The 144179-nt window shown below is 37.5% G+C and overlaps 9 protein-coding genes and 2 non-coding genes across 15 annotated transcripts; 3 read left to right on the top strand and 8 right to left on the bottom strand.

Moving 5' to 3' along the window:
* The first annotated feature begins 6995 nt into the window (after positions 1-6995).
* STP12 (sugar transporter protein 12) lies at positions 6996-8991 on the top strand. Its single transcript, XM_089168204.1, is given in 5 exon segments — positions 6996-7131; positions 7246-7568; positions 7780-8343; positions 8345-8410; positions 8515-8991. Coding segments are annotated over 5 exon segments (1566 nt in total).
* An 11165-nt stretch (positions 8992-20156) lies between these two features.
* On the bottom strand, positions 20157-24540 carry LOC149004490 (uncharacterized). The gene is made up of 4 exons (XM_089135668.1): positions 24301-24540; positions 24131-24206; positions 23795-24029; positions 20157-20187 (listed from the first exon to the last, which is right to left on the bottom strand). The coding sequence occupies exons 1-4, from the start codon at positions 24325-24327 to the stop codon at positions 20157-20159; spliced, it is 369 nt and encodes a 122-aa protein (XP_088991794.1). The 5' UTR covers positions 24328-24540.
* Positions 24541-29513: 4973 nt separating this feature from the next.
* Positions 29514-29620, top strand: LOC149004489 (small nucleolar RNA R71). Its single transcript, XR_016170065.1, has one exon. It is a non-coding gene; the product is annotated as a small nucleolar RNA R71 (small nucleolar RNA).
* Positions 29621-42160: 12540 nt separating this feature from the next.
* LOC149004488 (cytochrome P450 CYP82D47-like) lies at positions 42161-44104 on the bottom strand. Its single transcript, XM_089169122.1, has 2 exons — positions 43106-44104; positions 42161-42966 (listed from the first exon to the last, which is right to left on the bottom strand). The coding sequence occupies exons 1-2, from the start codon at positions 44069-44071 to the stop codon at positions 42340-42342; spliced, it is 1593 nt and encodes a 530-aa protein (XP_089025248.1). The 5' UTR covers positions 44072-44104; the 3' UTR covers positions 42161-42339.
* Positions 44105-47744: 3640 nt separating this feature from the next.
* On the bottom strand, positions 47745-49923 carry LOC149004487 (xanthotoxin 5-hydroxylase CYP82C2-like). The gene is made up of 2 exons (XM_089168898.1): positions 48798-49923; positions 47745-48657 (listed from the first exon to the last, which is right to left on the bottom strand). Exons 1-2 carry the CDS (start codon positions 49755-49757, stop codon positions 48031-48033), a joined length of 1587 nt encoding a protein of 528 aa, XP_089025024.1. The 5' UTR covers positions 49758-49923; the 3' UTR covers positions 47745-48030.
* A 9638-nt stretch (positions 49924-59561) lies between these two features.
* LOC149004486 (xanthotoxin 5-hydroxylase CYP82C2-like) lies at positions 59562-62914 on the bottom strand. The gene is made up of 3 exons (XM_089168466.1): positions 62753-62914; positions 60880-61941; positions 59562-60537 (listed from the first exon to the last, which is right to left on the bottom strand). Exons 2-3 carry the CDS (start codon positions 61837-61839, stop codon positions 59911-59913), a joined length of 1587 nt encoding a protein of 528 aa, XP_089024592.1. The 5' UTR covers positions 61840-61941; positions 62753-62914; the 3' UTR covers positions 59562-59910.
* Positions 62915-73049: 10135 nt separating this feature from the next.
* LOC149004485 (Transducin/WD40 repeat-like superfamily protein) lies at positions 73050-101959 on the top strand. Of its 5 annotated transcripts, XM_089167844.1 has the most exons (17): positions 73050-73164; positions 73787-73908; positions 75998-76230; positions 76322-76463; positions 76560-76615; positions 76986-77147; positions 77715-77829; positions 77976-78075; positions 78227-78406; positions 79045-79103; positions 81547-81634; positions 81741-81816; positions 88443-88542; positions 91222-91273; positions 97140-97277; positions 97437-97524; positions 101429-101959. In XM_089167844.1, exons 4-17 carry the CDS (start codon positions 76406-76408, stop codon positions 101489-101491), a joined length of 1335 nt encoding a protein of 444 aa, XP_089023970.1. In that variant the 5' UTR covers positions 73050-73164; positions 73787-73908; positions 75998-76230; positions 76322-76405; the 3' UTR covers positions 101492-101959. The 5 variants fall into 5 exon arrangements, with proteins under 5 accessions (XP_089023970.1, XP_089023971.1, XP_089023968.1 ...); XM_089167845.1 differs by lacking the exon at positions 73787-73908; XM_089167842.1 differs by lacking the exon at positions 75998-76230.
* A 6152-nt stretch (positions 101960-108111) lies between these two features.
* Positions 108112-111716, bottom strand: LOC149004484 (uncharacterized). Its single transcript, XM_089168673.1, has 2 exons — positions 110919-111716; positions 108112-108882 (listed from the first exon to the last, which is right to left on the bottom strand). Exons 1-2 carry the CDS (start codon positions 111363-111365, stop codon positions 108517-108519), a joined length of 813 nt encoding a protein of 270 aa, XP_089024799.1. The 5' UTR covers positions 111366-111716; the 3' UTR covers positions 108112-108516.
* Positions 111717-115441: 3725 nt separating this feature from the next.
* On the bottom strand, positions 115442-115513 carry TRNAP-AGG (transfer RNA proline (anticodon AGG)). Its single transcript has one exon. It is a non-coding gene; the product is annotated as a tRNA-Pro (tRNA).
* Positions 115514-117703: 2190 nt separating this feature from the next.
* On the bottom strand, positions 117704-121884 carry LOC149004482 (vesicle-associated protein 4-1-like). The gene is made up of 7 exons (XM_089169070.1): positions 121269-121884; positions 120652-120722; positions 120406-120487; positions 120197-120315; positions 118948-119025; positions 118720-118839; positions 117704-118630 (listed from the first exon to the last, which is right to left on the bottom strand). Exons 1-7 carry the CDS (start codon positions 121510-121512, stop codon positions 118571-118573), a joined length of 774 nt encoding a protein of 257 aa, XP_089025196.1. The 5' UTR covers positions 121513-121884; the 3' UTR covers positions 117704-118570.
* A 1086-nt stretch (positions 121885-122970) lies between these two features.
* Positions 122971-128007, bottom strand: LOC149004481 (receptor-interacting protein). Its single transcript, XM_089169522.1, has 3 exons — positions 127557-128007; positions 127326-127477; positions 122971-126328 (listed from the first exon to the last, which is right to left on the bottom strand). Exons 1-3 carry the CDS (start codon positions 127867-127869, stop codon positions 126161-126163), a joined length of 633 nt encoding a protein of 210 aa, XP_089025648.1. The 5' UTR covers positions 127870-128007; the 3' UTR covers positions 122971-126160.
* Positions 128008-144179: the final 16172 nt, after the last annotated feature.

Genomic DNA, 144179 nt, shown 5'->3' with positions numbered 1-144179 from the left:
GGTAGTAAAGCGATCATATTTTGTTCTCAATTTGGTCCAATTTAATCTAGATTAAAAAGCCTCAAATTAGCTCTTCTAAATCACCCGTGGGAGACCCGGAGAGTCAAAATGAATCAACCTTAGCAAGGGATTTCACCAATAATTCTTATACTAGAAAGGGACATTAAAACAAAGATTGAGGAGTGAGCAATGAACTTAATATGCTTCCCTTTCAAGATCCCTCAAAAGGAAAGTATAGAAAATACTCACAAAATTGTGACTAAGAGAAGGATTAAAGAAAACTAACATTTTTTGAAGTTTTCGCGAAGATTCAAATCACAAACGCCTTCGGAAGAATGGAAATCGTTCCTCTTCTCGGTTTTTCCTCTTCCCGTAGTCTCAAACTCATTCTTGCATAAAGAAATGCGGTTACAAGTGAGTTAAAATATAAAATAGGGCTTGAAAACCCAAAATTCCGTTTTTGCCTCTAAACAGAGGGTGGGGGGTTGGTTCACACAACCAGACCAACCGACCAGCCCTTGTTTGGACCCCAAACAGACTCCGAATTTGGTGATTTTTGGCTAGTTGGAAAGGTCTTTCGACGATCTTCAATTTGATACCTTATTTGCGTCAATCGGATTCTCCATCACCAATCTACGGACGTGCCAAAATCACCTTTTAACACCCTTGTGATTAATCTTCTCTCTTCTTTTAAACTCCATAAGAGTTATCAAATCATCACTAGGTTCATCCACGATCATTTGGTCCTCTTCCGAAGGGCTCAACTCCAATGGTCCACAGTTGTTACCGACTCGAGGCCTAGGTTCTTAGTCCTTAATCATGGGCTAACGGGTTAGAAATCCGAGGGATTTCACAAGGTCTCCAATAACCTTAACTTCATACTCCATAGTAGTTATACATTACATAATCCATTGGATCCATTTCTCAGCAAAACCTAAATGTTTTAGAGTGTGCTCAATGAATCTCCATTCTAGTTTGTCATAGGCTTTACATAAGTCTAGTTAGAGAGCCCTATATCCTGACCTAGCTTGAGATTTTTAATGAAATGAAGGTACTCATAAGCAAATAAATATTGTCAAGAATAGCTCTTCTTGGAATAAATGCACTTTGAATTTGATTAATAATGGTCCCTAAGATGGGTCTGAGTCTACTAGCCAAACCTTTTGCAATCACCTTGTAAGGAGTAATGCACAATTAAACTAATAGGTCATAGGTGAGAAACTTCTTGAGGATTAGACTTTTTTGGTATAAGGTACAAAACTATTCTGTTCACACTTCGAAGCATTTGACCTCCTCCATTAAAGAAATCTTGAAAACCCTAAGTAAAATCATGCCCCAGAGTCTTCCAATGTTTCTGGAAAACCCAGCTGGGAGACCATCGTAACCAGGGTCTTTATTCTTTCATCTGAAAAAGAGCTTTGCGAATCTCCTCTTGGGAGAAAGGCTTGCACAGAGTAAAAATGTTTGCATCAATGATGACAGAAGAATTTCTTTGCAAGAAAATCACTGGGGGAAATGGGAGAGGATGATGAGAAGAAAGATGTAAAATGATAACGAATTTTATATTTCATTTGGTAATGATCATGAAGCCAATGACCAGAACTGGATTTAAGTCTGTTAATTGTATTCTTCTGTCTCCTATGAGTTGTGAAAGCATGGAAAAAGCTAGTATTGTGATGTCCTTCGTAAAGCCCTAAGATGGAGTACCATTTGTCTAGGAGAGAGAAAAGTGACTTTTTTGAAAGTTTTTTCAATTTTACTCTTTGGGAGAGACTTTTGTGTAGAAACCATTAGAAACCTTGGAGAGCTCTTGGAGAATGAAGAAGAGTGTAGAAAAATTAGAGCAATATATTCTTCACTTTGTTGGTTCATTTGGAGGCTATTTTTTTGCAATCTTTCACAATCTTATTGTCAACGGCTTGGAGGTAGCATCTAATCTAAGGCTTTTGGTATTTTATTTAGGCATCGTAGATGTGAGAAAGAACCACTCTGATTGTATTCTAATTTGGTTTTCTCCAAGAGTTTATTCTGTCTTTAGTGGTTGTGATATCCTTAAAGTTTATTAGAAAACTTGGAAAGTAATGTTGCTGATAAACCCATTTCATCATATAGTGGAAATTTTTTGTGGCCTAGGCCTTGTGGTTTTGCTTTCCCTTTGAAGGGTTTTTCATGTTAAAATTTTGGCGTTCTTATGGTTGTATGTTTGCATGCTTGTCTTTATTTTAATTGTTTTCACATTGCAAGTTCTACATATATTGCATTTGATTCATACATAGACAAGAAGGATTTGATTCCAAATAGGTGGTACTACAGCTAGATTTTGTGCATTCATTTGTGGATCAATGATGGATACAAGTAAATCTTCTAGGATGATAAGTTTGAATGAAAACAACTGGTTGATTTGGAAAGCCAAAATAGACGATCTTCTTTTATTGAGAAAGCCTATATTTGCCTATTGATGGTGTAGAACATAGACTTGAATCCATGACCAATAATGATTAAAAGAAATTGGATAGGAAGACGATAGCATGTATTAGGCAATATATCAATGATATTGTGTCTAGGGGTGCAAGTTTGGCTCCTGGCGGCCCTGACCCGCCCTAAGCCCACCCTGAGCCCGAATAGGGCTTGGGCTAAAGATTTTGGCCCTAATGGCGGGTTAGGGCCAAAATATTCTAGCCCTGATCTAGGGCCAAGGGCGGGCCTGGGATTACTCTCTAGCCCGCCTAGCCCATCCCGGCCCGTCCTTGATTTTTGGCCCTGACCCAGGCCCTGATCTTGGCCCTGATTTTCGCACTTATTTTGGCCGATCTTGCCCCGATTTTGGCCCCGATCCTTGCCCCGATTTTGGCCCTAATCTTGCCCAGATCATGGCCCTGATCTTGGCCCTGATCCTGGCTCTGATCTTGGCCCTAATATTAGCCTTGATCCTTACCCTGATCCTGGCCCTGATCCTTACCCTGATCCTGGCCCTGATTTGAGTCTAAAGACTCTTGACCCTCCACCCGCATGGAGAGGAATTAATTGTAATACATATGGGTGGATACTTGACACGTGTCAAATTTTAGAAACATGGTCACGTTTTGTAGAAAATTAATAAAAATAAATTATAACCTCATTACAATGTAATAAACATCTATATTATTTTGGCCCTGATCCTGACCCTAATTTTGGCTCTAATCTTAATATTAATTTGACAATGATCATGTACTACAGTACTAGATTTTTACCCTAATCTTCATACTAACATTGATATGAGTCTTGATTTTGACATTTAGTCACTTTGATCATATTAGACTATAAATTCACTTTTTATATTATTTTTAAGGTAATTTTTTTTTTCCAACAAAGTCATTTTTAGTTCAATAAAATATTGATTTTGTTTTTTGACTAAGGCAAGATAATATATTATAAATAATAAAAACTATTACATAAAGAATTAATATCTAACAAATCTATACCCCAACTTCTCATCATGAATATCTAACAAATCTACTGTGATATTTCAAAATTTTTTTATTAAAAACGTATAGCTATGTTTGTAACTAAAACATCATTTTCCTTAACTATGAAAAAAAAAAATTTCTTGAATACTATATTATCGTCGATTTGCTTGTTAACAAGGTTTTGAATATGAATTTTTTTTGTATTGAATAAAGATATCAATTTATTGAATAGTTGTGAATGAAAACATACCTACCTATGGCCTAAGTTCTTGACTTTGAAGATAAAATTTTCATATATCAGATTCTTTTTGAATTCTGAATCTCTGATGTTTCTAAGTTTACAAAAAGAGTTTGTGTGACATTTTCTATAATTGACTTGACTTTCAAATATGCCTAAATTTAATTACAATTCTTCTCTCTACTTATTCTATTTCATGAATAATTTTAACTCTTTGCTACGGGAGAAAAACCAAGGGAAAAAACAGAAAAAGAGAGAGAGAGAGAGAGAGAGAGAGAGAGAGAGAGAGAAACTTGGGGGAAAGACAAATTGGAAATTTGGAATGAAGTTTGACCATTGTCTTAAAGGTTAGAAATTAATTGAGAATTGAGATAAATCTTTTTCTTTTTCCCTTCGAGCTTACATATAATAACCATAATTTTCATCGAATAGAAAATTAAAAAACCCTAGAAATTTGGATTTCTCTATTTCTCTATTTCTCTAAATGGGTATAAATAGTTCAATACATATTGAATATAAGTCTTGGATTATTTGTTGACATCTTTACTATTTTATTTTCCAGAACTGAGTTTGGAATTTAAGAATTGAATTACTTTAATATGTATTTTAATTACTACCTGTCTAACATTTGATATTTACGACCAAAGATATGGCCAATTAAAGCTAGGGACAAGGCCACTTAGGGCCTAGGCAATTCAGGGCCAGGGACAGGGCTAATCAGGGCCAATCAGGACCAGGGACAGGGTCAATCAGGGCCAATCAGGATCAGGGCCAATTATGGCTAATCAGGGCCAATCAGGGCCAACCCATCTCGACCCGGCCCAATTAGGACCAATTAGGGCGGGAATGGGCTTGGCTTGGCCCTGTAGGGCTTAGGGTCATGGACAATAATCATTGGTCCTGAACTAGGACTAGGGCGGGAATGGGCTCAAATTATACCATATAGGGATGGGCTTGGGATTGCAAAAGCCCGGCCCAGTTGCAGCCCTAATTGTGTGTCATCATATTTCGGTTTAATTCAATGCAACCTCTTTTTGGAGGAAATTGCATAATTAATATGAAAATAAAACAGCTAAAAATTAAGTTTTTCTAATTAGGAAGCATCTCAAGTTGAAATTCAAAGAAAATGGGTCTATTCCAAAGCATATAAATGAAATGCATAATATTTTTAATTAATCAGTAGTAATGAAAATGGTGCTAGATGATGAGTTCCAGGCATTGTTATTGCTCAATTTATTACCTGACAGTTGAGAAACTTTAGTTGTCCCACTTAGCAATTCGACACTTAATAAAGTTGTTACTATGAGCCAAGTTACAAGCAAGTTGTTAAATGAAGAAGTAAGGAGAAAGTCTTATGAGTCCTCTATATAGGTCAAAAGCTCTGGCTATAGAAAAAATGGAGAGAACAAAGAATAGAGAAAATCATAGCTGGAGCAAATCAAGTAAATCCAAGTCTAGAATGAAGTGGTTTTGTTTCTCTTGTAAGAATTCTGGGCACATGAAGAAAGAGTGCAGGAAGCTTAAATAAAAATAAGGAAAATATAATGTTAAAAATAAAGAACAACAAGAGACACTACAATTACTACATCTGGATTTATAGTTCTTTCATTGTATGGTGATGGTTGTATTTGTGCAACTAGTAATATTTCACGTTGAGTAGTTAACTCAAAAGTATCATTTTATGCTACTTCAAACAAAGATTTCTTTATCAGATACAAGTCGAGTAACTTTGGCTTGGTAAAGATGAGAAACAATGATGTGTCAAAATTATTAGAATTAATGATATTTGCATCAAAATAAATTTGGGTTACAAGATGACTCTTAAGATGAGAGACAGATTCCGAATTTTAGATTGAATATTATTTCAGTTGGAAAACTTGATGATGAAGGGTATGAGTCACACTTTATGAGTTAGAGTGTGAAAATTGAAGAAGGGCTCTCTTATAATGGAAAAAGGCAAAACGTGTCACTCTCTTTATTGAGTTCAAATGCAATTATACAAAGGTGAGCTAAATACTACCTTAAAAGACTCTACATCATATTTGTGGTATCACTGACCTATACACATGAGTGAGTTAGAAAGGTTTAAAAGTTTTGTCAAGAAGAAATTCAATTTTCAGTCTTAGGTATGTATCTAACCCCTTGTGGTCAATGTTTAGTTAGCAAGCAACATCGATTATCTTTCTCACTTGTTAAGTCAAAAATAAATAAATAAATAAATAAAATAAAATAAATTCTTGAATTTATTCGTTCAAGTGTATGTGGTCTCATGACGACCAAAACCTTGCTGGTGGATTGTATCTTATTACTTTTGTTGATAATGCATCCTAGAATGTTTGGAGCTTTGTTATGAAAAATGAAAATGAAATGCTTAGAATTTTTAGAAGCAAATGCATCCGAAGAGATAATGGTGGTGAATATAGTAGTCCATTTGAGAAGCATCACATTTGACGTGAACAAATTATTTCAAGAACTTTTCAACATAATGATGTAACTGAAAGGATGAAGTGCATTAATTATGAAAATAATTAGATGTATACTCTAATATGCAAGGTTATCAAAATATTGAGGAGAAGCTATGAATACAATAATGTACTTGATAAATTTATCTCCATCAGTTCTCTTGAATGAAGATGGTCTTCAAAAGCTTTGGAGTGACAAAGATGCTTCTTATGACCACTTAAAGGTATTTAATTACAAGGCCTTTATAAATATTTTGAAAGATGAGAGGATCAAGCTTGATGATAAAATCAAGTAATGCATTTTCTTAGGATACGGTGATGACAAATTTGAATATAAGTTTTGAGATCCTATTGAGAAATAATTGGTAATAAGTAAAGATGTAATATTAAGAGAAAATCAAACTTTTTGAGGTTGTAAATGAGTTTCTTGATCAATAAGCATCGGTCCCCATTGACCTTAAATAAAGAAACCTGGTGATTGGGAGTGGATAAAGACAACTTAGAGGGGCAGTTTGTAATTATGGGGGAAGTTGAGTCAGCCACAGAAAGATACCTTCTCAACCAATCAAATTCGGAATTATCCTATTAGACAGCTAAGCACGTGAAATTCTCGTTTCACTATAAACAGAGTTCCTCATCAGTTGATAACTTGACTTCACCAGCTCGTCTTTGCGATTCAGTATAAATTGAGGTCCTAATCTTTCATTTCTTCTTCACCAACTCGTCTCTCCGTTTTCCTCTGTTTTACAGTTTCAACAAGTCTTCTTCGTTTTTTCCGGTTTTGTTTCTTGTGCAAAACCGTTGATTTCATTCTCAGAGAAGCTCTGCGAGTAAAGAAGGAAAGCGATCATGGCGGGAGGTGTGGTTATCTCCACCACCGGTGGAGGCAAGGACTACCCTGGTAGGCTCACCACGTACGTCATCTTGGCCTGTATCATTGCCGCTTCCGGTGGTCTAATTTTCGGTTACGATATCGGTATTTCTGGTAAGGATCTCCGAGATCGCAGGCAATATCATGATTTATGCTAGTTCTATGAGTGTTTTTGATTCACTTTTCGGTTCATTTTTCTGATCTGTGGAGGATTTCTTTTGTTTTTAGGTGGAGTAACGTCTATGGACTCATTTCTCCAAAAATTCTTCCCTTCTGTGTTTGTAAAGGAGCATAATGATCACTCCACAAACCAGTACTGTAAATTTGACAGTGAGACTCTCACACTGTTTACATCTTCACTGTACCTCGCTGCTTTGGTGGCCTCGCTTTTCGCTTCTATCGTCACGAGAAAACTTGGTCGCAAGGTATCCATGTTTATCGGAGGTTTGGTTTTCTTTGCCGGAGCTGTTATCAATGCTGCTGCCGTGAACATCGCGATGCTTATCATTGGACGTATTCTACTGGGTATTGGTGTTGGATTTGCTAATCAGGTGAATATATAGACTTATTGGATCTTTTGTTCCCTGCTGCACTCACTGTTTTTTTGCTTTACATATATCTAGAGATAATCATATATCTTCTTCTACAAGTCAGTGTTTTTCCTTTTTGCCTCCTATTAAATAAGTTCGCAGCTTGATTTAAATCTTTTATGCGATTAATGGCTGGAATTTGAGTAACTGAATAACAAATTTCCTTTTACAGTCTGTGCCACTGTACCTCTCCGAGATGGCTCCTCACAAGTTTCGTGGTGCTCTCAACATCGGGTTTCAACTTGCAATCACTCTTGGCATCCTCTTCGCTAACCTGATTAATTACTTCACGGCTAAGATTGAAGGAGGTTGGGGTTGGCGTGTGAGCCTGGGCGGTGCTGCTGTCCCTGCTGCCATCATCACCATTGGAGCCATTTTCCTTCCAGACACCCCAAACTCCCTTATTGAGAGATCCTCAGCTGAGGTAGCCAAACAGAAGCTCCAACATATCCGTGGTACTCCGGATGTGGACGATGAGTTTGAAGATTTGGTGGCTGCTAACGAGGCATCAAAAAAGGTGGAACACCCATGGAGAAATATCTTGCAGCCCAAATACAGACCTCACCTTACCATGGCCATAATGATCCCCTTTTTCCAGCAAGTCACCGGAATCAATGTCATCATGTTTTATGCTCCAGTGCTGTTCAAGACAATTGGGTTTGGAGATAATGCGTCCCTTATGTCTGCGGTGATCACCGGTTTGGTTAATGTGATTGCCACATTCGTGTCCGTTTTCGTTGGTTGATAACTGGGGTAGAAGAAAGCTCTTCCTGGAAGGCGGAATCCAAATGTTCATCTGCCAGGTGATTAAACTAGATCTCAATGTTGAGATTAATTTCTCTGTAAATTACTGATTATACCTATAATAATGTTAATCAACCTTAAATTATCGATCTATTCTATGCAGATTGCGGTAGCAATTCTGATAGGGATGAAATTCGGAGTGACTGGCGTATCGGATCATCTGTCCAAGGGATATGCCATTATTGTTGTGTTGTTCATCTGCATTTATGTAGCTGGGTTCGCCTGGTCATGGGGTCCCTTGGGATGGCTGGTGCCAAGTGAGATATTCCCATTGGAGATCAGGTCAGCAGCACAGAGTATCAATGTTGCAGTCAACATGACTTTCACCTTCATAATAGCACAGGTGTTCTTGGCAATGCTGTGCCACTTCAAATACGGGCTCTTCTTATTCTTTGCTGCTTGGGTTTTTGTTATGACTATCTTCATCTACTTCATGCTGCCGGAGACCAAGGGAGTACCCATTGAAGAGATGTCACGAGTGTGGAAGCGACACTGGTACTGGGGCAAATACATCGCTGATGAAGATGTGATTGGTGGTTTTGAGTTGGAGAAAGGTCCACAAGTTAAGAATGTTGACTAATTAATTTCAATGGTTTTTTCAGGATACATTCACATAGTTTCAATTGTTCAATTTTCTTCTATCATGGAATTTCAGATATATTGATGTATATTAGTTTAATTATCCCCTTGTATTTTGAAAATTAGCCCAATTTTTTCTTTTTGGGGTATAATGTAGTAATAAAATGAATTTTTTGGTTTTAAGTCAGAGAAAACTATAATCAATAGGGTCTGCCTTATGTTGTATCTTGTGATGCACCCTATTGAAAACTTGGAAAGAATGCCATATCATGTGATGTAGCCGTTCAATTTAGATTTTTTTTCGTGCAAGACACGGGTTGTGGGGTTTCTTGATCCTCATCTTATGACAACCTAAAAATAAGCTTTAAAAGATACTAATTAAAGCCTCAAATGGGTTGGCTTTCAATGAACCTAATGAAAGTCTTCTATTATTGGATTCAAAATCTTAGGGTGGACAAATCAGGTTGGACCACATGATTTAAATTCATTTTGCATACATGGAACGCTGAGGAATAAATTAGTACCTAAATTTTTTATGTTTTATTTTTGGTAAACAGTACCTAAAATTTGACAGTTCACTAATACTTTGGGCCCTAATAGTGATAAATATTTTAGAAACATATTATCCTATTGTTCATTGTGGTTTGATTGACTAGTTGTATTATTTTTCCATTTATAATATAATTGCTTTTATTGTAATTTTTTGTTATAAAATCTTTCCATCATTTACTATTATCTTATAAAAAAATATATACTTTCATAACTAGTATTGGTGGTCTTTTCAAACGGTCAACTTCGTGGAAAAATAAAAAATAATACAATTAGTGTTTTGGTTGAAATTTAGATTTAAGAGAGAAGAAGAAGAGTAAAGGAATAAAGATACTCCGATTTGTAGTTGTTACATATATAATTTAAACATAAGGCCGGCACTCCTGGTCCCAAAAGGATTTGAACTTTTGACTTTATACTTGGAGTCATTAGTGTTTTAACCTCCTAAACAAACCCTCTAAAAACTAATATAATTATTTGTTGTTGTACAAGTGGGGATGAATTTGCATTTTCATCTATAAAATGGAGTATTTTGAATAAGCTGGTTTAAGTATCTATTCTGTTTTCTTGTTTTTCAGGTACTTGTTCTCCAGCTTCTATCTTAGTTTAACCTGGTTGCCCTGTTCTCTTATTCCTAAAGCCTCTTAAAAAAATATTAAAAACACTATTAATGTCATGAGGTTCTCTTATTTGGTCGCTTAATTATCTTATTTTATATATATATATATATATATATATATATATATATATATATATATATATATATATATATATATATAGAATATACAGACGATTATTGAGAGAGAGCAATAAAGTTGAGATTTTCAACTTCTGTGGTTTAGGTTAATATTTTCAGACTTCAGCCTTCAAGTTAGGGTGGACAAGGATTGAGACCTCGAACCATGTCTAACACTGTCTCAAGTCTGTATATAACAATAAGTTGGCAAAAATGAAAGTCAATCAACGCTAACATAAACCTCTTTAATGGGGGGATAATTGGGGTTGGAAATCTCTAAATGCATTGGTGTTGGTGTTGAGTCGAAAGGACTCAGTGTTAATTGACTCTAGATTTCTTTAATTGTCAAGAAGGTATGTGCTCATCTGATACTTCTCTATTGCACAATAAGGGTATGACACTTTTAAATACTCATAAAATAAATTAGAGGTTAGGCCCCAGTGGATCTCACATGTGTCACATCCCCCCAGCCGGTACCCTAACTGGCATACCCGGGTGTGTGATCCACAACCCCAAAGATCAAGTATCGAGGAAATCATCCTCCCACATATGCAATAACATAATCATGAACGGATATAATCAAGTATAATATTAAATAAAAGATCAAATCAGGAAATAAATAGTAGTATAATCAGAGTGCATAAAAGATACCAGATGTAATCAAAAAGAAGTAGAGTGAGGCGGAAACTTACTTCACAGTTACAGCGGAATGTAGCACGTAAGTCTACAAAGAGTTACAATGTTTCTAAACAAAAGTAAGGGAAAAAAATCAAACAAAACTACGAGTTTTCTATCCTATAGATAACATCTTCAAAGTAATGGACTTCATCAATCCAACAGAGATGTTCCAACTCTACGTTACGTCTAATCGTAGTACGCAACTTGATCGCTCGAGGGATCATCAGGGTTATCTTCATAGTTGCCAGTACCTTGCATGTAGTACGCTTCATCGGTTTGCGCTTCTTCGTACTGTCATTCATAGTAGTCAGTACCTGTAGAATAATCTAACAAAAAGATTGTACAAAAAGGAATGAGTTCGAATGAACTCAGCAAGGCAAGTTAACTCATAACAACATAAATAACATACATCAGATCATAACAAGATGCAATGCAATATGAAACAGATAATGTATGTATACATCTAAACTCTATGTATGCTGGTCTCTACTGGCAGACATGCTTTAAGTCATAGCACCATACTTCTTTGGGAAGGTCTTAGTCACTCGGCTCCGGTTGGTAATGGGTCCGTCATCCCTCTTGGACAATCCATGGCTGGGGGTTAAGTCACCTCTCTCTCACATCACCATTGGTCTTAAGTATTGACGCATGTCAGGGTTAAGCCTAGCCCAATGCAAGTCATCTACTCAGTTACATCAACTTAGTTCCAGATACGTCCATTCCTCCCCTCTCGGGATCCTTTCCGGTATCCTTCACACTAGAGTTAGCGTATTCCCACTCGGACTACAGACTCATCAACCCTATAGGTCATCCACATATAGTAAACGGGAAGCTCTCATGTCCTCTCACAGATATAACTCACCGGTCTTGAGTGCCCATGAGCCCAAGTCTATCCATATGCAACCCTACCCATAAATGGCCCCCACAATGTGATTCTCGTCCTCTCACGGGTTGGTTACCGGTCTTGAGCGCCCGTGAATCCCCATTGCTGCCACGGGTCGTTCGGTCTCAATACCCTTCCAATTCGGGTCTGATATAACAGGGACATCCTAGCCAAACACTGCTAGACAGCCCTAGGTATGACAACCAATGATTCGGGAAAGCGTCAATGGGCAACCCCGGAAACACCCCATACTATTTTCAGTATTGTCCAAGGAAAGAAGTGTCAAAAGGACACCCCTCAATCCCAAACCATACCTATTCAATCACATACTCATATTAGTCATGACATACAAAATCAACAACTCATCATACAAAGAGAATGTAATAGCATAATCCAATCGTTAAACCATATTCAGTGATAAGCATTTCATATAATCTTAAATAATGAAAAAGAAGACATAAGTGAAGTGCTACTGTATTTACAGTAGTACATCAGAAGTATAAAATACAAGAACAGTAAGTAAACTCAGAGTTTCTTAAAGTGGAAACCTAAGAGTACGCAATTTATGTTATTATGAAATAACTGTCCTTACCTTGATTGTTGTCGAAGATAATCCAAAGATCAAAGAAAGAGGCTCCAAACTTAGTAAGTAAACCCCTAACAATCATAGATACAACATTAGAAAAGATGCCTAAAAGATCAGAGAGCAAATGAATCAAACTGAGCAAAAACAAAGCTATTGCCTTCATTGGTCGATTGATTGGTCTACTGACCCAGTCGACCAATCAGTCGACCAACAGAGTCAGTACAAAGCAAGTATGGGAATTCTAATCCGAAACTCAATTTATAGGGTTCGAAACTTCACGAAACTTGGAGGAAAACTATATGATAGTATTCTAACACTAAGGGAGTAAAGATCGGGCACTAATAATGATCAAAAACATTACCTTCAATTAAAATCATGGTTTTCCCCAATTGGGAGAAAAACCCTAGAATTCGATGAAAATACACTATGGAAATCACAGCAAAGACAATGGATGATTTAGATCTCATCCAAGAAAAAGGTAATCAGAATCAAATACAAGTACGTCATGAAAATTAGATCTAAATGGTTACGAAATCAGATCCATAAGAAGAACTAGGGTTTCAAACAGATCTGACAAGAAATAGGGTTGAGATCTCTATGCTGATCATAAACCCTAAAGAAAAGAATAAGATTATGGAAGAGATGGTTGCAAGAATGCAGCATCCTTCTTCCCAATCTTAATTAAGAACAAGATCGAAGAAAGAATAAATTATAATTCAGAAGAGATACTAACCTTAGACTGGTAGATCAGAGATGAGAGACTTTAGATCTAGCAAAGGAATCTTTGAAATCACCGAAAAGAGTTTCAAACGAGTCATTCCACGTTCTCAAAGTGTTTTGGAGGCAAAGGACACTAAGAAACATGAAGTGTATTTAAATAGAGAGTGAAAAACCCTAAAATTGGAGTTTCTCGGATTTAACACATCATTGATCGATTGATTGGTCTACTGACCCGGCGACCAATCAGGTCAGCAAGGTTCAAACTGGGAATTGAAGGATCAAATGGACAGTAAACCTCAAGGGCTTTTGCACACACATCAAGTGACATACCTAGTGTGTAGAAATGCCTTCAAACCAAGTCAGATAATACTCCAAGTCCTTCAACTAATCTCATCTTCAGACAGGTGCAGCTTTCTTTCCAAATCTGCACAGACTTCTAAGATTGGAACACCAACATCAACATCCATGGGTACAGAGTCAAACTTCATATTTCCTACTGGGATGACCCATAGTTGACTTCTTCCTTTACTCCGGGTCTTCGGACCTAAAAACAACCAGGTTTCTGGGTCAGGGTTAGGGTTAGGTTAGGGTTGGGTTTCACAACATGTACCTCACATTTATTGTGTGATGAAGAAATGTCAAGAAAGCATATGCTTCTCCCTGACGAAAGAATGATCCAAATTTGTATTAATTGGACTTAAATTAAAAAATAAGACCCTAGTCTAACCTTGTTTCTCCTTTAATTTTGATATTTAAAATTCCATGATGGACATTAACTTTCTAGAGAATTTCTTGTTGTCTTAAAGAATAAAAAAATAGATTGTAATTGGTGACATGAGGTACAAGTGCAATCCTTGGCATGCAGGTATAGTTTCACCTGTATCACCCATCCGCAGGGAAAAAAGAAAAAAAAAAGCATCAATGCTTGCTTGCTTTTATTTATTTATGTAGGGTAGAAAAAGCATCAATGCTTGACAATTTAAAAGATAATAACACTTTGAATCTTATCTTACCTATTTAAAAAATTAAAAATAAAATAAAAAGAGAGAGAAGAAGAAGAAGGGAGAAGGTTATGGATATCGGCAAGATTTTTCTGCTTAGTCTGCTTTATTCTCCAAGGAAATCCAATTTCGCATGCTTGATTATGCCTTTTTTTTAGATCATTCTTTGCCAAGTTCTTAGAACTATAGCCGTGAAAAAAAAGGCATAATTCTACCAGAAAAAAAGAAAAAAAAAAAGGCATAAGAAGTAACAAAAAAGGGATGACGACGGTTTTCCATAAAGTTACTAGTCAGAGAACCGTGACTGCACTTAAAATTTCAGTTGAAGAAGAGAATCAACTTGACAAAATTAAATCTTCTGGATAAAAGAAAGAGACAACAAGATAAAGTAGTAAGAAGAAAAGAAAAGGAACTAAAGAAGGTTCTTCTTCATCCTTTATCCCTTTCACAGTTTCAGACATTACTAGCTTCCTTCTTATGCTTGTTTCATGGATTTCTGTTTTCATGCATGAACCTTCCTTCTTTCTTTGCCAATGGCCATGATTAAAGTAAAGAAGATGACTGACTAGCTATATGGGAAGAAGCAAGTGTCAATTACTTCTTCCTTTATTAAAGATGTAATTTAAAAGCTTACAGCATCTGCTTTGTGGCCTTGCCATTCATTTTCACAGCAAAGTGATTCTTGCAATCCTTGTTGCTGTTATTTCTTCCTGGTGCATTAATCTTTTCTTAACAATTCCAAGGTTGCATGGTTCTACTACAAGGACCAACCACATCTCCTCGTGATTCAATGTGATGCATAAACAGCAAGTGTGAAATGGTTTTGGATAAAGTTCTTTTTGTCCAATTAAGGATCTCTTCACCGATCACTGCCACACATCTCCTCGTGATTCAATGTGATGCTTAAACAGCAAGTGACCTGTGATTCTGTGAAATTGTTTTGGATAAAGCTCTTTTTGTCCAATTAAGAATCTCTTCACTCATCACTACCATAATAATTGTCAATCCTATGGGCTGGATTTTAGATGAACTCAGTTTTAGAGCTCCCAATCATATGAGCTCAATTGTCCGGTAATTGTAGACATACCATCTACCTTATTAGTGATGGGAAAGGAACGAAGAATTCAACCACAATGTTTACAATAACAGCGGGAAAAAAATTAATTGTTTACCTTCTTGAGCGTTAGGAAATACACGTTAAGAAATACACAAATAGAGATCCTTGCAGACAATTTATCAAATAAATTGTGGACAATAATTTTTGCTCGCAATTTGATTGCTAATTGTATCACAACCACATCTACGAACACAAAATCGCCAAATTTTAACGTGGAAAACCTCTCCACTGTGAAGTGGAAAACCTACAAGGTCCACACAAAAAATTCACTAATTACCAAATTTGGGAATACAAGGATTTTCTCTATTTAAAACTAGACAAAAACATCATAACTAGAGAAAAGCATCAACAATCAACAACATTCATCAAGAACAATAGTTTTTGGCATACATCATTATAAGTACTCTAACAACGAATGAAATAAGGAGTCCAAATTTCTGCTTGATCAGATACCAGATGATCACCCGATGAAGAGTTCGATCGAACTAGATAGGGAACACTCAAAAACAGAATTAGAGCTCTTTCATTTTTATTTTTGGGATTCTTCCTTTTCTGTTTCTTCGTTAACAAAACAAGCATTTAGTCTCTACTTTTAACTTCAGAAAAAAATACTAAAATGCCCTTCCATAAAGCAATATTTTGGGCTTCCAATCAGAAGATAACAGTAATAATTTTACCTTTTACATAAGATATGAGTATTTTAATACACGGTTAGTAAATTCAATTTTGAAAATTATTCAGAACAAACTTGTTCGACTCATTTATTGTTTTGTTTAAGACAAAAAGAAGCAAAATCTACACAATGTTAGCATGCTTCTTCATGATACTTAAGTTTAAGTTCCAATCGCTAGTTTTTAAGAATGAGTTTGAAAGAGAAAATTAAAGTAGAGGTAGAAGAGAATGATTAGTTATTGTTGCGTCTAGAACTTCTTCGAGGGTCGGGTGAGATGACCACCTTAAGAGCTCTTCAGCCAAGTTGGAATAGCCAAGATGCCTGCGCTCACAAAGAAAACAAGAACAGACCGGCCAAGTTTCGGCCGGGGAACCGCCTCCGACGCCCAAGTCAGCCTAGGCAACAATAAGAATTCTTGAGGAGTTCTCAAGACATAATGAATAACTGGTAAGATGAATCTCAGACCTTTCTCCTTGTAGGATGTGGGTTTATATAGAGGATACCTGGAGGCGGCGTTTCCTCAGATCTTGCATAGTTAGTTGAAGAGTGGATGAGATATCTTCGGAATAGTGACCCCTTTTTTGGCGGGCCAGATAAAGCCGTTACTTGCTTGTTTATCTCCCTAATTCTCGGAACGGATATGTTGAGTAGTTATTCGTAACTAACTCTTTTGACATAGTCTAGAAGGTCTTTTGGAACTTACTTCAAGCGTGGCTCTCCAAGGAAGAGTACGCACCTTCCCGAGTGGGCGTGTGTGTCTCTCCCAAGGGGGTCCTCTTGAATCTTATTGATAAGTTGATTTCATGCATATTATTTTATATGATTAATTAACTATATTTCCATGTATTTACAATTGTTTTATATCAATTTACCCTAATATGATATGAAAATGAATATGTTGCACCCTTTCCTTTAATTTCTATAATTTTGGTGATTTTATATATTTCCTAACAAATTCTAATAAAGATTTATTACTTTTACATGTAGGAAATTATCAATCAAATCTGGGTATTATTGCAAGAGTCCTACCTCAAGTCAAAAACATAAAGAGAATGAGTCCTTGCATGCTTCTACGTTTTATTTCCTATTTAGGATTTGATCAAAGAAGGGAAAAGAGGAAGAAGAATCCAATTCAAATAAGAAGAATAGAAGAATCCCGATTGTGAGTGTCTATGTCCAGTTTTGATCAAGACATTCATCGGATGGTCATATGCTGTCCGATCGAGCTGATTTTTGGAGGAGAGCTTCACGACGTCTTGTTCTTCAAATCCAACGGTGGGATTATGCATTGAAGATCTCTAAGTTAGTCCGATTTATACATCAAAACACTCCTTGGTTAAGTCAGATAAGAACTCTGAGTTTGATTCAAACTCTTTGTTTAATTAATCTATAAAAGGATAGCAAAGCCAAGGAACTGGGGGAGGACGTTTTTGGGAGCTTTGGAAGAGCGTGGAGGTTGAAAGAAACACCAGCCCGAAATATTCTTGAACTCTTCTGTAATGTTTTTAATTTCAAGTATGAACTAATTTAGTTTTTCTAGGGATCAGATGTAGCCTATCTTTGAATTCCCACTCTTGAATTCATCAATATAATTTTGAATATTGTTTCCTTTGATTGAGTTTTTACTTCTATTCTTCGTGCTTTTGATTAATTGGCCACTAATCAACTTTGTTAATCATAATGATCTGAGAGGGGATTTATGTGTCTAGTTCATTGAAATAAAAGCCATGAATTACATGTAGGATAGAGATATACTTACATGGTTTGTGTAGTTGTTACATGGGAATCCACAGAATTTAATGATTTCTCAGTTGTTGTAACCCACATAGAAATATAGTGGGTTAGCAATTGAGGGAATTTCTATTAGTACTCGAGAGAGACTAATAGATAGGAAAGGGAATCTCGACTATCAATCAGGAAAATATTTATCAAATTATAAAGAGGGAGAAAAGGGTGGGAATGCTTAGTTATGGTGAAATCTGACCCCTAGATCTTTAGCAATTAATAATCTCAATTTGACTTTCAATTTGCAATATAGTCTAGAATAATTATCTTCTTTATTATTTGTTCAAATAAAATTGGTTTAATTAATTTGGTATTTAATCTATAGTCTTCGAGGGATCGATCTTTTATCATTATATTACTTGTTACGACAGCGTACACTTGCGTTGTACTTTTTCACAACACTTATGAAGGAAGGGGACACACCAGCCGAGTGGGGGTGTGTCTCTCTCCCGAGGGGGTCCTCCTGAACCTTATGAAGGAGGGGGAGGGACACACCAGCCCGAGTGGGGGTGTGTGTCTCTCTCGAGGGGGTCCTCTTGAATCTTATGAAGGAGGGGGACACTTTTGAAGGAGGGGGACACACCAGCCCGAGTGGGGGTGTGTGTCTCTCCCGAGGGGGTCCTCCTGAACCTTATGAAGGAGGGGGACACACCAGCCCGAGTGGGGGTGTGTGTCTCTCCCGAGGGGCCCCTCGGGATCCATGCTCTCCACAACAGTTATCATACCGTACAAGTTGCCTTGACAACAATATACCCGTGGTGACCATGGAACTCAGCATATTCTTCTAGGATTGATAACATCACCTCCATGAAATCAGATTGCTCATGACGATCACAATCATCTTTCTGATCTGCACAAGGCTTTCTCTTTTGCAGATTTTCTTCTAACAAGCTCTCAGCAATCACATCCATATCCTTAGCTATACTCTTCATGGCCCTTTCCTCCCCTTTGAAGCCCCATATCCATCCAATAGAGGAATTTCATCTGATGCAATTGAGACACCAGTAGGGGCGAAGCCAAGATTGAATATTGTAGGGGGCGAATAATGAGTATGAATCACCTCTTCGTTCGACAAGCACTGATGTTTTTTCACCAATATTATGTGGGCCAATGCGGGACCCACTGTGGGTCCCACCTCTGAATTATTTTATTATATTGGTGAAGTCCACATTCAAATTTTAGGTAAATTAATAAGAGAACTAAAATATAGATAACACAATTATAAAAAAAATTATATAAAAAAAAAATATTGAAATAAAACATAGGGGCTAAAATTGTGGGAGAAAAACGGATTCACATCCTCTGTAATTGCTTTCCCTACAATTTCCTGTAATTCCCTCATAGGATTGTGCCATGTGGCATTTAAGGAATCCAAAGATTACCCAACAAACTAGAGTTTAAATAAAATTCAAATTTATGGGTGGGTTTAAATAAAATTCAAATTTAGTTTAAATTGGAGAACCTTTGGATTCCTTAAACGTCACATGGCACAATCCTATGAGAGAATTACAGAGAATTGTAGGGAAAGGAATTACAGAGGATTTGAATCCGAGAAAAACTTCAAAAAACATGAAAGAAAAAGGGATCCACATCCTCCGTAATTCCTTTCCTTACAATTCCCTGTAATTCCCTCATAGGATTGTGCCACGTGGCATTTAAGTAATCCAAAGGTTATCTAATTTAAACTAAATTTGAATTTTATTTAAACCCACCTATAAATTTGAATTTTATTTAAATTCTAGATTGTTGGGTAACCTTTGGATTACTTAAATGCCACATGGCACAATCCTATGAGGGAATTACAGGGAATTGTAGAGAAAGGAATTACAGAGGATGTGGATCCAAGAAAAAGGTGGTAAAGAAATTGCGGGAGAAATTGTAGGAAAAAAGATAATTTGAAATCTATTAACTAAATATAGGGAAAACAATCTATAATTAGATCTAATAATATTAAGGGAAGGGGTAGCTGGATGGACATGTGAATATGTTAACTGAACGACTCTAAATTCTTACTGTCAGATTTGTTGACTAAATCTGAATCGTCCAATAAAATTATTATTTTTTCTCTTATTATTTATGGGTTAATTAAGATAACCTTCTATCGTCGGTTAAATTTAATTATAAATAAAAAATAAAAAAAACGATGCTCGATTCTCGCTGGTGGTTATAGTAACGGTTAATTTCTTCTTCCTCTGTTCCTTCTCTATCTCTTCCCTCTCTATCGGCTCTGAAAATTCTTTCATTTGCGTTCATCAAATTTAGATCCTTTGATTGCAGTATTTCTTTTGCTGTCATCTTGAAGAAGTAAAAAAAAAATTCAAGATCTCATGACTCTTTTTTGTTTCTAATTCCATCTCAAAGGATACAAACAAGAGATTCTCACATATATATATATATATATGTTTATTGAATCTCTCACAAAAACCAGCATTTTTCCTCTATCTCTCCAGAAAATCAATTGTATTGAACCTGTAGAAGAACTATATTAGAGAAGAAACAAAGGAAAAAGAACGAGATGTTACGGCATCGTGATATTAGGTTAAACTTAACTAACCCATTATTAGGAAAAAGAAAGAGATGTTACCGAGAATCGATTACGGGTGATATTAGGTTAAACTTAACTAACCCATTATTAGGAAAAAGAAAGAGATGTTACAGCCAACGAGAATCCATAACCGGTTATATTAAGTTAAACTTAATTAACCCATAAATAATGGGTGGAAAAATAGGAATGTTATTGGATGATTTAGATTTAATTTAACAAATCTGACGGTGAATATTCAAAGCGGCTCAGTTAACCTATTCACACTTCCGTTTAGCTACACTTTAGGGATTCAAAAACTTGATTAGATCTGATAAAATTGATGGCTGAAACTCTAGATGAGATTTAAATTTTATTAATAGGAATTGAAATATTAGGAGAAAGTTTAGGGATTAAAAATAAAATCATGATTATGATTAGATCTAATAGAATTCAATGGCTGAATTCTAATGAGATGTAAATTGTTATTAGTAGAATCGAAATTTTAGAAGCAAGAAAGAACAACAAAATTAAAAAATAAATAAATTTAATTATGTTTTCTAAAAAGAATACTAGAAATCCTGAATGAGAGACAGAAGAATAATTTGAGAAAGAAAGAGTAAATACCTGATAATTGTGGAGAAGGTTTAGGAGAAAAAATAAGAAATAAAAGAGGAGATTCAGAAGAGAATAAATAGGAATGCAAATATGAGAAAATAATAGGGAGTAATTCATGAATCGTAAGTTATTTTTTAATTAGGATTTAACTTTTTATTCCTTAAAACTAGGGGTTTAATGGTAGTCATCAGATAATTATTAAGAATGACATCTATACCCATCATCTTCTATTTTTTTTTAATTTGGGGGGTAATAGTGGTATTTCACATGTGAAGTGAGAGAAATAAGAAAAAACTAAAGGACTAATCAAACCTTTAAAAAATTCTGGGAGGGGGGGCATGGCCCCCAGCCCCAATGTAGCTCCGCCACTGGACACCGGTGAATCCTAAGAAGTCAAGTATACTCTTCTGGATCCACACTAAAATAGTGTTTTCCAAACTAGTTGGAGGACTATATTCACGGTTAGATCACGTAAGAATCTACCCATTTCAACTTTAATTGGGGTATCACCCCAAGCCCATGTAAATCCTTCATACAATTCTTGATCTTTGCAAAGTGAATTTGCTTGAGTGATTCAAGCCTTTTGTTGGAGAGAGTTAGAGTTTCAATCGAGAGAGATCAATTGAGAAAGAATTCTTCCACACTCAAATCATGAGTGGGAGATGTATATTAATAATATTTAAATTATAATTTAATATTTGAATTTGAATCACAACTTGTTTACAATCAAACTCTACAACTTGTTGACACTTTAACAATAACTCAAACTCTTCTTGATCGGTTGGATATAAGATCAATTGAGGATAGAGTTAGTTACAGTGGATTTGAATTTGAATTTGAATTTAGAATCTTATTCTTTACACTCTCCCGCAAGCTCATTGGTCAAGGACAGACAGTGAGTTTGGATTTTTAAATTTTGAATCTTGGAGTGGATAAGCCGTTGGTGAGAATGCTTAGGACATGGTCGCCTATAGGAATGAATCAGATTGATAGATTTTTGTGGCGACTTGTTCGCAAACAAAATAATAGTCAATCCCAATGTGTTTGGTTTGTGCATGGAAGATCAGATTAGCAACAAGGTAAGTAGCTCCAATATTATTGCAATATAGAGTTGGTGCAGAAGTAATAATCCCAAATTCACATAATAGCTGACATAACCATACCAACTTAGTAGTAGCATTAGTAACCACTTTGTAGTAGTAGCATTAGCAACCACTTTCAGTGATGTTTCTGAAATTCCATCTTTCTTTCTTTTCTTTCTTTTTTTCCTTTTTTTTTTTGCCTACCCCGGTTTATAAACCAATGGTTCGACCCGCGTCGCACATCTGGAAAAATCTCTTTACCCATCACTGGCATTATTATTGTCAATCCTATGGCCTGGGTTTTAGATGAACTCAGTTTTGGAGCTTCCAATAGTATAAGCTCAATTCAAAATCCAGGCCCAGTAATTTTTTTGGTCACACTAGTAACTGTAAACATATGATTTATATTATCTTATTAGGTTCCCAAGCTCTTTGTGAGGTTTAAATCATAGTTCGAAATTTCGAGCCGTGTCGCTCCTTGGCGACACGGCGACACGGCCGAAATTTCGCCAAAAGTCGGGCGACTTTTGGTAGGGGTTCGATGAAAAATCGAACCCCTGTTTCGATGGGTTTTTTTGGTCATTTTGACCTAAAATATGATGTGTAGCCTAATTTGAGGCCAATAAACACAGTGGTAGTGTTATTTTGATCTAAAACATTACCTAAACTAATGTTCTTAATCGACCCATGTCCTACTATACGAGGACGAAAGCCCTGAAACTAAAAACCTAAAAACTCATAAAACCAAATCATATAAAGTCTACAATTCATTGTACAAATACTGTAATACATAAAGTCATCCAACCATATAAAATCTGAAACTCTCAATACCAAGTACTGTGCCTAGGTGGATCGAACTCCTCTGACTCAGACTGTCTCCAGTGATCCCCCCCCCCAACAAATTCACATACTCATCCCATCTCATACGATATTGAAAATGGTCTAAGTAATCATTAACTGCAGTTCTATAGCGGTCATATTCCGCTGCCATGAGAACTCCAATTTGAGGGAAGTGAGAATAGGGCCAAGGAACATACTGCATGCCATCAGATGCCCTTGTTGGTACGAATGACTCTGATTGTGAAAGAGGGAGAGGGACACCATAGCTCCCATGATACGAAGAACTAGAGGGGACACCATAGCTCCCATGATACGAAGAACTAGAGGGGTTACTAATTCCCATATCATACTGTCCATCTGAAGGAGGGAGAGGGACACCATAATTACCCGTAGGCCAATAACCTGGTGTGGAGCCTACAGACTCATCCAAGCTCATGGACCCCATTGACGCAATCGCCGCATCCCAAGGATTAACATAGTCATGGCCAGCTCCCCTCTGATGGTGGCTCGGCCTCGTATCAGGATATTGACGACCACGCTGATAATCACCACCATGATCATAATCCTAAGTGGCATGTTCAAAATGACTCTCCCCAGTGTATCTGGGTGGGGGCTGCTGTGTCTCTGGTAGTGGAACATGTATACGCTCTCCAATGCCTCCACCACCACCACCACTACTACCACCACCACCACCACCACTACCACCACCACCACCATCATCTCCACCAGTCTGACTAGGCGAGAGTGTGTCATCGGGATTGTCGTCCTGCGGCTCCTCCGTGCCTGGTGCCATCATCCAATCCTCATCAGCAGTGGCAGCTGCCTCTGCATGTGCCTGACCCTCTTCAGTGGCCATATACTCACCCACATTAACCCCTGCAGCTTGAGCTAGTTCTGGGTCAGGCCTCCCTTCAGGTTGGTCTAATATCGGCTCACCCCTGTCCAACATCCACTGAGTGAGGGATCTTGGTCATCTTCGGCAACATCAAATATATCATCGAGATTGATGTATTGCCTTTCATTCTGAGCCTGCTCCCTGGCATATTGCAACTTCAACCTCATATTATAGTGAATAAATACGAGGTCATTTAGACGCTGGCTTCCCAACCGGTTCCTCCTCTGGGAGTGGATCATGCTGAATGTACTCCAATTCCTCTCACATCCAGAGGCAGAGCAAGTCTGAGACAAGATCCTGATTGCCAATCTTCGCAAGTTTGATGCACTATTCCCATAGAGATACCACCATTCAGCTGCATTATCACAAAAACATTAAGTTAGAAACTCAAAAGTCAAAAGACTCAAAACATTTATGCATCTAAGCCCTAAGGATCTAACTATATAAGTATCTAACCTGGATCCATGGTTTCTCTGCCCCGTACAGCACCAGCTCCACTAAAAGACCCAAATGCATCTCTAAACAATTTGATCTGCAATAATACAATCATTAGTATTGATTGGTTATCTAAATTATTTAAACAATTAATACAACTCACTAATAGTTTGAAATTCCCAATGTCTCACCTCATTGTGGCAAAATGATTGGACCATCTCATCTGGCTCCAACTTCGTTATCACCTGTAGCAGGGCATCCAATAGGTTTGTGTCCAACCCTAAATGTTGACTATATTGATACTTAGGGTTTAGAAAATATGCTGCATAATTAAAAAAGCTTAAAATTAGTACCAACTACCAAAGTACCAATACCTACAATGCTACAAGCCCACAAGTCTACAAGACTACAAGTCTACAACTACAAATCAACAACCCAAAATATCTAAGAAAGAGTTATAAAAACAAGAATAAACTAAGGCTTCAATGCTTCCACATGAGCTCCAGCTTTCTTCTCCAGCAAATCAGCAACTCCAGCAGCTCCTTGCTTCCACAAGAGCTCCAGCATTCGTTCTCTATCTCCTTCCTCTGAGCCGAGTCTCTCTTCCACACATTGGTCCAATCTCTCCTCTTTTCTCCTTGCCTCTCTTCTCTTTCTTCCATAAATGTCTTCAATCATTAGGTTAGATTCTGGCCATAGGATTAGAACTTTCCTCCTGAGATCAAGGGCTGAAAACCATCATGTATTTACAAGAATTTAGTCCACTTAAGTTAGCCCTTTTTTGTCAATTCCATTTGAATTGGATCTGAGAATATTCTGCTCCGTTGTTGTAGCAATGCAGCAACAACTCTACAACAAAGTTAGAGGACATGTTCTTCTATTATGAATCTTCACCTACATGTTCAAGAGAAAGAGAAACAGTCAAATTCATCCATAAAAAGAAGGGAAATTCATGCAATTTGACAAAAATGAACTAAACAAAATGCAACATGTTGAGACTAAATAAGACAACACCTAATGAATACTATCACTAAAACAAAGACAAAATACTCCTAAATCAAGCCATCTCAAGTATAAAAGTTATAAATCTTAACTCTATTTCATAGAGTTATCACACCCCCAAACTTAAAACATTGATTGACCTCGAGCAATAAAGACAAATGAAAACAACAACTAACTACTAATGAAAGCATGAGGAAATCAAAAGAAAAGAAAAGCAAATAACCTGGCTTAAGCATGCAATAGGATGAGTGTTAGACGCAAGTTGCCTCTCAATCTTTTTCTAAATTTTCAGATCCAACACATCTGGCCAATAACACTTAGATGTCATACTTTACTCATCAGGATGCTCTCAAGTGTGTGTGTGAAAGTTAAGGATCTTGCCCCAGATCACCCTAGTATAGCTGAATCATGGTCATCAAGTTTAGTTCATTGATCTAATATGTTGACCAAATGATTACCTCTCCACTAATTAGGAATCCATATCTTTTTACAACCCCAAGAACTTGTTTCATACTCTTTTGAGCATTTGACCCCCAAACTTATTATTTATGAATTTTTTTTTTATTTTTTTTTTTTATGTTGTCATCTTGCCTTTTTACGCGAATATCGCTCATTTGTGATGGAGATACCCGGTTACTCAACAAGATCACAAACAAGAGTGCCTTGCATGCTCATATTTCGGGCCACTGTTGACGTAAAAAATACACATGGGTTACATGCATATTCCTGGTTACTAGGTTGCCCAAAACAGAGGAACATTATTCTCTTCTTCTTTTTTTTTTTTTTTTTTTTTTTTTTTTTAATGCTCATATTTCGGGCCACTATTGACGTAAAAAATACACATGGGTTACATGCATATTCCTGGTTACTAGGCAACCCAAATCAGCGGAGTATTATTCTTTTAGGGAAGGGAAGGGGTCAAACCTCAATCAATATTCACAATGCACAAAGTTCTTGGAAACAACCAAATGGGGATCCCTAATGTGTAAGTCTTGAGGTTCTCATTTAACCAATTCTAAAATCCTAAAAACTCTCACATTGATCCAGCTTTCCCCAGGTTCTCTAGAGCTTGAAACATCACTTGGTGCATCAATAATATGGCATCACAAACATGAGTAAATGCGGACATCGATCATTATAGCAAAATTGTGCTAAGATTTCCAACAAAACCAGAGTAAGAGGCACTGACATTCACATTCCTTAACAACCATCCAAATTTCATGAAAAGCCAGATTAACTACACAAAACATCTACCCAAAACAGCTACTCTAAAACTGGACAGCAACTCTAAACTATACAGCCACAAAAGAAAGCTGAAAAAAAATTAAGTAACTGGGGACATCCATAACATGAAGATAACATATGCAATTACTGGAACATTGCAAAACTTACCCCCAAACTAAAGATGAGCAGTGTCCTCACAGCGAAAGAAAGGAAAAGAAAGTAAGGTAATAAAAGGAAAACACAGTAAAAGAAGAGAGAGAACATAACTTCCCTGAACAAGCTAGGCCTCATCATCATCACTATGAAGAAATTTCTTGGTGGAGATGGATGTGAAGCGGGTCGCAGCTATGGGAGAGGCAAAATAAGAGGAACCCATTGAAGCACTAGAACTAGGGTTGGTTCTGCTTTTCTTCTTAGGGGCCATTTCGAATGGAATGCACAAGGTTGGCCCCTAACAACCAAAATTGAATTCAAACAAAAACACTATCAAACTAAACATAAAAAATAGAAACAGTAGAAGATAAAAAAAACAACTAATCAAACAAACACTAAAACAGACCATATCTAAAATAGACCATATCTAACAAAAACAGACACACCATACAAGTAGAAAACCAAAAAAAAAAAACAAACAAATAACGAACAATTAACTACAACTAATCAGACAAATAGCAAGAACAAACAAATAACAAAAACAGAGATGAGCATAGGGTAATGATGACCCAGAAATTCTGTGTTGGTGTGTGCGAGTGATGGTATCTCCAAAACAGCACCTAAAACAAATGAAAAACTTTGCATATACCCTAACGAAAACAGACACCAAGACAATTTAAGAGCAAACACATAAACCATAAACCAAAAGTGAACATTTGACAATAACAGCAGCCAATCAGAAATTTCACAAATATGGAATGAAAGAAAAGAAATGGGGAGAACACTTAGCTGATGTGGTGTAGGGAAGATGGAAGGTCGAAATACCACAAAAACATGCTCGAAACCCAGTACAGCACCGGTAGTCCTCTGAGAAGTGATTCGATGATGGAATGGGGGAAAAAGTTAGGGTTTTTGTGAAAGATGGGCTATCGGTGAAGAAGAAGGTTGCTTTGGTGGGTGAATGTAGGTAAATGGAGGTGTGAAAGTCTTTGAGAAGCAGAAAATGGAAGAGGAGAGGAGAGTGAGTTGCAGTGGAGAAGAGAAGATGGTGCCGTGAAGGTCAAAGAAGGGAGCTGAGTGTTTTTGGATTTCGGTTTGAAACGAGAAGGTTAATGGGTTGGGGTGGGTATTGGTTCAGAATCGGTTCGAATCAGTATTGGTTCAGAATGGTTTAATAGAAGTTTTGAAGTGCAATTGTGATGGGTTGGTTGGGTTTAAGGTTAAACCGGGTCAAGTGAGTGGTTTTATCGTTGTTGTGGTGTTGCGGCAGCTTTGCTATAACAATGAACACATAATGTAATTTTCAACAGAGAATGTAATGTGTCAACAGAACATGTAAGACCCGTAGCTGAGGATCAAAACTTTGTAGTAGCATTGTGGCCACATCGCTACAACAAAGATAGTGAAATTTGCTGGATATTGAAACATGCTCTGTTCAGCAGTTTGATTTAATGATAAGTTTGGCAAAACACCCAAGCACTCTCTGTTTGTTCCCCACACTCCCTGCACATCAAAGACACCTGTTAGCAAATTATCTCAGTTTTTTTTTTTTTTCATCACACATTATGAACTACCCATGACTTTATTAAACACCTAATGAACTACTAGCACACAATTAAACTAAGAATAATGAAATTTAAGTGACCTCCCTTCTTTTTAAGCCTCTTGAAAGATGATTGAAGATTTGTCCCGCTCCAATGGTGCTTCCAATAATGCTTGATCCACTGCATGCTCTAGTTCCCAAGGCCATTTAATGATTTCTTCTTGTGCACCTTCCATAATTGGACTCAAACTCCTCTGTTGCTTCATGTACCTGTTGCAACATTCCTCCAACCAAATTTTAAGCTTTAATACTGAAGGACTGATCCCGTTGATCTCTACTATACTCCATCCCATTGCTCTTCTACACTTCTTCAGCACTTCAAGTAGCATATCTTCCTGCTCCTTTGTTAGCAGTTCTGAAACAAAAACATGGAGTGTTTTGGCTGCATCCAAATGGGCATATTGAGAGTGTTTTGAAAGAGGTGTGAACTCTAACATAGGTGGCTCTTCAATTGATGGTTTAGGGGCTTTAGTTTCAAGCTCAGATAATACAAGAGACTCAAATCTACTCCCACTCAATGCCTTAGCTGGTCTTGCCTCTAACAAATCCATATATCTACTTGCTTCATCATCCACTTGTTCAATTTCTATTGCCAATGAAAGCTCTAGTGGGTTTTTAATACACTCTGCCTCCAACTCTTCGGAAACCAGCTCTTCAAGGACATCCACAACAAAGCACTCTTCTATTGCATCTGGAGATCTAGGATTTTCTGTAGCACATGGCAATGATCCTTGAGAGCGATTACTTAAAGCACTAGCCAGCTGTCCAACTTGATTCTCCAAATTTCTCAATGAAGATGCTTGACTTTGAATCATTGCATCATTCCTTGCCATATACTCCTTCAATAAAAGCTCTATTGATGAAGAGGGTTCCATAGGTTGAATGTTCACTTGCTGTTGAGCACTTGGAAGCGGATGAGGTCGAGGCAGGATGGAAGATGGGCTTGCATTCTGTCCTTGAGCATTCCAAGAGTAGTTAGGGTGCTGCCTCCAACCAAGATTATAGGTGTTGGCATATGGGTTATTAGCATTGCTGAAATTACCATCATAGTAAGCTAATTCTGGGTTAGATGGACAGCTATCAAAGACATGCTCCCCACCACAATATGTACACGAGATTGCTGTATGTTGTTGAGTTTGTACAGTTGTAGGCAAGTTTACGGATTTTAACACACTAGTTAGGGATGACACTTGTGAAGTTAAAGTTGTCACTGCATCTAACTCATAAATCCTTGCCACTCTCTTATTTGCAGCACCTCTCTCAGCTGGCCATTGGTAGTTGTTGTTGGCCATTCTCTCCAAGATCTCATAAGCTTCATTGTAAGACTTTGCCAATATAGCCCCATTTGCTGATGCATCCACTATGGATCGAGTTTGTCCACTTAAACCATAGTAGAAAGTCTCCATTTGAATCCAATGAGGAATACCATGGTGAGGACATTTACGCAAGAGCTCCTTAAATCTTTCCCATGCCTCATACAAAGATTCACCATCCAACTGTTGAAAACCAGTGATATCATTTCTGAACTTGGCATTCTTTGATGCAGGGAAGTACTTCATCAAGAACTTCTCTACTAAATCATTCCATGTGGCTACTGATTGTGGAGGTAAGGAGTTCAACCATGCTCTTGCTCTATCCCGCAATGAGTAAGGGAATAGCTTCAATCTCAAGGCTTCTTCAGTTGCTCCCGGTATCTTGAAAGAATCACTTACTTCCATGAAGAGTCTAAGATGGAGATGAGGATCTTCTGTTGGCATCCCACTGAAATGTCCTATAGTCTGAAGCATTTGGAACATCACAGGTTTAAGTTCAAAATGTAATGCTTGAATTTCTGGCCTTACTATACTTGGATTCAGCTCATGCAACCTTGGGACAACATATCCTCTAATGGCCCTATCTCTATCATCACCCTCAGCTGCCATATTATTCTCAATATTATTCAACCCATTTCTCATTGCTTCAGCCATTGTTGGACCTGCTACTAAACCTCGCTACTTCCTTCTTCTAGCTCGAAATGTCCTTTCGATTTCAAAGTCAAAGGGTATCAACTCTGGATCAGGCAGCGGACTCATACAAGGGTAAAAGCACCTGAGAATAAAAGGAAACTAATATCAAAGTAAAGAAATTTCAGTAGATAACTAAAACTTACTTATACACTAATTATTAAAGACAAAATTCCCCGGCAACGGCGCCAAAAACTTGTTGCTTGTATCTCAAGACATCACGCAAGTATACGTATCGCAATCAAGTAATAAATGATAAGTAAAGTATCGATCCCACGGAGAATTATATCCTTAACTTTCAATGTAAAAATAAAATTGATTTAAATGAAATTAACAAGGTTGATTGGTGTTTGTCTAACTAATTAACCAAATGACAGGTAAAGAAAACTAAGGAACTAAAATGTAGATTTGAGCAATGGAAGAAACTTAATGAGTGACAAGTGTGTTAGGAATCAAGTTTCCCTTCCCCTGAATTTTAAAACACAAATACTAAAGCAATACTACAACCCCAAGATAAATCAAGAACTTGGAATGAATGGCAATATGGTATTTTCCAATACACATAAGCTAGCATCCTAAATCAACATCAGCATATTCCTATGAAGAATTGAATTAAGAATGCAATTTAAACCCAATCCAATCAATGGTAATGTGAGGTAATTGGGTATTCCTACCCAACCTACTAATTAACACAACCTAATTAAAGATGATACTAACTCACACAATTCAACAAACACCTAGACTTCATTAATTTTCCAATTAATGAAATCATAACATTCATTCAAGAAAGATCATTCAAGAACTGAAATTAGTCAATATAACATGCTGAATTCATTAACAATAAAGTGGATTGCAATAAAACTAAAGAACACATGATTAGTTACATATCAAAATTCAGGTTTAGGTACTACTATCATCCCAACACAGCTAAGATTTAGCCCATAACAGGATTCAAATGCATAAAACCAAGTATAGTTGACATGAGACTAGAAAATAAGAAGATAGAGTTATAAAAACAAGAATAAACTAAGGCTTCAATGCTTCCACATGAGCTCCAGCTTTCTTCTCCAGCAAATCAGCAACTCCAGTAGCTCCTTGCTTCCACAAGAGCTCCAGCATTCGTTCTCTACCTCCTTCCTCTCAGCCGAGTCTCTCTTCCACACCTTGGTCCAATCTCTCCTCTTTTCTCCTTGCCTCTCTTCTCTTTCTTCCATAAATGTCTTCAATCATTAGGTTAGATTCTGGCCATAGGATTAGAACTTTCCTCCTGAGATCAAGGGTTGAAAACCATCATGTATTTACAAGAATTTAGTCCACTTAAGTTAGCCCTTTTTGGTCAATTCCATTTGAATTGGATCTGAGAATATTCTGCTCCGTTGTTGTAGCAATGCAGCAACAACTCTACAACAAAGTTAGAGGACATGTTCTTCTATTATGAATCTTCACCTACATGTTCAAGAGAAAGAGAAACAGTCAAATTCATCCATAAAAAGAAGGGAAATTCATGCAATGTGACAAAAATGAACTAAACAAAATGCAACATGTTGAGACTAAATAAGACAACACCTAATGAATACTATCACTAAAACAAAGACAAAATACTCCTAAATCAAGCCATCTCAAGTATAAAAGTTATAAATCTTAACTCTATTTCATAGAGTTATCAAGTAGCCACTTGTACGTCGATCAGTAGTTGAACTGGCCTAGTCCTCATCACTAAAGGCAGTGAGAGAGAGATTAGTTGTGGGCTGAAATAGAATCTCATGGGATGGGGTCTTTTTTAGATAATGAAGAATTTGTTTAACCGCGGCTCAATCATCAATTGTTGGTCGATGCATATATTGACAAACCCTATTGACAGCAAATGCTATATCAGAGCATGTGAGAGTCAACTATTGAAGGGCACCCACTGTAGTTTTATGCTGGGATGGATCATCATAGAAGGGAGGTTCCTTAGAGGTTGCTTTGGTGATGGAGGTTGGGGTTGCTACTGATTTGGCTTCTTGCATATTGGTCCTTTGCAAAAGATCCGAAGAATATTTTGACTGGCAGAGATGTAAACCATGAGGTGAGCGACTGACCTTAACCCCTAAAAAGTAGTTTAAGTTACTAATATCTTTAATGGCAAATTCTTTGCCAATGGCTGTACTGACAGAATTAACCTTAGACTAACTAGATCCAGTGAGGACAATATCATCCACATATACAAGAAGATAGATTCTTTAATGTGCTGAATTTTGAAAATATAGTGTCGTGTCAGATGAGGATTGTAAGAATCCTAAAGTCAGTAAATAATTTCCAAGCTGATGAGACCATGCCCTAGGGGCCTGTTTTAAATCATATAAAGCTTTTTGAAGCTAATAGACACAAGTAGGTCTCTTTGGATCAATAAAACTCTGTGGTTGAACCATGTAAACCTCTTTAAATAATCACCATTTAAAAATGCATTTTGAACATTCAATTGGAAAAGAGTTCATCCTTGGGCAACTGCTAAAGATAGAACCAAGCGGATGGTAATAGGTTTGACAAGGGCACTGGAAGTGTCAAAATAATCAATTTCTTCACACTGCTAAAATCCTTTGGCGACCAAACAAGCCTTATGACATGAACAAAGTCACCACTATTTCGTTTGATTCTATAAACCCATTTATTTCCAACCGTATTCATATGGGGCTGATGAGGAACTAGACTCCAAGTACCATTACTTAGGAGAGCATCAAATTCTTCGCTCATAGGAAGCCTCCATTGGGGACTTTACTGGCAATGGTGTATGAGGTGGGTTTGGTTTAAGGATTATCGTCAAGAGGTGGCTAGGAGGTTCAGTTTAGAGATGGGTTTGAGATGACCTATTTTGGATCGGGTTGCACATGGTAAGGTTCACGTTGAGTTGGTTGGGATGGGGGGAATGGGTAATAGCAAGGGTTTCAGGTGGGTTATAGGCTAGGGTTTTGGGTGCAATGAGAAGTTGAGATGGAATTTCAGAAATTTCAAAATTCGAATTTGAAGTTGAACTCTGAGTGGGAAAGGAGAGTTCGAATTTTGAATTTGAATTCAAAGTACTGATCAGATACAACACTCTCTTTGAAAACATAATCAAAATATTCATCTTCCTTGGTACCATTAGATTGAAAATTTGAATCTTTGAATTAAAGACATTGATTACATACTAATATAATTGCTTGAACACTAAAAATGCATCAGAATGATGTACAAGTGGAGCTACAATCATCCAAGAAAGAAATATAATAAGTATAACCCTGTGTAAATGGTGACGAAGAGGGGCCCCAAATATCAACGTAATATCTATGAATGGAGATACGCCCACTTGATTTATTCAACTTGAAAGGTAATTTATGCGATTTTTTCATCTGGCATGGGGTACACAAAATTGGTGACGTGGATGAAAGTTGGTGCAGGCCTAAACTATGAAAGAGAGAGTCCAAAGTTCTCAATGCCCTAATCGGTCATACCAGAATTCTTGAGACATATTGTGAAATCCCCTAGATTTCTACCCCTTTAACCCGTGGTTTTAAGACCGAGAACCTGGGCCTTGATTCGGCGACAATTGTGGACCATTCAATTCGAGCCCGAAGGATTGGAAATAAAACAAATGTTGGTAGATGACCCTTATAATGACTCAAAAACTCTCCTAGAGTTTAAGTGAAGAGAGAAGATTAGTCTCGATACTGTAAAAAGGGTAATTTTGGAATATCTGTAGATCAGTGATGGAGAATCCGATTGACGCGAATAAGGTATCAAATTGAAGATCGTCGAAAGACCTTTCCAACGAGCTAAAAATCATTGAAATCGGAGTTCGTTTGGGGGGTCCAACCTTGGACTAGAAGTTTGGGCTGTTTGGGTGAACCAACCCCCACCCCATTTTCTATTTAGGGGCAAAATTGGAAATTCGGATTTTTAAACCCTATTTATGTTTTATCTCATCCGTAAACGCATTTTTGGAGGCCAGAAAGAGGCGGAGGCTTTGGAGAAAAGGAGAAACGAAAAAGAGGAGCGATTTTCATTCTTCCGAAGGTGTCTGTGATCCGAATCTTTGCAAAATTGTTAAGAAATGTTAGTTTTCTTTAATCCTTCTCTTACTCACAATTTTGTGAGTATTTTCTCTCTTTTCCTTTTGAGGAATCTTGAAAGGGAATAATGATAGGTACCCTAGATGCTTATATTTTCTTATATTAATGTTTCCCTTGAGTTTGGGAGTATTGGTTTATCTCCTTGCAAAAGATTTTAGAATTTGACTCCCCGGGTCACACACGGGTGATTTATGAGAGTCAAATTTGGGGCTTTTTGAGATGGGTCAAATTTAATAAAATTGAAGGTACCTATGGGATCCTTTTGTTTCCAATTAGATTTTCCCAAAGTTTTGCTTCATTATAAACTTCGAGTTGGTGGCAAATTAGTAACCATTCCCTAGTGAGGTTGAGAACTACCACTTTTTAACCTAGTTTTTCAGATTTGGGTTTTTGTGAGAAGATTTTAGGATATCCTTAGAAACCCAGATTGGCTCTAATTTGTGATAATTATTTCTTTTGCATAAATAGGTTAATATATCTTTAATCACTAATTTGTGGGAGTGGATTCTTGGACTTGCAGGAAGAACAAAGTAAAAGGTGAGGAATATACTTAACTTTATATTACATGTGTAATGATGTCAGTTACTTTTCATTATTGATATATTGTATTGTTTTAGTATTATCTTGTGGTTATTTTATGTCTTTTGTTAAATATGAATTGCTATGATTTATGTTTATTATTACTTTTGATGTTGCTCCTTGCTTTGAAATCTATTATTGTTGTTATGAAATGGAATGTGATTGTATGAGAGGAGAAATATTATTATTTCTTCTACCTTGTATTTTCTACTAGGGTTGTGGGTTCACCCATTGCCCTACTGATATTATATGATTGCTTATATTGTGGTTGGGAATGGGGAATGCCCTTTGGGCATTTCTGCCATAGGATACCAAAGGAGGCGGTATGGAACGCATTCCTATGGTGCCCTTGGCTCTTTCCCGATTACTAATTTACATATTTAGGGCATGTCTAGAAGTGTTTGGTTAGGTGACCTCATGAGTACTACTACCCTTTCGGCAGGGGTATTGAAGCCGGTTAACCCGTGATGTTAGTGGTCGGGTCCTGTATGTCAAGCAGGCCCACTATCATCATAGAGAGGTAGGGTTGCATATAATAGATAAGGGCTCATGGACGCTCAAGACCGGTGAAATGACCCGTGAGAGGACATGGAGATCATCCTGTCCATTATATGTGGATGACCACTGGGTTAATGAATGGGGTCCAACAGATGCCTCCATTGAGGATTCCATTCATAGGTGGGAAGGTATTGAACCAACAAAGCACTAGGCGTGAGGGGAGATATCCGGACCATATGTAGTACGAGACCATATGACTTTGCATTGGGCCTAGGATTATCCTTGACACGCGTCAAATCTTATACCAATGGTGATGTGAGAGAGTGGTGACCTAATCCCCAACCATGGCTTGACAAGACTTTACACAACAACCGCGGAGAACCCAACAGACGTGCATCAGAGCCGTGAGGGAAGAGTGATGAGATCGCCCAAAGAAGACTGGTGTGTGACTTAATGGGTGTCTACCATAGAAACTTCATGATAGAGTTAGGAGCATAATCATTCACATATCATATCATTGTCATTAATTACTTTATTGATATTCATGTTATATGTGTGGTGTGGAATCTTGAGAATGAATGTGTGATATGATGTTGAGTTGACCTCACTGAGTTCTGTTGAACTCATTCCTTTTATATGTCTTTTTTTCTTTTAGATTATGCTGCAGGTTATGAGGACTTCTTCCAAATGGAAGATGCGTTACCAACATATCTTCTTGAAGGAGTGACCGAAGAAGAAGTGGACGCACATGGAGCTTCATGCCAGTATCAAGACTATTCTTTTGGGTGGGATTCCATCAGAGAACTAGTCTAGTTTAGTTTCCCGCTGCGTTGAAAATTACTCTCTTTTCTTTTCAAAACTCTGATGTTATATTTTTATTTTGAAGTAATGGATGATTGTAACCATTATTTTGATTTTGATAACTTAGTATGATAAACTTGATTTATTCTTGTCCATTTAATTATGCTATATCATGTTTTGTATTGATTTGTCACTGAACCTAGATCTTGCGGTGTATCACCCCCACGAGTATTCGGGTATGACCGGATCCGGCTGGGTGGGGTGTGACACATATGTCCACTAAGATGAACAAAGGGAGATGCGCTGGTGGATGGAAGAGATAGAGGTCATCTTCAGTTGACCCTTGAAGTAAAATAGTCTCCATTTTGAGATTGTTCACAAAGCAAGAACTTGGATGAAATTCCATATAAACATCATTATCATGTGTAAATTTACTCATAGAGAGCAAATTTTTAGTGATAGAAAGAACATGTAGCACTTTATATAAAGTAAGAATTTTTTTAAAGGGGTTGATAGAGAAGCAATTCCAATATTTTTTTATATACAAACCCGGGCCATTACCAATGTGAAGTTGATTAGTACTATGGTAAGGCATTGTTGTATCCATGTGGGTTACATTAAATGTAACATGATGTCACACCCCACCCAGCCGGATCCGGTCATACCCGAATGCCCGTGGGGGTGATACACCGCAAGATCTAGGTTCAGTGACAAATCCATACAAAACATGATATAGTATAATTAAATGGACAAGAATAAATCAAGTTTCTCATATAAAGTTATCAAAACTGAAATAATGGTTACAATCATCCATTACTTCAAAATAAAAATATAACATCAAAGTTTTGAAAAGAAAAGAGAATAATTTTCAACGCAGCGGAAAACTAAACTAGACTAGTTCTCTAATGGAATCCCACCCAAAAGGATAGTCTTGATACTAGCATGAAGCTCCATGTTCATCCACTTCTTCTTCGGTCACTCCTTCAAGAAGATATACTAGCAACGAATCCTCCATTTGGAAGAAGTCCTCATAACCTGCAGCATAATCTAATAGAAAAAAAGACATATAAAAGGAATGAGTTCAACAGAACTAAGTAAGGTCAACTCAACATCATATCATGCATTCATTCATAAGATTCCACACCACGCATACAATATGAATATCAATAATGTAATTAATGACAATGATAATGATATGTGAATGATTATGCTCCTAACTCTATCATGAAGTCTCTATGGTAGACACCCATTAAGTCACACACCAGTCTTCTTTGGGCAGTCTCATCACTCTTCCCTCACGGCTCTGATGCACATCTATTGGGTTCTCCGCGGTTGTTGTGTAAAGTCCTGTCAAGCCATAGTCAGGGATTAGGTCACCACTCTCTCACATCACCATTGGTATAAGATCTGGCGCGTGTCAAGGATAATCTTAAGCCCAATACAAAGTCATATGGTCTCGTACTACATATGGTCCGGATATTTCCCCTCATGCCTAGTGCTCTGTTGGTTCAATATCTTCCCACCTATGAATGGAATCCTCAATGGAGGCATCTGTTGGACCCCATTCATTAACCCAGTGGTCATCCACATATAATGGACAGGATGATCTCCATGTCCTCTCACGGGTCATTTCACCGGTCTTGAGCGTCCATGAGCCCTTATCTATTATATGCAACCCTACCTCTCTATGATGATAGTGGGCCTGCTTGACATACAGGACCCAGCCACTAACATCACGGGTTAACCGGCTTCAATACCCCTGCCAAAAGGGTAGTAGTACTCATGAGGTCACCTAACCAAACACTTCTAGACATGCCCTAAATATGTAAATTAGTAATCGGGAAAAAGCCAAGGGCACCATAGGAATGCGTCCCATACCGCCTCCTTTGGTATCCTATGGCAGAAATGCCCAAAGGGCATTCCCCATTCCCAACCACAATTAAGCAATCATATAATATCAGTAGGGCAATGGGTGAACCCACAACCCTAGTAGAAAATACAAGGTAGAAGAAATAATAATATTTCTCCTCTCATACAATCACATTCCATTTCATAACAACAATAATAGATTTCAAAGCAAGGAGCAACATCAAAAGTAATAATAAACATAAATCATAGCAATTCATATTTAACAAAAGACATAAAATAACCACAAGATAATACTAAAACAATACAATATATCAATAATGAAAAGTAACTGACATCATTACACATGTAATATAAAGTTAAGTATATTCCTCACCTTTTACTTTGTTCTTCCTCCAAGTCCAAGAATCCACTCCCACAAATTAGTGATTAAAGATATATTAACCTATTTATGCAAAAGAAATAATTATCACAAATTAGAGCCTATTTGGATTTCAAAGGATATCCTAAAATATTCCCACAAAAACTCAAATCTGAAAACTAGGTTAAAAATGGTAGTTCTCAACCTCACTAGTGAATGGTCACTAATTTGCTACCAATTCGAAGTCTAAACGAAACGAAATTTTGGGGAAACCTAATTGACAACAAAAGGATCCTACGGGTACCTTCAATTTTATTAAATTTGACCAAAATCAAAATGCCCCAAATTGGCTCTCATAAATCACCCGTGGGTAACCTAGAGAGTCAAATTCTAAAATCTTTTGCAAGAGGATAAACCATTACTCTCAAACTCAAGGGGAACCTTAATACAATAAAAGAGGATCATCCAATATACCAAACATGCATTCCCTTAAGATATCTCAAAAGGAAAGAAGAGAAATTGCTCTCAAAACCATGTATAAGAGAAGGATTAAAGAAAACTAACATTTCCTAAAATTCCCGCAATGATTCAAGTTGCAGAACACCTTTGATTGGATGAGAAATACTTTTCTCCTTCCTTTCTCCTCTTCCCAAAGCCTCCGCCTCCTTCTATCCTCCAAAAATGTGTTTACGGATGAGATAAAACATAAATAGGGTTTAAAAATCCGAATTTCCAATTTTGCCCCTAAATAGAAAATGGGGTGGGGGTTGGTTCACCCAAACGGCCCAAACTTCTAGTCCATGTTTGGACCCCCAAATGAACTCCGATTTTGATGATTTTTGGCTCGTTGGAAAGGTCTTTCGACGATCTTCAATTTGATATCTTATTTGCGTCAATCGAATTCTCCATAACTGATCTACAGATATTCTAAAATTACCCTTTTTACACTATTGAGACTAATCTTCTCTCTTCACTTAAACTCTAGGAGAGTTTTTTAGTTATTACAAGGGTCATTCACCAACATTGGTTCAATTTCCAATCCTTCCGGCTTGAATTGAATGGTCCACAATTGTCGCCGAATCAAGGCCCAGGTTCTTGGTCTTAAAACCATGGGTTAAAGGGGTAGAAATCCGGGGGATTTCACACATGATGAGTGGCACCAGAGTCAGGGTTTACCAAGAAGAATCAAATGAAGCCGTGGGTGCGGCCAAGAAAGCTTCTAGGGAAGAACTCCGCTTGGAGGCATTGGCACTTGGTGCATAGCAAAAATAACATTGCACCATTGCATGATTAGTTTTATTACATATCTGACAAGCAACCATAGGGGTAGGGAGGAGAGGGGGAAGATTCATTGCATGTCAACCACAACCGGAATAACCTCAAGCTCCTTCTCTGCCTTAGTTATGAGAGGGGCCACGGTTTCTATTAGACAGTGTGGGGGGGTTGATCTAGAGGATAAATTAACTTCTAATAAAGGCAAGTCAAGTTTTTGTCTTGTTTGATCTTTGAAGATTTCTTGATTCAGTAAAAGGCTATGAAATCATCAAGGGGAAGAGGGCCAAGACAAGAGGTAATAGAGGAGGCAACGGATTCATATTCATGGCCTAGACCACGAGGCATTGTGAGGATAATATTAGCATAAAAAATTGAGTGAGCAGTGGCGACGAGATGGTCAACAATAGATTTAATCTTCTGAACATATTCAACCATAAAAGAGTGGCCTTTATGAATTTGCAAGAGTTGGTATTTCAGTTGCATTATGCAGGCTTGGGATTGGAGGCATAAATTCATTCAAGGGAACTCCTCCTAGTAGCATGGGAAGTGGTGACACCAACAATTTGAGAAAGAGCACTTTCGGAAAGGGAGGAGATGATCCAATATAAGATCATTCAATCTTGCACACGCCATTAAGAATATGCAGGGTTAGGAATGAAGGTTTGTGTGGGTGATGTGGTGGAGGGATTGGATATGGTCTGAGGAGGAGTTGGATTGGTTCTATTGACATAACCATAAGGGTTATGTGCATGAAGTAAAGGGAGAAATTGTGATTTCCAGATGAGACAGTTGCTTTGATCAAGCTTTACAGATAGAAAAGAAACAATGTTGGTAGGTGAAATTAGAGGGGAAGCCATGGCAGTGGCAGAGCTAGAGGAAGCAGGTAAGCTCATTTTGGTGAGAAGAGAAGGTCCTGAGGATCGTGTGGACTGTGATCAAAGGCTGTTTCGTTTGAGAGAGAACTCAATTGAGAGAGAATTCTTCCACACTCAAATTCGTGAGTGGGAGATGTATATTAATATTATTTGAATTACAACTTGTTTACAATCAAACTCTACAACCTGTTGACACTTTAACCATAACTCAAACTCTTGTTAATCGGTTGGATATAAGATCAATTGAGGGTAGACTTAGTTATAGTGGATTTGAATTCAGAAGATTATCCTTTACACAACTCTTGAATCTCTGCATGTTGAATGTGGTTGAGTGATTCAAGCCTTCGGTTGGAGAGTAACTCAAGCATCACCCACTTGCGTACCTCATGCCAATAAGATTCACAAGGTGCAAACCCAAGCATCGAATAATCGTGAGTCAAGTGGTTAGCTGAGGCACTTCTTAGATGGCTTGCAAGGTCCTTATAGTTGACAGTGAAGCATTCCTTCACCGTTTCTAAGGAGCTGATGACAAGTATCTGATGAACACCAATTTGACAAGGATTTTTATTTGCAGCAGCGCTGCTGCCAGCCCAACGGTCAACATTTAGCCAAGTGTACAGATACCAATCGGACGGTATTTAAGCAAAAGGGCGGGTTTGTGTTGCAAATATAACTTTTTCTTTTTTATACTGAAGGGTTTTTTTATTTTGTAAATTTACAAAAGCAAACCCCTAGCTCAACCGGATCCTAAACACCCATTTTGCAACTATGATTCATTGATCCCTAAGTTAACGAGAGACTATGCAAAACCAAATCCTTGAAAGACCCAAGTTAACTTGAAGATGGAACCATAGTTCCAACTTTGGAAATTCCAGGGGTTGAGGGCTCTTCCAAGAGGAATGGTGAGACAAACCTAGAGGTTTGAAGGAGACCAAGGGAGGCAAAAACGAGAAAAGTGGTGAGAAGCAGCAAGAAGAAGCGTGAAGTTCACCGATTCCTACCAAACCATCCTTCCATCACTCCTGCGTGATGAATTCCTTCTGAAGATGTTCCTGATAGCCCATCCTCCTTGCTCATAGAACCTCGACAATCTCAAAATTTGAACTTAGACCCTAATAGAAGAAGAAGGAAAAAGAAACTGGAGAAATTGATAACGACGATTCAAAATTACATACCTATGATGATCATATAAACTACAAGAATGTGAGATTATTAACAATGATGCAAACCTGAAAAAGAGTCTGGCCAACACCACCAAAAACGTCGCCTAACTACGATGGAATACGAAAATGACTTCAAGGAGCGAGCGAGTTTTAGAATCATCTCGATTGATGACTCAGTCAACCAGGCAGCCAAGAGGATCATTAAGTATCTCTTCACCCACCACTGCCGTAATTTTTGTCAATCCCTTTTTGGTGAACATAATTATAGTCAATCCTGTGGGCTGGATTTTAGATGAACTCAGTTCTAGACCCCCCAAATCTTATGAGCTCAATTCAAAATCCGGGCCCAATAATTGTAGACATACGATATTACCTTTTTTAGCTCCACAGCTCTTTGTGAATTTCAATTTCCTTCAATTTGTCTTAAATAGAAATAAGATAAATAAACCAAACACTTGTAAAAATAGAGATAGGTGAGACAAATACAAATAGAAATCATACCAAAGACAACCTAAGTCAATTACCAATATTTTGTAAATATAATGGTGAGCTTCGTTCCCTGAACATTGGTATCGAGTTGGTTTTGTTTTTGGCTTCATCAAGTAGCATTTGATTCAGTTTAGTTCAACCAAACCCTAGAAACCTATTATACCCAATACAGAAGACTAAACAAAAATCAAAGCAAATAGGAGTACTACAAAGCACCCGGTGGTACCCATTACACAGTTACAAAACCTTGCTACTCATAAAGATGAGAAGGGAGTCGAGGAGTGAGGAGGAGTTCCAATGGCGTTTTCTTGGGCATGGTTAAGCCCGAACCTTCTTCAGTCATGTCCACAGGTAGATCATTAGGAGTTCCCAACTCAAACCCATGAAGCAAACTTGCAAGTGTCATATGCATGACCTGAAGGGCAAATGAAGTTCCCGGACACGATCTCCTACCTGACCCAAAAGGAATCAACTCAAAATTCTTTCCATACACATCAACATCTGCATGGTTTGTTAAAAATCTTTCTGGTTGGAATTCCAATGGATTAGTCCATATGCTCGGGTCTCGATGTAGTTTCCAAGCATTCACCATGACTCGGGTACCTGATCGAATCTTAAAGCCGCCAACATTACAATCTTCCATGGCTTCATGAGGTAACAAAAGTGGAGCCACAGGATATAAACGAAGTGTTTCCTTGATGATTGCTTGAAGATACAAAAGTTTCCCAATGTCTTCTTCAACAACATTCTTATCCTTGCCAATATGGTTGTCTATTTCCTCTTGGGCCTTTTTGAGCACCTGTTTATTATTGAGTAGCAAGGAAACAACCCATAACATGGTTATTGCGGTAGTGTCCGTGGCGGCTAAGATCACACCCTGTGTAAGTATACATTATAAAATTATGTTAATTTTGGAAGAAGAGCATATTTTGGGTTTCCATTCAGAAGGTAGAAGTAATAATTTCACATCAGATGTGAGTATTTTGGTAGAATAGAAGGATTAGGATTTATCATACCATACAAGTTGCCTTGACTACAGTATGCCGATGGTGACCATGGAACTGAGCATCATATTCTTCAAGGTTCGATAGCATCACCTCCATGAAGTCAGGTTGCTCATGATGATCACAATCATCTTTTTTTCTCTCCTGCAGATGTTCTTGGAGCCAGCTCTCAGAAATCATGTCCATCTCCTTGGCTATCCTCTTCATGGCCCTTTCCTCCCCTTTGAAGCCCCATATCCAGCTAAGAAAAGGAAGTGCATCTGATACAACTGAGACACCAGTGAATCTAAAGAAATCAAGTATAGTCTTCTGGATCCTCTGCACCTCTTTGTCGCAGTTTTCTCCCACTTCAACCACGCTGAAATAGCGCTTTCCCACAACCATCTTTAGAACCATATTCATGGTTAGATCACGTAACAGTCTACCCAATTCAACTTTAATCCCATTATCATTCTTGTTCTTCACCCAAAGCCCATGTAAATCCTTCATACAATTCTTGATTTCTGCATACTGAATGTGCTTGAGTGATTCAAGTCTTCTGTTGGAAAGTAACTCAAACATTACCCACTTGCGTACCTCACGCCAATAAGATCCATAAGGCGCAAACCCAAACATCGCATAATCATAAGTCAAGTGGTTACCTGACGCACTTCTTGGACGGCTTGCAAGGGCCTTGTCGTTGACATTGAAGCATTCCTTCACCATTTCTGGGGAGCTGATGACAAGTGTTTGATGAACACCGAATCTGACAATGAAGGCTGATCCGTGCTTGTCAGCCATGGCAGCAAGCGTTCGGTACAGAGGCTGAGAAGTTGCTAGTTGGCGAAGGTGACCTATTATCGGCCATGCTTCAGGCGGCTCTGGTGCCTTGGTCTTCATCCCGATGTGGGTGCCCTTTGGGAGGAGCCATAGATAGTAGAATATTGCTACAGTAAATAGCCCAAGTATGGGTAGCAGCTGAACCAGCAAATTCATCATTTGGTTTTGAGTTTAAAATTGTAGCTAAGAAGATGAAGGTGTACATAGAGCTACCATAAATTCTGTATCAATCATGCCTCCATAGTCCAATCATAAGTATTGAGTTACCCTGTTAGACACGCAAGTTCAATTTTGGATCTAGAAAGCATATGAGAAGAAAATAATTGAGATCCTCTCCACCTGCATTCATTGTCCACCCATGTTTCCACTCTCATGCTCAACTTGATACAGGCCTTCCGGGTCCACCTCTGTTAGATTGAACGTGAGAGGAAAAATTGGGCAGACAGGGCATTCGCGTGAAGAGGATCTGAATTCTGGAACTCAAAAATAAGAAATACCCATCACCAGAAATTTGACTTGTACTCATGGATCCACCTAGCTTGTCTTTCCATATATGGCTACCAAATACAGCTTTATTAAAAATTTCATGGATCGTGATTCAGCATTTGGAAAAAATGTTCAATTCGATAGATTTATCTATACTTTTGAAAATGGGTTAAGGGCCTGGGTGAGATAAAATTTGGGATTTCAAATCTCAGATCAAATCTCTAGAGTCATGGTTCATAAAATTACCACCTTTGGTTAGTCTGAATTTTCGGATGATATTTCTAGATTTACCTAAAAATTATTTATTGAATTATGGAATGTTTACGCTTTGATAGTATGGGTGCAATCCGATTGCACCTCATCCATGCGATGCACGTTTTTAGGTATTGGATCTCGATAGAATCAGGGATTGCACCATTGGATCCGGAGATTCCCTCTGGACCGAAGAGGAACCTAAAGAAATCTTGACTTACATATACCACCAGTCATTTCGGTGATATATCTTAGAAATTAAAGTGCATAATTGCACCATTGGATGGAGATTGGAGAAGAGGAAAATATCTCGTATATCCCGTGGTTGATGTGATTGATGTTACACTCTACAATTGTCACGAGTCTTATGACAGTCAGCTAATATGACAGTCACCTAATAGTGTCATCATTTTTCAAGCTTTGGTTTTGGATTATTTTATAGTTTTGTGAAAGCATGGTGCACGACCAGTAACCATGGAACATTTTATCACCGAAATTTCGATGATATCGGAAAGTGGCAAATCGGAAGGTTGCCCAAAATCGATATCTGCGGATATCGCCGATAATTCGGCAATATCTCGCCTTTTTCTCACCAAAATGATGAAATAAACCGATTTTCCCACGAAACCTTCAAAACTTCGGCAATCAAAGAGAAAAAAAATTGAAACTTTTGCGATCAAAGAGAAAAAAAATTTGATTGGATTTTTCCACATATATAATCGAAGCAGAGATGAGATTAGAACCACTTCACGAAAATTTTAGCAGCGACAAAGGAGAATGTTTAAGGTGAGAATACGATGGGAAGACGAGGCTTTTAGTGTTTTTGGCCTTTGAGGTGCTCTCACCGTTGGAATCGCCATAATCACTGCATGAAGAAAAACACTTTCGCCGGAACCACCCTGTTTCTCCTTTTCTGCTTCGTCGGAACCACCCTATTTCTTTCTGCTCGTTTAAAATATCAGAGAATAGTGAGTGACCTGAAGAGGTGAAGTATATCCCAATTCCCACACGCAACCCAACTTTAAAAAATAAGAAAAGAATAAGACGTGAAGTCTGAAGTGAAGAAATAGCTTCTTTTGGGTTTCGTGATGATGGAAATGGGCTGGGGATTTGGGGTTTGCTTGGGATGAAAATAGGCTGACTTGGGTTTGCGTGATGGGGAAAATGTGTTGAAAAATATTGATTTTTATTAAAAGTTGTGAGAGTGAGACCCGTGTCACACACTCATATAATATGAGTGATACTATCATGATATTTCATATTAAGTTTTTCTTTATCAACCTCTCTTCCCTTCTATAAATGGAGGGGCGAATTTACTTGCAAAAACACCACCCGAGTGAGAGAACATCAAGAAGAGTGTTCAGAGTATTGAAGTAAAGTATCTTCAGTGTTGGCGTATTGGATTTGTAACTCTTCAAGAATTGAGAGTGTGAATTAAGAGAGGGTGTACAAGAGTATCCAATTTTGGATACAATGTTGAATTTGGTTATAAATCTAAGCACTGTATAAGTATTGTGTTTTTCTACTTTCTCATAGTGAAAAGTCTCATTAAACCGTGGATGTAGGCAAAGTCGAACCATATATATTGTTGTATATGTGTTTCTTTTGTAATCATTTATTTTTGTTATCTTTCACATGGGTCCCACACAACTACTATTCACGTGAGCCCCACATAGGCACTATTCACACATGCATTATTTATAGACACTATTTAAGAATACCTTTTTGTGCTTTCTTTTCTCCGTCGATCTTTTACACAGGCGGGAAAATAATGAACCATCTATCAGTACAGTCGTTTGTCCATATGAGCTCCATTCCTCATTTTCAACAACAGTTAGGGTCCTTCATTGATATGCCTTGGTTATTAGGAGATGATTGGAACGCATATCTCAACCTAACAGATAGAAAAGGGGGTCAACAACTCACACTGGCAAATGTTCAATACTTTCAAGCGTTGTAAATTCTTTTTGTCTTTCCAAATTGTTTTCGAATGGCACCGATTTCACATGGACAAAAAAGCAAAAGATTACTTTCAAAGAAGAAGGTAAATTGGATAGATACCTCATGGTTTCAGATATTCCCTACAGAAGTGGTAGCACTTCTCACATTATCACTCTCTGATCATGCAGCACTACTCTTATTTATAGAGATTAACATGTAGTGCCCATAGAGACATTTTCGTTTTCAGAGTTCTACACTGAAGAAGGGACATATACTTCGGTGCTTAATGTGGCATGGGCTCAAACGGTTCATGGATCACCTTCCCATGGGTTAAGTGAAAAACTCAATTCCTTAAGCTTTACTTTAAAACGTTGGAACAGAAATTAAGTGCAACAGTGGACCTAACAAGGAGATCTACAAGGAATTTACTGATGGCTCATTCACAAACTCCTTTGGATGACAGATCCGATGACTGATATCAGGAAGAGAGTCGACTTTTGGCACTTTGGAGGAAACTTATCAAACAAATTCATGATAAGTGGCTACAGAAATCTCACTTGTTATGGTTGAACCATGCTGATGACAAAAATACAAAGTTCTTTCATCTCTCTACGCTAAGAAGAAGAGCTCGCAATATGATCAGATCAATCCACTCTGAAGAACAGCTGCTAACAGATCAGGATACAATAGCTTCGGCGTTCAAAATCATTTTCGAACTGTTTATTCTTCCATCAACAGGAGTCTTACTTCTCAGCAATACAGGGTCACCTCACTTCAAATTTGAAAGAGATTCTCACACAGTCCTTCACAAAGCAAGAAATTCAAACACCAGTCTTCTTGTCAAATGGGTTGTGGGCTAGATTTTAGATGAGCTCAGTTTTAGACCTTGCAATCGTATTTCGTATGAGCTCAATTCAAAGTCCAGTCCCAGTTATCGTAGACATATGATATTACCTTACTGGCTCCCCAGCTCTTTGTGAATATTAATTTCTTTCAATTTGTCATAAATAGAAATAAGTTCCATAAGCTATACCAAGAACTTCAAAAAATAGAGATTGGTGCAACAAATACAAATAGAAAAGATACCAAAGAGAACCTAAGTAAATAACCAATATTGTATAAATATAATGGTGGGCTTAATCCTCTAGCTGAACATTGGATCTGTCACATATTATGTCTAGATTCTGGCACCTAAATCAATCTTGAAATAAAGTGAAAATATCTGACCGATTCAACTTCGAAAAAAAAAAAACAATCCAAATCAAATTGAAGTTTTATTGAGTTGGTTTTGTTTTTGGCTTCAACAAGCATTTGATTTAAGTTCAATTCAATCCAACCCTGGATACCTAGTAAACCCAATAGAGAAGACTGAACATAAATCAAACCAAAAAAGAGTAAGAGCACCCAATGGTACCCATTAGCACTGTTACAAAACCTTGCTACTCATAAAGATAAGAAGGGAGTCGAGGAGTGAGGAGGAGCTCCAATGGTGTTTTCTTGGGCATGGTTAGGCCCAAACCTTCTTCAGTCATGTCCACAGGCAGATCATGAGGAGTTCCCAACTCAAACCCATGAAGTAAACATGCAAGCGTCATGTTCATGACCTGAAGGGCGGATGAAGTTCCCGGACATGATCTCCTACCTGACCCAAAAGGAATCAACTCAAAATTCTTTCCATACACATCAACATCTGCATGGTTTATTAAAAATCTTTCTGGTTGGAATTCCAATGGATTAGTCCATATGTTCGGGTCTCGATGTAACTTCCAAGCATTCACTAGCACTCGGGTACCTGATCGAATCTTAAAGCCACCAACACTACAATCTTCTATTGCTTCATGGGGTAACAAAAGTGGACCCACAGGATATAGACGAAGTGTTTCCTTGATGATTGCTTGAAGATACAAAAGTTTCCCAATGTCTTCTTCAACAACATTCTTATCCTTGCCAATATGGTTGTCTATTTCCTCTTGGGCCTTTTTGAGCACCTGTTTATTATTGAGTAGCAAGGAAACAACCCATAACATGGTTATTGCGGTAGTGTCCGTGGCGGCTAAGATCATACCCTGTGTAAGTATACAATATAAAATTATGTTAATTTCGGAAGAAGAGCATACTTTGGGTTTCCCATTCAGAAGGTAGAAGTAATAATTTCACATCAGATGTGAGTATTTTGGTAGAAGAGAAGGATTAGGATATATCATACCATACAAGTTGCCTTGACAACAGTATGCCGATGGTGACCATGGAACTGAGCATCATATTCTTCAAGGTTCGATAACATCACCTCCATGAAGTCAGGTTGCTCACGATGATCACAATCATCTTTCTTTCTCTTCTGCAGATGTTCTTGGAGCCAGCTCTCAGAAATCATGTCCATCTCCTTGGCTATCCTCTTCATGGCCCTTTCCTCCCCTTTGAAGCCCCATATCCAGCTAAGAAAAGGAAGTGCATCTGATGCAACTGAGACACCAGTGAATCTAAAGAAGTCAAGTATGGTCTTCTGGATCCTTTGAACCTCTTTGTCGCAGTCTTCTCCCACTTCAACCACACTAAAATAGCGCTTTCCAACAACCATCTTGAGAACCATATTCATGGTTAGATCACGAAAGAGTCTATCCATTTCAACTTTAATCGGCTTTTCACTTTTGTTCTTCACCCAAAGCCCATATAAATCCTTCATACAGTTCTTGATTTCTGCATACTGGACGTGCTTGAGTGATTCAAGCCTTCTGTTGGAGAGTAAATCAAGCACTACCCACTTGCGTATATCACGCCAATAAGATCCATAAGGTGCAAACCCAAGCATGGCATAATTGTAGGTCAAGTGGTTACCTGAGGCACTTCTTGGACGGCTTGCAAGGGCCTTATCGTTGACAGTGAAGCATTCCTTCACCATTTCTGGGGAGCTGATGACAAGTGTTTGATGAGCACCGAATCTGACAATGAAGGCTGATCCGTGCTTGTCAGCCATGGCAGCAAGCGTTCGGTAGAGAGGCTGAGGAGTTGATAGTTGGCGAAGGTGACCTATTATGGGCCATGCTCCTGGTACCTCTGGTGCCTTGCCCTTCTTCCCATTGTGGGTGTTCTTTGCGAGGACCCGTAGATAGAAGATAGCTAAAGCAAACAGCCCAACAATGGGTAAGAGTTGCACCAAAAAACTCATGATTTGCTTTTGAGTTTCAAATTGTAGCTAAGAAGGTGAAGATATATATAGTAATATAGGATCTTTCATGCCTCCATAGTCCAACCATAAGGATTGAGTTACGTTGTTTAACCTGCAAAATCAATTTTGAATTTAGGAAGGAAATGCAAAGAATATGCGCACTAGAGTCGACATTTATTGTAAAAGTGGGGGTGAGAAGAAAATCCAGCCTTCTTCAAGTAGGTTTTGAATGGTGGCGGCGGCCTGGAATCAATGACTAGTTGGTTTGGCTAAATGATATCCTTTGGAAAAATTCCATCACAATTTTGACTTCGAACTTGGAAAACTTATATAAATTTCGATTACTTTGGAGAAACGCATGTACAACAGAGCAATCTTTTCAATTTCACCAAAGTCCTAGTGATAAAATTGGCGAGGTGCATGTACCATTCTGTTTTTTATTAGAAAAAAGGGGCGAATCTGATGTGGAAGGCTTCGCCACAAAAAGTTTTTTTTTGTTTTTTGGTAAGAGAACTATTTTGACATTTGATATAAATTAGGGTAAATATCATTTACCTTCCCTCTTAGCTGGACAAGTAGAACTTACACCCCCTCTTAGTTAGATAATATCACTTACCTCCTCTTACCTGACAAATATATCAAACATCTTCCCTCTCAGTTAATTTTATTGGTTAAATTTAACTTTTTATCGTTAAATATTTATCTAAAATTCCAAACTGCCCTTGGCTAAAATATTTTTTTATTTTAAACCTAAATTACCGTAATCACCTTAGCAGTTAAAATATTAAATTACCCTCAATTAAAATCATTGTTAAGAACAAAACACTATAGTTAAAACCCAAATTATCTTTAATTATTAAAAGCCCAACATACCCTCTTTTTAAAAAAAAAATTTATCAAACAATTAAAAAGATAGTAGTACGTTTTTCTAATTGTTTGATAAAATTATATAAAAAAAATTAAAAAAATAAAAGGAAGGTATGTTGGGCTTTTAATAATTAAATATAATTTGAATTTTAACTATGGTGTTTTGGTTTTTAATAATTTTAATTGAGGGTAATTTAGTATTTTAACTATTTGGGTGATTACGGTAATTTAGGGTTTAAAATAAAAAATATTTTTAGCTAAGGGTAGTTTGGAGTTTTAGAAAAATATTTAACGGTAAAAGTTAAACTTAACCAAGAAAGTTAACAAAGGGGAGGTGTTTGATATATTTGCCAGGTAAGAGGGAAGGTAAGTGATATTATCCAACTAAGAGGGGGTGTAAGTGCTATTTGTTTAGCTAAGAGGGGAGGTAAGTGATATTTACCCTATAAACTATTATGTATTTCTAGAATTAGGCTGGAAATGAAAATCTTTTTGTTTAACAAGAAGTTACTTATATGCGGCATGCAACAACAATAAGAAGTTTTGTCCGAACCAAATGGGGTCTACTAGAATTTTTTAAAAATTATCAAATCTCTCGATTATAAAAAAACATTTATCTACAAAAATGAAAATTTTAAATAATTCAACAAGTGCATTTTTTTTTGAAATAATTATCAAATCTCTAATTTAGTATTAATTTTTTCAACTAATTAATATTTTATTTTGAATTACCCAAATTTTTTCAGCTAATTCTATCACCATGTTGGTTCTTTGTATATTTTAACTATTTGTTGTCATTTTCATTCATGTGGGGGATTATTGGAATATGTTCTTTGAGCATGAGTGAATGAAAATCATTCATTATGGAGTGTTTGTGGAAATAAGTGCATGGAATATCTATGGCTATTGGGTGTTTCATTTCCCAATGATAGTTCATGAATGGAGGTTATGGACTTATTTCCCAGTGCCTCATTTCCTAGATTATTCATGAGAGGGTTGAGCTTTTATTTCCCAATGGACTTCCTTCCGGCTGTTTAAATGACCGCTCCTTCATTTCCAAACCGAATTCTTTTGGTTGGCTGGCTTTTTTTTTCAAGCTTGCTAATGAAACTAAGACCTTCTTTATAAATTGGAATCCCCCGTTGATGAAGATAAGTTGTTTTTAGGCTTTTCTCTTTTGATTCAAGAATAGTGCTAAGAGTGCTTTGAGGGTTTTTTCTTAGTGTTTTATGAATCTTGTCAATGGTTTGAATAGTTTTTTTGTTTTGAATCTTCCAATGATAGAAAGAAGGCATATAAAGTTCGTCGTTGTGGTTTACTTTGTGCCAAGTATATCGTTGTTCGTCGTTGTTCGTCGTTGTATCCTAGAAAACAGACGTCTATTAGATCCTCAAGCACACATCAAAGGGGACGAATCTGTTTTAAGGAAAGCGTCCACGATTCTTCCTCTTTATTCTTTTGCCTCCGGTTCAAGTTCCATTTGGGTGTATTTCAATTTTCTTGTTAAATACTATTGATATATTATTTGATTGTTGTCTTCTAATTTCTCCTAATAATATCTAATTTCACCTAATTTACCATCAATTTGGCAAACACTTTCATCTTTCTACGCTAAGAAGAAGAGCTCGCATTATGATCAGATCAATCCACTCTGAAGAACAGCTACTAACTATTATAGAGTTGCCAACTAAGCATGCCAGGATTAGTTGTTGACCTCTTGACTCTTATGTGTACAAATACATCTTGACTCTTATGTGTAAAAACATCTCTCAGATCTAATAAACCGAGATATGTTGTTTTCTAAAACCTAACATGGTATCACGATAGCTTCTTGGGCTTGCGCCCTCGATCTGGGTTAGGAATGGCTTCTGTTTCTTCTTCTTCCGCTTCGTCATCCTCTATTTCTTCCTCTTTATTTTCCATGAACCTTGGTCATGGCTTACCTAAGCGATCTCAGTTTGTGCCTTTTCTCAGAGGCTATGATCTTTTTGGTTTCTTGGATGGTTCGTTCTCTCGACCAGCTCCAGCTGCAGATGGATCTAAAGCTCCGGCTGCTGCGATTTGGGATCGGAAAGATCAGTTGCTTCTTGGTTGGTTGCTTGCTTCCATGACTGAAGCGATTCTTCCTCATGTTACTCCTGCAGAAACCTCGCGTCAAGCTTGGGAGGCGTTGGCTCGTGTTTTTGCTCCATCTTCAAAGGCACGAATCCTTGATCTTAGGGATCGTCTCTTTCATGTTCAGCGTGGTTCAAATACTATTGCCAATTATCTTCTTGAGATTCGGACTCTTGTGGACTCGTTGCGTGCCGTTAACTCCTCTGTAGATGATATTGATCTTGTTCTTACTACTTTGCGAGGGTTAGGGGCAGAGTATCAAGATTTCTCAACATCGATTCGAGTGTCGTGGTGCTGGTCATCAGTGTATGACTTGTCCTCAGCGTTTTAATCACGCTTTTGTTGGTAAGCTATTATGTTCTACTGCTCTTCATGCTTCTCAAGAACCGTATGACTCTTCAATCTGGGTTTTAGATTCGAGTTCTAATAGTCATTTGACTCCAGATTTAGCTAATCTTGCTATTAGTGAACCTTATACTGGTACAGAAAATGTTTACATAGGTAATGGTTATCCTCTTGCTATTACACATGCTGGGTCATCAATTGTTTCTGTCTCTGGTAGTTCTTTTATGCTCGGTATGCTTGTGTTCCCCGCGTTAATTTGCCTTCGATTTCCGTTTTCGCATAATGATGTTCTTTTTGAATTTTCTGCTGGGCAATTCTTGATTAAGGATCGGCGGACTCTGGGGGTATTGTTTGAAGGACGAAGTTTCAATGGTATGTACTCTATTTCTTTTGCTGCAGTGTCTTGGAATCATAGTGCTCTGTCACTGAATAAGATCCATTTTTGTAAAAATAGTGGAAATGATAAATTGATTTGTAATTCTTCTGCTTTAATTGCTTCTACTGTTGATTGGCATCGTTGGTTGGGACATCCAGCATCTCAACGGACTAGGATGGTCCTTCATCAACTTGGTATTTCATCTTCAAACTTGCCAACTTGTGATGCTTGTCGCTGCTCTCATAGTCATCGTCTGCCATTTCAATTGTCTACAAGTTGTGCTAGAGGTCCTCTTGATATTGTGCATAGTGATCTTTGGGGTCCTACTCCAGTAGAATCTTTTGATGGATTTAATTACTATGTTGTTTTTGTTGATCAATACTCAAGATACAGTTGGTTGTTTCCTCTAAAACGCAAATCTGATCTTCTTGTTGTGTTTACACGGTTTAGAGCTTTAGTAGAAAATTATTTTTCTACTAAAATTTGTTGTCTTCCAACAGATGGTGGTAGTGAATATAAATCTTTGTTTCAGCTCTTGTTTGCTAATGGTATAACTCATAGAATTTCATGTCCTTATACTGCTGCTCAAAATGGAATAGCTAAGCGTAAGCATAGGCACATTTTGGAATCCGGACTTGCTTTGTTACTTCAAGCTGTTTTGCCTCAGAAATTTTGGTCTACATCTACTCTTACTGCTGTATATTTGATGAATCGTGTTCCTCTTTCTGATTCGGATGGCCACTCTCCATTAGAGATTTTGTTTGGCACTAAACCGGACTATGGTTCACTACGAATTTTTGGTTGTTTGTGTTATCCCTAGTTGCGACCTTATTCAGCGACAAAGCTCCATCCGCGGTCTCGGCCTTGTGTATTTTTAGGATATCCCTCTGCTTATAAAGGGTATTTGTGCTTTGATCCTTCAACTGCTCGGGTTTTCATTTCAAGACATGTTGAATTTGATGAGAAAATTTTTCCTTATGATTCTTTGTGTCAAGCTACAAATAGAGAACTCCAAGCAGCTTCGGTTTCTCAGTGGTTTGCTGCAACTCCAACAGTGGTGTTTCCTTGTTCTTCTGTACATAATACTTGTAATAGTCCTAATGGGCTTTCCCATGTACACATTAATGAAAATAATCTCACCCCTGTTGCTGCTGGTCCTATTGGGCCTTCTGATGATTCTACAGCTGAAATTAGGCCTTTAAATCAGTCTTCTATTGATGGGATGATGGGTTGTTCATCTGCTGATGGGCTATCTATCACTCCAATTAATCCAGCCCATAATCCAGCTCCTTCTAGGTCAGCCCGTTTAAATCCGGATTCACAAAATCATGTGTTAATACCATCTGCTTCATCTAAACACCCTATGACTACAAGAATGCAAACGGGTTCCTTAAAACCAAAGATTCAGCTTAATCTTAATGCATCAGTTGAGAATTCAGATGTTCCTACATGCTTTTCTATAACAGTTCAACATTCTCAATGGTGGTTTGCTATGCAAGAAGAGCTTAATGCTCTACTTCAAAATGGAACATGGGAATTAGTGCCTCGGACAGCCTCTCAAAATGTAATTGGATGTAAATGGGTCTATAGGATCAAAAAGAAAGCTGATGGATCTATAGAGCGGTACAAAGCCCATCTTGTGGCCAAAGGTTTTCATCAAAGACCAGGCTGTGATTTTACCGATACTTTTAGTCCTATTATAAAACATACCTCCATTCGGGTTGTTTTATCTTTGGCTATCTCTCGTAATTGGCCCATTAGACAATTGGATGTGTCTAATGCTTTTCTTCATGGTGATCTTGAAGAGACTGTTTTTATGGATCAACCCTCTGGTTTTGTTGATCCGGCTAAGCCTTCTCATGTATGCCTTCTTTGGAAATCTCTTTATGGTCTAAAACAAGCACCTTGGGCTTGGTACACCAAACTTACTACTTTCTTGCAATCTCAAGGATTTATTGGGAGCAAAATTGACACATCCTTATTCTTCTATCACTCTTCTACAGTTACCATCTTCGTACTAATTTACGTTGATGATATTCTTGTAACGGGAAGCCGTATAGGTGTTATTAGTTCTCTCCTTAAAGCATTGGCCACAGTTTTTGCTATTAAAGATCTTGGAGATCTCAATTATTTTTTGGGAATTGAGGCTAAGCGAACTTCTCAAGGCTTATTTTTATCACAACACAAATATATTTGTGATCTTCTCTCTCGAACTAACATGAGTGATGCTAAAGCTGTTTCTACACCAATGGCCTCAAGTAATACTCTTTCTTTGCACGATGGTTCTCCTTTGCCTGATGGAACTGAATATCGACAGATTGTAGGGACTTTACAATATTTGGTTACTACACGGCCAAATATTAGTTTTGTTGTTAATAGAGTTGCTCAATTTATGCATTCTCCTACGGATATTCATTGGGCGGCCGTTAAGAGAATTCTACGGTATCTAAAGGGATCCTCTACTTTGGGCATCTTTTTCTCCACTCAATCTTCTATGTCTTTATCAGCATATTCTGACTCTGATTGGGTTGGATGTCCTGATGATAGACGTTCTACTACTGAATTTTGTGTGTTTTTGGGATCTCATCTTATCTCTTAGAATGCCCGAAAACAACGTATTGTTTCCAAATCATCCACAGAGGTAGAATATCGTGCAATTGCGGCAGTGGCTACTGAACTTGTTTGGATTCGATCTCTGCTAGGTGAATTGAGAGTGTTTTTACCTTCTGCTCCTCAAGTGTGGTGTGATAATATTGGGGCAACCTACATGACAGCTAATCCTGTATTTCATGCTCAAAGGAAGCATGTTGAAATTGACTTTCATTTTGTTTGTGATCTTGTTTCTACAAAACAGCTTGTTGTTCGTTATGTTTCAACACTGGATCAGTATTATGATTTGCTTACAAAGGCTCTTCCAAAGATTCGTCATCATCTTTTATGTCGCAAGCTTACGGTTTTGAACCCGTTAAGCTTGAGGGGGTGTGTTATAGAGTTGCCACTAAGCATGCCAGGATTAGTTGTTGACCTCTTGACTCTTATGTGTACAAATACATCTTGACTCTTTTGTGTAAAAAAATCTCTCAGATCTAATAAACCGAGATATGTTGTTTTCTAAAACCTAACACTAACAAATCAGGATACAATAGCTTCGGCTTTCAAAATCATCTTTCAAACTGTTTCTTCTTCCATCAACAGGAGTCTTACTTCTCAGTAATACAAGGTTGCCTCACTTCAAGTCTGAAAGATATTCTCACACAATCCTTCACAGAGCAAGAAACTCAAACAACAATCTTCTCATCAAATGGGTTGAAAGCCCTAGGACCTGATAGCTTTGCAGGACTCTTTTATCAACGTTCTTGGACTCAAGTTAAGCAGGATGTGATCCAGATGGTAAATATTGCTTTTCATTTGGTACCTTTACCATGCCAATTAACAAGACCTTCATTACTCTTGCTTCTGAGGTGGATAATCTTAAATCAGTTGGTGACGATGTAGGAGCGCCAAGACCAGCTTAGCTTTTCTTGGTTGTTCTCCTTCCTATCCAAAGTACGATGACCTATGTTGCCAGTCCACCCCCGCGCCCACCTGACTTCACTCCGTCCCTCAACCCTCTTTACTAAACAAATCTACTTCTCCTGTACCCCGTGTGCCCTTGCCTTTTCCCGTTTTGCTTTCTTTCTTCTTGCCCGCCTCCCTGTGTCTCCTTTCTCTTTCCTCTCTTCTCCTTTTTCCTTTCTTCTTCTTCTTTCTTTCCTTTCCTTTTCCTTTTCTTCTCTTGCGCCGGCCCCCCGTGCCTCTCTCCCTTTCTCCCTCTCGTTTCTTTCCCTTTTCGTCTCCTCTCCCTCCCTTTTGGTCTGGCTCCTTCGCCTTCTTTTTCTTTTTTTTTCTTTTTTTCTTTCTTTTTTTTTTTCCTTTCGTCTTGCTTCTGCCCTCCCTTTGGGTCTGTCCCTTCGCTTCTCCCTCCCTTTGGTCTGTCCGTCTTCCTTTCTTTTTTCTTTTCTTTTCTTTTTCCTTTCTTCCTTCTGCTCCCTTTTCTTCTTTTCTTTCGCTTTTCTCTCTCTCACTTCTCTTCCTCTTTCTTGCTGTTTCTTTCTCTCTTCTTGCTTTCTGTTCGTCCCTTCCTTTCTTCGCCTGCCTCCTTCCTCTTTTGTTCTCCGTCTTTCTCCTTTCCTTTGCTCTGTTTCTTCTTTTCTTGCTGTTTTGTCTCTTTCCCCCTCTTTCGTTGTCTTTCTTCCCCGCGTGTCTCCTTGGTTCTCTTCCGCTCTCCTGCTCTCGTCTCCGCTCCGCCCCTTTTCCCTTTTTTTTTTTCTCTCCTCTTCCTTTCTCTCTCCTCCCTCGGTTTCCTCTCTCTCTCTCTTGTTTTTTCTCCTTTCTCCCTCTTCTCTCTCCTCTCCTCTCCTCTCCCTCCTCTCTCTCCTTCTCCTGTTCTTCTTCTCTTCCTTTCTTTCTGCCTCCTCTTTCTCTTCCTTTTCTCGTCCTCCCCTTCTCTCTCTCTCTCCTTTTCTCTCCCTCTCTTCTTTCCTCTTCTCTCCCTCCTTTTCCTCTGCTTCTGTTTTCCCTCTTGTCTTCTCTCTCTCCTCTGTCTTTCCTCTTCCTCTTCTCTCTCCTCCTCTTCTCTCTCTCTTTCTTCCTCCCGTTCTTTCTCCTCTGCTTTCTTCTCTCTCTCTTTTCTCTTCTCCTTTTTTCTCCTCTGCTCCTCTTGCTTCCGTCCCTCTCTTCTCTTGTCTTCCCTTCTCCTGCTTCCTCCTTTCCTTTGTCTCTTTCTCCCTCTCCTCTTTCTTCTCCTCTCTGGCCCCCCCTCTTTTCCTCCTCCCTCCCCCTCCCTGCTCTTTTTTTTTTACCTTGGGCTTCTTTTGGGCTCGTGCCGCTCTTTTTTTTCGGCCCCTTTGGGGTGTTTTCTCTGTTTTTTGTTGTCTTTCTTCTTTTCTTCTCTTTCTTTGGCCCCCGTTCCGCTCCCCTTCTTTCCCCTTTTTTTTGTGGCTTCGCTACCTCTGCCTTTGATGCTTGGCAGCGTCTTCCAAGGGTTTTCTCATTTTCTTTTTCTCTAATCAAGAATCTCTTCACCCATCACTGCCATAATTTTTGTCAATCCCTTTTTTCTTTTTGTGGACATAATTATTGTCGATCCTTTGGGCTGGGATTTAGATGAACTCAGTTTTTGTTAGGTTTTTTTATTAAACTATATTATCTATATATTAAGTTTCAAATTTTGTTTTTGCATTTCTATAATTTCTTGTTTGTTTTTCGGACCCTTGGTGTGTACCCCTGGTGGTTTCCCTGTCCCTCTCCTTTTTCTCTTCTCTTTCTGTCTTGTCTTGTCTGTTTCTTCTTGTTTTCTCTTCTCTCTTCCTTCTTTCTCTTTCCTTTCCTTCTCCTTCCTTGGGTTAAGGTCTTTGAATGGGTTAAAGCCTATTCATTCCAAAGAAGTGAATGAGAGTTACTTCCCCAAGTAGTGGGGAGGTTAGGTCAAGGGGGTTTATTCACATTAGTGGAGGAGGGACAAACCATTGATTCTCCCCTTGTGAGGAGGTGTGGTTTGGGCCTATATAAACCCAACCCTTCGTTGCATATTGTGTGAAAATTGAGACACTCCTCTCTCATATTATTTGTGTTACAAAGTTAATTTCTTTCTTTGAATTTGTCTTAAGTGTTGTGCTCTAGCTTTTGGCTCCTTGAAGGGATTAGAAGAACTACCTCATCTTCTAATTGGAGATTGCTTTATCTTGGAGGTGGTGGTGCGAAGAACCCTTGGTAGTAGGGTGCATCAATTACCTTAAAGATAGCACTCAAGGTGTGACTCAACCTCATTGGTCGGTAGTTCGTTCGGTTGCAACTTCAATTCAAGCTCTCCGGATTTGCTAAAGATCTTCATCTCTCAATTGTATATTGCAATTTCATTTGTGTGTGTTTGAAGAATTTGTAATACAATTACCCCAACAGTTTTAGACCTTGCAATCGTATTTCGTCTGAGCTCAATTCAAAATCCAGTCCCAGTTATAGTAGACATATGATATTACCTTACTAGCTCCCCAGCTCTTTTGTGAATTTTAATTTCTTTCGATTTGTCATAAATAGAAATAAGTTCCATAAGCTATACCAATTAAGCACTTCAAAAACTAGAGATAGGTGCAACAAATACAAATAGAAAACATACCAAAGAGAACATTGGATCTGTCACATACATATGTCTAGATACTGGCACCTAAATCAATCTTGAAATAAAGTGAAAATATCAGACCGATTCAACTTGAAGAAAAAACAATCCAAATCAAATTGAAGTCTTATTGGGTTGGTTTTGTTTTTGGCTTCAACAAGCATTTGGTTTAAGTTCAATTCAATCCAACCCTGGAAACCTAGTAAACCCAATAGAGAAGACTAAACATAAATCAAACCAAATAAGAGTAAAAGCACCCAATGGTACCCATTAACACGTGCAGTAACAAAACCTTACTACTCATAAAGATGAGAAGGGAGTCGAGGAGTGAGGAGGAGTTCCAAGGGTGTTTTCCTGGGCATGGTTAGGCCCGAACCTTTTTCAGTCATGTCCACAGGTAGATCATGAAGAGTTCCCAACTCAAACCCATGAAGTAAACATGCAAGCGTCATGTGCATGACCTGAAGGGCGAATGAAGTTCCCGGACATGATCTCCTACCTGACCCAAAAGGAATCAAATCAAAATTCTTTCCGTACACATCAACATCTGCATTGTTAATTAAAAATCTTTCTGGTTTGAATTCCAATGGATTAGTCCATATGCTCGGGTCTCGATGTAACTTCCAAGCATTCACTAGCACTCGGGTACCTGATCGAATCTTAAAGCCACCAACACTACAATCTTCTATTGCTTCATGGGGTAACAAAAGTGGAACCACAGGATATAGACGAAGTGTTTCCTTGATGATTGCTTGAAGATATAAAAGGTTCCCAATGCCTTTTTCATCGACATTCTTATCCTTGCCAATATGGTTGTCAATCTCCTCTTGGGCCTTTTTGAGCACCTGGTTATGGTTGAGTAGCAAGGAAACAACCCATGACATGGTTACTGCAGTGGTATCCGTGGCAGCTAAGGTCATACCCTGTGTAAGTATGCATTATAAATATGTGTTAATTACGAAAGAGGAAGATATTTTGGGTTTTCCAATGAGAAGATAGAAATAATACTTTCAAATCGGATGTGAGTGTTTTAAGTGCACAGTTAGTAAATTCATAGTCAAAAATTATCAAAACAAACAGGTTTTGACTGCTTTGATGTTTGAAATGGTTGCAGCAACAACAATAAAAAGCAAATCTATTGGCATGCTTCTTGATGGTTTGTAGATTTTAAGGATAAGGATTCTAATGGCTAGCTTTTAAGAATGAGTTAGAAAGAGAAAATCATAGTTGCCGAGGTAGAAGAGGAGGATTAGGATATATCATACCATACAAGTTGCCTTGACAACTGTATGCCGGTGGTGACCATGGAACTGAGCATCATATTCTTCAAGGTTCGATAACATCACCTCCATGAAGTCAGGTTGCTCATGATGATCAGAATCATCTTTTTTTCTCTTTTGCAGATGTTCTTGGAGCCAGCTCTCAGAAATCATGTCCATCTCCTTACCTATCCTCTTCATGGCCCTTTCCTCCCCTTTGAAGCTCCATATCCAGCTAAGAAAAGGAAGTGCATCTGATGCAACTGAGACACCAGCGAATCTATGGAAGTCAAGTATAGTTTTCCGGATCCTTTGAACCTCCTTGTTGCAGTCTTCTCCCTCTTCAACCACACTAAAATAGCGCTTTCCAACAATCATCTTGAGAACCATATTCATGGTTAGATCACGTAAGAGTCTACTCATTTCAACTTTAATCGGTTTATCACTCTTGTTCTTCACCCAAAGCCCATATAAATCCTTCATACAATTCTTGATTTCTGCATACTGAATGTGCTTGAGTAATTCAAGCCTTCTGTTGGAGAGTAAATCAAGCACTAACCACTTGCGTACCTCACGCCAATAAGATCCATAAGGTGCAAACCCAAGCATGGCATAATTGTAGGTCAAGTGGTTACCTGAGGCACTTCTTGGACGGCTTGCAAGGGCCTTATCGGTGACAGTGAAGCATTCTTTCACCATTTCTGGGGAGCTGGTGACAAGTGTTTGATGAACACCGAATCTGACAATGAAGGCTGATCCGTGCTTGTCAGCCATGGCAGCAAGCGTTCGGTGGAGAGGCTGAGGAGTTGATAGTTGGCGAAGGTGACCTATTATGGGCCATGCCCCAGGTAGCTCTGGTGCCTTGCCCTTCTTCCCATTGTGGGTGTTCTTTGCGAGGACCCGTAGATAGAAGATAGCTAAAGCAAGCAGCCCAACTATTGGTAAGAGTTGCACCAAAAAACTCATGATTTGCTTTTGAGTTTCAAATTGTAGCTAAGAAGATGAAGATATATAGGATCATTCATGCCTCCATAGCCCAACCATGAGGATTGACTTACGCTGTTTAACCTGCAAAGTCAATTTTGAATTTAATGCAAAGATAAGCGCACTAGAGTGGGCATTTATTGTAAAGTGCAGAGACGAGAAGAAAATCCACCAGTCTTCAAGTAGGTTTTGAAAGGTGGGGGCCCGCCTGGAATCAACTTGACTAGTTGGTTTGGCGAAATGATATCCTTTAGAAAAATTCCATCACAATTTTGACTTCGAATTTGGAAAACTAATATGAATTATGATTACTTTAGAAAAACGCATACACAACAGGGAAATCTTTTCAATTTCACAAAAGTCCTGGTGATAAAATTGGCGAGGTGCATGTACCATTCTGTTTTTTGTTTAAAAAAAAAACGAAAAAGAAAAAGGGCGAATCTGATGTGGAAGGCTTCGCCACAAACAGTCTCCCAAGCAGTTTTCCTGTATGAGCCTAATCCAAGCAATTTTTATGTTTTTTTGGTAAGAGCACGGTAAAACATTTCGGTGAATTTTGCTTGATTTGATGAGTTGCAATCCGAAACACTTATCGAAAAGTGAAATTACTCAATCTTGCCGGAAATCGCCAAAAAATAGTTGGACTGGCAAAATATCGGAGATAATCGTCGTTGAACCTAAGAAATGTTGTGGGAGATGGCATAAGATACACTCATACACCATTAATTTTTGCAAAACCCATTACAGAAAGATCAACGACAAATTCCGAAAAAAAACAACCAAGAATCAAGAGGGGAAAAATCAATCTTATTTCACCCACTTGATTGTTTTGCTTCTCGCAATCGCACCAACATTAAGAACGTATTTGCTTGTCATGGAACGAATACCAATTTACCATTTGAAGGCTAGGGCATCGAGTGCAGCTCGTCTCCATGTTAAACTCGTTGGTGAGATTCAAATCCTTCCTTTGAAGTTTGAAAAAGAATAAGATGAGTGTCATCAACAGTCTCTCACGATCGTCTCTTCTAATCTGAAAAATAAAAGTCTCTTTTGCAGTTTTGCCTTCCATCACTAAACTACTCAAGTGAAGAAGATGAAGATGAGTTTTTGGCATTTCTCAAAAGGATGACTATGAGATTAAGTTTGGCATTTGTAGCCACACACATGGCACTTATAGAACCATTAAATTGTATAAAAAATAAAATAAAATAAAAGACTAAAAGTGAAAATGAGTTGACTAGTTGTGTATGAACTATTATTTTATCATTTTTTAAAACTTTTAACTGACATTTTGTAGGTAGGGTGTGTGTCAAGATTTTGCCGATTCGCCAAGTAGCTAACTGATGAATTCGGGCGAAATTTCTTACATTTTTACATTTTTGACATTTGATTTAAACTATTATGTATTTCTAGAATTTTAGGCTGAAGATGAAAATCTTTTTGTTTTATGAAGATAATTTAAGAAGAAGCTATTTATATGCGGCATGCAACAACAACAATAAGAAGTTTTGTCCCAAGCAAATGGGGTCGACTAGATTAGTACATACATAAATTTAATATTCATTAATAGGAAATTTCCCAGATCTATTGATTATGAAAAAACATTTATCTAACTAGATGTTTTTGAAAAACTATTAACCAAGTGGATTTTGTTTTTGAAAATAATTATCAAATCTCTAATTTAATGTTAATTTTTTTTTTGTTAAGTAACAATTTACTTTGAACTACCCAAATTAACTTCGAGTAAAGTACTTTCTATATATACAAATTTAGTTGTTATTTTTTATTCTTTTAGATAACTTTTTTTCCTAATTTAATTTATGAAAGTTAGTTACACAATCTCACACACTATTCAAAATTCTCTAAAAGGGTAAGTAATATAACTAAATTTATATATTAAAAAACACTTTACTAGAGGGTAGTTTGGATAGTTTATAAAAAAATATTGATTAGGCAAGGAAAAATAGTACTAAATTAAGGATTTGGTCATTTTTTTCAAGAATAAAATTCATTTGAGTAAAAAAAAAATTAAAACCTCTTAATAGAAATCTTTTTCAAAATCAATAGATCTAAGAAATTTTCCCTATTTAATATGGCCGCACTACTGATTAAGGGAAAGAAATCCGCTGACTCTTGAAAACGAGACCTAGTAGCATTCATAACTTGGAACAAAAGGCCACCTCGAGCTCAGGTTAGGTATATCAGCCCACCTCTGTTTGCTAGTCGAATGAGATCGAACCCCTCTAGCTCTCTTCCTTGTCCTTTGAGATTATGATGAATTCTAGGGTTATTATTACACATACTTACTTAGTTGGATGAAACTCAAAATTTAAATTCAAATTTGAATTTGAATTTCACCAACTCTCATCCTCATCTATCCACCTTGTCTTCCTTACTCGTACACCTTATATTTATTATTCATACTATAGATAATAAATTTATTGTACATGCCATACATAGCAAATAGTACAAAATGTACATACAATAGATAACACATTCTTGTATTGTATAAATAGTGGTCATTCACCACACATTAGTCAATAAGAGAATTTTACATTCTATGGAATTTCTTTCCTAATATGGTATCAACCTAAGATCATTCTTGGGACGTTCTTGAGATTGCTTTCCTCATCGTGGCTGGTGATGGATCCTTCTGTGTTTCATTTACTACTGATGTTTCTTCAACCTCTGTGTCGCGTTTGGTTTGATCCAAGAATTATCATTTGGTAAATTTGTCAGGTACTATTGTTTGTCAAACCTCAGCTAACACTTGGATATTGGATTCAGGTGCAACTGATCACATCACTTTTAATCCTACTTTCTTGCACTCATTAAATCCTATTATTTCTAATCCTATATCTTTACCAGATGGTTCTGTTGTTTCCGTCACTAGCTTGAGTGGCGTTTCCATTTGTGATGGTATTTCTTCGGATAATGTTCTCTATGCACCTTCTTTTTGTTTCAATCTGTTCTCCATTAGTTGTTTCACCAACAATTCAAATTGTGACATTATTTTTTCTAAGCATTCTTGTATATTTCATGTCAATTGAAGACCATTTTGGTAATGGGTAGGCGCAATGGTAATATTTATTATCTTGATGCGGCACCTCTTTCTCTGGGTTGACCATTAGTTCTCCTTCTTTTTTTGATCTTTGGCATTGGCGTTTAGGCCACCCTGGTACCTTTTCCCTTTCCACTTTGAATAATTTGCATGCTGGCACTACTTTCAATCGTACCATGAATATTTATGATAAGGAGAGGAAGAAATCATGGACAGTAGAGGAAACAAAAGAACAAGTCAAGTGTTGATTTTTCATTCAAGGTTATTCTTGTCATTTTCAAATATTTAACTTGCTTACATCATCACTTAACTATGATTTCCTAATAAAAGGGGTGTTTTTGATATACTTTTATCCTATATAGGGTTTGATTGATAAATTGAATTACTTGGGGAGATGGCATTAATTTTAAAGGTAACCTAAGGGGTGGCATTGAAAATTTTTAAAAAAATATTGTAGTTGTTATCGAATTCTGTTACCATTTTCTACTACTCTGCTGGGGGTTTGGATTCACTTTTGAGCTTGGAATTTGGATTATAATTCACTTGGACCTTTAAAGTCTTACTATTGTTGAGGATTCTTAGCTTCTTTAGAACTAGCACTTCGTTTCTTTCATAGCAAAAAAGGTTTTCGATGTTGGTTTTCACTAGTTACCTTGGGTCATGAATGGGGTCTTTGATTCTAGTCCAGGTTTATGCTGTTCAAGTGTTCATTTTTTGGTATATATTAGTAATTTAGGGTTTTATTAGGGACTTGGCATCCTCACAATCATTCTTGACTCTTTTCAATAATTCTCCTGTTTTTAGGAACCTTTTAACCAGAGATGAGGACTTGCACTTTCATAATTCCGGAAGCTTATTGGGGGGGGGGGGGGAACGGAGTCCATGAAAAGGAAGAAGATGGGTGAAACCCAGCTACATGAAGGGTTGGAATAGGTAATGATATTTAGTCAAATTGCATTTATTACACTTTTGGGTACTTTGATTGTGGGGGGTTATTTTGAATTTTTTTTTAAGGGCCTATTTGGTTACATGAATCCAGAGATTTGAAATCTCTGGATTCATGAATGCGAGATTTATGCCCGTTTGGTTGTGAAAATCTCTAGATTCATGAAATCTAGAGATTCATCTATTTACATTAAATATGTGAATATGTAGATTTATGGGTATAGGGTGAAATCCAGAGATTTCATCCCTACTATAAAAATGCTAAACATTTGCACATTCATAAAAATCACATATAAATTCACAGTTTTCAATATTCCACATATTTGGTTAACCAAACAGTTAATTTTTTAAATTATGACTCCATAGATTTGAAATCTCTAGATATTTGAAGTCTCCATACTCAACCAAATAGGCCCTAAGGTAATCCAAACCTCATTCAAAGCATGCCGGAGTGGAGAATGAACATCACTTAACCAACCACTAACTAGAAAGTGGCCATTCTTTCAGACCCAAAATCGAAAGGACTTTATAGGATAAGAGATCCACCACTAAATTGGAACTCCCAAAGTCCCAGGTACATTAATACATAAAAGTATACAATGCTCAAACTTTTTAAAAAAGAACCGAATGTCTTGGATCAGACGCTCAAGAGGCATCAGTTTGGGGATTATTTTGATCATTTTAATGTAATTCGTTCTATTAAATTTAATTTTTGAATTCTATAAATGGACACGGCCTTCTATGTCTTTCTTGTCTACTCTCCCTCAAGAATCTCAATTCTAACCTTTCACTCCGCCCCTATGCGTGACTCTGTCCGCCCCTGTGTGTGAATACAATCCAAGCTGCATGTCCCAGCTTCTCGATCTAGCCTGTTTTTTGACAGGTTATTTTCCTGCGATAAGAAGGTGAATCTTGGAGGAAAACAGTGAAGGCAACAGAAAAGCCCTGGTAGTCGTTAGGTCTCCTAATGTGGAGAATCGGATAGGCTATATGGAGAGGAGGATGAAAATAACGAAACTCCTCCTACCTCAGACTCGGATGAAGAGGTGGTGGTGGGTGAGAATATTAAGGTTAAAATATCTCAGCAATGGAAGCATGCTTTGGTGGGTTTCATTTTAGAAGGAAAGTCATATCGTAAACAAGTAGTGACGGAAGGTTTATTGACCGCCAAGAATCCCAGACATAGTGTTGATATCTCTCTCCTCAAGGATTGACTCTATTTATTCAAATTGTAGCATCAGATGGACCAACAAAATGTTATGAAAGGAGGTCCCTGGGCAGTTTCTGGAAATTTGTTGGTCATGGAGTCGTGGAACTCTGAGCAGAAATGGGTTTTTAATTGATGCTCCTTCGGTGGATACAGGATGCATGATATTCCAATTGAGCTACAAGTGGAGGAGGTGGTGACTCAAATCGTATGAAAGGTGGGTAAACTAGAGACATTGCAAGAGATAGAAGGCACTCAATTTGGTGTGCCAATGCATTTTTTCAGGGCTAGAGTGAATGTAAATATTCAAAAACCTATGAAAGGTAAGGTTCCAGTGAGAAGGGAAATGGGAAATAGCTTTACGGCTACCATCAAGTTTGAAAAACTTCCTCTCATCTGCCATTACTGCGGCATTCTTGGACATGAGAATGGGAAATGCAAAACGAGGTTTGATGAAGAATATATACATCGATAGGAACACAAATGCAGAGGTATTGAGTGCAAGAGCTAGCCAAAACCGAAGTTTTCAAATATAAGAGGAATCAATCCAGATGAAAGACTGCTAAGAAAGGCCGTGTTTATTTATCGAGCTAAAGAGAAGAAGTCGAACGGCCAGCGAGAGCTAAAGAAAGGCATCGGAGAACTCAAAGATGAAGGTGAAGGAAGTCGACAACAAATACGAAGACTGACAAGAGGAGACACAACAGGTGTGCAGAGACTGTCAAACCCATTTCAGGAGGTAACGTTACAAATCCCATCTCTTTGCCAAATGTAAACATACAAAAGGAAACCAGAGTTTTGTCATTTCATGCTAGCTTGAGTACAGAGAATTCCCAAACCATGATACAATCTCAATCCCTCCCACCTACCTGCGGTGCAGCACTTTCTACTGCCAACACTTTTCAAATCCCTTCACCAATTTAGAACTACCTACGTCAACGACTCGAACATCAAGATGCCATCTTGTCCCTCTTAAGCCATATGAAGATGGTAAAGTTAACCGAGGAAACCCCAACACAACCAACACCTTTGGCTATTACCCCACCACCTAACCAACCTAGCTTGACTGCTTCAACCAACCTACAAACCCACTCTGGAAATTGTGCCATGAACCCATTGCAATTTAATATTGCAAATGATAGTACCTTATCCTTAATCCAACCCCATATGGCCCACATGGTGAGTTCTACCTCTTTGAACCCACAGAACTCAGTGACCACAATAGGTGGGAATCCAAGTGCAAACAAAATTCAGAAAAATCCATCTCTACAACATAAGCCCAACACTGATAGCCACCTTAAACCTTCTTGTACTCGTTTTGCACGCAAAGCAAAAGGGTTGAGAATTTTAGATTGTGCTAAGAGAGCTAAACACCTGAGGAAGGCAGTGGAGGTCCATCTAGGTGAAGAAAGGATTGAACAAGAAGATGGGGAATATTTTTTAACTTCTAGACCCGTGGAGATTGGGGTATATCAGTCCCACGGGTCAAGATGAGGATCCTCAGCTGGAACTGCTGAGGTTTGGGGAGTCCCTCGGCAGTTCGGGCACTTAAGACTGTCTCCAAGGAAGATAAACCTGACATAATGTTTTTGATTGAAACAAAACTAAGTGCTGAGAGAATGGAAAGGATTAGGAGGCAATTGAAATTTCATGGAGGTGTTGTAGTCAATTTTACTAGGGCTTCAGGTGGTCTAGCTATGTTTTGGCAACAAGGAATTCAAATCAATGAGCAGGATATGGATAACAGAATTATGGATGTGCAGGTTACTACAATAAAGGGTGATAAGTTTTGGTTAACTGGAGTGTATGGGGACCCTTATAAGGAACACAGACAAGTTGTTTGGGACCATCTAATCAATCTTGGAGAAGATAGACAGGGTGAATGGTTGTGCCTAGGAGACTTTAACTCCCATTTGGCATGGTTTGAGAAAAGTGGGGGAAAGGATTCAAGTTCAAGAGACTTTGTTGCATTCCAACAGATGTTAAATCGATGTCGCTTTATTGATTTGGGTACTAAAGGACCGGCTTTCACTTGGAGTAATAGGCGTAAGGGAGATGGCTTGATCAGAATTAAGCTCGATAGAGCTTTGGCAAATGCTCAATGGAGAACTCATTATGAAGATGCAACAGTGCTAGTAAGACCGGCCTTTAGATCAGATCATAATCCAATCTTGGTGGATACTGAAGGAGGTAAGGTGAAAGGAAAGAGGCCATTCTGTTTTGAACGAATGTGGCTTAGAGACCCAAGATGTAAAGGGGTGGTGCAAAAGACTTGGGGTTAGGAGATATTGGGGCCAAGTGCTGAAGTTATGATTAGAAAGGTTGATAATTGTAAGAAAAAGCTCAAGAAATGGAATAGAGAAGAGTTTGGTCACATGCAAGAGAAAATCAAGGTGCTGAAATGGGAATTGGGACAGATCCAAGCTGAAAATTGCGATTTTGAAAAACATATTAGAGAGGAAGAGATTCTTAAGGAGCTAGATGAAGAATTAGAAAGAGAAGAGGAGATGTGCCATTAGAAGTCGAGAATTTCATGGTTACAAAGTGGCGACAAAAATTCCTCTTTCTTTCCCACCTCAACTCTCCAAAGAAGGCAAGCAAATAGAATTTTGAAGATTAAGACAGAAAATGGGGAATGGGTGCAAGAGGAAGAGGAAGTAACTTCTATTCTTGTTAATCACTTTTCTGAAATAATTAAATCACAGGGGTTGGATCAAACAGCTCTTCTACAAATCATGGAAGCAGTACAACCTGTTGTGCCGAAGGGAGTCAATGAGATCTTGTGTACAGTACCATCTAATGAAGAAATACATCAAGCAATTAAGGAGATGGGCCCTCTCAAAGCCCCAGGCCTGGAGGGTTTCCCTCTTATTTTCTTTCAGCGGTTTTGGAACATCACCAAGGAAGACATGTGCAAAGCAGTGGTGGAGTTCTTTTCTATAGGAAAACTTCTACCTGAGTTGAACCGAACATATGTTTGCCTTATCCCTAAAGTGGCTTCACCTGAATGGGCTGAACAGTATCAACATATTAGCCTCAGTGGTATGGTGGTAAAGACAATCAATAAGATCATGGCTAGGAGGTTGAAGACTAACATTGGAGGTATAATTTATCCTACACAATCTGCTTTTGTTCCCAATCGCATTATTTCTAATAACATACTAATAGCACATGAGATGTTTCACTACCTTAGGCATCATTCTAAAGGGAATTTTTTTTTTTTCTAGCCATGAAGCTTGATATGAAAAAAGCCTATGATCGGATGGAGTGGGGCTTTATTAGGGTTGCATTAGGGAAACTTGGTTTTTGTAATCATTGGATTAATCTGGTTATGGAGTGTATTTCTTTTGTCTCTTATACCTTGTTGTTTAATGGTGTTGAAAAAGGCTCTTTCTCCCCCACAAGAGGGATCAAGCAAGGAGATCCCCTTTCTCCATATATTTTTATTCTATGTACACAAGTACTCTCTGATGTCATAAAGAGGGCTGAATTGAGTGATCTGGTAAAAGGGATCTCAGTGAGGAATAGAGCTCCATGAATGACCCACCTATTGTTTGCAGATGACTGTCTCCTCTTTTCGGAGTTTGAAGTTGGTAGATGTGAGTCATTTGAAGGCATGCTTGTATGTCTAATGTCAAGCCAGTGGACAAGAGATAAACCTGAAGAAATCACTACTCACTTTCAGTCCCAACACTCTACCTAGATTTAAGAGATGGTTCTCCAAGTTACTAAAGATTCCATATGGAGTGGGGCTGTCAAAATACTTAGGTTTGCCAACCGAGATTGGAGCAGCGAAGTCTATGGTCTTCAAAGATATTGCTCAAAAAACAAGTAAGAGGGTGACTGGTTGGAAGAATTAATTACTATTACATGCAGGGAGGGAAGTGCTCATTAAATCGATTGGGACAGCTATGTCAAATTATGCTGCATCTCACTTTTTACTTCCCAATTCCACTCATGATACTATAAGGAAGGATCTTAGTAGCTTCTTCTGGGAACAAAAGAAAGAGGAGCATAAGGTCCACTAGATTTCCTGGACTAGACTATGCAGATCTAAGGAAAGGGGAGGACTGGGATTTAGAGATCCCGTTCTACAAAACCGGGCTCTTTTGGCAAAGGTGGCATGGAGACTTTTTTAGGATCCTAACTCACTTTGGGCTTCTTTCATGAAGGCTATTTATTTTCCCTCTATTGATTTCTTAAAGCAAGTAAAGGTAACAAGCCATCTTGGGCATGGAGGAGTGCACTAGTTGGGAGAGAGGTATTGTATGATGATTTTCTGTGGAAGATTGGCACGGGAGAAGATGTTATGATTTGGGATGACAATTGGGTGTGTACAACTGCAAATTTCAAGGTTTTAACGCCAAAACCAGTCAATTGCCCTATCTCAAAGGTGGCGGAGCTGATAAATCCCACTACAAGGGAGTGGAGAACTGATTTGCTAGATCTTTATTTCATGGAGGAAGACAAGAGAAGAATCCAGAGCATCAAACTTAGTTCATTCTCATCACAGGATAAATTAGTTTGGGATGCCTCCAAAAATGGGATTTTCTCTTCCAAGTCAACCTATCATCTCTTGAATAACAAGAGGGATCAAAGAATGAATCTTCAACCCTCCTCGTCTAGAGAGCACAAGTGGGAGCAAGTGTCAACTAGAGCATGGAATCTCATATGGAAGAGTAAGACCATGCCAAAGGTGAAAAGTTCCTTTAGAGGGCATGTGCATACAAGGTTTAGCTACTGGTGAAGCAATGAGAGCTAGACAACTGTAGTCAGACCACTCATGTAGAAGGTGTGGCAGTATAGTGGAGTCTATAGACCATGTGCTATTGGAGTGCCCTTTTGCTAAAGTGGTGTGGTTCGGCAGCACTTTCTCATATTGCCCCCCAACAAATGAGAATCTCCAAATTAGTAGATGGTTGGATAAATGGAATGATATAAAATTTAGTAGCAAACATGAGGGAAGAGTGGCTTTTACCCATTGTAGCTTCATCAGTTGGTATTTGTGGGTATCAAGGAATGAAGAATGCTTTAACAAGAAGACTTGGTGATCAAAAGGGCACACAATGCTGCAGTGGAGTTTTTAGAAGCTACTGGTATGGAGCCATCAATTAGGAGAAATGGTATTGGTAAGGTGCAAGAACGCATTGAAGATCAAGCTAGGGGTAACAATCGTGTTTTAATTCAATGTGATGCTTCTAAAGTTCCTGAGAAGTATAAAGGAAGCGTGGGGTATGTCCTCTTCATTGAAAATGGAGATGTAATGAATGCAATCTCGAAACCTATGGTGTTTGAACATATCCTTGTTCGAGAGGCTCTAGCTGTAAGAGCGGCTATGGTGTTTGCTCTTCATTGTCGTGTGTCTCAAGTGCATCTCCAATCAGATTGCGAGTAACTCATTCGGCTTCTTCACAACTTTGACAAATTGGATTACCCTCTCTTTGTTGCCCCGGTGGTTGAAGATATCTTCCTACTTTCATGTGACTTCTCTTCATGTTCTTTTGAATATATCTGTAGAGAGTACAATGGGTATGCCCATTCCTTAGCTCGTAAGGCTCTCACTTTAGCAAGAAAGACTGAGTGGCCAATTTATACTATGGGCTTCCATCCTAGTGGAGGCCCATCCTTGTCTTGCTCTTTGGAATGAAATTTCCTTTTACAAAGAAAAAAAAAAAAATTCTATAAATGGTCTCCAACTCCAAATTGCTAAGTTAGATAGCAAGTTGAAAGTTGAAACCCAACCTTCAGGTTGGTGACTCAAACTTAATGGCGTCTAACTCCAACTGTTAAGTTTCATATGGTAATTGGTAAGAAGCTTTGACAACCGGGGATTTTTATTTGAACGGCTGAGAATCAAACTGTGGGGTGTATTGTAAATAAATTTTTTTTATTTTTACATCTAAGGTTTAAATTTTTATAAATTTACAAAATAAGTCCTTGCATCTACCCGATTAAACCCCCATTTCTCAAGCCCTAGTGGATTCTTCTATTCTCTGGTCGAATATAAAGAGGAAGATAGATAAACTTATCTTGCGCTTCCTTTGCTACATCAGAAGAGCTGCTCCCTTTCTTTCGAATAAAAGCTTCATCAATAGTAAGTGCAACATTTCTCTATGGCTTCCCATCAGTTGTGTTTTATACTTCTAACAGTCTGAAAGATATATCCTCTTCATTTTCCATTTTTCTCAATCAACCTTATTTGAGCCATATGTAGTTGGCGTTGAGTTTGATTTTGTTGTGTCATCACAGTTCATCATGTACTTTGGATCAGGACCCTTTTGCCCAAGTTTCAAATTTCTTCACAGTTTCAACATTTAATAATCGTACTTCATTGATCATTCAAGAAAATCCGCTGCAAGGGTAGTTCGATTTCGAACTCTTTTCATTTCTGGAACTTCCATCGATGGAGTTCAAGTTCGAAGAAGCGACCATTGATGAGAGCGGGCAAACTTGGGCTTACAGAGTGGGCAAATGGGCGGTCTTCAAATATTCTGGCGGTCTACAAAATCGAAGACTCATTTGATTTTGCCTGAAAATCCATAGATTTTTCTTTCTGATCCTATCTTAAAACTTGAATCGAACGTAAAAGATCTGGTCTCGTACATAGTAATGGGGGTTTGGAATCGGTTACATCCAAGGACTTATTTTGTAAATTTATAAAAAATTAATTCTTAAATGTAAAAATAAAATATTTATTTACAAGTACACCCCTACAGTTTGATCTCAGCTGTACCGGAGACATATGGAGGCGAGAATCGAGTGGCGACAACCCTAGACTTGTGGCAGCGTCTTCTTCTACCGTCCGGCGACTCTGAAGTCTGCTTTTCCTCCTCCTCCGGTAAGTGATGGTGTGTGTTTTCCCCTATCTTTATTCTTCATCCGCTTCATCGTTCACTGCGGCGGAGAGCCACTCAGCCACTGGACTCTATGCAGTAGCAGAGCATAGAAGCCAAGAAAAAGGTGGACTTTATGCTCACTGATATTGCTGAAGGCAAACGAAGCTAGGTACAATGTCGACGGTGGCTAGGTGCCTATTGCAGTGTGTGAATGGCAGTTCAGCTACTTAAGCTAAAAGCTTGAAATCAGATTAGTTTCACATATACATAATACATATGACTTTTAGGATTCCCAAATCCCTTAACCTCTTCGGCTCTCATACCTACTGGAAGCTTTCCATCATGAAAATTTTCTCCTAGCTCCTGTATGTTGTGTAAAATAGAATTTAGAATTGATTACCACATTTTATTTTGGTTTGTTAGTTCAAAGCGTATTGTCATTCTGAACTCGGAGTTGAAACCCATGCTACTGCAGTGCACAGCTTGGATGATTGACAACTACATTATTGGATATGGATAAGTGCCATTTTTCAGAACACTTTTAAACCCATAATAGATAATATATGATTAAGACGTATAGTCTTGAATTTTTAAGTTTGTATTGTTCAAATTAGTAATCATAAAAAAGTACGAATAACATGAGTGTCTGCTAAACGTGAATAGCTTGTCATTCCTCGAGGGATTTGTTGAGCTATTGCCTAGAGTAAAATCTCATTTTGCATTTTTGAGCTTTATAATCTACATCAGGTTTGCCTCATGTTTCTTCAATCATGCTTGGCTACAAGCTTATTTTAGATTTCAGCTGTTCGGTTGAAATTTTATGTCTGTTTGCAATTTGAAAGGGAGTTTTTTTAGCTGAGATTTTTAGTCTGATGATACCAAATTTAAGATACATAGGCTTCTTCTTTATTATCATATTAACTTACTTTCTGGTCTTTCACTGAAGGAAAAATTATTCTTTGGTTAAAACACAAATTCCACTTCCATGTGAGGTATTTCTTCTACAGCTTGTTTGCAACTCAAGTAGAGCTGTCACTCTCACATAAAGGAGGGAAGTTATTGTTGTGGTTTACTAGTATTGAAGATGATGCTAAAATATAGAAATGAGTGACATCGGGAAAGAGGTCCTTATCCAATGAAACAGAAGCTAATTAGATTCTTTGGACCCAGCCAGATTTTCACAGTTCTTTCTTCATGGATGCACTAGATCAGGTGCCCCTTAGTAATCCAGATAAAAGAATTTTGGCAGCCATAATGAATTCATTTCATTACAGTACATCTAATGACCAAATATGACTCTTGTACCAACTCTATTAAATTCTGACTGCCTGGCCACCATTTCTATTGTGACAAGTGCTGATTTGATTCTATCAGGTCCATGATGAGACTTTTCAGTTTATGTTGGTACTTTTTTCTTATAAATTAATAAATTGATATCTCTTAATCATTTGTAAGAGTTCCTTCTGTAATTGAAAACTTTATTTTAGTTTGAGGAACCAATTAATCTAAGAAAATAAATGATATCCATTCGACAATAAGCCAGTCAAATATTCACAAACATGAACAAGTCTGTTTATGGTAATCAAGCAGTTCCTTGAAACTGCTTTTCCTAAGACAGGTAGTATTTATAACTCTCCCTGCTGTTGTGGTGGAGCAAAATCACTGTTGGTGGTGTCTCTCTCTCTTTCTCTTCCGTCAACATTTTCCTTCCTAAACCAGATTGAAAGATGGTGCCTATGATATTCATCCACACCGAGCTCTCTCTTCTCAATTTAGTAATCGTCTCTGTATCTTACATTGTTAATTTCACCATCTAAAACTGGAAATATTACATGCAAGTTAATAATTTTTGTTACTTTTTTTTCCTCTCGCTTTTGGCTGATATGACTGATATTTGGCTGTTGTATATGATGTTCATTCCTGTTCCAAGCAACATCTTTTTTGGGAAAAGCTATAGTTGACTTCTGCCTCTTTTCCTATTTTCTGTTAGATTTTCCTTACAGAAAGTATTATTGTTGATGAAGTTTTGTTCTCTTGATGCTACTCTCACGTACAAGGTATAACTTATTTGTTGCTTTGTTGTTCACACAGATTTTTTTGGAGAATAAAAAAACAAAAGGGCACATCATTGACTCATGTTTCAGACCCAAGTGTGCAACTCATTTCAATCCCAATTGAGCAACCGCCCTTCATGAGCTGAAAAAGAAGTTCAATGATTTCCTTATCATACTATAGTTGGATGTGATGTGAAAATACATTAGAAATAACTTTACTGTCTTCTATTGATATGGAAATCTCTATTCCTGTTTGTGTTATCAATAAAGGTCAAAGTGAAAAAATGGTGGCTGCTTTATTTTTGAAATTGCACTTTTTTGTTTTAGTCTTATAGAAGTTGAAATCTGTGAACTTATGCAGAATGGACTTGTAGATCAATAGGAAATTTTGGATTTTGGTGCTAAAAGCATTAAGGCATTTCGTTAAGCTTGGTTGCATTTCAAAATGCCGGCTTTCCCTCCTCCTGGTTCAGTCACGCTATGCGAAATCAATCGAGATTTGAGTAAGAATCTTTTGCTCTGCCTTTCTATTTTATACCTCTCTATTACAGAAATTCTATGATTTCTCATCTGTGGCTAATGGTCCATCATCTTTACAGTCACAGTTGAAAGCCTCTCGGATAGTCAAGCCAAAGACACTTATGGGAAAGTTCTAGTAAGTTTTACTTACTCTTTTCTTGTCATGTTTTATCTTGAGATGTTTCAGGTTTTCGATGGGTAGCAATTATTGCAATGGCACTTTTATGTCTATCCGACATCAACAAATGGTTGGTTCTCTTTTCATTGGCCCATTTAACCTCCCTGTTAATAGTTCAACCTAAAGAACTTCCTATAGTCCCATTTACACTCTTGCATAAGCACAATGCAACCTTTGTTCAAGCTTTTGCCAACCAAAAGTTTTTGCTCTCAAGAGAAAGATGTTAAAAGTCGTCTTTTGCATTCAACCCTTTTTTATTAATTGGATTTATTGCTTTTAATTTGTGTTCATTTATTTATGTTATGCTTATTTTGATATTGATAAACAGGGAGTTGTATTCAGTCCTGTTCCTTTCCAATCAGATCTTCTCTTGGCAAGTACTGAGCTTGGCTCTGAACAAGAAAATGGAGATAATCTTCCCAGAGTAGGGTTAACTGCTTTCAAAAGAATATTGAATGACTGCTTCAAACGCTACCTTCCTCCCAACAATGTAAGATGGCTTTGGAGTTCAGACTGATATTAACTTTTCACTATATCTTTAATTCTTAGCAATGGTTGTCTTGGTGTGACCCTTTTTTGTATTTCATAGGTTATTTTCATTTGTTCTTAGCAGAATGGTTTGCCTTAAGGACTGGATGTATTATGAATCAGCCTTAGTTAAGCAAACCATAATTGTAATCTACATCCATCTGTAAACAATTGAGGCTGACAAGCCAATCTACTCTGTTTACTCTCTTCTTCTCAACTTGGTTTTAGAGCGATACTCTTCGGCATAGTTTTCAAGGTATCGCCTATATCCATATCTTAGTTGGGCTAGTCGGTTGGATGCTTTTCTTCGAGGCAAAAGGGGTTACCTTTGGTTGCCTTCGGATGCCTAGGTGTCACCTTGGACTTCTTGTTGTTTGTTTGTTTATTTGTGTGTGTGTGTTTTTTTGGGTTCCAAGTCTAAGTTAAAACATTACTCTGATGCTTTTTAAATTTGCTGCCATAGTTTCCTTGCAATTTCATGTTGATCACCCTTAGTTCGGAAGAGTGAATTGAGATTTCTTTGTTGCAGGTGAGTTTGTTACCAGAAATGAGCGTTCAGGGTGTGAGTTGGCACCAGCACAAGCATATTTTGGCATTTATCTCTGGTCCACATCAAGTTACAATTCGTGATTACGACGATACAGGTCACAAGTCTGCTTTTTCTTGTCCTCTTCCCCCCCCCCCCCTTTTTTTGTTTCTCTTTAAATAGCGTCCCCTTTGGTGTTTTCCTAAGGAACACCTGTGGAGACTTGCATTGAATGGTGTTATCCAACATGCTTCTTGTGAACAGAGGGGAAGGATCCATGCATTCTGACCAGTGAGTCCCAAAAAGATGTTAAAATTCTTGAATGGAGGCCAAATGGAGGGAGGACACTTTCCGTAGCGTGCAGGCAAGTGCCGCCATTGCCAAACATTCTAATTGATATTGTGTTATATGGAAGAAGTGCTACACACTGTTATTGTTATTCATTTTTTTTTAAAGTTTTTGTGCATTGATCTCTTTTTAATTTCCCCTCTCCACTTTTGCCTTTACTTTTTCAGGGGTGGTATTTGCATTTGGTCTGCTTCCTACCCAGGTAACGCAGCATCTGTGAGATCTGGGGTTGCATCATTTCTGGGCTCACTGTCTAGAGGTTCAGGAGTTCGATGGACTCTAGTAGACATTCTGCGAAGTCCTAATGATGAACAAATTAGTGCACTCTCATGGAGTCCTAATGGAAGATATCCAATCCAAGTTCTCTGTGACTGTTTATGTTTTAAGTATATCAGATGTGTTTTACTGTATTCATTTTTGTTAATTCCTCTAGAGGGGGCAGGCCTTAGCACAGAGGTTGCTCTGTTATGAACTCATGGTCATGGTATGAGTCAAGAAACAGTTTCTCTGCTAATCAAGGATATGACTGGATACATGACCCTCCCCAGATCCCACTCTGGTTGGAGCCTTGTGCAGCTGGTCGTGCCATTTTTACTTCTTTAATTCCTTCTTGAATATGACTGTCACTTACCCCTTTTACCTTTGAGCTGAGCCATTACAATGGCTTCTGCAAGCTACTGAGCTTATTTCTTCGTATTATTGATTTTCTTAGCTTTAGCATCTCATAGGAAACACCCTTTGGATGATATTCGAGGTTAAATTGACTCCTTGAAGTGAGGCTTTATGTTTGTACATACAGGTGGCATGATTTTTCTATCTTTGCATCATAAAATTCCTTTCTTATGATTTGTCAAATTCTTTCACATTGTTTATTTTCTTCTTTGCTGTTAGATTGTCATAGTTCTTGTGATTGGGTGCATACCAATTTTTAGCTCCAAAGTGATGTTTTTAGTGTTAGATCTTAAGTATCCTTGACAATCTTCACGTATTTGGCATCTGCTTCATATGAGAGCTCATCGTTCACCGTCTGGGATGTTGCCAAAGGTAACTCTAGATGCTTTTCTTATTAAGTTGTTTTATGTAAAATCTTGGTCATATTCTTCTCATTTTTAAAATTTTAAAATTTTTAGTTTTGTATATATAAGCAGTTCTATGAGTAGCCTGTTGGATGTTTTATTTATGCGCATCCAATTGTGGTATTTGCATTTGCTTTTAGAAATTCTTTTACTTCATTGTAGTGTGCAGTTTTAGCGTGAATGCCCTATTGGAATCTGTTCAAACTAACATAAAGATGACTTAAAACAGTCCTTTAAATAGTCCAAATCCAACTGTTGGAACATGTGGTCAACCTCAATCTTCTGACAGTTGGTCTCAGGCGTTATTTTTGCCAACATCCTTCTAGCAGTTTTTCTTGTATCTCGCAGACGACTGTGAACAACATCATATGGTGGTCGACCTCTGCTAGTCTGCTGTCTGAGATCAAGCTTCTCAGCCCTGGGAAGCTTGATTCAAAGTGACTTTGCTTGATCTTGCAGTTGACCTTGAGATCTTCCTTCAGGGCTTGAAGCCTTGAATGCATTGATCAACTCCATTTTCAGCGTTTCTTTGGGTGGGAGACATAGCCTTCCATTCAATACAACATCCGAGGATATGTTAGGACACTCTGACTAGTCCCATTATTAGGTTTAACCAATCTATATGAATTGGCAAGTCATGTGAGGGCTATAACTTTTTGATCCAAATCGTACAGATTTTCCAGTCTTAGTATCTATGGCCACATTTGTCACGGGAATCTTAAAACTTAGAATTACAAGATCATCACGTCATAAATAAAATCCCAACTAGCTGGCTCTTCAAATCTTGAAGTCTTGATCCCATGTGAAGCTTGGTGAGGAGTGCTTGACACTTGGGCTCTTCTTGCTACTTGAGCTTTTTGATAATCCTCTTTGTATTTCAATCTACAGTTATATTCATGGTGGGAGATCTCGCGAGATCTCGCCGAGATCTCGCGAGATATCTCGGTTTCTTCATAAACCGAGACGAGATCAAGGGCGAGATCTGCGAGATGGGATATCTCGCTCGAGATCTCGCCATATCTCGCTATATCTCCCCATATCTCGCCATATCTCGCCATATCTCGCCCCAAATCTCGCCATATCTCGCTGGAACTCTCAATTTTTACCAAATTTTTTGTAGATTTCAGCCAAAGTTTCACTTGCAACTACTCTTAGCACATCTACAACATCAAAGAAAACTCAATCATCCTCTACTTGTCTTATGAACTTATGCATTAATGGCTTATATAAAACTTCTAACGGTTGTATACTTTTATCATTCTATTCTTGAAAGTTAAGATTGTAATACTCATATGAATGTTATCTTGATGACATTTAAGTTATTTGATGTATTTGATACACATTTTCATTTATATGCCTTAAGGTTTTATATTACATGTTATATAACCTTGCATTCTCTAATCCTACAGCATTAATGGTTTTATATTATATGTTATATAACCTTGCATTCTCTAATCCTACAGCATTTTGGTTTCACAATATGGGTAGACTTAGAAATCATACTTAGGGCTGTTTTCTCACAAATCCAAGGCCACTAGTGTGTTCAAAAGGCATCAAATAGGCTAAAAACCAAGTTTTAGCCTAACTGGGACCTTAAAACCCACCGAGATGGGCTACCGAGTTGACGCCCAAAAAATGGCACATCTCGACCGAGATCTCGCCGAGATGGTCGAGATCTCGGTTTTTCATGGTAGCGAGATCTCGCTCGAGAGCGAGATCTCCCACCATGGTTATATTGCTTTAGAGATGCTCCAGTGATGTCGTTGCTCAGTGGCCTATTTGTCTTTTGGATGGTTGATGTCTTGATGCTTGGGAAGACTAAACCAGTAGTGATGTTTACACATCATCTTGTTTTGGCAATATGTAAATGTTAAATTCCTTACTTTTCAATCATCAATGCGCAAGTGAGTAATCACCAGAATACAACAGAAGCTTCTAGGAAAACAGCTTTTAAGAGGGAGGGTGACCTTACTGATGAACCCACCAGGTATTCCGGAACAAACTGCCTTTAGTTGATAAGGTTATGAAGGATGTCTTGGGGCCTTGATACCATCTTGGATGTTTTTGTTTCTGGCCTGAAATTTGAAGGTATCTTTTGAACCCAGCTCCTTAGTTCTAGCTGGGGGTTGCTCCATCTTTTTGCAAATAAGGGAAATGAAAGAAAGTGAAAAAAAAACTAATTAAGTTGAAAATCTTAAAATAACTTAATTAAGTTGAAAATCTTTGTTGAGCTTGATTCAATGTGTGATGTTCATGAAATCTTACCAGATACAATATTTGAACATTGCGAGTATAAAATTCTTGGAATTCGAGTGGAAATATTTGTGTTAGTTACCCCAGTCGTTGTGTAGTAACTAGTAAGTAATGATTATCAATGTTTCTTATTTTCTCGTTCTTTCTATGATTTCCAGGTGTAGGAACACCTATTCGACGGGGATTAGGAGGTATATCCATGCTGAAGTGGTCACCAACAGGGGATTATTTTTTCAATGCAAAATTGTATGTCCATTCTCACATTTCCAACTCGTATTCTTAATAACATGTCTATTTATCATTATTGACCTAGTTTGATCTTACAGTATGTTAACTATAATTTGCTTTATAGTGATGGAACCTTTTATCTTTGGGAAACCAACACATGGACATCAGAACCTTGGTCTTCATCTAGTGGGTTTGTTACAGTAAGTGAAAATAACTTTGCATTTACTTCGAATATTAATTGTCAGAAAAGTATATTACTTGAGATGACTGGATTAAACCACCTACGAAAGATGGACTTAATTAGAGCTTAAGTAACATGCGATACTTCCTGAGTCTTGTATTTCTTCCCGGGGAACCAAAGGTGAAATTTTTTTTGGACATTGTGAGTCCTCCCACAGCCTTCACTTTTGGCTGCCTCTTATGGTTGCACTCCTCCAATTTATCAATGGCTTTGTCCAGTTCTTGCATACATCACTGAGATTAGTCACTATATTCTTAATGTTTCATAACACTTCTATAAGCTTATTATTTTAGCTGTGGGGGTCAAATTATTTAAAATAGGTCTTTTTTTTTGGGTTTTTCCATAACGAAAGTACAAAATGCTTGAAGAGAATCTTAATCTGTACTTCTATTTTATATGGTAATTGTTGGTGTAAAGTTCAAGTTGCCTCAGAAATTGAATCTTTGCACATATGACGATGTTGTGAAGGGCCCTCAATACTTGGATGTGCTGGCAGCAGTTTTCTTATTCTTAAACATCTATTGGCGCCAACGCAGAGCTATTCTAGTGGTTGAAACCAACACCTCTTAGTGAAGAGATTGTGGGTTCGACTCTCGCTGAAGCATATTAATATCCCAATCCCCTGGCTTAATAAAGCCCCTTTGTACCCAAATTTTTTTTTTTCTTCTATTGGCATCTCAATTCTTTGATTTAGTGACTACTGTCTCTTGATACGACTTCTGATCTAACACTGAATTCCTCATCAGATAAAACCTTATCAGCAACTTCTGATGCCTTGCTTGTGTCTTAAGTTTTCTGATAGTGATGTAGTATCAGATTGGTTCAATCGGTTCTGGTCCAACCCCAAAAGAACCAGCCCAGTGGTGTTTGGTCCAACAAGGGTTAAACTTAAATAAGTATTTTATTCCAGTTTTAATTTTAGTCCGTTATTTGTTTTATTATTCCTATGTAAGAGTGAGTTTAGACTTTGGTTGGGATTTTGATTCCAATTAGGATTTGCATTTTATTTTCTTTAAATAGATTGTATTAGGGTACAATTTTAAGATTGAATATAATGAATTGAGTTGTGTTTATGAGAGCTTGTGTGGCTGGTTGTGAGAATGAGCACTCCCTCCCCTCTTTTAATCTTCTAATTCTCCCTCCATTACACACCTCAATAGTAGGCTTTCATTAGATAGGCATTCGTTTGAAACTTGCTAGCTTTTTGAGTTAAATGGTCACTCATTTTCATGCTTTTAGCCAAGGTTCAAGATCTTACTCTCGAGGGCAATCTTGCCCTTGAGAAAAAGCAAGATCTCGCTCGAGATTTGGTATTTCTTCTCTGGCCAACTAAGGTAAACTCGAGGGCCCATCTCTGGGGGTTTTAAGGATTAGGTTGGGCTCAAAGTTGCCATTTAGCCTTTTTTAGGCCTTCTACAATGTGTCCTTAGATTTGTGAGAAAGCAACCCTAAGTATGAGTTCTAACTGGACCTAAAGTTTGAAATTGAAATACTATAGGAATGAACATGCAAGGTTATAAAAACATGAAATATAAAACCATTAGGACATATAAATGAAAAGCAAGTGATAAGATACATCAAACAACTTAAATACCAACAGAATCCCATCTAGATGAGTACAATAGAACATTAAATTCTCTAATCTCGAGAGTACAATAATACAATCATCATAAGTTCATAACAAGTGTCAGGTAAGGATCATGCTTCACATTTTGTTGCCGAATCCCCCCTGGCACATAGGGGTCCCGCTGAAATCGATGTGTGAACTCTTCCTTTTAGGATATATTCACCGGAAAAAGCAGAGTTCACGTCATCGATTTCAGCATAAAGAAAGTGCCTTAGCTAGCTTGAGGTTATCTTGTTGAACTGCATCGGCACATCAAGGTGTAGCAGGCGGGGCAAGGGGAAGAGGATGAGTGGCGGATGATGAATATGCGGTTTTGGAATTTGCAGATGAAGATGAAGTAGATGTGGTTGATGCTGAAAGTTTTTTTTCTCTTTGGGAGCTGAGGATGCTTTTGTCTGAGCTGACAATGCTTCCGTCTGAGATCATGAGTGAAGACTTATCATAGATTCAGTACCAATTTTTTGATAGAACTACGATGAGCCTTCAGATTATAATCTCAGAGCAATACTTAACAAAAATTTCTAGAATGATGCTTCCATCTCACCACTAACCTTATATAAGGATCCTCGAGGCTGAGCAATAGATGAGATGGAGGAAAAGCACAAGTAATAACAACAAATACTTAGAAGAAGTGGTCATGGGGTTCATCCCATGAATGTGTCGAGAATAAAGAAAAGCCCCCATGTTTTGGGATTTGGTTTGTCTAACCAATTAAAGAATAATGATAATGTCATGATAAGAAGCCAGGTGTGCAAGATATAATTGTCTGGAAAATAAAAAAACCCTTTTGACCTCATCCCGTCCCATGATATTTGTCTAACTTTCAAACAAGCAAGTACTATTTCTTAACTTGAAAAACCTTGTAGCATAGCAAATTTTTATCCACTCAAGTTCTTGCTAGTGCTCCCTTGGATGGCTGACAAGTGTACTATTCTAATCCGATGGTCAAACTAAAAGAGCTAACCGAATCAACTCTAATCCATTTGTAACTATGGTTTCACTTTTCCTTCTATACATCGTCAATTATAGAACCAATGGAAAAGAATTCGAGAATCGACCAAAAAATAGAAAGAAAAAAAAAATGGCAAGAAACAAGTGATATTGACTTTCCTTCTTCACAGTGTCATTTAGAGAGAACTAGAAAAAACAGTCTTTCTTCACCATCGTCCGTTCAAGAGTCTACCAAAAAATGTTGGTGAGTTTATGGGATAGACATGATGATAGGTAGAAAGGAGATGGGAAGAAATGCTCAAACATCCAAGGGTTTGTCTTCAGATTCAGGGTTGATACCTAGATCGGATCAGGAACTCTAGTCCACATGAGTAAAGATTATGAAGAAGACGATGATATATTAAAGGAAAGAAATATATGTTCATGTTCTTGGACAGGGTGGGCTTCTTATCTCTTGCGGTTAAAAAATGAGGTTTTAATCAAACGTGAGATGTGCATAATGCTTGAAGTCTTTTCCATTGGTTCTCTGTAATTGATATCGTACAGAAGGAAAGTGAAACCATAGAAATGGGTTAGAGTTGCTTTAGTTAGCTCTTTTAGTTTGACCATTGGATTAGAATAGTACACTTGTCAGCCATCCAGGGGAGAACTAGACAAAACTTGAGCTGATGGAAATTTGCTATGTTACAGGGTTTTTCAAGTTAAGAAATAGTACATGCTTGTTTGAAAGTTAGGTGAATATGATGGGATGGTCACGAGTGTATTGTCATTTGTTAGGCAGTTATATCTTCCACACTTGGTATCCTGACATGACATTATCATTACTCTTTAATTGTTAAAAGAACTAAATCCAAAAACAATTTTTTTTTTTTGGGGGGGGGGGGGCTTAGCTTTATTCTTGATACATTCATGCGATGGATTCTCCACCCCACGACCACTTCTTCTAAGTATTTGCTGCTATTACTTGTGCTTTCCTCCATCTCCATCTATTTATCTACCTTGAGGACCCTAATATAATGTAAATGGTGATATGGAAGCATCATTTTAGAAATTTTCGTTGAGGATTGCTCTAAGATCACAATCCTCATCGTAGTTCTATCAAAAAGCTGTTCTTGAATCTACGATGAGCCTTCAGTTATGATCTCAGACAGAAGCAACCTCAGCTCCTAGAGAGAAAAAAATGGTTGAAACCTACTTCGACCACATGTACTTCATGATGTGAATAGGGTTGACCCACCCCTTGGCTGAAACTGGGCACCAAGGCCACTCCAAGTGGCACAACTAGGCTGGCCAAACCCTAGGGAGGGCAATGTTGTCCCTGTTTCCCGCTAGGCTATTTAAATTCAGCATTGTGTCTTTTAGATTGATTAAGTTTTAAATGCAGCATGTATCAATTAGATTCTTTAGTTAATTAAGATTCAAGCATCTGTCAATTAGAGTCTTTAGTTAATTAGGATTTAAGCATATGTCCATTAGAGTTGTTAGTTAACCAGGAGCTTTAGAGATTTCATCTTGTAAGGAGATCCTAATAAAAAAGGGATCCCCATCTAGATTAGAAAACCTATTGTAAAGGCTATAAATAGCCCCTCTATCTCATTGTAAAGCTTAAGTCTGATTATTCAAATAAAGATATTGAGTTTGAGGACCATGGTTCCTATTTAAGGGGGCCATGTTGGATTTTGAGTCAAGTTTTCTTCTTCAAAGATCAACAACTTTGTCTAGCACTCTTCTTCTGAATTTCCAGCAAGTGTTGAACAAGTTCTAAGTACAGCAATTACAACCCCTTTCCCCCCTTCCCCTTTCTATCGCAGGCCATTCCCACCCCTCTCCATTCAGTCACAGCAACCCCAGCCCCCTTTTCCCAACCTTGCGCAAGCCACTTCACCCTTTCCCTGTTTAATGTAGCCCTAGGATTCCCTTCCCCTTGTTGCTGCACCTTGGCAGCAGCCTTCCCATCCCCTGCAACACCCTAAACCCTTCCCCTACCCCCTTGCGACATAGGCTAGCCCCTCCCCCATCCCTCCCCTAACGTGTGGAAGCCCTTCTTTCCCTCTCTTCCCCTCCCCTCTTTCTTTCTTGTGGCAGGAAAAAAAAAAAAAAAAAAAAAAACAACCTGTATCCATTACACCATCATCCAATTTGGGTTTGTTAAAACCGTGAAAACCTCTTCTAGGAAGATTTGGTACATCCAATAGTCCTTTGTTAAGCCTCAAACCTAATCCCCTTCCGTCCCATATAATTTTCTTAAACCATAACCTCTACAGTTGGATCTCCATCTTTATTTAACAATATTATCCATCCCCCATTATTTTGTTACATCCCATTTTGATACCCTACTACCAAATAAACCATCCCATGTTAGGTTTTTGTTAAAACCCTAACCTTCCCATATTTCCTAAATTATTGAATCCAAATTTGCCATACTGTTCATTAGATTGCTGGAAGATTCTGGGCAAACCCTTTATTTTAGGGAATTCTTCCAAGAAACACTTCATCTTCATCTGCAGCTTCTGCAACGAATCTTCATCATTTACCGCTTCTCCTGCTCCTGCTACACTTTGATAGCTTACGTGGATGCAGTTCAACAAGATAACCTCAAGCTAGCTGAGGCACTTTGTCTTTATGTTGAAATTGATGACGTGAACTTTGCTATTTTCCGGCAAATACTTCGTAAAAGGCAGCTGAGTTCACATCGATTTCAGCTGTAGAGGCCTTATGTCACTTTGGGCCTCAGAATTTCCTTTGTAGTTTGGGCTTGGGCCCATGAATAGCTGTTTTGGCTTTGGGAAACTGTCGGCAAGAGGAGATGCCAATTTGGCAAAAAAGGAACTTGGGAAGCTGTCAGCGATTTGGGAAGCAAGAGGAGGTGAGACAGGTCGAGATCTTGACCTAGCTCACTCGAAACTTGGGTTTTAGAAGAATGGGTGGACTGAGATCTCGGTTGAGATTCTGCATTTGGTGAGACTCACCTAAGATCTCATCTCAAGAACTTACTAAAGCGAGATCTCGAACCATGCACTTAGCATACAATGTTGATGTGGCGTAGGTAGGATGAACTCTAGGTTTAGAACCACAGTTCACCCCCCCCCCAAAAAAAAAAAAAAAAAAAAAAAAGAATTCCCCGAACTAGGAATTAGGTTAAAAGGAAAGTCAACCTTTATGGATGGGGTTCAAATTCTGTTCAAAGGTAGGATGATCTTAGTTTACAATAACACCAACTAACTGTGGTGATTCAATGGTTAGATTTACCTTGGATCAAAATAGGTAGCTCTTGAACTCAGAAACCAGAATTTATGGGAATTTCTGGCACACCTGATCAAATGTTCTGGTCTCCCCCTTTGAAACCCTAAAAGATGGAAGGGATCTTCTTGATTGGATGGATACCTTGATTCAACAGATATTGTGATGTGCAAAAGGACCCTTTAAATAGGGCTGCTTCCAGGTTCAACTTGGTGGTTCTATTCTGTAAATTAAACCCTACCACTAACAGTGGATATTAAGCAAAAGAAACATCATTTAATCCCCTCAAAAAATTGGATTAAATAAAGATCTCAGCAAGGACAAAAACAGAATGTTGAACGAAGGAGAAGAACAGAGTATAGACAGAAGAATGTGACCTATGGTTTCCCACCAACAATCCTCAGTTAGAATCCCCCTCTGATCCGAAGAATCTTCACCCTTAACTGTGACTCACAGCAGCTGCTCTATTGAAGCAATTCAAAATTTCATTCATCAAAATGTGGGGAACCCTTGGCTCTAACCCCCTCTAAACAGAAATTGAGTCTTGGAAACTGAAGTACAATTGTAAAACTATCAGGAAACTGATAATAAAAAGCAAGGAGGAACTCTCCATGTAGGTAAGTCCTTTTGTCCCTTAACTACTAATGAATAACTAAGTAAAAAAACGGATGAAAACAGTTTAAAAGACTAAATTATCTAGTCCACAATGTTCTTCCAAAAATGAAAATCATGCAGTTCCTTTCTTGTGATTTTTCTCTTCTTATTAGGGGGCAGCATGGGATCCTGATGGACGTATGATTTTGATTGCTTTCTCGGAATCTTCTGCATTGGGTTCTATTCACTTTTCATCAAGGCCTCCATCATTGGGTAAGGAGAATTTCTTCTTCTTTTTATTTTATTTTATCTGGGTTATTTTTCTGGATATCACATTTCCATCTGAGCAGAATAATTCTGATGTACTAATGAAATCCTTGATCCTTATTGTTTTGAAAAATGGATTAATAAATGAATAAGCAGAGGTAATTGTGCTCTGCTAGGCAAGATTCATCATTGCTTATGAAGAGGGTTTATGCTCTGCTCTCCTCTCTTCATGTTCTACCACAATGGATTTTTCTTCTAAATTTTGAGCATATGGGAATTTTTGAATATGTCAATCTTAACTAACTGTTAAAGCATTGGATAGATAAGGCTTCATAGTGCTTTACTTTTGCCCTTTTATTGTATGTAACATTTGGCTATACCGATACATGTCTTTTACTCCTCTCCCATGCACAATGATTTCCCTCCCAAAATTTAATGAGTATCTATTATAACATTTAAGAACACTTATTTCCCAGTATTTCCCTACAACTTGTTGATTTGAACAAGGTTGACCCCCCTATAATAATTGGGTCCAAAAACCCAGGTTCAATTGGTGCATCAAACGGCTGGCCGAACCGTTATAGAAGTATTTTGGTCATTTGACAGTCCGGGTCTCTTAGGTTTGGGTCCCATTGAGACCAGTTGGACCTTAGATCTAATTTTATTTTATTTTTCTGTTTATTATTTTGCAAGTTATTTAAGATTCCTTGTGTAGGTGAGACTCCCACTTATGTTGGGATCCCACAACTTGAGTCCACTTTAATCTCCTAATTGTTAGGACTCCATATCTACTCTTAGAATTTGGATTGGAGTCCTTTCGAGTTAGTTATTGAGTTTTTGGGGGTAAAATACTTGGCCAAAATTAGGGTTAAAAATGGAGATTGAATTGGAATCTATTTTAAATTAATATTCCTTTTGGATAATTAAGTGTTATTTTTCAAGTGGTTTCTTCGTATTTGTGGTTGTTAATTGTTATTGAGTTGTAAACGGGATCCTAGCCTACAAGGGATTCCCTAGTCGATTGAAGTTAGGTTTCCTTATTATAGTCCAATTCTTTTCCCTCCACTTGTAAGGCTGTAAATGGCCCACCCTACTTCATTGTAAGTTAAGTTGAATTTGATGAATAAAATCATTGAGTTTGGAGGCAAGTAAGGTCGTGGTCTTCTTGGGATGGCCATGGCGGATGTGAGTAATCTTCTTCTTCCTCAAGCTCAGCTATTCTTCAATTTCAGCAATCAACCTTCAACTCCAGCAGCAGTCCAAACCTAACAGCAGCCTACCGTCAATCTCCAAGTAAGTATACAGCAACCCCAGCCCCTTCCCTACCCTTAGCCACCCTCCTAAACCCTAAAACTATTACCCTAATGCCTATATCACCCCTTTTATATTTTGCTGGAATTTTTGGACATTTTCCTAGACCTAAAAATTCAAGGTCAAATCTACAGCAATCTAACTGTTAGATCTGTCCCAAACTTTAGGAACATCACTCCCCTAACCCTAGTGACCTTTCCTCCTAGTTTCAGCCCAATTGGACCAACCCAAACCCTAATCGAACCCTAACCCTAGTTCCATTGAAACTCTCATAACTCCCTAACCCTTCAACCAAACCCTAAACCTTTTTAGTATTATCGTCCCACCCCTTCCCCTACAGTCGATCCCAGACCCAATCAAATCCAAGAATCCCAAATCCTTTAGGACTCTCCAAACACATCCTGATCCATCTAGTACTGACCTAATTTTATTAGAGTTAACCTGAAATTATAAAACATTAAACAACAGCCCCCTCCTAAGCTTAACTGAACCCTATGACTACATCCCTTAAAACCCTTACCGGAATTCCATTCTGGAACTAAACAACAGCAACCACTGAAACCCTAAGACCCTTCTATTCAGCCTTAAAACTCTGAAGCCTAATCCTATACTGAATTCCCAGGTCTGAAAACCCGATTGCAGCAGTGTTAGCCTCTAAAAACCCATATTGCTTCAACCCTTGAGCTCGCCGAAACCTCCAAGACCACCCTAACCTTTGCCAACCTCAGTTCCTCCAAGAGCCCTTCAATTGCAACCTTCTACTACTCTAGAAGACTGCTGGTTCACAGTTAAGAGGATCCTGGAGTGACCCAATTTTAGAGTTCAATTTCAAAATCTAAAACTGTAGAATTGGGTTTACATCACTTGTTCTCCATGTAGGGATTCTTCTTTAAAAATTTGAAATGTATATGTCAAGAGGTGATGGAGTGAGTCATTAGAAATCCATTACTTGATTCAAAAAGTGGACAACAGCACTCGATGAACTGAAATGGAAAAGATGACTGGTTGTCATTGTGGGGTAGAGGGAGTTTGTTTTATTAACGTGTGGTCCATATTTGGATTGCGGTGAACTGCTTTGGCCCTATCAGGCTTTGGAGTTTACTTTCTCCCTTTCTGATTTTAAAGGCTTCAGATATATCTAGAACTGATTGATGAATATAACTACTTAAACTGTAAACATTTATGATATGAACCTTGATGCTTATGAACTCTAAAGTTTTCCTCTTGAAAGAAGTGGGGCTTTGTTGTCAACCATCTTATATGCTATCTGGTTCTATTTAGCCTATTGTCTTTTCATTACAGGCTTTTCTCTTGAAGCTCTGCCATTAATTTTTTTCTGAAGATGAATTGTTATTTTCATTGTTGATATCTCAGATGCACACCTCTTACCAGTTGACTTGCCAGAAATAGTATCATTGACCGGCAGGTAGCAAGACATTCTCTCTTTTTGTATTGTCTTCTTATGTCGTTCTGCTTGTTTTACGTAACTGCTCTTCTAAATTTTGGATACCTTGTTTGACTGTTCAACAATAATGATTCTATTGGACTGTAAAGGATAAGTCTTTGAATTCAAATTCAAATCCACCGTAGCTAACTCTATCCTCAATTGATCTTATCTCCAACCGATCAAGAAGAGTTTGAGTTATGGTTAAAGTTTCAACAAGTTATAGAGTTTGATTGTAAACAAGTTGAGTTTAGAGACTTATCCTTTACATGGACTATCTGCATATATGATTCACATTTTGATAGGCTCTATTTTATTTTCCATGTATAGGGGACAATTTATGCTGTGTTATCTGTTTCCTTAGTCTGAGATTCTGGGTTTGGCAGGGTGAGGATTATGGTAAAAGTTATACAGTTGACCAATTCCCGTAATTTCCCTTATTCTTGAACTCTTGCTAGTAGATCGTAGTTCAAGAAGTCTTTGACTAGGTCTAGACGACTGAGATCTCGAGATCTTAGTGAGTTTGTGGTGATCTTTGTGTGTGCGTGTGTTTCTTTCTTTTCCTTTTTTTTTTTTTTTTTTTTGAGTGGGGTGGGTTATGATGTTTTAGTGCCAAATGATGCTAGACCTTAAGGAAGCTTGTTTTAACCTTTTAAATACATTTAAATATTCAATTTGGACAAGAATACACCCAATTTGGTCTTTCAGGTTTGCATCCTTGGTTGGTAGTAAGTTTTGAACTCTTAATATAATGTTGATTATTATATGTAACAGCTCTGAGATATCATTGGCGGTTAAAACAAGTAATCATGGAATAATGCACGAAGACACATAGAATTAAATAACCATTTAAGAAATATTCAAAGACTTGAAAGCTTTTACTACAAACAACAGAGTACTGATAGGGCCCTGGGATCAGAGTAGGATCACGGTATTAAGCTACATTGAGGAGAGAGAGAGAGAGGGGATTAGGGTTGATTAGGGGTTATAAATAGGGGTAAGATGTTAGGAGTAGTCAAGGATTATTTATGTGAGTGTTTGGGCAGCCATAGGTTGAGGGGCAACATGTGTTGTGGGGTTGATTGGCACCTTTTTAACCAGATTATCTTGCTTATTGTTCTTGTTCATTCATTTCAATAATCAAATATTTTAGTTTTTGGAATTTGATTTGCGGGTACCAAACATATTGGTATTAGAGCATTAATGATCTAGGGAAGTGAGATGACATTGTCGCTGTTTTCCGGTGAAGGATGAGCGCAGGAATGGTTTATTGAAGTCAAATTTTTCTGCAAGCAACACTAGATGGAGCATGAATATTGGCTTAGAATAGCTCTCTAGCATTTGGAGGGAGACACGTTGGATTGGGTATACGCAAGGTCTTGGCCAGTGTTTGATTGGATGAGTTTCAAAGAAGCCTTACAAACTGATTTCAGCTATGGCTAGGTGACAAAGGTGAACGTGATTTTGGACAGCAACCAAGAAGAAATTATGGGCGCTAATGGAGTGATGGAAATGGGAGACCAGGCAAAACCGATGGAAAGAACGCTGAGTGAAATCGCCGGAAGAGATTGATCGATTGCGACAGTGGTCCCATGTCATACTTGGAGAAGAGAGAAGAAGAGAGTGAGTGATTTGGGTAATGATGCTTACCATATTGGAGTTGCAGCAACAAAACAGGCCTATAAATTGAAAGGCTGCGAAGAGAAGAAAGATCGACAGAGGTTGGCATTCAGCAGAAGACTCCAAGTGATGGCAGCGAGGGTTTCTGTTTGCAGAAAATGGAGAAGACAACACTGGAGTTTGAGGGTTTTTGGGATTAGTTTGGCTCACCTCAAATTGGTTTATGGGTTTGGTTCACACATTAAGGGCCAAGGATCTTATAATTTGGGCCCAACTCAAGTATGCATAGTATCAAACCTAGGGCCCAAGAGAACCTAGTACAAAGATTGGGCCATCAGTTTCCCCAAGAAACCCCCTTTGGCCCAGCCCATTGCATTAACCCCAAGCCCCATCTTATTTCATTAACCCATATCCAACCCATATTTCTTATCCCATGATTTTAAATGCTTATGCCTAACCCATTCAAAAGAATTATCTTGGGCCCACTCCAATTTCTTGACTCAAAGCCCAATCTATTCTATTAAACCAATGCCCAACCCATTTCTCTTAACCCATGGTTTTTGAGTATTTGGACCCCACCAATTTAAAACATCTACCATGGGCCTAGCCCATTTCATTACACCAAAACCCTTTTCCCCTCATTACTATTTTGGGCCTAAATAATCTCAAACAATCCAAAACCCAGACCCCAAACCAATTCGAACCAAGTACTTACCAAACCAGCAGTCTAACCGAGCCACAAAAGGGGGAAGCCATCGTCTTCAACCTCACAAAATTGAGACGGAAAGGAGGCGGCGAGAATGGGGTTGCATCGTTTGTGATGGGTGTTGGTTTTGTTGCCGGCGACAAAAGTTTCAAGACCGAGTGTTTCGCTCCAAGTCTTGATGCTATTTCCCTAGTCTTTTCACATCTTTGTTTTGGGGCTCATGCATAGAGGACTGATCGCAAGTTTGGGGCGATAGTATCAAGGAGGTTGCTCGTGTGGAGGAAGTGCAAGGACCTGATGTTTCTCATAGGGTTGATTTCATTCACAAAGGGACAGGATGCTAGGACCGCGATGCTCGACAATCCAATCTTCGGCTATTCTCTAGCAACTACTTTGAGATTCAGAGAACGAGCTTTTGGACCAAAAACTTTGGAATTTCTCTCCCACGACAGGTCTGATTTAGAAAACTTTGGAAGTGTTGTTGATGCTAGAGTGATCGCTGCTATTCTCTCATTGTCCTCTTCAGATTTTGTTCTTCAGACCATTGCAGAGAAAGGCGATCATGGGGCCTACTTGGTAATGCTTGCGAAGAATGATGATTTTGAGAAGGGTTACTCTTTAATGGTTCCACGGTTCTCAGCATTTGCCATTCGGCATTAGATTCATTTTGATGATGTTTTTGGGGGTAGTTTTGATTTCGGCAATTACACGACTCGCTAGTAGTGGCAAGACACCAACCTATCAGGTCACAGGGATGGAGATCCATATTGTAAGTGTGGCATTGGCCAGCAGTTGCATCTTTGGAGATGGGTCTGCTGCTGGGTCTTGGAGAATGTTGTTGAGATGGCTTGGTTGTGTGGCAAACATGTGAAGATTAAACTTCGAAATTTCCATCACCTCGAGGACAAGGTGATTTTCGAGGGGTCGGTAGTGATAGGGCCCCGGGATCACGGTATTAAACTACATTGGGGAGAGAGAGAGAGAGGGGATTAGGGTTGATTAGGGGTGTTATAAATAGGGGTAAGATGTTAGGAGTACTCAAGGATTATTTATGTTAGTGTTTGGGCAGCTGTAGGCTGAGGTGCAACATGTGCTGTGGGGGTGACTGGCACCATTGTAATCATATTATCTTGCTTATTGTTCTTGTTTCATTCATTTCAATAATCAAATATTTTAGTAGCCCCTATTTATAACCCCTAATCAACCCTAATCCCCTCTCTTTGTCTCCGTAGCTTAATACCGTGATCCTACCATGATCCCAGGGCCCTATCAAGTACATTGAAATGTGAACAATGTATTAGGTAGACACCAACACATGTATAGTGAACCATACATAAACTGTAGACAGCTAACTGCCCTTGTCTTCCTCATCCGGCTCCCAACCAACAATAGAATGATATGAGCTATGACATGCTGTATTGAACCCACTCAATTGATTGCCTGATTGAGAAGACGGGGAAATAACTTTAGTTGTTTTATGTTTTTGAAAGAAATGATTTTTCCTTTTTAGATCTGGCCTTTGTGATAGGATGTTGAAGCCTATATATACCCCATTCTAGAAGAATATAAATATAGATTTGAACATCGACAATTAAATTGTTTGCATAGAGTTTGCTGCTTTTGTGATCTTCTCCATCATGCGAACCTTGGCTGGTGAGTGCCATCCCATTGTATTTGTGGGTATTATCCAATAGAGTTCTAGGTGAGTCTTATCCTAGTGCTAAACCCTAACCTAGTGAGTCATATGTAGATTAGCTATCTTTTACCATATTCTTTTCTTTCCCATTTTAGTTCTATTTTTGTTTTTGGAGATCCTTATTCATAGGGATCCATCTACTACCGGTATACACCATTGGAATCATCCTGAATCTGTCCTTCAGCCTGTACACATCATCCTGTATGCTATCAAGAATCCACATCAATTTACCTTCCAAGATCTAAGATTTGAACCTCTTTCTGAATTTTCAGATTCCACCTTAGTCATGGACTTCAAAGTTAAGCCTGCATCAATCTAACCATCAGATGTGCATATAACTTAAAAGTATCATCACATGCATCACTACCTTAGTTTAATCCGAGTTTCAGGTCAATCAGATGTGAAGAACTTGTTTCTTGGTTATCCGGTCAAGCTGGAAATTCCCCCTATTAACAAATTCTCACTAAACATCCTGTGGTGTTCTAGAAACCATCCTTACCCATCCAATTTGTTTCAAATTGAAAACAGTCTTGTATTACCTTTTCTTACACTAATTCTTGGGTTGATATGACCATCCAGAACCCAAAAAACGATGCACCATCTGAAGAAATCCTTCGTCTCAATAAAAGCATCCCATGTCAAGGACTCCATGGATCACCCATAATTCCACAAGTCCTATTCGTTGTAGTATTCATTGCTTTTAGTTGAGATTCAAACTTAAACTCCCATCCATCACCCATAATTCCAGGAATCCTATTCATTGTAGCACTCGTTGTTTGTTTGTTGAGATTCAGACTTAAATCCCCACCTCTATAACCTCAACCCATAATAACTCTAAAGCTTCAATCAAAACCAATGCCTGAGGACCCTATTTGAGATCACTTTTATCCCTACACACCCCAACCAAAATTTCAACAATTTCTTATTCTTGTAAAAGCTACTTTTGAACTTTCCATCTTGCACAACTTAATGATTTGAGTCTGAGAATTTACCTTCCAATCATTGTTGTTGTTATTTATATTATATATATATATATATATATATATATATATATATATATATATTTTATATATAATTAAAAAAAAAAATCTCCTGATCTTCTGTGAAAATTGTGGAGTCATTGGAAGAAATTTGACTAAGATCTCCTTTACTTGAACCGTACTGGAGTTTTACAACCTTGTTAATTGATCTCCTCACTTATTTGATTAAATTAACACAGGGTATGGCATTGGTCTGAAGACTAAACCTGAACCCTACCTGACATTGCCAGGGCTAGCTATTTTGTCACCCAAACCCGCCCTTTGGGTTGAAAAGTCAGGCAGGGCACAGGGCAGTTTTGAGCTGACAGGCTTTTTTTGACACCTCTATTGGTTAATGGTAATGAATGCATAAAGAAGCTCTCAGCCATGTTTTACTCTGCTTTAAATGCATAACAATTTTATGATTGTAAGATATTTCATTGTCAGGATTACATTTATTAGGTGCTAGGGAAATTGCAGAATTATATTCTTTCCTGGGTTGTTTCCAGTGACATTTCTTGCAATAGCTTGCAAAGAATGACTACATTCCCAACCCCCCCCCCCTTTCTCCTCCTTTCAGAAACCGAACCCTCTCCCGAAAAAAAAGAAAAAGGAAAACAATTAGTTGGAAGGCTGTCAAGCTGGGAAGGAGCCTACCTTCAAGTGGGAATTTAGGCTACATGCATTATTACCCTCCCTAGACGCTGCAGTGATGGGAGCCTTGACACTTGGGATGTCTTTTTTTTTCTCAATTCCAGATGTAATTTTTAGTTATTTTATCTAGTGTCAATTTTTTTTATCATGCAGTCAAGGAATTGAAAAGATAGCCTGGGATGCTTCTGGAGAACGATTAGCTATGTCATATAAAGGTGGTGATGAGAAGTACAGGGGTCTTATTGCCATATATGATGTTAGAAGAACTCCACTCATTACTACATCTCTTGTGTGAGTTCACCCTGCAACACTTCTCCCCCCCCCCCCCCTTTTTCTTATTATTTTTCTTTAAATAAATGAGGGCTTGTAAATTAGATTTTGCAAATTTTATTCAAGTATATTATCTGAATTTGTTTTTCCTGTCCATGTCTTCCCCTCGAGAAATTGCAGTGGATTTATTAGAGGACCTGGAGAGAATCCGAAACCGCTTGCCTTTTCCTTTCATAACAAGTTCAAACAAGGACCGTTACTTTCTGTGGTAAGTTCTGATTACTCTCCTTGGTGTCTCTCCTAGAAGACAATCTTTGCTCACTATAATGTAATTCATGCTCCTAGAAAGAACACCAACAGTCCAGGATGGAAATTGAGTTGAGAATAAATATCTAACTTGAATAGAAGAATGGTAGGAGAAGTTATATATAGCTCTGAAACTAGTTGTTAGGATATCCCAAATTCCGATCTGAGAATCAGGGTTTTTCATGTTAATCAATAAAATGCTGCAATCTGTTATGTTCCTCAAATTCTTGCACCCTTTTGAGGATTGCCCCACTCCAACGTATTGTGGTGGCAACCCCAATGACTCATTTCTGGTATCTATGAGGGATGGATTACCCATTTGGAGTATTATTTATATGCCTTACTGTTCTCTTGTAAAGCACAATCAGACTTGTGTTTTTGGACCTATATTTGGTTGAGAGCTTGTACCACAAGTTTTGGTTGTTTTTAAAGGTCTCTATTCTAAATCTTCTCCCATTGCATGGTGAAACCTTCTTCGGCTTCTGCGGAGGACGTTGCACACCACATGAACCATGTTAGGTCTATGCATTGTCTTTTATCTGTTTTCACTTTTGTTCAATATATTTTTGGTGTTTGTTCTAAAATTAGCTTGCAAATTAGAACTGAAAATAGAGTTGAATCCTGACAGGTTTATATATTTGAGAATTTTTACATAGGATTGCATCTCAGGAACTGTTTAGCTACTATATATATATATATATATCCAATAAGATTTGGATTCTCACAAGTCATTTCTAGCTAGAAACAACCAGAATATTAAATTTGATTTGGTAAATAGCAGAATAGGGAATATAAATTAGGTTAGATATAGAAGAAAATAAAAGGAAGGATTGAATGATTAGCACCTGATTTTCTGTAGAATTCATAACTACAAGTGAAGGAAGAGAAGCAATCAGACAGATCTGGAATACTTGTACTCTGTGCAGAGTCCAAAGGCTCAAAATCAGGTGTAAACAATAAAATTTCTATTATGAAATCGTTTTCAACTAATGGAGGGATGTTTCAAATGTATGACCATTTGAAATTTCTAGTAGTTCTTATAATTAAGGCTCCAATGCATCAGATGATCCATGAGAAAATGACCCAAGGTGCTTAGATCCCATCTGTAGCTTCAAATAAACGTTTTCCGCACCCAACTAGACAGCTTTGATTCCAGCACATTGTTCACATGCACTTTGTTTCATGGGAAATTGAGTAAATAATTCAATTGTGTCTGATTGCAGAAGATTCTGCCGACATAGTGCTAATGCTTTACCAACCATGTGGCTATGTCTGGTTGTGTCCAAAGCTGTACATAAGTGAATGAGAGGGCATATTTAGTGGAAATAAGCCTTGGTTTGGGTTATAGATGTCTCAGGTTTTTTTATCCCATGGGTTTATTTAGTAATTAGCCAATATAATAAGTCTAAAATATGGGTCGATTTTATGAAAATGATATTTACTTGCATTAGTTTAGTTAGAGTCTTGTGTTGAGTATATTTTCTTATTATTTCACTCTCCTAGTCAATAGGATACCTCATTGGCTAAGGATTGAGTTCGGCTGTTCCTTTTAGCTTCTATGTAATTTTGTTAGGGCAAGGAGCTGATGCAAACCTAGGTTTAGGGTTGGATATCCAGGACCCTCTTTAATAAGAACCAACACTGGTTAGGGTGCTAGGTGTTTAGGATAGGGTTTTTAAAGGTTGCAGACAGAAGAGGGAAGGGGGTAGGGAAGGTTGCGGACAGAAGATGGGGGCTGGGTTGGCAGGGAGAGGGCTGTAACTTGATAAGGCTTGGGGACTTGTTGATGGCTGCTGTACTTGCGTGGAGGTTGAGAAGGCTTTTGCTTGATTGATTGTTTGGATGCTTGAACTCTTGAATGCTGGTGGAATTGAAGAAGATTACAATAATCTGAAATCCTTGACACCAGCCAGCTCACCCACACTGGAGACCCTGACTCAAACACTCAATTCATTAATTCAAAACTGAAAAGTTACATCAAATAAAAGCTATGTATAGCCTCCACTGACTTTCTAAGACTCGACTAATGAATCCTAATAAATTGGGTTCCACTTGCCTACTTGAATAGAACTTAACTTAATAGAACTCCTTTTAAGATAAGGTTTCCAAAATTAGGGAACCCTATCCTTCCCTACTAACAACTCCAACTAACAATCAAAGACCAACATTAACTCAACAATTAGGACTCCAAAACAGGAAATAAAAAGAGAATTATTTTCCTAAAATACAACTGGACTTGGTCAACCAAATATGACTTGATTCAGGGGTAGGAAATGACCATTCTACCCCTGGATAGAATTCGGCCCCCTTTGGTTTAGGCCCAGTCTTGGATGGGCTTGGGGCCCCTTCTAGGCTCTTTTGGGGCAGCATTGTGCTCGAATTTGACTAATGATATCTTGGCTTGAGCCTTCTGAAAATCTTGAGATGGGATGGGTGAGATAGCCAACCCATCTTTACTAATTCCCTTCCCCCTCCCCTTCCATTGATTATTGTCCTGAGCCCTAATTCTGCCTAGCCAATCTCAAGAAAACTATTCACATTGTCGCATTGATATTTTGAAAATTTCATGTTAAGATCATTGCTGCCAGGTTACATCTCCATCAACTGAATCAGCGGAGACAACCCTACCATTGGTTTTGCAGAGAGAAGTTGAGATTTCTTTTGAGATCGTATTGTTCTCGTTCAAAATTTGGTTTTCTGCCCTCTCGTTGGAATGAGACTTTTTTGGTTTTAAGCCTACCTTACCAAATGGACTGGAGATAAGTTTCTGTTAGTGAGCATCAAACTGAGAAAAAGCATTGTCTGGTTCACTCCAGTTTTTGACATAAATCAAACCATGATTTAGAAAATCATATATATTCGCATTCTTGGTTCTCCAATCATTATTTCAAAAAGCTTGTAAATGGACTTTTAGCTCCATCACTCTTGACTTCGAAAAGTTCGTGATCTAGCGCTTGACGGTAGTGCTCAACATTCAGAGCCCTTTCTAAATTCTCGCGTACCAAATTGAATTATCGTGGCATTCAAAGACGGGCTTGGGCACACACTTAGAAGGGGCTTTCTTCGCATGCTGGGGCAAAGCAAATGGCAGAGTTTCAAGTGACTTGTTAGGGCTGTCGAAGAGCAAAGAATCAAGTCAGTCGAAGCAAATATATTCTAATCACGTGCCTTTTGTCCAGGTTTATTCTCTATTTCCAAATCTTATAGAAAAAGGTCCAGTTCTGGTCAAGCCAGCTAAAACGGTTAACAAGGGGAACTCATACATAGTGGATTCTATTGATGTTTGGTTGCCCTTATTTGTTTTCTGCATTATCTTTTTAGAAATCTCATCCTAAAGTGATTAGGACTACTTGTTTTGTTATTGGATTTCCTAATGTGTGGCAACATTTCAACATCACAAAGTACTTGTAATTTTTAACCAAAAGAAATTACATCACCATCCACAGTTTGTGGATCAATCTTGGTTAAGATTAGGAGTTTGAGAGAAAGATTTCTCACTTGGTTGACAATATGATTGAGTTTGACCTTGGAATATATGTAGATGGCCTTCAGTGCCCTTCATCTGTGAAGTAAAATCCCCTTCCCCCCCCCCCCCCCCCCCCAACCCCCAGCAAAAAGAAAGAAAAAGGTATTTTATTTGATCTTTGTTTGAAATTCAGATATGTATACCATGCGATGGATGCACTATATAGCCAATGGTTGGAACCATCCAGGTAGTGAAAGAACTTGTCTAGGCTAATTCACCAATAAATAGATCACTTATCTAGGCTGACTTTTCAAACAAAATTTTTCCTGTGTGTTTATTTTCCTGGTGTGCGTGTGTAATACCATTTACGCGTGCTAACACCTACATACTTTTAATGCAGTGTTGGAGCAGTGGATGGTGCTGTACGTATCCCCTTATATTCCGTTCACATCATCTTCCATAAGTGTACGTATATTCTTCAACACATAATGTTGGGGGGAGGGGGGAGAAGGCCTTGTATGATTCAACTTTGGTCACATATCACAGTGGAAACAATTCTTTTAGCCAGTTGGCAGCATAAGCAGTTATTTTTATTGCAGTCATCTCCCCCCAACCAAAAGAAGAAAAAAAAAACAGCACCTGGGTAGTGCGGAAACCTGGTTCGCTCTTTAATCCATGTAGGAAGCCATTCCTTGGCATGAAGCTGCTCAATTAATTTTTCTTTGTGGGAATGGATGGATGATGTATCAATTGTGATTAAAGATTTCTCTTTATTTATTTATTTATTTTTTTTTTGGTTTTGCCTACATGATCAAAAAACTGCACAAACACCCCCTGAACCTGACTTATAATAATCAAAACTACGCTTAAAGGTAGTGAACTGATTTTATTATTCCTCTCTTTACTGCAAGTCTGTAACATGACTCCTCTTCTGCAACTCTGCCCCAAGAATCCCTTTTGGTTCCTAATTTCTGCTGAAATAATTTCCTTCATGGAGTATTTGTTGGTTAGTTGGTTTTTCTTCTACATCAAAATCAGATCTCATGGCCCAAAGCTTTTTTGCCATGAGCGAGGTTTAGGGACAGAAAATTTGGTATCATGCCCCAAATCTTTCTTCCATTTGATAATATGCAGTTCAATACCTACAGAATGGTTAGGTTGTAGAGAAGCATGTGAAACAGATGCAGCTCTTTTGAATCTGGAAATGGTTAGGATTCCCTTTTTCAAAGTTTTAAAACAAGAACCTTATCCTGGTTTCTAAGATGCAATAACTGAGAAGGGGGCTGCAAAGCTTCTTCTTCCCCATGAATGATTCTTCTTTCAGCCCCAAAAAAGTACAAATAGGTTCAAACAATAAAATTAGATGCCACTAATTGATCAAACTAAGCCTTAAAAATAAAAAAATGGTCATTCAAAACATCTTGAATGTGCAAATGATTTATCCCTTCTTTTCTCTTACTTTCTCTGTGTCACTTTCACGTGTCTTTTTCTTTCTCCTTAAAAATCCTTTCCCTAGTCTCCCTCCTACAAATAGTGGGCAAGATCTTTCTTTGATTTCGTTCAGATATTAGTGATGATATCAGAATCTTTTTTTCGTTTAGATAATGATGGGATTATAATAATATCCATTTAGCTTCCTAATCTTATAGACTTCCAGCCTACCTGAGATAAAATTTAATAGATCTCCATCTTTATCCGTTAAATTTTTTTTTTTTTTAGTTTAAAAGATTCTATTTTGTCACTATGCTATTGATATAAAATCTATTAAGACAGCGAGAGAGGATTGCATCTGTCTGTTTCTTATCGTTCTTGATGTGTGATAAGTTATCTTTTGAGTTTTTGACTGGATCCCCTCCATTTTCATGAAAAATAAATCACATCCCTCTCTAAAATCAAAACCTTGCAAATACCTCCATCTACGGATAACCCCGTTAACCCCGTTACTTAGGACTATTAAATAATTTTAATATAATCATATTACCCTCAAATATAGTAATGTTTGAATTTCTTATTTTCAAGAATTCTTTACATGGGCCCTCTCCATTTTATGGGAAACAAGGCGCACTCCCTCTAAAATCAAAACCTTGCAAATACCCCTTCCACCGTTAACCCCGTTAGTTAGGACTGTAAACTAATTTTAATATGACCATATTATCCTCAAATATGATAATGTTTGAAGTTCTTATTTTCAAAGTCATACCACCTCACTCCTCACAATTACTCACGATTCCTCGTAATCTGTCATCACCCAATCAATGCCCACAATTTACCACCGGAGGGACATTTGAGGAGAAGCAATGTGTACCTCACTTGCATTTCTTTTCTTCTTCTCCTGTAACGTTTCTTCTTCTCAAGATGAGTTATGCACTACTTCTCCTCAAATGTTGCTCCGGTGATAATCTTGGGCGTTGATTCGCAGTGGTGATGACAGATTACAAGGCATCGTGAGTAACTGTGAGGAGTGAGGTGGTATGGCTTTGAAAATAAGAAGTTCAAATGTTATCATATTTGAGGGTAATATGGTCATATTAAAATTAGTTAATAGTCCTAAGTAACGGGGTTAACGGGAGAGGGGTGCGTTTGTTTCTCCATGAAAATGGAGGGGCTCATGTAAAAAGCTCTTGAAAATGAGGTTCAAACATTACCATATTTGAGGGTAATATGATCATATTAAATTTATTTAACAGCTCTAAATAACGGGGTTAATAATGGAGGTGGTATTTGCAAGGTTTTGATTTTAGAGGTGATGCGGTTTGTTTTCCATGAAAATGGAGGAGGCTCATGTAAAAACAAAACAAAAAATCAAACTAGATCAGATTTGAAGAAGAATATTAAAAAATATAATTTAGGGACGTGGGCTTGTGAAAACTCTTCACAGCTAAATCTTGATGCATCTTGTGCTGTACTCATACCTTCACTCTCCATTTAAATAAAAACAAGTTAGGTAAGGATTCGGTTTATTAGGAGATTCATATATTCATATAATAATAATCCATCCAACTAATGGGAATATAAGAATTGATGTCCATTGCCCATTTAGGTGTCTATTCTATGTCTTCTTCTCTAGTTTAAGTGTTAATTAGATTCCCTTATTAGTTTATGTGGTGGAAAGGCTACTTTAGTTGTTTGAACCACTAATTAAAATGCATATCACATAAAGATTTAAGATCTTGTCCCCTATGTGGCCGAGAGGCATGGTTATTTATGATCATGATCTTTACAGCCATTGACATCTTAAAATGTAGGCTTTTATGGTATAGAGATAATTCTAAAGAAATGAGATCCCACATTCATAATGGGTGTGGACCTAAATTTGCTTAGAATTCTTTTATAATTATACACTCAATGAATACCGGTTCCATTATCCACAGTGGATCTTTAATTTCAAGAATGATTAATGGACGAGTTTCTTTTAACTCATATTCTTCCTTCATCATGAGCATCTCAACCTTTTATTTTAACCCAGGAGGGGTATTTCTTTTATTAAAAGAGCATTAGGGTTCGAGATTTTTGTTAAAGGTGAAGAAAGATGAAGTTTGTTACTTTGTGGATTTGTGATGTGTCAATTCTAGTTGTTCGACCATCAAAGGGTTACTTAATTAGTAATGAGCGGCACCTCTTAGTGATGATAAGAGTTTGGACTCTCCTTATAGTTTTTGTTGAATTCAACCATGTCTTACCTTGCATTGTGTTCTCCCAAGATTTTTCATATACGTATATCCTACTTTATAACCTATTCTAGTCATAGTTTTTGTATATACCAGAATGGTCTATATAGGTAGACATCAAAATGTGTGCAACACAGCCTGATTTTGGGATGCCTCATACTCCTTGAATAATTTGACACTTGAAAACGAACCAAATCTTAAAATATCATGAGGCTAGTAAAGAGCCAGAGGAGCAAAGCCTACAACCCAATTCAAGCAAGGGAGGCCAAGGTGGGTGTTTTTGGTGGTCGAGACTTAATGTTGCAAATTAAATGCGCAACACCTGCTGCCAATTGTAGAGATAAAGATCTCGATCGTCCTTCTCACAGGTGATTGAAAGCTAGACAGCCGGTCGAGATTTTCACCTTGACCATTGGCAACACTGAAGTTAAATAAGTTTTTGGCAGGATAGGGGATAAGAAATGCGAACTTTGTTAAATATGTCTAACATATTTATTAAAACTCAAGAAAACTAAAACTTGATCTCAAATGGTCTTGATGGTAAATGTCTCTTGGGACCAACCCCCCCACCCCAACTTGCTCTCTTGCTTGTGTGCTTACTCAAAAACTAGATCTGTTAACTTGTGGGTCCACATGAAAAATATTTTAGCCAAGAATTGATCTCCTAAAATGAAAATGTTACAAGATGCACACTACATCATTCAGAGTCCGGATTTGCGACCCCATCGATGAGCACTTTGTGCTCCCCGACGGCTTTTCCACCCCAAAATACAGGGGCGTAAGGGTGGGTGATGGGAGTTTTTTTTATATATTTTTCAGCTGTGGGGCCCACTGATTTTGTGGGGGTGATGATCCGAATTCTAAAATTGGGTGGGGGGGGAGAAAATCATCTTCAAGTAAGATGCAATTGAACCGCTTAGGTCCAACCAACAGGCCGGTTGACTCCTCCAGCGCTGGTCCATCCCGATATAACTTGGGGGAACATCCAGGATCCGACGCCCGGTCCATAAACCCACGCCCTGCTCCGTTCCGTGGCGTTAACCATGGCGTACTAAACCGAAGAATCAAGATTCAGCGTGTTCGTCCGGTTCACGTTAGCATTAAGCCATTGATCTGGTTCTGTCATTCGTTTGTGTGTATGCGCATGTTTTGGCCTTCGATTTTCAACAGATTCCAATACAACGGTTCTTAGGCAGTCCTTTCTGTATTTGATTGCCACGTCTGATCAGTACCTCCTGCTTTCGAGCAAGACAATAATGACCAATAATTGTAGGGACACATAGTACGACTGTCTCATGAATCTAACCAATAAAAAAAAAAAAAAAAAAAGGGAAGATAAGATAAACTATGACCTGTGGGGCCCACGTTTGTTGACGAAATGAGGCACATGGAAATGACATTTGGGTTTGGGATAAGCTTGCCACCTGCCCACTCTTCCACCTACCATTCCATATCGAAACTTCTATTCAATATCTCTTTTGATTTTCAATTTCTCGCGGATATTTACATCTAAATGCCTAAGTGTTGTTGTCTATCCCAAATTCGCATATATATTTATTTAAAAGTGTTAATATCTGAAAATTTTCATATTCATATTGAAAAATATTTGTATTTATTTGCTAAGCAATTAGATTCGAATTCGAATAATTGCTTATTGGATTAGATAATTTTTTTTATCTCCATAGAGTAAAATATTCAACGTTTTTTTCTCTGAAAAAATGGGTGATAATCAGTAACCGAAAAATCGAAAATTATTTGATTAGAGTAAATGATTAAACAATTTTTCTCTAAAAAATGGTTGATAATCTGATTTGAAAACTAAAAATAGAAGAAAAAAAAGACAATCATCAATTAATAAATAATCCAATAGTTTATTGGATTATTATCGGTATATAGAGTTCTAGATTCGAAATCGAATACATCTCTAAATTTCTTCCGGATTCAAATATTAATGTATCTAAGCTGAATCTAATCCGTTTACAAGTGTAATTTTGATTGGCTTGATTTCACAAATAATTGATACAAACAAAAGTATCAAATTCTCCGGAGAAAAACACCTTCTTTCAAGTTCCAAAACTCGTGGGGTTTCTCGTTCCTATAAAGAGGGAGCTCTCGTCTCCTCTTTTCACAAAGAAAGAAGAATCCAAGTTCATCTGCTTTTTACATTTTTTCAGAAACGAATCTTGCAATTTTGTTGGTAGAAGAAGGGAAGAAAACGATGAATCCCTTAAGCAGAGTATGGATGGCAGCCACAGTTGCGGTGGTGCAAGGCCAAACTCACACCCACTCTAATCAGGGTTCCGCCGCCGTCAGATCGCTACAGTTTGGCCGGAAAGAAGGTTCCTCGTTCGGAACTTGTACTAACTCCGGCCGTTCTGCGTCGTCCTGGAATCTACAGATGAGGGGAATCATAAACGAAGAGGAGGAGGGACGGAGGCAAGTGGACGAGTCTCTTCAGAAGGTCATGCATCTAAGCTGTTGGGTTCAAGGCTAATTTGAGTTCCGAGTGTTTTCGTGTCAAGCTAGCTTCTTGTTCCAGATCTTCACCGATCGGGAACAGAAAATTTTAGATGCCAAAGGCTCTGTTAGCTGAACAATCTCAGAAAATCAAGACACAACTCAAATTCTGTTAATGGAAAATCTGTGAATACTGGTGTGAATTAGATCTCCGTGGAGATTAGCCTTTGTTCCCAATTGTAAATTTCTGTTAATTCTAAATCCTGGGAAAGACACAGAATCGAATCAAGATGTTCTTCTGCACTTGCTTTCTTTGCTTGTTTCATCTGTAATTGTGTATGGGTGTAGGTTGACTTAGCTGCTAGTTTCCTATGCAGGTTTCAAAAAATCGACGACACAAGTGGTTCTTCAGGGTCAATTCTTAGTTTTTGATCAGGAATCAGCAATAGTTTGAATCTAAACTAGTTCTTGTTTGGGGGTTTCACATGAATGCTGATTAGAAATTAGCAATCTATATGAGAGCATTTCTATAGCTAGGATTTATGACTAATAGATTCTCTCATCATTTTTATTATTTATTTTTTTTGTTAAAAGGTCATTTTTATTATAACAAATTACAACAACACCCCCAAAATAGAGGCTTAAAGTATTGACACTTAGACATTCTAAAATTAATTTTTCATTAGACCCATTAGTCTAACTTATTACTGAAAATCATTAAATCACTGTTTATTTTATTTCAATTTTAAAATATCTCTATCAAAATATAGTGATTTAAGGGCTTTCAATGACAAATTGAATTAATGTGTCCAATAAAAATTCAATTTTGGGATATCTATGTTTTTCAAATATTAAGTGAATTGTCATGCTTTAAAAGCCTCCAATATAAAGTGGTAGTGCAATTTTCTTTTTATTAAAAAAAACAATAACAAATTAAATTGGCTAAGAAATCAATTGAAAATGTCTAAATTAAATTGTCCTTCCCAAACCATCAAGTCTAAAAGAGAGAAAAAGACTTGATCTGAAAAGTTGGTGCAATTGCATTTATGCCTTCACTGGATACATAATTGGCTAGCTTTTTTCTATTAATTTACTCTAAAACAATGAAAAAGAATAGCAGAAAGGTTAATCAGAGAAAACCAACATAAAGAATGGTAGTCTCTCTCCTCCTTGCCTCTCACCGCTCAAAATGTTATGAAAATCCAAGGAAAGTTCAATAATGCAAATCTCCTATAGAAGTCGAATATATACCCAGAAATCATATTAGAAGACAAGCAAGAATAGTAATAAAGCTCCAAAGGCACGCATATCACCAAACATAAAAGATCCAGAAAGAGCGTCACAGAGATATAGACATCTAATATCAGCCTTCAAGGTTTTCTGGCAAGCTGAAATTCTGAGAACCAAAAGTGTGGTAGGATTTGTTCTGAACGAAGACTGCAACACCACATTTGCTGCTGTTAAACCCATCCCACAGAGAGAAGTTGACAGTGCCATTCAGTGTTTTCTTTGGCGAGATATCTTTGACACTGCAAAGCTTCTCTAGTTTTCTTACCACGAAATCGTTTGACAGAACACGACATCGGTTGTCCCCGGCAGTGCAGTCTATCACGAGCCCATTCTCGTATAAGGCCACTAACACATCGGCTCCGTGGCTGTCCACCTTTGTTCTTAGAGCTCCTGTTAGGTTGACCTGCAAGGTCTCCGGCGTTGGCTTCAGGAAAGTAGCCTGTTTGAACATTTACTTGATTTAGACTAGGGGAGACTTTCACATTGCTTTTGTTAGGGTTTAGGGATTAAGTAAAATGTTGCTTAAATCATTAAGCTTTGAGAATCTAGTTTAGAATACCCAAATCAAATCGTTGCTTCAGTTAGTATTTATAGAACAATACTAGGTTTTACCGTTAGTTGAATCGTAACTAATCCGATGGCCTATTTTAGAACAGATATTGGATATAATTCAAATACTTAAACTATATTTAAGTATGACTCGAATACCTCAACAATTTTTACTCGGTTGAGTCTAAATCAGCCTCTAAGGGCCTGTTTGGTTACATGAATCTAGAAATTTAAATCTCGGATTCGAGCGGTATACCCGTTTGATGGAAACTCGGATCGAAACAATCATCTTACACAAACGGATCGATTTATGGGAGGGAAACCGGTTTCACCTTACAATAAAACGCTAAACATTTTGTACACAAAATTACGTGATCTTTTTATCCCATGTTCGGACCCTATTTTATAATTATGCTCCTGTTTGATCAGTTGATTTGTATTTGAATCTCCCCTGTCCCGCCCAGATTCGGTCCCCGGTTGAGATCCTCTCCGCTCGGGCTCACCCCTGTCTTCTGGGTTCAAGCCATGTGTCAACAATCTAAATGGATGGGCGAATGCCCCGACGTAGAGGATATGGACTTGACTTAATGGTCTCACATGAGTCCCATACTAAATGTGTGGTGGAGAAATGTCAGCAGAACGGAGCCATGTTGGGGCCGGGCCATGCCCCCCTAGTTGTTTTGAAATTTTAAACATTCATAGTATTTTTCCTTATTTCTCTCACTTTACATGTAAAATACCACTATTTGGTCCCCTCCAAAAATTAAAAATAAAAATTTAAGATAAAGATAATGGGTACAAAAGTCATTCTTAATCATTATCTAATGGTTATAATTAAATCTTTAGTTTTAAGGAATAAAATGTTAAATTCTAATTAAAAACTAAATCACGGTCCATGAATTTCTCCATATATATTCTCTCATATTTTCATTCTTATTTATTATCTCATGAATCTCCTCTTTTATTCCTTTGTCTCTCACACTCACTAGTATTCTTTTCATATGATTTCTTTCATAAAGCATAATTTTATTTTTATATTTTTTATATTTTGTTGTTCTTTCTTTCTCTTAATATTTTGATTCTACTAATAGCAATTTAAATCTTGTTAGAATTTAGTCATTGATTTTATTAAATTTAATCATAATCATTGATTTTTTTTTTTTTATTTTTATTTTATTTTTTATTTTTAATCCTTAAACGTTTGCCTAAATTTTCATTTCCTATTAATGGAAACTTAAATCTCGTTTAGAATTTCAGCCATCAATTTTATCATATATAATCATAATCATTTTATTTTATTTTTTAATTCCTAAACTTTCTCATCAAGTTTTTGATTCCTACTAATAATAATTTAAATTTTAAGTTTTATTAATTGGATGTTTAAATTTCTGTCATTAATATTATTATATCTAATCATAATCATTGATTGTTTTTAATTAATTTAAGATAAATTGAGTGTTTATCTCATATTTAGTTAATAGACTTCAAATCTATCTTTTTTCATATAATTTCTCCCCCAATTTCTAACTTTTATCCCTACTTTATTTTAATATATTTTTTATAAGTTACTTATAGTTGTGTTATCTAGATTTTAGTCTTATTAATTTACCTAAATTTTTACTATGGACGCATGTAAAAATATAATAAAAGATTATGAAATAAGACTCACATGAGTCCATTGGCCCACGTATATTCGGCCCCCAATTTTCAAACCTAGCTATGCCCCTGAACGTCATGGCAGCAATGTGTAATTCCCAACGGAAAACGAACCGGAGTGCAAGAGAACAGGAACGCAAACAGACCATGTTAAGATTCTTGCATTTGAGTTCATTGAGGTATATGATCTTGATCCTAAACATGGAATTACGAAGAACCAGACATGATTATGGAGTTTAGGAAGAAAATGAAACGAGAAAGACGACTGACCTGAAATGTTGGAGAGGGGAAGCGAATCGCAGAAGAGATGTGAGAGAAGAGAGACTCTTGTTCGGTTCCCATGCAATGGTTTCTACCCTGAACCACCACCTGTGGGGTGAACATGGTGTCGAGATTCAAGGCCTCCACGTAAGCCTTCTGCCTGACAGTCCATTGGTTGGAAGCGTAAGGATCTTTCCAACCCTTAAAGTCCCAATAATCCACATGGTAAGCCAGCACGATCACCGGAACCGGCAACTCCTCCGCAAAATCACCTCTCCCAAGCCTTGAAATCAAGAGCTCCGCCTCCCGGGAGGTGGCGCAACCCTGAGACGAGAATAGCTCCACCAATATTGGACCATTTTTCTTCAACTCCTCCGTCCCCTGGTCGGCCGTCGGATTCTCCAATGACGACGTCGTGGATCTTGACCCAAAACACGAGAGGAGACGGGGAGCCATCCCGTCTCGCCTGTGACTTTTATCTCACCGAGGTTTTCTTCCTTGTTCTTCGTCGTTTCGGATGAGATCAGATCAGATCAAGAGTTATTGGCAAATTCGCTTCACAAGAGAAACAAATTGGAGGGAGAGAGAGATGAAAGAGGCAAGAGATTGGTTTGTGTTTGTGTTTGTGTTTGGGGTGGAGGAAGGAGGAGGAGCGAGTGGTGGATTTGGTAAGATGGATGGAAGGGAGAGAAAGGTGGCGAAGCAGCAGAAATGGACAGGAGAGCTGCTAGAATGTTTCTTTATTTCTATCTAACCTTACCTTTCTCTTCTGTTAAAGCTTACATGCGTGACATGTAATGGCTGAAGACACAATTGAAGGGTCGTGAAGGATGATGATCTCTCTAAATAGTAGTACATCGAAGGGCTTTGGTAGTTTGGTGACCGACACACATCAGAGTCGGTGAACAGATGCAAGTCGAACAGATGTTTGGTGAGCTGTCAGTGGGGTCCATATCACCTTACGAAAATTAATGGAGTTCTAGCCAAATCATTTGCCACGTGTTAGGATTGATTGAGCAAATCAGGACTCTGATGGTGTTCGCAAAAATGACTTGGCATCTTTCACCAGATTTGTCCTTCCTTCTAGGCCTGTAAACGTCTCCATCGTTCGAATCCGAATCCGATTAGCAACCGCTTCCGAATCCGAATCCGGCAAAAATTTAAAGAGCATCCGAATCCGAACCAAACTTATCGGATATCCGATAAATATCCGATTTTTGATAATTGTCCTTTTTCTGTTTTTATAATTTCTATTTCCGGCTCCCGTCCGTCCGGTTCCATCCGTTATCACTTATTTTAAGAAAATGTTAAATACTCTCTCTTCCGGATAATTTTCCGGATTTTCGTCCGTGCTTTCCTCCTCCGGTGCTTGCGGTCGGTTTTTCCCGGTTTCGGTCGGTCTAAGCGCGGGGGCGGTTCGGTTATCCATTCACAGGTTCCTTCACCTCCTCCATCTTCAACCCTAAACGTTCAATCGTCTCCTTTTTTTTTTTTTTTTTATAATTCTTTTATTTTTTCACTTTTTATACTAATTTTCTTTATTTTTTTAGTTTTTTTTTCTTCTCAAATGTGAAATGTCACTATTTGGCCCATCAATATTGAGAACAAATTTTAAAGTGTAAAATAATGGGTATAAATGCCATCCCTAGTTAAAAAATAATTCATCAATTCCTATTTATTCTCCCCTTTTTTGTTTTCATATCTTTCCTTCCTATTTATTCTCTTCTCTTTCTATAAATCATGGATTAAAGGAAATTTTTGAATTTTTTTATTAAATATTCAATATATCATTCATATTTAAAAACTAACTTCTCAATCCCTATTTATTCTCTCATATCTCTCATCTCTCCTCTTTTCTTTTTATTTATTCTCTTCCATTTCTTTCTTCCCATTTATTCTTCTTCCCTTTCTATAAACGTAAGTTAAGGAAATTTGGGAAAAAAATATTTTTCACAATTAAATACTCTTCCTCTTTCTCAATTTATTTATTGGTTATCTTTTTTATTGATTTATTTATTTGATTTTATATTATTCGTTTATTTATTTCTTCTACAATTTTTGTTATTTGATTTTATATTGTAAATAAAATGTCTATAGTTTTTTTTGGTAAACTATAAAATGTCTATAATTAATAAGGTAAATATCTACCGTTGGTTTGCATCTCTTATCTAAAAAAAAGAAATTTGGTTTGCAACTGACTTTTTAGGGTGGAAGTTATGTATATATTTTTTTTAAACGGATGTTTTAATTTATCTATATCTTGTTGAAAAAAAATCATTATCAATAATTTATTTATTTTTGTTAAATATGTGTGGATCCTACAAAATATATGTAAGCATATTCTTTAATATAATAAAATAATTCATAGGTGAGACCCCCAATGGGTCTTTTAAGAGCCCACAAAATGTGTAGCAAAAAGGCATTGGTGTTTTTTCAATCTAGATTTCCATTCTTTAGCCCCCAATATTGAATCCTGGGTCCGCCCCTGATAACCTAGTTGATGCTGAGATTTTGGACCAACTCACATACACCCTACATGAATGGGAAATTAAAATTGCATTTTATAATTGTTTGGAATAAGGTGAAGAGGGTTTGAAGAATAGAAGAATGGGCACTAAATATTTGTCAATGTTGTTCATTCTTTTGTTTTTAACCAATTGATGAGAAAGTAATTTGAAGAATGAGACTTGGAGAGCACTTAATAAGATACTTTGAGAGAATAAGAACTAGTATTGACAGCGAGACAACCCCTATTGTGATCTTCCTTGCAAACCCTCTTCACCTTCCTCTCTTGCCCAAACCCATCCTCAAAAACCAGATCTTTCAAATTGCAAGCCTAATTTAAAAAGTATTTCTAAAATGGATTTTATCAGTTATGGAACTCCACCAGTGTTTGCTGCTGGTCCCAAGCCCAGGTAAAGGAGGAGGGTTAGTGTGTTAGGTCAAAAGTCGACACCAGAATAAATCTAAACAAACCATTTTTATGGATTCGACCTTATATGATAAACGTTATATTAGGGCGTCCCTTGACAAAATAAGTGACGCTATACACTAATGCCCCGGGTGTAGTGATAAGTGGACAAAGGTTAGCTAGGGACTCCCCCGTAAGCGACACGTCACATTGACGCCAGATGCAGTGATAAGTAGGTAAGGGTTCTCGCTGTGAACAATTGCGTGTAAAAAAGCTAGTCCAAAAACATAGAATTAGATTGATAAATTGAAATATATGATCTTTAACAGGTAAGAACTTAGGAATTAATAGATGTTATGATGAAAAGAAGAATTAATATAACTTGTATTCAAGAGTTAATAGATGGAAAGGTAAAAAAGCTAAAGAGTTTAATGATTTTAAACTTTGTATACTAGGGATAAAAATAATAAAAATGGAGTAGGTATAATAGTGGATAAAGATTTAAAAAATGATGTGGTGGATGTTAAGTGGGTGATAGGATTATTGCTATCAAGTTTATAATGGAGAATGAATTCATAAATATAATTTGTGCATATGCACTTCAAGTAAGATTGGATGAAAATGTAAAACTAGAATTTTGGAAAAATATGGATGGATTAATGCAATGATTTCGTTAAGGAGAAAAGATTAAAATAAGAGGTGATTTAAATGAACATATTAGTAAATATCAAATATGCTATAAGAGTGTACATGGAAGATATGGTTTTGGAGATGAGAGGAATGATGAATGGATCTAAATTTGAGATTTTTTTGTTGCTTTTGATCTATTTATTGTAAATACTTACTTCAAAAATAGAGAGAAGCATTTAATTACCTTTAAAAGTGGATATTATAAAAGTCAAATAGATTTCTTCATTACTAGAAGTATTAATAGATTATTGTGCAAAGATTGCAAGGTGATACCAAGGGAAAACTTAACTACACAACATAGACTTGTGGGTTTTTTTTTTTTTTTGCTAAAAGGATCATTATATTAAGTGAAGAAGAAATATTAAAAATACACCAATTAATACCGTATAAAGAACCAACCTCCCTTACCCGCAACAACTGTTGCCCCCAATACACCATTCCTTGCTGGTTCCTGCTCAGATTAGAAAACCATTAACTTATAAAATGAAATCTAGGACGTCTAAAGGCATCCACATCAAGTTCATTAAGGATTGAAGCTGACCAAGGAATGTTAATATCAGAAGTTCCTGTTCTAGCTGCCGAATTTGCCAAAAAATCTGCTACTGTATTAGTTTCACGATAGCAATGTGAAATCTTTCAATCTATAGTCAACAAATATTCTTGTAACTCTCTCCACATATGAAAGATATACCAATGTATTTTCTTCTGCTGTATTAAAGTCACTATAGCTTTTGAATCATTTTCTACCCAAAGCTTTTTAATTTGTAAATGCCTTGCCCAGTAATTCATTTTCTACCCAAAGCTTTTTAATTTGTAAATGCCTTGCCCAGTAATCCGTGAATGAAAGTTTTCAATTCAGCCTCAAAGTTGGTTTTAACATCTAAAAAAATACTGAAATTGAAAAATCTTTATATGTTGTGTAATATTTAAAGGGGCATTCCGAGAATTGAACTCGGGACCTCTCGCACCCTAAGCGAGAATCATACCACTAGACCAAATGCCCAAGACATATAGACTTGTGGTAATTAAATATATGTCTAACCCTAAAAACTCATAAAAAGTGCAAGGTTAATTATCCCAGGATAAGATGGCGGAACTTGAAATAAGAGTGTTCTGTATCATTCACTAATGAAGTAATCAAACAAAGAAAATGAGATTTTAGGGGGGATACTAATGCGATGTGGAATGAAATGGCAGTGTGTATCAAGAAGGTGGCTAAAGATGTCCAAGTGAATCAAAAGGAAAGCTCCGTTCTTATAAAAAGACTTGGTGGTGGAATAGTGAAATTCAAGCTATGATTAGAAATAAAAACACTAGTTTTAAGACATGACAAATAACTAAGGATGTTAAGGATCTTCAAAGGTATATGTTGGATATAAATTTAAGCTAAGAAAATTGTGGGAAAAGCAAATGAAAAGAAATATAAATAGTTACACAATAAGTTGGGCATGAAGGAAGGGAGAAAATCTATTTATAAGAGCTAAGATGAGGGATAGGAAGAGTAAAAATCTTGATCATGTTAGATGTATTAAAAATGGAGATAGTAAAATACTAGTATTTGATGAGAACATTAAGAAAAGATGGGAGATTTATTTCTTTAGTCTACTGAATGAGCATACTTCAAGCACCTATGATTCAGACGATTATACCATTCATCAAGGCATCAATTTTTGAACTTATATACGGAGAATTTCAATGTTTGAAATAAAAAAAAGTACTAAGAAGGATAAAACTCGGCAAGACACAAGGTCCTGATGAAATCCCAATAGAAGTATGGAAAAGCTTAGGAATCCATGGATTAATTTGGTTCTACTTTACAAAAATAAAAATAAAATTTAAAGTTGAAATAGTTATAGAGGCATTAAATTGATGAGCTATACTATGAAATTATGGGAGAGAGTAATTGAAACTCGTTTGAGGCACTTAACTACAATTACGAAGAACCAGTTTGGATTAATGCAAGGATGATCTATAACAGGGGTTATTTACCTAATTATGAAACTTATGAAAAAATATAAATAATATATGAAAGACCTTCATATATTATTTATTGACCTAGAAAAAACTTATGATAGAGTTCTTAAAGCATTAATTTGGTAAGTACTAGAGAAAAGAAGTGTTGCAATTAAATATGTAGACATAGCTAATGATATGTATGATAGTTTGGTGACAAGTATAAGAATAGTGAGATGACAAAATAATGAATTCTCAATTACAATTGGATTACATCAATGATCAACTTTAAGTCTATATCTATTTGCACTTATAATTGATGAATTAACCAAAGACATTCAATATGAAGTCCCCTGGGATATGCTTTTTGCTGCTGATATTGTATTTGATTGATGAGACTCAAGTGTGGATTAATACCAAATTAGAAATATGGAGAGCAGCTTTGGAATTAAAAGGATTCAAACTAAGTAGAACGAAGACAGAATATCTAATTTATAACTTTAATCATGATCGAGCAGGCGATGAGGTGATAATACTTGACAACAAGGGGATTTTTTAGAGTAATTGATTTAGGTACCTAGGTTCAATCATAAATAAAAGAGGTGATACAGATGATGATGTTTCCCAAAAAATTAAAATAGGGTGAATAAAATGGAGAGGTACGTTCGAGGTCTTGTGTGATTGGCATATTCTATTTAAAGCTTGAAGGAAAATTATATAGAATCATTGTTTGACCAACTATGACAAACAGTACAGAATGTTGGACTGTTAAAAAAAATCACATAGATAAACTCAGTGTAGCATAAATGATGATGTTAAGATGGATGAATAACAAACCAATGAAGGATAAGATAATGAATAATCATAATAGAATTGGTTTGATAATTACTCCCATAAGTGATAAGCTTCAAGATAATCGTTTGAGGTTGTACAACCACATTCAACAGTGACCTATAAATACCCATGCACGAAAAAGTGATATAATCCAGATTGAAGGGATTAGAAGAACTAGGGGTAATATCTAAGATAACCTTAAAAAAATGACGAAATATGATAGGCATAGCTTAAGTGCAACCACATGAAGGAGGTAGAGTCCTCCATGGATGCTTAAACTGTACTTTGGTAAAACAATATCTTATCATATGTATATATATTATATTATAAAATAAAATAAAATAAAAATAAAAATAAAAAACCAGAACCCACAAGGTCCATTATAACCTGTGCCCCAGAAATACCCCCACAACATCTAAACCCATATGCTCCCTACATAATAAAGCCACCTTATTCAATTTGCTATGATCAACCCAGGAAAATCTTTTCACCATACCACAATGCGCAGAGACCTTCACAGTATGAAAAGCTTAAACACAATATTCAATGGAGTAGTAGTTAGCAGCTGCCCATGTCCAGCTCAACTAACCTTCCACCCAACTATCTTGAGATAACATATTCCAGACACAGTCAGCATCTCGTAGGTTAAACTACCTCAGCCTTACCACATTTGCAAAAAACATATATATAATCAAAGACAATCCACTCTGGTTCATCCACAACATCCCAAGCTCCAGACATTTTCTTTCAGTTAAAAAAGGACAAGCACCAAAGGAAGAGAGCATATCATGATGCATCAGAACAAGCTCAAACTGAAAGTAATTGAAATACAAAGACAATGTTTCCATCAATACAACTAAGCCTTATCCCAACTAAATGTGATCCTTGATACATTGAAGCAAAATTTACATCCAGAACTAAATGATAAACAATTCTGACCACTAATTTACTAACCACAGAAAACAAACTTATTTCCTCTGGAAGCAAAAATCCCATTATCTACAAGAAGTGATACAGCACACACTTTTTTTTTTTTTTTTTTTTGTTGGGTTGGGAGGGGGTTGGTTGTGGAGACGGATACCCCATGGTTGCAGATTCAAGCATAGTAAACTCCATTAGATCACATCACATTTTATTCCTAGCTGAACCAGTAGACAATCCCCGCGCGTTATAAACCCTCGTACAAAAGGGGTTGTACTGACATTTCCTTCTCCACAGTACATAATGATTTATGCCAAGTAAAGAAGAGCTTACAACAAAAGCAGCATACACTTTACACTGAATCAGAACCTTCAACTTGTTGCCGTGCCAGGTATCTTTCCCTTCGTTCTTTCTACACAAGACAACAAAGGAAAACATAAGCACAATAAAATAAAAGAATGACAATACAAGGGAAGAAAATCTGAACACAACTAGATTTACCCATTCATCAATAACAAGCCCTTCCCCAACAATTTTTGGCCCTGCGTCCTCTGGAGGTTTCTTTCGTGCTTCCAGCGCAGCCTCAGCCTCAGCCAACTGCCTCTTTAGTTTCTCCATCGCCTTAAAACAAATCATACTATTATTTATATGCAATAAAATGCAGGAGAGCACACACACATGCACACGCACACACCCACATGAATTCTTAGATCTACTGAGATTTCTTACAGGGCTAGGCCGGTCGACATCTAAAAATTCAACCCTCAGAATCTGCTCAACTGCTACTTGGTCTTTCTGCTCGTCAAACTGCATAAAAAATTCACATGAGAATTTTGCATCAGGCACCAGAACTTCCCCCAAGGCGCCAACCCATGGAAGAAAAAAAGAAAAGAAAAAAGTCGTCACATCTAGAATGGTAAGAGTGATTACTAATCAGGTAAACGTATAAAATAATTATAAGTAAACAAATAAATAAATAATAAAACCTTGCTAATAATTTGATATTGTTAGTCAGAAAAAGATCAGAATAAGGAGCAAGTACTTAAATTTTGCTACCAAAGCTCAAGCTAAATATGATAATTGATAATAACATCAATAACTTATATTATGAACATATTATCAATAGCTTATATTATGCACCCAACAGTTTCAATAAAAATATAACCCCAAACTGCCAATAAAAAATATTAAAAAGAAGTAAATAACCAACCCCGGTACTATTTCCAAGGGAAAGCCAGGTCAGAATGAACATTAGACTTATAAACCTGAAGACAAAAATTTCTTTCCAATCTATTGTTCATGTGAACAACATCGGTCATCTTGGTGAGGAGATTGCCTAGTTCCAAAATATACTATCTTCTTATTAATAGTAGGGTAGTTTGTAAGAAGCAGACTACTGTAAGATATACCAAAGCAAGTTCAATATTACCAAAAAAAAATAAAAAATTGACAAAATTAAGTTAGATACTACAGGATACATCATACACAAAGTGAAAGTTTTAGGAGAGTTCTCCTCCACCATGCGGGAAGGTTCAGAACATCTTAGTGTTCCCAAGTGTTCCCAATTCCCTCTGGGGTTTTAGTATGTTCACCCAATATACCCTTCTGATACCTCCCATGTAGATCTTAAGCCCCAGGGTCAAGTGGAAAATAATCAATAAGGTCAGAAACAAAATATAATTATCCAGGAGGTACAAGACACCCAATAGAGGGCACCACAGTCAACTACCATTTAATAGCAAACTCAGACCAAATCACCCATCCCACCTGCAGTATCATGATCCCCTGAAATATATTACAGAATTAAAAGATAAACTAAACTAAACTTTTTGTATGAGGGACGCTTCACTCGATTATACAAAATGTATAAAAAAATATGAAATGATAATGCTTATACTATTTAGGTGTGAACTACCAAATTGAGATGGCAAACCAGGACATACACCAACAACTACTCAACATAAAAAAAACCACTCACCAGCTCTGGCACGTAATCAATTCCTCCTTTTACTTTTAGGCTAACAATCTTAAATTTAACCTTGGACTTCTGATCTACTGGTTTCTCGTTGTTCTCGGGTTGCTCCACAAACTTGAAAACTAAAAATTTAAACCAAATTCAGAAACAGAATACAAACAGAGAAAAGAATGCCAAGTACAAATCAAATCGGCAAAGAGGTTATCATTTACCAGTTGCAATGAGACTTTCTCCAGGAACAAGGATACCTCCAGGAGGTCGCATGAAACAGCTTTTTGGCGCAGTTGTTTGAAACTAAAGCACCCAAAGAAATAGCCCATCAGATAAGTAAAAACAAGCTAAAACATATTTAGCTTGAGCACAAAGCTTAATATGTTTCCCCTCTCCCCAGATTTAAGTTGCCTGGTTCAGGAATCAGATAGAATGTCCGGAACCAAACAGATCGTTTACACCCATACCTTGAAAGCAACGTGAGACTTGCTAGTGTTTTTTATCCTAATCGCGCTTCTGACTTGTTTGCCAGGTTCATCTTCAACAGTGACAAGGGAAAGAATGAAATTAACAATCAGGCAATAGATAATCAAATGAGAAAAAACATCTATCTTGAAATTGATTTTTTATTTTCTTTCTTTCTTTGGTTGTTTAAATAGATTGGGATTTTCAGCAAATGTGAACAGAAAAGGCTCCAAGAACGGGAAAAAACGGAAAACCCAGAAAACAACAAGGCAGCAGAATGGCTTGCTTGAAAAATTCGACTGAGATAAAACACAAAGTAATCAAACAAGCATAGTCCCAAGGTCATCAGTAACTAAGTCAAAGTTAGGATGAAAAAGAAAATCAAAGCATCTTCAAAAGTCGAAGAAATAAAACAACAGTAACGAAACCCAAATCCCTAAACGAGCTAAGAAGACAAACTCGCCCTCGAGAAATGAAAACTAACGAAAACAAAAACTCAGTTTTGTAAATAGATCAAATCACCGATAATCAAAGAACTCACCACACCCAGAGCCCAAAACGAAAGCGAAAAGGAAATTAATTGAAAATTAAACTCAAAGTCAACGAAGGCTGAACGTACAAGGGAAGAAGAGCTTGCTGGGTGGATCGAGACGAAGCCTACGCCGCGTGGGAAGCAAAGATCTAGCAACTGATGAAACGGTGCTTGATGAATTAGATCCATCAAGGTGCTGCTGGTTGTTATTCTGTTGGTGAAGATTCTGCGAAGTAGTCGAAGAAGAAGCATTACCTGCTTGCCAAAACGGCATTCGACAGAGACTCCAAACATTACCTTCTGAATGAGGATTCTCGTCAGCAATCGCCATCCTTCAATCTCTCACTGATCCACTTCACTTGCTAATAAGCCTATATATTATATATATTACTCCATCCACAGGTGACTCACCCCACCTCTGGCAACCAGATTTCGCCAGGAAACGTGAAAGCCTTTAAGGAGAGACCAGAAAATTACAAAGCTCACGCCTTTTGAGCCTCTCCCTGGTGTGCTCTTTATCTCTATGCCTCCACAGCTTTCGCTATGGTTTTGATTGGCGAAACGGCGGTGGCAACTTTACTCTGGTTAGAGAGAGAAGAGCAAGAGAGAGAGAGAGAGAGAGGGGGGAGTCGACAGCTCGGATCTTAAAATAAGAAATTCACTGTAATTGAGACGTGAGTTTCACGTCCGTCGATGTGGTTCCCCTTCTGAGTTCTAAATCCTAATTCCTAACCCCTTTTATTCTTTAACTATTAATTATAATAATTTGTTATCCATAGGGGTAGAAATGGAATTTGATCACATTCTTCTACAACGTAGTACAAAGTAGTAAAGTACTTGTTGGTCCGTAACTACCCTGTACCGAACCAGCCATGGTTTGAGCCCAAAAATAGAAAAAGAAAAAAAAAAATCAACCATAAAAGAAGGGTATTTTTGTGAACTCCTCTTTAGTCTACCTCTCCGTCCTTTCAATGTTACTAGATAAAGACTGTGTTTATCCGTCCTTTCTTCCCCCTCCCACCACTTACCTATTGACACGTGGATTTCTAAGTTATTTTCATGTAATAAATGATGCTAAGGCAATGGTAAAGTTGGGATCTGGATCTTTTCTGTCCTGAATTGCCCTTTGTCCTACCTGTTTTATTATGAGACTAACAATGCGTTGCAACGGCGTCATGGAAAGGAATCATGCCTTTTGAAAACGGACTAGTTCTCTTGCAATTATTTCTAGTGAAAGGATTGTGTTTCGATCTTGTCCTTCAACAATTACAATTAAACCAATCCAAGCATTAACCACCCGATGATCAGAAAGATAGAATAGAGGGCAATGTAGGATAGAAAGGATCCGAAGTAGTAAATTGTATGTTGTCAACGTTGCAACTGTTAAATCTCGGAATTACTCAGTTGACAAGAACAACACTTCATAAGGTCAAGGATTTAAATTCCTTCGAAGGCAAGGGCATAATCCAAACTTATATTTAAAAAGATAACATTCCAACTAATAAAAATATATTAAAAGAAATAACTATGATCAACATTCATTAATAAAAGAACAAGAATTCCAAACCCTAGACCCAAACCTTCAAACAGAGCATTGAATTTTTTTTGGTTTGTTTGTCAACAAACAGAACGGTGATTTGAATTTTAAAAATCATAGAATCAACCTCCAAATCTAGAAGGATAACAATTCCAAGATTTTTATTCCTACGAATCCAAATTGGCTTCACCCCACAAAAAATAAAATAAAATAAAAATTTAAGTTCACCGATTCACCTGCTCCAATGCCCTACTAAAAAAAACCTTCCGGGAAATTTCAATCATGTTCAGAGTCTCAGACAGATGGAGAGTGACAAGGCGATCCAAAAACAATTGGGAACGAAGAGAGAGAAAAATGGGTGGGTTGTTGACTTGAAAACAAGTGGATTTAAATTTGTAATTTTTAATTTTCAAAGTGGATTACCACTTAGCGCAACGTGGGAACCGTGAAGAGAAGGGAAGATTAGTCGGCGGAGGTGGTTGAGAGGTAGGAAAGATTGAATGTTTTTTGTTTTATACTTTCATTAATGGTATTTTCAATCTTCAACTTTATCATTAAAGCCAGTCCTACCTAGTGATGAAGATGAAGTTTGAAATGCTGAATAGCTTGAAAGATAGTGTGAACAAGAACTATGTTAGTGAAGAAAATATTCAGTGAAGGTCTTGTGGTGTTCACCTCTGAAACTGAAAAAGCCTGTGAGACTCTCAGAATCCCCATTTCACGCATATGATGTGTCCCCATCCCATCTTTGAAATTTCTGATCTGAAAAGTTTTGGGAGTAGAGTTGGTTCTAACAGTCAAATTGGAGACCAACCCAACACACAGAATTTCAAATCACACACAATTGAAAGCTGCCTGGTAATTATTTTAGTTCCTTCTCCTTGATGCAGTTAAAATGTTTGTTTCTGGGTCCGTGAAGATTGATGAGAGATTAGACTGGATTGGGATGGCTAGACATTATCAGAACCTGGACATTTTACTGTAGGAATTCCCATTTATGTTTACAGCTAAAACTAGGTGAACTGGTGATATCAATCAGCTATAGTCTTAGATTCCAATTCTCTATGTGAATAATAACAGGCAGTTTGGTTGGAGTCCAACCCAATACACAGAAATTCAATTCTAACACAACTGGAAATAGCTGCTAATTGTGATTATTCCTCCTTTACGCTCTTATATCCTTTGTTTGTGGGTCTCTGAAGATTGATGAGAGATTGGAAGAATTGAGCTTAAAAGTCTCATAACCTGAGTGGTAGGGTCATGTACCATGAAATTGCTTCTCACCATGGATTTTCTTATTTTTGTTTGCAGCTGAAACTAAGCAGAATCCAATTCTCTGTGGGGTTGTAATAGGTAAAATTGGATTCTATCACAACTGGAAGCAGCTGCTAATTGTTTAATTGCTTCACCTTTATATAGTTAGATTGTTAGTTTATGGATCTCTGAGATTGATGAGAGATTTGATTGGAAAGACTGAACAGTCTCAGAATCTGTTGTGATTGAGTCGTATATCATGAAAATACATTTCACATGGACATTCCCATTTCTATTTGTATCTTGAGACTAGGCAAACTGGTAACATGTGAATATCTGATCAACTAAAGTCTTAGAATCCAATTCTCTATCACCACCTTTTCTTCTTTTTTGCTCTCTCCAAGTTGTACCTGAGTGTTGATTAGATCAATCTCAAACTGGTGCATAAGTTTGAGCCTTATCTATATAAATCGATTGATTTCTCCTTTTTCAGATGTCATTTTCTTATGTGGGACAAATACTTCATAGATGCTGCTTCTTCAACACTTCTCGGACAGAATATTTCAATTTTCAAGCCTTAGTAGATAGTGATTAGCGCACTCCTCAATGCTCATCCCTTTTTGTCTAATCTCTTACAGAATGTAATCTTTCCATGACACAAATCAAATAGTATTTACCAAACAAACTGATTAAAGTTCAGCTTAGAAATCTCTTGTTGTACTTGCTATACACCCTTTGCAAAATGAAAAAGATAATCCATGGTTCATCAATTAAAAAAAGTAAATGATTGTAAAGTGACAGTCATCAGATTTTTTTTATGGAGATTGGAAGAAGATGAAGTTAGTTTGTTGAGTAATTAATATTGTGTACCATCAATTTGGTCATTGGAGAATCTGGTGCAATCCCCATTGGTCCATAGTCTCCATACTCCATGCTTGATTGTCTTCCCCAGTGGTACAACCGTACTAGGTTAACAGATGATGGACAATGGAAAAATTCTTCACAGCCACACACTGTGTCCACAACCTTTATTCCTATCAGCTGTATGGGGAAGAACACTGCTGAGGTTAACAGAGACACTTATTTTTCTCTGTGAAAACCCAGAGGGACTTCATTTGTGTTTGTCCTCACTCCTGTTTTTAGCTACCTATGGTATGGTCCAGCCTGATTATCTAAAAATCAGATTCAGATCATGTGAATCAGTTGATTTGACTAAAAATCTCAGAACCTGATCACAATTCCTTGTGAAGAATTAACAACTGGAACTGATTGTTATTTCTGAAGCTTGATCTTAAACTAAACCAAGAAGTACTGTTCACTTTTCCCCAATTCTCACTCTCCCCCTCACAAGCAAGGGAGGCAAGGGTTGGCGTTGGGACTTTGGAGTCACCAACTGATATTTCTGGGAGTCATTTATACTAGAGTCAAATGTGCCGAAGGCTTCCCGGGGGGAAGCATGTTTCCCACATTAGCCTTGCCCCAAAAGTTTTTGCTGGGATCCCTTGACCTCAGGCTACAACTTTGGTTCACCAACCATTGCACTAAGGCCGCCCCTTATTATATTTTAGTGTGCTGATACACGGGTTTATTGCTCGGCCATGGGAATAGCCCAATAGGTCTTCATGTGATTTTCTTTCTTCTGCCATTGTTGCTCTATTGCTCTGTTGCTTGTTAGTTCTTTACAGGCCTATCATTCTAGAGCTAGTGATCCATACATGGTTCTTACTGTTGAGGGAGAATGAGGTCAATTCTTAATCAAATCCAGCCATTTTGCAACAGAATCAGATTGAAATTGGCTAGACACAATTCAGGTACCAATTCCTAAAAGCCCTTTTGAACCATGAGATTTTGCATGATACAGAGACTTATGCCACGGCCTATATTTTAGTCTCTAATCTCACTGGAGAAATTATCAAACTGGTTTCCACGCCATGACTCCTACTGTTCTCGCGGGCAATGGGATTTATGTGGTGCTTTTTTCCCCCTTCATTTCAATTCCAATCAAGAGAGAAGTGAATGGTTGTTAGGCTGTTAAGGAGTTAGCTGTAGAAAGGGTAGGGTCCTTGTTAGAATGTCTGTGTATAGCTTGTTAATTTAGATTGCATAAATAGAATCAGCTAAGAAACACCAACACTACTAAAGATGGTTTTACTTATTGCAAATCAACTTATCACAGGTAAAAGCAATCTTACAACTGGAATTCAGACTCATCCCATTGAAGAACTGCAGACTCCAAATTCTGCTCTCTTTTGAGCTTGTCTTTGAGAAACCAATCACAGATCCTCCCAGCATTAAGTTCCTCAATTGGCAAACCCTCTTGCTCTGATATCACTCTAAGTAAATTTAGTGATGAGATCTACATGAAAATAAAAAAGACTTAGTACTATTACCTTTTTTAAAGGAAAAGATAGAATTAATTGGAATCAACTGATTAATGGGCATTTATTCATTAGATTCTTTCTCTTTTCCTTTCTTTTTTCTTCCCCCAACTCTGAATTAGGGCCAAAGCATATGAGATTGTCTTTAAAGTACTTCTGGGCATGAAATGATGTGTTCTACTCTCACAGTGGACTCTCTCTCTTCTTTTCTAATTTTTGTTCTAATACTCTTTTCCCCACTAATCCTTTCCATCTAAACCCATGAGTTGTTCATAATAATGTTGTCGGGATAAAGTTAAATCTCAATTATGCACTTAGATCCATGCAAGGGAAACAGCATGTGAAGATGACTACTTATGCTAACAATGGCATATGGTTGGAGATCAAATTCCAGTGCATATCTCCTAGACCAATCATAACCCAATGCTTGACATTTCAGTTTTGGGTTCTCTAGAAACCAAAAGCACTCAGACCAACCAAACCAGAAATCAGACCAAACCTAAGGAAAACCAAACCGTTTGATACAAACCCATCAGGGAAAATACAATACATATCAATTGTCTATTACCACTACAGAGTCAACTTTTTTTTTCTTTCTTTGCAAAGCATCTGATGCTTTAGGTGTGTTTCTCTTTGTGGCAGTAAACAGAGTAGATCTGTGGGGTTAAAGAACATTCCGAGTTGCCAATTTCCAATTGGGTTGGGTTCCACTTTTCCACAGCAACCAACAAAGGGAATCCGGACCAACCCTCATTATGGGCTGGGCTCCATTTCATTCTCCTTCCTTCCTCTTTACGTTGTTGTTGATGATAAGTTCAATTTAAGAATCAGATTTGGACAAAACCCGGCCGAGTTACCTAATCTGGCTCAGCTTCTCCGGGTCAGTGATTTTGTAATTCAATTTCTTCCTACTTCCTATTACCAGAAGAAGGGGAAAAGGGTTGAAATGAAATACAAGAGTTGGTTGGACATTACCGTTAGTCGACATAGGAAGCGTTCGTGAGTATCCAGACCGGACATTTCAACTAAACCAGCTTCTTCAAGGCTCAAGAAACTCTGCTTTTCCTTCCTATTCGCTTCTCCTTGGCACCTTATCACAGTTAGCTTCCTTGTAACAACTTTCCTTTCTACAGAATGACAGATTGCATGAATTAAACTATAAGTCAATAAGGATGCATGGAATAAGTAGTTTAAATTAATGGATACCTTGACGAAGTGTCTGAGATTGGCTTTGAAGTTTTGAGACATGGAACAGGAATGGAGATCTCAAATAATTCTTGCTGGGTCTCAGTGAAAGCATGCTTTCTTTTCTTTCTCCAGGAATGATGATAGATGAAGTTTTGCAGGGTTTAGAGCAGAAAGATTCTCGCTTTCTTTTCTTCTGTGTAAGAGGTTTAGAGCAGGAAGATGAGAGGTCGAGAAGAGGAGGTTTATCGCCACCTATTACATTAAGGCCCATATGGTTTCGTATGGTGGATAAATGGTGGCCCCACATATGCATGGGCAAATGGGAACCCATCTGAAAGAATCAACAGTACGTGGGCTCTTATGTTTTGGTACTGCCGTACCAGATCTTTTCGTTTGAAGAGGAGTCACGCCCTTTAAAAAGGGATTATTTTTGTTTCAGCCATTTCTAGATGGACTTATTTCGTTTTAGTCTTTTAGCCTTCCAATCCAGGAGTTGCAGTTACCTAGTGCATGTGTTGCCCATCCGGTGGTAAAAAAACATGATAGAAGTTAACGCCATGGCAAAACATTTCGGTGAATTACGCCTAGTTTGGTGAGTATCAAACCGAAAAATGAAGTTAAACAAAATCACCGGAAAATCGCTAAATATCGCTAGAAAAATGCAGAATTGGCAAAAATCAGCACTAAACCTGCAAAATGTCGTTGATCGTGTTCAGCTTCATGGTTGAAATCCTTCTATCCGCAAAATCCTTGCTTTTATGGAGAAGATTGAAGAAGTGAAGAACTAAAGAAGAAGAAGACGATGAACTCAAAAAAATCAAACTTTGCAACTCAAACTCCAGCAGCAAAATTTAGTTTTAGAAGGTGCGAAATATGCCCAAAACCCTTTCATCTTCTATTGTTCTTCACTTCTCTTCTCTCAACGCTGGAACTACTACCTGGAATTAAAACCTTGAATTGCCGAAACCACCGCTTGAAATAGAAACCTTGAGTCGCCGAAACCACCACCTATTGCTTCTCTTTTTATTCCGTTTAAAACCTCAGTGAAGATTGAAGATGTGAAGTTTGATTCAAAATTGATTCAAACTTATCTCACACGCAACTGACGCAACCCCACTTTGAACAAAGAAGAAATATCTTCTATTGGGGTTGCGTGACTATAGGATGAAAATGGATTGGGAATTTTTGAAGTTTAAAATTGGGTGGGACCTTGGGGTTATGTGTCATGATAATAGGGATTGGTTTGGGAATCGGGATTTGGGAAAATTGAATGAGGAAATATCAGCGAAATCTAGCCAATTCACTAGTTTCGGCAACTAGCGAAATGTTCAATCTCGGCAGATTTCATACTTTGGTTAACGTGAGACAAAGGAGATCCAAATTAAGAGAAGGGTTAACCATTACTTATACAACCAAGCAGAATCACTTTAGCATGGATTCGGTGGGCAACTCTGGAGGGATTGGGTACTGTGGAATGGTAATGTTTTTGCCACAATTTTATTTGTTTCCTCACATATTGTTGATTTACTAATTTGGTGTCTTGTCTACAGGATTTGAATTCAGGCTATCAGTGGTATATGGCATCCTCAAGTGGAGTACAAGGATCGTATCTGAAATGAGCTTACCCATTTGGGTAATTCTATAAGTTCCCCATGGTTAGTTACAGGTAACTTTAATGAAATATTTTACAATTATGGAGACCTAAACCTTAAGCCCAAATGGATGGCTTTAAAAATGCTATTGAAATTGTAATTTGTTAGTGGTTAAATGCTTTGGACCTAAATTTTTCATAGTTCAACAAAAGACAGAGGAGGGATCTTGTGAAAGAATGCTTAGATAGGACTTTTGTAAATATTGAATTCTTGGATTTATTTAGTAGTGTTCAAGTTCATAGGCATGCTATGATTGGGTCGAACCATACTCCAATAGAAGCCTCTCTTTTCCCACCCAATAGAGACCTATTAGATTTCATTATGAAACTAATTTGAAGACCACCCTGATCTCTTGCAATAAATCAATCTAGGTTAGAAAGCTCCTTGTCTTAGCTCACATGTTTCCCAACTCCATCAAAGAATCAAAAGTTATACTAAGACTCTGAAAACTTGGAGCAAATCCACCTTTCAAAATGCCCCCCAAGAAATTTTTAGACTTTCTAGCCAATTGGAAGAATGCCAAAGAAAGCCTCCCTCTGATTCTTTTGCCCATAAAGAAATTGAAATCAAAAGGAAACTTGAGCAACACCTTTTGGCAAAAAAAAAAAAAAAAAATTGGTGTCAAAGACCTAAGATTTTATAACTTCAGGAAAGGGATGGAAATACCAAGTTTTTTCATGCATCCACTGCATTTAGAAGATGAAAAAATACCATCACAAAAATCAATGAGAGATTGGGAAACTGGTTGAATGAAGAACCCCTGATTCATTCTAAGATATGTGATCACTTCTCTTCTTTTCCTATTTTCCCTCAGGAGTTTCTCTCAAATATTTTTTGCTCACATTTTAGCTCCAGATAATCACTCTTTGTGCTCTCTTTTTCCGCTGAGGAGATCCGACAAAACCTGTTCCAAAATAAGGGAACCAAGGCCTCGGGAATTTAATATCAAACATCACCATAATGCACCTGAAATTAACCATTTATTTTTAAGGATGATAGTATGTTATTCTCTCCTACATCAACTCTCAATGCTTCCCAAATCAATATGTTTTTACAAGATTATGATCTAATATCGAGCCTTCACATTAATCCCAAGAAATCTACAATGCTATTTAGTTCACAGGCATCTCCAGTCATTAAAAATGATATTGTTGCCATTTTATACATCAAAGAAGTATCTTTCCATGGAACATACTTAGGGTTACCATCATCTATTGACAAATCCAAAATACAGAATTTCTCTTTTATCCTTAATAGATTGGACTTTGAAATCTCAGGCTAGAGGGGTAAATTCTTGTCGCTTTGTAGCCTTTGCCCTTTTGGTTTATGCTATGTCATGTTTCTTGATTCAAAATAAATTGTGTCATAAAATGAATAAAAATTTTGCCAATTTTGGTGAAAAAATGATCATCGGAGATTCATTAATTGGGTCAAATAGAAAATATTATGTAAAAACAAATGGGAAGGGGACTTAGGTTTTCGAGATGTTCACTGTTTTTATCGGGCTTTGCTTGCAAAGCAAAGTTGGAGGCTCTTGACTCAGCCTGATTCACTTTGGGCCCAGATCATGTATGCTAAATATGTTGAAGACACCCCCTTTTTGGAGTGTTCCATACAATCAAACTGTTCTTGGGGTTGGCATAGCGTTTTAGTTGGGAGAGATGTTATTCGTCAATGTGTTATTAGGAAAGTGGGAAATGATGCATGCATTAACATTTATTTGGATCCCTGGCTTCATTTTCTTCCTTTTAAATGCATTAGTTCTCACCATCTCCGACATGGTCTTACTTGGGTCTAGCTAGGACCTTATTATTGGACAATCTTACCATTGGAATATCCTTTTTCTAAACTCACTTTTGCCCCATATTGAGGTTGAGAATATTTTAGGGCAATTTGGCTGAATCCGGAGATTGACCCGGACACCCGGGGAAAACACGCCCTTCCCGGCTTGATTAGGGGACCGGTTAAGCTACGCTTTCACCGCGTCAATAATTTTTGGCCCTTTCTCCCCCTCTATTTAATTAACCCGGAGTTTGGTCTCTGTTCCATTATGTCTCCTAACAGTCTTGATTATTGGATTCAAAGTAAAACTAGAAATGGAAATTTTTAGTCCATTTGTACCATTTGCTTATCATCAATGTTTGGCTTCAGTAGATAGCCAAGGTGGGGTAGAATTTTCTTCATCTTCTTTCTCCCACTAGAGGCAAATCTGGCAAATCCTCACTTTACAAAAAATCAAACATTTCCTTTGGAGAACGTCATATGAAGCCCTTGCAATTGGCTGTTCTTTGTTTAATAAAAAGGTCTCCTTGGCTCTGATGTGTTTACTTTGTGGTCATTCTTTTGAGAATGCTTGTCATGCATTATGTTTTTGTTCTCATGTTAAAGAATATTAACGTTTATCTCCTTTGCGAATTGATGTGACAGATTTTAGGGGTTCACGTTTACATGATTGAATGGACTTTATATTGCACAGGTTTTAAGGATTGCAAGAATATGATTCAGGTCAATCAACTTCGGAGTGCAACGTGTTGGTGCATCTGGAATACCAAAAATGCCACCATTTTTAAAGGGACAGACATGTCTATTAAACATACCTTGATCTCCTTTTCTTATCTTTGTGTAGATATCCAGAATCATATAAATGGACAACAAGTGTTGAATAGTATGGCTAAGCGACTTTTGACTTTCACCTTGGATGACAATATTCCTTTTCAGTTTTTTTATGGATGGCTCTTGGGACCATAAATCTTGAATTGGAGGGCGTGGTTGATTTTTGGTATTCGAGTCGGATCATCTTGGCAACTCAATGTAGACATGGGGCTAGCAGTTTAGCGACTCTAGTGGAGCTCAAAGCTAACCAGAAGGATCTTCTTCTTGGCTCCTCTATTGGAGTTTCTTATGTGCAGATACATTCTGATTGATTTTCAGCAATTCTTGCCTTACATGGTTTTTCGTCTTCTTTAGACTGGTTATATTTGAGTCTTGTACAGGATATCTTTAGTGTTTCTTCTACTTTTGCTAGAATTAGTTTTCACTTTATTCCTAGGGAGGAAAATGACTTTGGACTTTCTTGTGAATAACACATCTTCTCTCTCATTGGTTAGATCTTGGTGGGGTGTTCCACCTTTGTTTATGGTTGGTACTTCATTGCTTGTTCATATGCCTTTATGCCTTCAGTCTTTCAATTAATAGAAAAAAAATTAAATTTTGATAAAAGAAAAATGAATTTTTTTGATCCACATGATATTTGATGTCTGTTTTATAAAAGAAGAATATCTTGTTTTGAAAATGAATACATATAAAAAATCCAATCAAATTCTCTCTTTGTATGTAATAGATTACTTGCCTCTTAATAGTGGAATTTTATTAGGTCCCATTTCTAAAGAAAAAAATAGACCATTCATTTTTCTCTTATAAATGACACATGTCCATCAATCATATCCAAAAATTAAAATAAAATTTAAAAATATTTTTTTTATTTTAATTAAATCTGAACCCTTAAATGTGATTTTTAATTAAATCTCAGCTCTTAAATATGACTAATGAAGAAGCATTTTTCATTAAAAACTTTGTAAGAAGTATCTTTCATGTTCCGCTTACGCTTATCTCTACAGTGATAACCTGACATTTGAAACGACAAAATTGTGCTTGGACTTATCATCAAAAATAAAAAAAAATCTGGCTCTCGTGTGGACCCACTTCCACTTTCTAGGGTCCACTTTCTACCATGTGGCCCAAAAGCAGGGAATACATGAGTGAGGCTGATCCGGACTCTGCTGGAAAACCATCGGCGCCTCCCAGAGAAAAGTGAAAACAACACCTCCTCACAGCCCACTGTTTGGTTTTGAACGCCCACTTCACTCTGACTGTATATATGATAAAAGAGCGCACATACACAATCAAATCATCAGATAAAAAACATCAATCAAATTCAAAGTGAAAGAGAGATAAGGAGAGATCACACAGAGATTACAAACAGGGATGAGTACTAATTCAGGGGCAGCAAGCATCGGAGCCGTGGAGGTATTGAAATATCAAGGCGTCTTTAGATGGAACTATGTCATCAAATCGCTCCATCAGCATGCCAAAAAGGCCTCTTCTTCTCAGGCAACCACTTCAATGGTGAGAACGGCCAAGAGAGTTGGAGACGAGAAATTAAAGCAATCAGAAGAGTCTCTCAGGAAAGTTATGTTCCTCAGCTGCTGGGCTCCCAACTGAAATAATACAATCAATCGTGACTTCTTTTTTCTTCATCCAGGATTCCTTGAAGAAATAGTTCATAAATCACCTGTAGATTTGCACTGCCTATACCTATGTATTGAATCGAAAATTTCAGAATTAATTGTAAATACAATAACACAATATTCCTATAAATTTTCTGTCTTTCTTTGCCTTCTTTTCTTTATTCTGTATCGAATCCTGATCTCCCCACTCAAGTATATATCGCTTCTTATTTAGCTTGGGCCAGTTAGAAGAATTCTTGAATCCTAAAAATGATCAGGGAGAGGTTCATTTGGTTCCAGACCCTAATCTCGGGAGATGATCTCGTTACAGAAATTAGAAAAAGGACTTAAATTAATGATTACAGAAAATTACATGACCATTCAATAAAACTAAGCATTACAGCAAATCCTTTCCAAACTGATCTACATCAACCCATAATTCAGATTACTTGCTAGCATTTACAGAAACAGTAAAACACTTCCTACTTGTATCTGGGTATTTATATTAACTGCTTGAACCATAAGCTATATAGCTCAGATTGTTTACTTGAGGACTTAGAAACTAACAGAAACAGTAAAACCCTACCAACCGAGATTGTTTACTTCAGAACACAAGAAATTAAGTGCATGAGCGTATCGGCCTTCTCTTTTTCTCGTCTCCTCCTCATGTTTTCGCTGCCGGAGAACCGCCTGAACTTATCTAATCCGGCCACTTTACTACCTTTCTGCACCTTTGGCTCGAATCCGTTGCCACTCATCTTAAGTTCGTTTTATCAGATTACTGCAGATATGTGCTCACTGATATGGAGGAGTGCTGAGTGCTTAATAAGCTTTTATACATGGTTTTAGGGACTAATTAAGGGTTAAAGATCGATAATTAACTATTTAGCTTTATTAAAGAAGGTATCTTAATTTTGCCTTTATTTTATTTTATTCCATTCTTCAGGAAGAAGGTGTCGTTAATTTACTCCTTCACGTGTTTGAGCAACATTGAATGGAATATTACGGAAGTTTCCCGAAAGTCTGTGAAAGGAGTGAAACCTGAAATAAAAATCATCTCCAATGCATATCCGTACAACTGTGGATTCTCACATTGCAACAACACGTGGGATATATCAAACTGAGGATCAAATTAAAGAGTGATCATTTGAATTAAAAATTAATCCACTTTTGAAACCCATTGTGGATCTCGTAGCTCAAAAGTACCGATTGATTGGGAACACCACCGTGTGGCCATCTCCATTGAGTCCGGATCAGCTCCCCCTTTGTGCTCCCCTTATGTTTCTTAACTACAAATATTAGTGGGGCTCATGGTAAAAAATATTTTTTAAAAAAAAAAAAAAATTTCACCAGTGGAACCCACTGTTTTTGTGGTCAGGAAGTCATGGGGGAGCACTCCCGACGGGGAGAACATTCGGATTCGGAAGCCATGGGGGCGGGGAGAAGATCCGGATTCATCACCATTTTCTTGGTTGCAACATTGCTGGCAAGTTTAAACGTCATGTCGCTGGGTGGTAGTGACACGATTCCTCCCTCCGAAATGAAAAATACATTAAGTTAAATATATATCATCGATAAATTGACAATATATCATCAACAGTACAAAAAATCATCAGAATCGGCAATAAAAACAAATGTTTCTGTTTGAATTTTACATATTTTCTCTCCTTTCCAAAACTCATCTCTCACTTATTTCTTGTAGAATAGTCAACGGGAATTAGATCCACCTAGGTACAATACTTGGTATTTAAGAATTTAAGATTTGAGATAATTGGATGACTTTATGTACTTGTATAATGAACTGTAAACTTTAGTATTTCTCTTCACTAGTTGTGTACTTGTGTTCTCTTTGTATATTTGCATATGTTAATTAAGAACATTAGTTTATATGTTGTTTTAGGCCAAAATAACTAGGCCTATAAATGGATCGGATTCAGCTCGGATATACCAGTATCCAAATCCGAATCCAGCAAAAATTTAGAAGACATCCAAATTCGAGTTTGGAACTTTATCGAATATCCGATAATAGTCCGATTTGATAAACTATCCAATTATTTATTGGTGATTGTCATTTTTTTCATTTTTTATTTCCAATTAGTAATTATCAATTAATCCAATTATTGCCATTATTTGTCAAAAAGTTTAATCCTATTATTCTAACCGATAATTTTTTATTTCGAAAAAGTTTCCAATATTTGAATACCGTTTCTAAATCCAATTATCATCCATTTTCAAGGAAAAAAATGTTGAATATTTTACTCTATCCGGATATTACCGATCCGATAAGCAATTATCTGAATCCGAATACAGTTGCTTAACAGACGGACACAGATATTTTCCGATAAGAAAAATTTTGGATATAAACCATTAAACAAATATGAATGCAAATTCGGAGACGGATTTCGGCTATCTATTTATAGGTCTAAAAATAACACTTCCAATGTGTTTATAAGTCTCAAATTAAACTGCGTGAAAAATTCAGGCTAAAACAACCTCAAATACACTTCAAAACTGAAGGCCGGTTTTTTATTGATACTCCTCCAAATATCGTTTGAAATTTTGCTATGTGTTGCCATTAGTGTCCGACATGTCGCCTGGTGTTGCCATTTCGGCGCTTGGCAACACAGGCGACATGTCGCCCGACTTTTTGTTCAAAAAATAAAAAATTAATCTAGTTTTGAAACACATTGTGGATCTCTTAGCTCATAAGTCCTGATTGATTATGAACACCACCATTTGGCCATAATCCTTTTCTTGGTTGCAGGCAAGTTTAAAATGTTGGCGATTTATTGTTGTGTCGTTACCTAGCAACATGATTCCTTCGAAACCAAAAATACATTAAGTTAATGATATATCGTCGATAAATCGTCAATATATCGTCAACCGTAAAAAATTTTGTTTGTTGTCATCGAATCAACGATAAAAACAGAAGTTCGCTTGAATATCTATTCAAATTTTACATATTTTCTCTCTTTGATCATTTGAGATAATTGGAATACTCTATGTAATTGAATAAGGAATTGTAAAATTTAGTATTTCTTTTCACTAGTTATGTATTTATGTTCTCTTTGTATGTTTATATTGGTTTATATAAGCTTTTTAAACTTCTAGTTTTACTTGTACGACATGTGCCAATCAGAAATATTAATTTATATGATGTTTTAGGACAAAATAACTCCCAATAAAAATTAGGCTGCGTGAAAAAATTCAAGCTAAAAAACCTCAAATACACTTCTAAATTGAGAGTCGTTTTTTATTGATATGCCTCCAAATATCGGCCACTGACACGGCAACATGGGCCGAACCCTGGGTCCGGAACCTTCCTAGGCTTTGCCACTTTAGTAAAGAACTCTGTTTTACGCCCCCCCAACCTGCCTCGTATAAAAGAATCCAAAGGTTCCCAACAAACTGGTTTAAATAAAATTCAAATTTAGGTGGATTTACCAAATCCCATTTCGTTTACAGGATAACCAGGATTCTTAGCGGGGGGGGGGGGGGGGGGGGGAGGGGGGGTTAATTTTTTTTTTTTTTTTTTTTTTTTTTTTTTTTTTTTTTTTTTTTTTTTTTGTGGGTGGGGGGGGTGGTTGGTAGGGGGGGGAGGGGGGGGGGGGGGGGGGGGGTGGGGGGGGGGGGGGGGGGGGGGGGGGGGGGGCCCGCCCCCCCCCCCCAAAAAAAAAAAAACCGGCGGTACCCCCCCGTTCGCAGACCCCTTAGCTGACCCACCATAAGTGTAAGCGCCCATAGGGCATAGGAGATGGAGTAAACGACAAACTGACGCCGTTAAGTTAAGTTGAGGAAAACCAGTGGCGCACACAATGGAAAACGCCCACCGGTTTGTTTCATATCTATATATTGGAGTCGAGATGCGGAAATTGTAATCGATCAAATAAGTGCAAGCATTTCCATTTCCATTTTGATTTTGATTTCGAAGCAGAGATGAGTTCGGTTAGCAGAGCTTGGGTCGTAGCTGCAAGCGTTGGAGCCGTGGAGGTATTGAAGGATCAAGGCATCTGTAGATGGAATTACGTTATGAGGTCTCTCCACCAGCACGTCAAGGGTAATATCCGATCCTATTCACAGACTCAAAAAGCATGTTCTTCTCCGGCGACGACTTCGATGATGAAATCGGCTAAAAAAGTTGGAGATCAGAAATTCAAGCAATCCGAGGAGTCGCTCAGGAAAATTATGTTCCTCAGCTGTTGGGGTCCCAACTGACCCAGCTGATTTTTTATTCTATCTTTTGTTTTCTTCTTTCTTCCGCGTGAGGATTTCTTTCAGAGTTTGTTTGTGTGATCACACAACTCCTCTGTAGATATGAAGCTATTATTGAGTGATTTGGTGTGAATAATTTCCATATGGAAGTCACTGTTCCATTAATTGTAAATATAACAACTATACATACAAGCTTTTTATAGAATTTAATGCATGACAGGAATATTTCTGTATGTGTTTTGGTTCATTTAATGATTTGCGTTTCTTATTTCATCAAACTTAATTCTTCAACTACCATTGCACATGAAAATCCAAAAATGTTATCAAGTCCGGCAGACGGCGAGCTCCACCAAAACTTCAAATCTTAACCACGATTTTCCATATAAGTGAGAATACGGAATGAAGAATGAAGAAGAAAATCAATTTCAAAGATGAATACAATACAAATTTTCATTCCTTAAATTAGGGTTTTGATTCTCTTTCCCAGATTATGTTTTAATCTTTTTGTACTGTAAAGCAACGTAGAATAAATAAAACAAAACTTGCGATGGGGTGTAGACCAAAAAAAAGTGCAGATTATGAATTTTATCATTAGAAGAACCAATAACACTGAAGTTGAACCAACATGCACCGCCGTTTGTGCAAATTTAGGGTTTTGGTTTTGTTCATAGGGAGAACTGTGCATGGTTGAATTGTAAATTTGATGGGTAATTCTAATATTCAAAACGTTTTTGAATATAAGAACCTATCAAATAAATCACAACCGTTTGTTGTTCCGAATAAATCCAAGAATATTGAGGATTTTAAAATTTAAAATTAAATATTTAATCTCAGCCAATCATTTGGTACAAAAATGCACTGTTATGCACAACAACAAAAAATATTTCTAGCCAAATCCTCTCAAACCAGTCCCTTTCCCACCTTCCCACCAGAGGGTTAATCTACCATGAATTGAACAAGATTCATGCGCTAAGATCAAATTAATGTAATCTCCCCTATATTGTAAAGCAGTGGTTATGGTCAATTATTTAAGTGGTTATGGTTAATTATTCAATTTTTTTTATGTGCACATTTTCAATGCCACCATGAAACGCCTGACACCCTCTCCTTTGTGATCCAAAACTTACAGATGGATCCAAAAAAGTATAGCACCTTTATTGAGGTTCAAGAATTGGCGTTGGTCATTGAGGTTTTTCAGAATGAAATGTTTCATGTAATCCCAGTCATTGAGGCACTAACATGAAAATGAACAACTCACTCCAAGAAAGGTGGAACTGCTGCTCCATGCCTTCACCACGTATGAGTTCATGGACTCACTCTCATTAAGCATGAATCACACTCGGTGGAAATCTTCATCAGATCAATCCATATTGTCCTTTACTTAACAAGGACAAATTTTATAGGCGTAGATTTTATATTCATGTGAGTGTAATTGTATGAATAAAAGAACAAATTGAATCAACGGAGAGGATTTGGACCCAGCAGATTACTAGAGTACAAACCTCTTTGTTTTTCTCTTTTTTTTTTTTTGGTAAAGAGAGAAAAATATATTATTTAAAGGACGTAGTGTCGGTTACATAATCTTTGCACCACATATCACTATCGCTGCTAGTTATAGTTGGGAAAACATTATCTGCTGTGTACATAGATACCAAACAATAGGTTGAAAAAACAACAAAATTACAACAAAGGATTTTTTTTCCCATTATAGTTGCAGCTTTGGATTTGGACGAAAAAAAAAAGTTGTAGCTTTGGAGGTTAGCTGCAGCAACCATTAGCTATTCTTGCCCTGGGGGCAGGCGCCGGGCCTTCTTCACTTGTCACAACCCTCCAGAAACCCAAGAGCCCCTTAGCACTCTTCTTCTTGGGTAAAGCTGTTTGATGCTTTGGGTTCTTTCCCTGCAAGGTCTCGGTCCTCGCTGAAATTGACTTATCAAGATGTTTCTTGAGCGTTTTTCTTGTCCAACCAAGCCCCCGCCACTGTTGCGCGGAATTTAAATTCGTTAACTGCCGCAAAACCACCACGCACCACCACCGTTTGCATCAGGATCGGGGGATTACAAAATCACCACCGCCCCGTAGCTCTAAAGTCATTATGCAGGGGACCATACCTATTTTTCTTTGTAGTTAGTTGGGGGGGGGCCGCCCCCCCCATCGTTTACGAAGGTCCCCCGAGAGAAGAAACTCCAAAACCTCATCTTGGTTGCACCGGTGAACGGATTTCGTTGGGATCACAGGGGAATTTGTTGATTTGCAGACCTAAACCCTTGTAAGATAAAAAATTGTATTTACCTTCTCTTCGTTTTAACCCAAACCGTTCAAAAAAATATGATGATGTGGTCGAATCCGACTAGTTGACGCGCAGCGCCGCTTCCAGTTATTGCAAGCAACATTGTATCTAGCCCACATTATCATTGCACACAATAGAATATTTTTTTCCCTTTTCCTTCAAGAATTACAATAAAAAATAACTACAGAAAAATTCACAATCTCACGTGACATTTATACATATTTTAAATTAATAAACCTTTAACGGACGAACTGACGAAGTGAGTCCCATGTTTGCAGTAAAACCAGCGGCGCCTCCTGAAAGGAAAAAACGCGTGGTTTTCGACTTTTCGTTTCTTGGTAAAACCGTTTGGATTTCCACACCCATCACTATATATCACTAGGGTTATCAGATCTTGGATCCACAAATTACACAGTCGAGTTTGAGTTTGAGTTTGAGTTTGAGAGAGAGATAGTAATACATTGCGATCACGATCGAAACAGAGATGATGAGTTCAGTAAGCAAAGCTTGGATCGTGGCTACAAGCGTCGGAGCCGTGGAGGTATTGAAAGATCAAGGCATCTGTCGATGGAATTATGTCTTAAGATCGCTGCATCAGAACGTCAAGAGCAACTTCAAATCCTTAGCAGAGGCCAAAAAGGCCTCTTCCTCTGCTGCAACAACTTCAATGGTGAGAACGGCGAAGAAGGTCAGTGACGAGAAATTAAAACACTCGGAAGAGTCGCTTATGATCTTAAGTTGCTGGGTTCCCAAGTGAATCAATTTTTCTTAAACTTTTCTTTTCTTTTCCCAGATTAATTTGTAATCACCACGACGAGATTAAATATAAATCTTGTTGCAAATTTATTCCTTTCTCTTTTTTTTCTCCATGGAAACCAACCAATTTATTCCATTTAAGAGAGTATTAGTTACATGATTAAATTACTTCCCATAGACAAGAGAAAACAAAATTGGTTAATCACCGAGAACCCCAGCAGATTAGTTGCATCACTGTCTCCTCCTTCTCTTTCACTCGTCTTCTCTTCTTCTCTTCGCTGATATTCTTCGATTTCTCTTGTTGACTTACGCCTCCGGATCTTGATTCAGCCGAATTGCTTCTCTCCTCTCCTTGCAAGACTGACTGGAACTTGAAAACCCATCCATTACCAATCATCTCTGTTCCTTGAAACTAGAGATTCAAAGTTTCAAGTTGAAAATCATGGACAAGCTCGAATGGGGTTTTAATAAGATCGAATTAGGTGGTTGTCCACTCTCTTGAGGTTCCCAATGTTTCGTGACATTTAGATATATTCTCCATTCACGGCTTGTCTTTCTAGTTGGGTGGCTTCAATGATCGTCTGTTTTCCAGAATCAAACAACATGAGCCATTTATTTTTTATGTTCTATTTGTATGGAAGAACTGCTTTTATATAGGATGACAAGAAATCTCGTTTAAACCACTTATTCCTGCCCAATGTTTGGAGAATACACGAAGGATTTCTTCCATGACTATATTGTTGTAACACTTGTTTCGGCTAATAATTTCACCAAATCAGAATCTACCATTCACAGAAACTGAAACCCTTTGAACTTATATATTGGAAGTGGATTCATCCAAATACAGAACTCCTTACCAGAACTTAAACAAATTCACTTAAGTTCTGAATTGGACACAACGAAGAAAACCCAGAAAAAAAAAAAAAAAAAAAAAAACCATTGAGTATTTAGTTTGGACCCCAGATGATCAATTGCACCAGAGTCTCTGCCTTCTCTTTTTCTCTCCTCCTCATCTCTTGAGTATAATTCTTCTGCGATATCTCTGGTTGGCTCAGGCCTCCGCCACCTGAGAAACGTCTAATTTGGTTGGACTCGTCGTTACTTTTCAGCATTGATTTGAAGGTGGACTCGAATTTGCAAATCTGTGAATCGCCACTCATGTTTAATTTGTTTACTCAGATTTCGTTGAAACTGTACCCAGATGAAAGGTAAAGGTAAATCGAGCTTTGTAGCACTTAAATAGGTGTTAAGAGTTACTGTTTACGAAAGAGGCAATAATATTGCTAAGTTATGCCTTAATTAATTTAATTTAAACTTTGAAAGAAGGTTCGTGCATGAATTGCTTTAATCGTTTTAATATTGAAGACGTTAAAAACCATGGGGGCTTCCAGAGTTTTGGCGAAACCACGGATCATTAAAAAAAAGAAAGAAAGAACGAAGAAATGAGATGAGTCTCATTCACAGGTCCAACGAGTGTGCCTTCCTCAGTAGTGCTGTCCCAAGATGATATCGTCAGAATTTGGTGAGTTGTAAACGTAAAGGAGACCCCATTGCGTGTCGTGGTGACTAGCGGTGAGGTGATCGTTCACAAGGCTCTGTGGTCACCAAGTCTTTGTCAGTATTTGACTTCTTCTGTCCTTTGTAGGATCCAAGCCTGGAACCGCCCATGGCACTGCTGGCACCGGAGATTTCACTTTTTAAAATTTTTAAATAGATGTGGGACACAAATTTTGTGGTGAAGAAGTGGCAAGGGGTCTTGAATGAGTCCGGATCAGCTGTCCCTCGTGTTCCCTCATAGATTTACCACCATAAATACAGGGGACCCAAGAATTGGGTGATGAATTTTTTTTTTTTTTTATTTTTTTATTTTTTTATTTTTTATCTGTGGGTCTTATAGGATTTGTGGTGGTAAAGTCGTGGGGGGAGCACAAAGTGCTCTCGGGTTAATGATCCGGATTCGTCTTGAATGGGGAGGGATTTTTATCTCTCGAATTCCAACATACTCCAATTTCATCTAGTCTATCGTTGAATGATTGACAACTATTTTATTCTTATCTAAATGTCAGTATTTTTCGATCCTCACCAACTATTTTATTCTTATCTAAATGTCAGTATTTTTCGATCTTCACCATGATTTTTTCTCTCAAATCTTTAGCCTCTACTCAACACTCTCGTCTTGAGAAAGAGATAATTATCCCTGATGCCCATAATACACTATTTATCAAAAAAATTCAATCATCTTTTGCTACTTCTCAATCCTCTCCCTGTTCAAGTAGATAATTTAGTTTGTAAATTTTCAGAAATGGAGACTTGAGAATGAGACAATTATCAAAGTATAGGGACAACATTAATTATCTCTTTTTTCTATTCTTTTAAATAAAATTAGAATTTAATTTAGATACAAAAACACATAAAAAATACCTAAAATTGTGAATGAGAATTGGGGAAAAAACCCTCAAACGTATCACTTTTTACTTGATACGTGAGATTCAAAGAAGCAACTGTACTAAACCAGCCATACCCAAACCAACATGGGGACTAGAGTATAATGGGCCCTTGAGAGAACCATGTGTAAGGAATTCAGTAAATTGACCTTGTAATTTTCTCACAATTTTATCTCTCTTCCTTTTGTTTAGACTTAATTTTAAATATTCATTATATTCAGTTTTTAATTGGATTTTAATTTAACATTTGGATAATTAATTGCCACGTATTGCAATTCTAGATAAGAATTATAGGGAATTGTAATATAAGTTTGAAAGTCAAAAATATCATAAAAAAAATCATAAAACTAAAAAAATAGGGTGAGAATTGTAATATATATTCGAAAGTCAAAAATATCACAAAAAAAACCTAAAACTAAAAAAATAGGGTGGGAATTGTAATATATGTTCGAAAGTCGAAAATATCATAAAAAAATCCTAAAACTATAAAAATAGAGTGGGAATTGTAATATATGTTTGAACTTCATTTAGTCTAGTCGATTATAAATAATCAATGAATTACTAGCCCATCATTCCTATTGTTTGCATCATTCATCCTATTTTAGTAGTTTTGTGGTTGTATCACTTTTAAGATGATTCGATTGCTATCAAGGAAGATCCAGGATTCTTTATAGTATTACATAGTTCTCTATTGGTATTCATTCTTATTGAGAATAGCTCGTGCTTCACATTGTGTTGCCGACAGACACGGAGGTCGTAATTTTCTCTTGGGTCCATGAATAATTGTGGTTTGGGGTTTCTAAGCATATATATGTATGTATGTATGTATGTATGTATGTAATGCGTCCAAATTCTGTTAAGCCGTCGGACTTCTTGATGTATCTTGCAAAAGAGAATTAGACGTGGTCCGACCCGTGGGGTTGGAAGGCCACATTCGAAGCTTAAGTCAGTAACTGGACTAATCACAAAGGCTCTGACTAATTGCAGAGCATAAGAATAATGAATGCGTAGTTGGGAAACGACCTGGGAGGTTGTACGCTCTTGGTTTATATAGATTTTAC

Source organism: Hakea prostrata, chromosome 9 (genome assembly GCF_041222555.1).
Source record: "Hakea prostrata isolate BN-2017 chromosome 9, UWA_Hpros_2, whole genome shotgun sequence".
Taxonomy (NCBI): Eukaryota; Viridiplantae; Streptophyta; class Magnoliopsida; order Proteales; family Proteaceae; genus Hakea; species Hakea prostrata.
This window is presented reverse-complemented; position numbering and strand designations above follow the sequence as displayed.

Coding starts and splice junctions, on each gene's coding strand:
- LOC149004490 (XM_089135668.1), bottom strand. CDS start 24,327: ATGGTCCAATCATTTTGCCACAATGAG. Junction 24,207..24,300: donor AATCATTTTGCCACAATGAG/GTGAGACATTGG, acceptor GTATTATTGCAG/ATCAAATTGTTTAGAGATGC. Junction 24,030..24,130: donor CAGAGAAACCATGGATCCAG/GTTAGATACTTA, acceptor GTGATAATGCAG/CTGAATGGTGGTATCTCTAT.
- LOC149004488 (XM_089169122.1), bottom strand. CDS start 44,071: ATGATGAATTTGCTGGTTCAGCTGCTACCCATACTTGGGCTATTTACT. Junction 42,967..43,105: donor TAGTCAAGGCAACTTGTATG/GTATGATAAATC, acceptor ATACTTACACAG/GGTGTGATCTTAGCCGCCAC.
- LOC149004487 (XM_089168898.1), bottom strand. CDS start 49,757: ATGAGTTTTTTGGTGCAACTCTTACCCATTGTTGGGCTGTTTGCTTTA. Junction 48,658..48,797: donor TTGTCAAGGCAACTTGTATG/GTATGATATATC, acceptor ATACTTACACAG/GGTATGATCTTAGCCGCCAC.
- LOC149004486 (XM_089168466.1), bottom strand. CDS start 61,839: ATGAGTTTTTTGGTGCAACTCTTACCAATAGTTGGGCTGCTTGCTTTA. Junction 60,538..60,879: donor TTGTCAAGGCAACTTGTATG/GTATGATATATC, acceptor ATACTTACACAG/GGTATGACCTTAGCTGCCAC.
- LOC149004485 (XM_089167843.1), top strand. CDS start 76,406: ATGCCGGCTTTCCCTCCTCCTGGTTCAGTCACGCTATGCGAAATCAAT. Junction 77,830..77,975: donor TCGTGATTACGACGATACAG/GTCACAAGTCTG, acceptor TCTTGTGAACAG/AGGGGAAGGATCCATGCATT. Junction 88,543..91,221: donor ATCAAGGCCTCCATCATTGG/GTAAGGAGAATT, acceptor TTGATATCTCAG/ATGCACACCTCTTACCAGTT.
- LOC149004484 (XM_089168673.1), bottom strand. CDS start 111,365: ATGGCTCCCCGTCTCCTCTCGTGTTTTGGGTCAAGATCCACGACGTCG. Junction 108,883..110,918: donor TCCCCTCTCCAACATTTCAG/GTCAGTCGTCTT, acceptor ATGTTCAAACAG/GCTACTTTCCTGAAGCCAAC.
- LOC149004482 (XM_089169070.1), bottom strand. CDS start 121,512: ATGGCGATTGCTGACGAGAATCCTCATTCAGAAGGTAATGTTTGGAGT. Junction 120,488..120,651: donor AGTCTCACGTTGCTTTCAAG/GTATGGGTGTAA, acceptor TGGGTGCTTTAG/TTTCAAACAACTGCGCCAAA. Junction 118,840..118,947: donor ATGTCGACCGGCCTAGCCCT/GTAAGAAATCTC, acceptor ATTTGTTTTAAG/GCGATGGAGAAACTAAAGAG.
- LOC149004481 (XM_089169522.1), bottom strand. CDS start 127,869: ATGGGTTCCCATTTGCCCATGCATATGTGGGGCCACCATTTATCCACC. Junction 127,478..127,556: donor ATCTCAGACACTTCGTCAAG/GTATCCATTAAT, acceptor GTCATTCTGTAG/AAAGGAAAGTTGTTACAAGG. Junction 126,329..127,325: donor GCTTCCTATGTCGACTAACG/GTAATGTCCAAC, acceptor ATTTTCATGTAG/ATCTCATCACTAAATTTACT.